Source organism: Oncorhynchus keta, chromosome 15 (assembly GCF_023373465.1).
Source record: "Oncorhynchus keta strain PuntledgeMale-10-30-2019 chromosome 15, Oket_V2, whole genome shotgun sequence".
Lineage (NCBI taxonomy): Eukaryota > Metazoa > Chordata > Actinopteri > Salmoniformes > Salmonidae > Oncorhynchus > Oncorhynchus keta.
The window spans coordinates 27675038-27819216 of NC_068435.1; the positions used below are offsets into that span (position 1 = coordinate 27675038).

General features: G+C 42.5%; 4 protein-coding genes and 2 long non-coding RNA genes across 10 annotated transcripts in view; 3 read left to right on the forward strand and 3 right to left on the reverse strand.

Annotated features, from left to right (window-relative positions):
- Positions 1–9111: 9111 nt before the first annotated feature.
- LOC118394713 (E3 ubiquitin-protein ligase HECW1-like) lies at positions 9112–57074 on the forward strand. 2 transcript variants are annotated; one of them, XM_035788189.1, is made up of 28 exons: positions 9112–9354; positions 12235–12568; positions 13178–13285; positions 14845–14939; positions 17143–17218; positions 17922–18091; positions 20350–20492; positions 20756–20856; positions 21573–22916; positions 23010–23111; positions 23248–23398; positions 26140–26264; positions 26449–26591; positions 26802–26987; positions 27213–27347; positions 27727–27832; positions 27989–28085; positions 32693–32776; positions 32869–32972; positions 33132–33246; positions 33425–33538; positions 33719–33871; positions 38327–38425; positions 40252–40381; positions 48492–48638; positions 48902–49016; positions 54019–54217; positions 54407–57074. In XM_035788189.1, exons 1-28 carry the CDS (start codon positions 9325–9327, stop codon positions 54516–54518), a joined length of 4818 nt encoding a protein of 1605 aa, XP_035644082.1. In that variant the 5' UTR covers positions 9112–9324; the 3' UTR covers positions 54519–57074. The 2 variants fall into 2 exon arrangements, with proteins under 2 accessions (XP_035644082.1, XP_035644083.1); XM_035788190.1 differs by lacking the exons at positions 38327–38425; positions 40252–40381; positions 48492–48638; ... (1 more) ...; positions 54019–54217; positions 54407–57074 and having other exon boundaries at positions 33425–33576; positions 33719–33824.
- On the reverse strand, positions 49499–53987 carry LOC118394715 (uncharacterized). Its single transcript, XR_004827806.2, has 3 exons — positions 53000–53987; positions 52392–52473; positions 49499–52273 (listed from the first exon to the last, which is right to left on the reverse strand). It is a non-coding gene; the product is annotated as an uncharacterized LOC118394715 (long non-coding RNA).
- Positions 57075–58095: 1021 nt separating the features above from the next.
- LOC118394716 (serine/threonine-protein kinase 17A-like) lies at positions 58096–71020 on the forward strand. 2 transcript variants are annotated; one of them, XM_035788191.2, is made up of 7 exons: positions 58097–58569; positions 66724–66936; positions 68938–69082; positions 69278–69404; positions 69521–69569; positions 69677–69850; positions 70042–71020. In XM_035788191.2, exons 1-7 carry the CDS (start codon positions 58409–58411, stop codon positions 70349–70351), a joined length of 1179 nt encoding a protein of 392 aa, XP_035644084.1. In that variant the 5' UTR covers positions 58097–58408; the 3' UTR covers positions 70352–71020. The 2 variants fall into 2 exon arrangements, with proteins under 2 accessions (XP_035644085.1, XP_035644084.1); XM_035788192.2 differs by lacking the exon at positions 66724–66936 and having other exon boundaries at positions 58096–58569.
- On the reverse strand, positions 70457–83057 carry LOC118394718 (uncharacterized). The gene is made up of 2 exons (XR_004827807.2): positions 82936–83057; positions 70457–71644 (listed from the first exon to the last, which is right to left on the reverse strand). It is a non-coding gene; the product is annotated as an uncharacterized LOC118394718 (long non-coding RNA).
- Positions 83058–100491, forward strand: LOC118394717 (biliverdin reductase A-like). Of its 2 annotated transcripts, none has more exons than XM_035788195.2 (7): positions 83058–83207; positions 84010–84134; positions 84453–84572; positions 87264–87361; positions 94774–94881; positions 95869–96037; positions 96230–100491. In XM_035788195.2, exons 2-7 carry the CDS (start codon positions 84016–84018, stop codon positions 96501–96503), a joined length of 888 nt encoding a protein of 295 aa, XP_035644088.1. In that variant the 5' UTR covers positions 83058–83207; positions 84010–84015; the 3' UTR covers positions 96504–100491. The 2 variants fall into 2 exon arrangements, with proteins under 2 accessions (XP_035644088.1, XP_035644086.1); XM_035788193.2 differs by having other exon boundaries at positions 83066–83203.
- Positions 100492–128815: 28324 nt separating this feature from the next.
- Positions 128816–144179, reverse strand: part of LOC118394719 (TGF-beta receptor type-1) — an 88762-nt gene continuing 73398 nt past the window's right edge. For both annotated transcript variants that reach the window (XM_052463800.1, XM_035788197.2), the window contains exon 9: positions 128816–133375. In XM_052463800.1, the coding sequence (XP_052319760.1) occupies positions 133250–133375 (126 nt within the window). In that variant the 3' untranslated portion in view covers positions 128816–133249. The remainder of the gene's footprint in view (positions 133376–144179) is intronic.

Here is a 144179-nt window from a genome sequence, read left to right on the forward strand (position 1 = left end):
CGTGGCTTATTTTTCAAATTGTCATCTTTCATTTCTAAATGTCTGCGTAAGAGTGAAGGTTTCCCGCGAGAGAGTAATGGTTAATGTGATTGGATGTTAATTATTTGACTAGGCTACCTGTATTTGACATTGTGTTGATATTTCGCTGAACACTAGATGGTTTACTTTAATTTTGGGCTGTGAAACGAGGCTACTCAGGAAAGAAAGAAAGAAAATCACCCAAATTTATAGCACCGTTGGAAAATATAAATGTACTGTTTGAAAATGTGAAGAAAAAAAATCTTTATGTATAAATATTTTTTAAATGTGAATCACATTTTTATTTGGCGTACCCCCCGACGGCATTGTGCGTACCCCTGGGGGTGCTAAGGGTCCTACACGGATCCCAAAAGGGTTCTACTTGGAACCATATGGGGTTATTCAAAGGGTTATCCTATGGGGCTAGCCAAAGTACCCCTTTAGGTTCTAAATAGCACGTTTTTATCTACGAGTGTAGTGCTTTTTTCACCCCTACTTTACATTTGCTCTTTTTGAGGTTTTCCTATATCATTTATTCCATCCTGGCCAAATTTCCTCATCTGCTGGCATGCACCTCTCCTGCGGTGCATTTGGACAGTATTCAGACCCATTGACCTTTTCCACATTTTGTTATGTTACAGCCTTATTCTAAAATGGATTATACACTGCTCAAAAAAATAAAGGCAACACTAAAATAACACATCCTAGATCTGAATGAATGAAATATTATTATTAAATACTTTTTTCTTTACATGGTTGAATGTGCTGACAACAAAATCACACAAAAATTATCAATGGAAATCAAATTTATCAACCCATGGAGGTCTGGATTTGGAGTCATACTCAGGCTGATCCAACTTTGATGTAATGTCCTTAAAACAAGTCAAAATTAGGCTCAGTAGTGTGTGTGGCCTCCACGTGCCTGTATGACCTCCCTACAACGCCTGGGCATGCTCCTGATGAGGTGGCGGTCTCCTGAGGGATCTTCTCCCAGACCTGGACTAAAGCATCCGCCAACTCCTGGACAGTCTATGGTGCAACGTGGCGTTGGTGGATGGAGCGAGACATGATGTCCCAGATGTGCTCAATTGGATTCAGGTCTGGGGAACGGGCGGGCCAGTACATAGCATCAATGCCTTCCTCTTGCAGGAACTGTTACTGTAATTTAATTATGCCAATGTGCTTTCATCAATTGAAAGCCCTTAATCTATTTTATGAGAATTTCTAAGATTTCTTGTTTGCATAAAATAGACGCAGACCAGTTTTTCAATAATAGGTAATAGAATTGATTCTCGGAGCGCGCTCCCACTTATATACAGATCATGACGTCATTTCATTGCTTTAACGGAATCCCCTCCTCTCGACCGGGACAAAGTAAGGTGAAAAGTTCATTCTAACTTACTAACACACTCCCAGATAACTTTTGACCCCTCAACATTATCGATCACCACTGAACTGACAGTTTTAATTAGAAGAAAACCTAGGAATGCACTCACTGCCTTATCTAAAAACCCCAGAGCTAAGTTTCAGTAGGTTCAACGTTAGGTTAACGACCTTATCTTTTTTCACAGTCCACAACCCATTCGTTTCTTCCTAGTTGGAATGGTGTTCATTAACTTTTATTACTCCTTGTCCGTGTCTCACAATCCCACCTTATGAACTCATATAGTTAATCAGATATAATAAAACAGAGTATATGTTTACTTAGTTACAGTTCCATTTAAAATTATTTGTTCAGTCATATTAATCATAATTTCCTAACAGGAACTGCTGACACACTCCAGCCACATGAGGTCTAGCATTGTCTTGCATTAGGAGGAACCCAGGGCTAACCGCACCAGCATATGGTCTCACAAGGGGTCTGAGGATCTCATCTCGGTACCTAATGGCAGTCAGGCTACCTCTGGCAAGCACATGGAGGGCTGTGCGGCCCCCCAAAGAAATGCCACCCCACACCATAACTGACCCACCGCCAAACCGGTCATGCTGGAGGATGTTGCAGGCAGCAGAACGTTCTCCACGGCGTCTCCAGACTCGGTCACGTCTGTCACATGTGCTCAGTGTGAACCTGCTTTCATCTGTGAAGAGCACAGGACGCCAGTGGCGAATTTGCCAATCTTAGTTTTCTCTGGCAAATGCCAAACGTCCTGCACGGTGTTTGGGCTGTAAGCACAACCCCCACCTGTGGAAATCGGGCCCTCATACCACCCTCATGGAGTCTGTTTCTGACCGTTTGAGCAGACACATGCACATTTGTGGCCTGCTGGAGGTAATTTTACAGGGCTCTGGCAGTGCTCCTCCTGCTCCTCCTTGCACAAAGGCGGAGGTAGCGGTCCTGCTGCTGGGTTGTTGCCCTCCTCCACGTCTCCTGATGTACTGGCCTGTCTCCTGGTAGTGCCTCCATGCTCTGGACACTATGCTCCATGCTCTGGACACTATGCTGACAGATAGTCAACTTGACAACTTGCTTGGCTAACATTACCTGTTAGCTTTGTACAAGGCCAGGGATTGTTTGAAAGAGAAACGCACATATTCTACTATGAGAAAGTACTCCCTTATTTCTGCTTATCATCACCTTTTATAAAATGACAACAATGCCCTGCTAGACGAAGCACTGTTTCCTGAAGCATTCTGCCCTGTTCTGAAATAACTCAGAGTGTACCGTTACGTTGTGCCTGGATGTTTGGTCAAGACGTGGCGTTATATGAACTTGTTCGTTTTGATTGACTCATTACTAAGCACTTCCCTGCACAAAACACATTGAGGGAGCTCCTCGTTAATTCTCAAAGTTTATATGAAAGAGAAACTCATCGGTGTATTTGCTTTTCATGACTATTGAGCTCAGTCAGAACTTGTTGCAAGCATGAGTCCATTAGGCGAGTGGGAATGACAAATCAGTGGCTGACAGTGCATCATCTGCTGTCGAAAGACAGCCCTGCAGCGTGTCGCGGAGTGATCTTCAAGATAACTCCAGAAAAAAAATCTGGTAAACCACCATCACTTTCGCGCAGCAGCCAAACTGAGCAGAGACCGCTGCAAAGCAGAGAGCACACTGAACAGAGACCGCATGAATATGAATATAAAGATTTGATTTTTTTAGATTATTTAACCATTATTTAACTCGGCAAGTCAGTTTTAAGAACAAATTCTTATTTACAATGACAGCCTACCAAAAGGCCTCCTATGGTGATGGGGGCTGGGATTAAAAATAAAAAATATATAAATATAGGACAAAACACACATCATGACAGAGACAACACAACACCACATAAAGAGAGACCTAAGACAACAACATAGCAAGGCAACAACACACGACAACACAGCATGGTAGCTACACAACATGACAACAACATGGTAGCAACACACATTGGTAGCCGCACAGAACATGGTACAAACATTATTGGGCAGACAACAGCACAAAGGTCAAGAAGGTAGAGACAACAATACATCACGCAAAGCAGCCACAAATGTCAGTAAGAGTGTCTATGACGGAGTCTCCGAATGAAGAGATTGAGATAAAACTGTTCACTGAGTGTTTGTTGAAGCTCGTTCCAGTCACTAGCTGCGACAAACTGAAAAGACAAGCGACCCAGGGATGTGTGCGCTTTGGGGACCTTTAACAGAATGTGACTTGGGAGAACGGGTGTTGTATGTGGAGGATGAGGGCTGCACTATATATCTCAGATAGGGGGGAGTGAGGCCTAAGAGGGTTTTATGAATAAGCATAAATTAGTGGGTCTTTCGACGGGTATACAGAGATGACCAGTTTACAGAGGAGTATAGAGTGCAGTGATGTGTCCTATAAGGAGCATTGCTGGCAAATCTTATGGCCGAATGATAAATAATATCTAGCCGCTCGAGAGCACCCTTACCTGCCAAACTATTAATAATGCCTCCGTAATCTAGCATGGGTAGGATGGTCATCTGAATCAGCGTTAGTTTGGCAGCTGGGGTGAAAGAGGAGCAATTACGATAGAGGAAACCAAGTCTAGATTTAACTTTAGCATGCAGCTTTGATAGGTGCTGATAGAAGGACAGTGTACCATTTATCCATACTCCCAAGTACTTGTATGAGGTGACTACCTCAGGCTAGAGGTCGTAATCACAGCAGTTGGGAGAGGGGCATTCTTCTTACCAAACCACATGACATTTGTTTTGGAGGTGTTCAGAACAAGGTTAAGAGTAGAGAAAGCTTGTTTGTTGTAAAGCAATTAACACCAAATCCGGGGAGGGGCAGCTGAGTATAAGACTGTATCATCTGCATATACATGGATGAGAGAGCTTCCTACTGCCTGAGCTATGTTGTTGATGTAAATTGAGAAGAATGTGGAGCCTATGATTGAGCCTTGGGGTACTCCGTTGGTGACAGGCAGTAGCTGAGACAGCAGATGTTCTGACTTTATAAACTGCACTCTTTGAGGGAGGTAGTTAGCAAACCAGGTCATAGACCCCTAGAGACACCAATACTCCTTAGCCAGCCCACAAAAATGGAATGGTCTACCATATCAAAAGCTTTGGCCAAGTCAATAAAAATAGCAGCACAACATTGCTTAGAATCTAGGGCAATGGTGACATCATTGAGGACCTTCAAGGTTGGAGTGACATATCCATAACCTGAGCAGAAACCAGATTGCACACCAGAGAGAACACTATAGACATCAAGAAAGTCAGTCAGTTGATTTTTTCCAACACTTTTGATAAACAGGGAAAATAGAAATAGGCCTATAACACTTTAAATAAAGGATGAACCGTAGCTGCCTTCCAAGCAATGGGAACCTCCCCAGAAAGGAGAGACATGTTAAAAAGGTCGGAGATAGGCTTGGCGATGATAGGTGCAGCAACCTTAAAGAAGAAAGGGTCTAAACCATCTGACCCAGATGTTTTTTTGGGGTCAAGTTTAAGGAGCTCCTTTAGCACCTCGGACTCAGTGACTGCCTGCAGGGAGAAACTTTGTTGCGGTCAGAGGAAAAAGAGGGAGAAGCATCGGGGATAGTCGCATTAGAAGGAGTGAGGGATGAGGAAATGTTGGACAGGCAAGGAGGCATGGCTGTGTCAAATAGGAATCCTGACTTAATGAAGTGGTGATTAAAGAGACCAACCATGTGCTTCTTGTCAGTAACAACCACATCATCAACTTTAAGGGAAATGGGCAGCTGTGAGGAGGACGGTTTATTCTCCAGGTCATTAACCGTTTTCCAGAACTTCTTGGGGTTACACCGACAGAGAGAGAACTGCTCCTTAATGTAACTAACTTTGGCCTTCCGGATAGCCTGAGTGCACTTATTTCTCATTTGCCTGAATGAGAGCCAGTCAGCCTGAGTATGCGTGGGCCGAGCCTTTCGCCAAATGCAATTCTTGAGGTGGAGTAACTCTGCAAGATCAAAGTCAAACCAGGGCCTTAACCTGTTTTTAATTCTCATTTTCTTTATGGGGGCGTGTTTGTTAACAATATCACTGAAGACGCTGGAGATGAGAACCAGGTACAGGGAGTACACATTTAATGAACGGACAAGTGACAGAACAGCGTCAGAGCAGGGAGAACAAAACGACATGACGACAATAATGCTGAAGCGGGGAACAACCTCGGGAACAGACCGATATAGGGGAGGTAATGAAAGCAGGTGATTGAGTAAACGCCAGGGAGGGAGAGCGGGAGCGGGAGCAGGCGTGACACAAAAAGCGGTGTAATTTCTAAACAGTTCACCCGATATGGATGAAAACACCCTCAACTTAAAGTTGACCATCTGCACTTTACTTTTCAGTATAGAGTATAAAGCCAAAAGAATAAAAAATGCTTCACTGTCCCAATAATTGCGGATGGCACTGTAAATGGAGTACACAGTGCAATGAAATGCTTGCAGCTTAGTCTCTCGACAATGCAACAACAACAGAAAAAGTAAGTAGCTAAGTGAATAAAAAGAGTAACAAAATAAAAGCTCAATTAAATAATTACACCAATTTAATAATAATGCAGTTTTTCACAAATACAGTGACTATACAAAACAATAGGAACACCTTTCCATGACATAGACTGACCAGGTGAATTCATGTAGAAGCTATGATTCCTTATTGATGTCACTTGTTAAATCCACCTCAATCAGTATAGATTAATGGGAAGAGACAGGTTAAAAAAAGGACCTTTAAGCCTTGAGACAATTAAGACATGGATGGTGTGTACCATTCAGAGGGTGAATAGGCAAGAAAAAATATTTAAGTGCCTTTTAACAGGGTATGGTAGTAGGTGCCAGGTGCACCGGTTTGAGTGTCAAGAACTTCAACGCTGCTGGGTTTTCACACTCAACAGTTTCCCATGTGTATCAAGAATGGTCCACCACACAAAGGACATTCAGACAAATAGACACAACTGTGGGAAGCACTGGAGTTAACATGGGCCAGCATTCCTTTGGAAATTTGACACCTTGTAGAGTCCATGCCCCGACAAATTGAGGCTTTCCTGTGGGGAAAAGTGGGTGCAACTCAATATTAGGGAGGTGTTCCCAGTGTTTTGTACACTCAGTGTAGTTACATAGCCTATATGGAAATAACAAATATGATCCAATAATGTTTACCTGTAGAATGTAATAGGTTATAAGGCCTTCTTGATTCATTTCATTTTGTTAGTTCTACCACCTCAACTTTTCTCATTTTAAACCGGGTTAAATATGTTGTCGAAAAGTTCCGCTTCCGTCCACAGGGGGGCAGAGTGTCACTGTCAGAAGATAAATGCTTCAGTCAGAAAAAATGTATCTCATCCCTTTGGTCTCAGCGAGCTAGCCAGCCAGTAGCTACCAAAGTGGCTAACCAGCCAAGCTAGCTAAAGAAACAAAAGCCATGAAATACACTAGCTGGAAATAAACACTTCCCCTAATATCATGACTCATATCAACATCCTTAGCTTGCCCATTCACTGAATAAATAACTCTGATTGACACCCAATAGTTTAAGGATGCTAGGCGCTAATCCAAGTTTATTAGCATTAGCAAACCCTCATGCTGAAGGAGATTAGCTAAATAGCTACCACCAACCCTGCACAAACCCGTGGGGCTAACTCTGCCACTGCTGCTCTTTGATTTTCAGCCTGATCTACTCTCTACCTTATTCAACACTGCCTGAACCTGCTCATTTTTTTTTGCCACTCTTTCGGAAGAAGTACCGATTATCCAGACTGTCCCAGACTCTGACTGAGTGACACGAGTTTTGCTAAGCGATGACATTGACATCTAACTGGTGCTGTACGGATGGGAAGAGGTCAAGGGACATGAGCGGTCCACTGTGTGGTGAAATCTCTACCAATCACAGCAGACACCGCTTCACTCCAGGGGCTTCTTGCATTGCCTACTGAAAAGCGCAGTATATTGCATTGTTTATTTTTGTCATTCAGATTGGTCAGTAAAACATTTTTTTTTGTTCTGCATAACGCAAGTCATGGAAACGTATATCAGACTGAAATGTACAAAATATAGATATTATTATTATGATTAATATTTATTTATTGACCATCAAATGTTTCGGGGCTAGAAAAATGATATCATTGCAATCAATCCAAGCTGTGCAGCTGCCATTTGATCAGTGATGGAATAAGTACCCAATTGCCATACTTGAGTCAAAGTAAAGATACCTTAATAAAAAATTACTCAAGTATTAGTAAAAGTCACACAGTGAAATACTACTTGAGTACAAGTTTAAATGCATTTTCTTTTAAATATACTTAAGTATCAAAAGTTAAAGTAGAAATAATTTTACATTCATTATATTAGGCAAAAAAATAACACAATTTTTTGCCATTTTAATTTACGGATAGCCAGGGGCACACTCCAACACTCAGACAATTTACAAACAAAACATTTGTGTTTATTGAGTCCGCAAGATCAGAGGCAGTAGGGATGACCAGGGATGTTCTCTTGATAGGTGCGGGAATTGGAACGTTTTCCTGTCCTGGTAAGCATTTGAAATGTTGTACTTTTGGGTGTCAGGGAAAATGTATGAAGTAAAAAGTACTTTAGGAAATGTCGTGGATTAAAAGTAAACATGTTAAAAATATAAATAGTAAAGTAAAGTACAGATACCCCAAAAAACGACTTACCTCCAAAAAGTAAATTACTTTAAAGTACTAATGAAGTGTTTTACACCTGAATTTGATGAATGGAAAGAGACATCTGTTGCAAAACACCAAAAAGTTTAATTACATGCAGAGATTGCCAAGCCTTGGTGGATAGGCCTACAAGGTAGGGAGGGATATATTTTCTGTTTGTCTGATTGATGTCTATTCATTGTCTATTTATTGTAAACACAAACCATTAAGTGCCCGAAGTCAGTATGCTTTGTTTATTGGTTGTGCGGTGCAATGGAACAGAAACCTGTTGGTGGAAAATGTATTCAATAATTTGATATAATTATAAATATGGCATTCAAATGTTGAAAATCAGATCCCCTAGCTGATCATTGTCTGCAGCCAGCTCAGATCTTAGTGCAATGAGAGCGAGCCCCCCCCCCCTAATAATTAAGCAGATCCATTAAAAACATTACACATAGCCTAGGCCTACTTAATAATTATTCGATGTTTTAAGTATCCTAGACTTCACAATCTCTTGTAGACCATGGTCTATAATTGATACTGAAGGATACATAAATTTGTGAAATAATATAAAATTTAGATATGCCTTTATGAGCATGTCCTCAGGTAGTGTAACTTTTCTCATTTAGACCATTTCTGCATCATTATTTTTTTAAATACCTATGTGTAGGACACTGACACTATGGAGCATCAACAAAGGTACGCCAGTGGTCTTTAGGTCTGAGCCTGAGCTCTAGAAAGAGATTTCGTCTTTAGGTCTGAGCCTGAGCTCTAGAAAGAGATTTCGTCTTGATGGTAAACATGTTTTACTTTTGTTTCATGATGAGGACTTAGATCAGACAAAGTATATAGAGCAATTTTTTTCCGAATTCCTAGTTGAACGCATTTAAGTCGGAAGTCGGAGATGTCCGAGTTCAGTTTTTCTGAAAGCCGCAAGAGAGAAATTGCGTGCTTTACGTAGAGTATAAACCTATCATTTGTGCGTGGTGCGTGCATGGGCGGGGGCAGCAAAACGGAGACTGAATTGATGCAAAATGGTCTGCAATTGGTCGAAGCTTTGTGGTACCCAGGAGAAAGACCGTATCGCACAGCAGCATCATTGTAAGAATGGTCCGAAAACCGTCTGACAAACCTGGAACATGGCCCAGCGGAGGATATAGAATATCATATTCTTAGAACATCAAAACATGACAAATGCCATAAGCATTTTGACGGTTAATCTATAATAGGCTATGATTCAAAGGCAGGTGACACTGACCCAGGTACGTTTGAATAAATGTAGGCATATTTGTCCAGCTGTCAATTAGATAGGCATGGCTAAATTGATACGTGCCAGTGTCCGAATCGATCTCTAGTTTAGATTGATGTATGTAATCACGAGATCTATGCACTAGAAAATAATATAGTTTACGCCTCATATGTGTTCTCAAACAAAGAAATTTCTAGCATTTTTTCGTGTGTTGTGATTGTTCCACTGATGCTGCATGCTATGTCATTGGATGCAGTAGAGTACGGCCTCTATATTGATGACCAGGCCAAAGAAATTCGCCCCTGTAGCCAGGTTGGCTATGTAATGTCTCGTAGTGTTTGATAATATTATTATTGGGAAGTGAGTATCGATTTCGCAATTAGGAGAGTGTTTTGATCGAGTACGTATATCCTAGTCAGAGTAGGTCAATCCCTTTGGGATGCTCCACCATAGTAGGGGAAGGGACCTCTGCCTATCTTGTCATCATAGCACGCAAATTGGCCTACTCCTTTTGGTTGTTAGAGAGAGGGAGCAGGAGGGATGAACAGAGTGTGTGTGTGTGTGTGTGTGTGTGAATGTAAAATGCAACAATACATAGGACGGAGCAGAGAGAGGTGAGAATAGGAGGAAGGCAATATTTGTAGTTTACTAATACTAACATAGTACTACTATACTATATTAATACTGCTACTGTTCCGGATGTCGTTAAAGGCAGCCCCCCGCACCTCTTTGATTCAGAGGGGTTGGGTTAATTGCGGAAGACACATTTCAGTTGAATGCATTCAGTTGTACAACTGACTAGGTATCCCCTTTTCCTTTACCCTTGTACTACTATACCATAGAAGGCCACCTAGAATAAACAAGCTGTTCCAGACAATTCAACACTGCACAGGGAGATAGACACTCTTTCCTCTCTGCTGCAGCCGTAATTTGTTTAGGCTGGTGGGAGCTAAATGAGCAGAAGGAAGGAGAATGTTGAGCCACCACTCAGTAGATAGTAAAAAAAATGCATTGAGTGAGTCATCAGCCAAGAGCCCCAGTGCAGAGGTGCATGAGGAGGACTGAACACTGCTCCTTTGACTGGAAGGATATCTATGATGTTGCTGCTAATCCAGTGCAGCGAAGAAGAAACTCAGTATCTGGATGCAACAGAATGCGATCTATTGTCCTAGCTGCTTTCCCATGGTTGAACACTGCATGCTGTGATCAGCCACGTGGTTTGTTTAGCGTCACGCTGTTGATTCGCTGTAGTGTAATTTGTGATGCCGTGATGATAACGCACCAGATCCTCTTCTTCAGATTAGTCTCAGTGAGTAAATCCAATGAGATTAAAATCATGAGCTTTATGTGGAGGTAGGTAGCCTACAGCATGGGATTAACTACAGTGTGGCATATTCATGCATCATGCTGGCAACCATCCAACCTTATAAGAAAAGAGGCATCTTTTCTCTACAAAACATTTCATATTTCACAATACCTTACTGTACCTTAATCACAAGGGATTTACAACTGTCCTTCATTTCACTAGTGTACTGATATTTTTGTAATGAATTGGCAGCTTTTAAAATATGATAAGGATTGTATTATTTAACACTTTTGGCCTACTCAATTATACTGTCTGCATCCCTGCATTTATTACTCAGTTGGGAGCTCCTGTGAGGGAAGAAATATGCAGACCTACTGTGTTATGTAAGTGCACTAAGATATCCTCAGTATCTGCACAGTCAATATAGTACTGGGATGCTGATTAGCAATGAGCCAAGTTATCTCATATGGCTCCTAAAAGGAGTTAAGTAATAGTCCCATTCAGAGAGAAACATAAACGACTGCACTGTCTACTGGCATTTTAATGTGAAGCATTTGAACTCACTTACAGTAGCAGTAACTTTTTCTCTAACTCCTCTTTTGATTTAGCTTAGTGACCATTTCAGTATTTTATCTACTCAATTATTATACTTAGCCTGCACACACAGCAGAGAATGTCAAGTGAAATTCTCACATTCTTCCCTGCTCTTCTCATTCTCTTCTTACCAATGTCTTATACAGTGTGTGTTGTATATGGTGGAATTCCATCCATACTGTACATAGGTTGTATGGAGGCAGGCAGATGACAAGTGACCTTGTTGCTGAAGAACAGTGGCAGAGTTGTTGAAGAGGATGCTTGGCATCTGGAAGCCCTTCCACATTGGAGGGCCAGAGAGTGGCTCTAATAAGACACGTCACTGAAGGGTCTGTGCAGGTGGATTGTTCTCAGAGGGGAGTAGGGGTCTTGTCTATTGTGTTGGTCTGCTGCCCAGGCAGACTGACTGACAGAGAGCGAGACATTTATCTTCTATCACTGAGCCAGCAGTATTTGTATGCGTGTGTGTGTTTAAGAGAGACAGCGAGAGAGAGATTTAATTGAACTGAGAGAGAGCGAGAGAGAGCGAGAGCGAGAGCGAGAGCGAGAGAGAGTGAGAGAGAGAGAGAGAGAGGCAGCACACTCGATCACTTTTGAATAGTCCATTTCACACCCTGAGCAGGACAGGGCCCGGGAGTCTTCCTTACTGTTAGCACTGTGCTGTATTGTTGTCTCTCCTCCCACTGAGAAGCTACTACAAGATAGTGGAGAAACCTCCCAAAGCTCATGGGATTTCCTGTTGGTAATCTTCCCACTGTAGCTCCACTTTCTCTGCAGGACTGTAGAAATCACTACCTCTAAAGTCTGCTCAGAGATAACCAACAGAATAACACATCTGCGGTGTTCTTAAAGATGGAGATAAAGGTTTTGATTGGACTTACATCGACTGTATCTCAAAAACAGGGATAGGAATGCTAAATGTGGAGCCTCCTTAACCTCTCTCCATCCTCCCCATTCAGATTCTCTTCTCTGCTTTTCTTCCCTCTCCCCCAGAACTTGTACCAGAACAGGTTTCTCGGACTCAGACTTGCAGCCATGGCCTCCCCGTGTCGTTCGTCCCAGAACCGTTGGCGCTGTAAGGACCACATCCGCCACAGCTACAACCCCGAACAATTCCGCAACGTTAATTTCCAGAATGGGGTGCCGGAGGATGTGGCGGCCATGTACCGCTCCACCAGCGACACGGATCTGGTGACATCACACAGCCGCTCCACGCTTACCGTCAGCACCTCGCACTACGCCATCGGACAGACCCAGGACATCCTCATCTGCTGGGACATCAAGGAGGAGGTGGACGCTGGGGACTGGATCGGCATGTACCTCATTGGTGAGCACTACCATAACTTTTAGGATATTTTTATTATTTAATTTTACCATTGATTTTCATAGAAGGGACCAAGTGAATAATTAGTAGATGATAGAGCCAGATAGAGATGGTGAGATGAAGAACAGTTTATTTCCAATATTGTGAAGCTGTTACACATCGGGTGGATCAAGGACAGGAACAAGAATGTGTTATTTCAAGTCTATTTGAAAGGTACTGTATGTAAGGTACATGGAGAGCTATGTGATGACTCAGTTCAGGTCTGCTTTCACATATGTTTCAAGGTAATCTTGAGGTGTTCTGGTTTTCTGATAAGGTGCGCAGACTCATATTCACAGGTACTCTAACTGACAATGCCTGTGTAATAATGTTGTGTAACATTGGGCTGGATTCAATCCGTATCGCCAAAGTTCAGCACTCTAGTGCGCTTGAAATGTAAAGGTGATTTCCGATTGAGCCGACATATGCAGCGTTTACTATGAATGCAGTCTCTGCGAATGCGGGAACATTGCCTTTAAACTTAAATTGCGCTGTAGTGCTGAACTTCCGCGATACGGTTTGAATCCAGCCTTAAGTCTCACACCTTTCCTCTCTGTCTTACCTCTCTCTCAGAAGAGGTGTCGTCTGAGAACTTTCTAGACTACAAGAGCCGCGGAGTGAATGGTTCCCACAAGGGCCAGATAGTGTGGAAGATTGAGGGCAACTCCTATTTTGTGGAGCGTAAGTGCATTTCTGGAAATACATTCAAAACCACCTACATTATAATATGCTACTTCTCCCACACACTGAGAGAGCTGTTTTATAACGCATGTAGCATCGAGCTCTCAGAACAGGACACTGCTTCGTCAGTGCATATTGTAGATCTTTACGTAACAATGAAACAATCTCATATCCAATGAACAGTTGTGCCCATACATTTGTGTCTGTAACTATCAGGATTTCCCAGTACAATCCTTCTTACCCTGCACTGATTAAAGCAAGTCTTTTAGGCAAGAGATTCACAGAAATAAAATAATTTACACAGCCAAAGGATCCCATTAGCTCCACTAGACTAGAGAATCCACACTGACTGTACAGTACAGTAGGCCCCGGTGTGGACAGCTCTGCTTACACACAAGGGAAAGGGAACTATGAATAACTAACTGCCATTGTGCCATCTTCCACTCATTTGATCCTGCTAATGTAATGTTTTGTCAGCTGTGAGTGATTTTGTTATTTAGCTATCACTGCTTATTTTTTATTTACCTACAGTAAGACTCATCCCTCAAAGAGCTCCTCCCACCTCATTAGAACGGACAGGACATATATCAATCAATCTTTTCCCCAATACAGTTCGCTGGTGCCTGTGTGCCTCTCTATAGGCCAGTCCGTGGTGTTTACTCCAAAGCATCTCTTTTTAGCTACCACAGTAGATTAGCAGGTTGGATAGAAGCCACTGAGATTGAGACTGAGACTCTGTGTAATGAAAGTGATAGTATTATCTGTCTGTCTGACTCTCAGGTCCTAATAGCCATGTAGCTGAGGACAGCCTGCTCTCTCTCTCCCCCAGTTTATTGGCATGCTGCTCAGAACAGCTTTCTAAAGGCGTCAGCATGCTTCAGTTTGGCTGGAGGCTAGCCAAAGTCGACTAGGCGAACCGAACAAGTGTGCTCGCATACTCCCTTAAAAGACCTTCCCTTGGAAAACGCGACAATAATAGTTTGTCCATTTTGAGACATCATAGCCAGTATAAACTTCCTCAAAATAGTCAGAATTAACCTATGATAACTCTGTCATTAATTTAGACATTTTTGCAGAGGAGATCTTAGTTGCGCATATTTATTTCTAACCAAGATGATTGAGGCAGTATTTCACAATGAAAAAAATGTGCACGAAAACAAGTTGTCTCTTTATTGAAGGATCCCTACTTCTGACCAATCACAGATGAAGGGGCATAGATTTCCGTTACCGATTTCGGCTTGCCTCCAGAAAAAAATTTGTGTGCCCGATCAGCCGAAGTCCAAAACAAACAAAAACGTCACAAAATGTCTTCATAATATATGCACAAACTCTTCCGAACTGTTTCGGCTGGGAAGCATGGGGACGACCTTTAGGCCATACTGGTGTGGCTCTGGCCTGTTTTTGAAAGCTGTCCAACTTTGAAATGTGATCAAGGTGCCAATAAACTGAGAAATCATGTATAAAACAAACAGTAGGTCATGCTAAAAAGATAGGACAACCTGTTCTTAAACTCTTTTCTGTTCCCTGTCCTCTTTCATCTGACTCTTCTTTCTTCTCAGCGGAGACCAAGATCTGTTTTAAATACTACCATGGTGTGAGCGGGGCCCTGCGAGCCACTACCCCCAGTTTGACTGTGAAGAACCCCTCAGTTCCGGTGAGTGTGTGGGACGACTACTTTGTCCAAACCTGGTAGTGCTACATGGGCTCTGTATTCATTAGTGCTCCTCTAGGGACACTGATGATAAGAGGTAGCGTGTTAATTATGGATCTACTGTATGTCTTTCAATCTGAAGGATTTATCTTTGCATTGTCTGGGTTTGAGCTTATTAGTAGAGCCCAAAAAACTCCTGACAGTTCCAGAAAGAGATCAGCAATCCCTCCGGTGTCTCATCTATTGTCCAGCTCCGTCCATTATAACTGCCTGGATTACTTGGGGTTATCAGACGCCATTTAAAGTGCTGATATGTTAGGTTTAGAAATCCATTTTTTGAGATTGGTTACCCTTCCTTTCTCATTGACTGGAGAAGAAAACAATGGCATTTATTACAAGCTTATTAGCAGGATAACATTTGTCTCTCAGAGGAAAAGATAACATCTGCAAATCTGTGTATGCACAACCAATACATTTTGATTTGATTTAAGACCCACAGGAGGGACAGACAGAGAGAGGGGGGGGGTGGGGGTGGAGAGAGAGCGACAGAGGGAGAGAATGATAGAAACAGAGACTGCAAGTGCTGACGACAGACAGACAGACAGACAGACAGACAGACAGACAGACAGACAGACAGACATAAACAAACCGATAAGCCACAGCCAGAGGTGAACAGAGAGTGGAAGGGAATTACAGAATTTCATTCTGTTGTCCTTGTGCTGGCCCTGTTGTGGAGTAAGTTGTAGTACAGGTCTTGTGGGCACTTAAGGTTACTACAAGTTTGCATGTGGGTGGAGTGGGATCTTTGGAGTAGCGGACACCTTTGGTTAACATGATATCCTCGCAGGTCCCATTCACAAGGGGGCGATGGCAAAGTTTTTATTTTTGTGTTTTCATTGCTAGTAGTAGCCAGCCAGTAGCTAGCTGGCTTTAGCCTGGCTAAAAAGAAAGCTAGCCATTTTAGCTTCCCACATCTCAATGTGAAACAATCAGATTTATAATTAAATAATATGCCCTGGCAAATATTCTTATACTTCCCTTTTAACCTAAAACATTATACCAGTTTGATATGCTGCTTGTGTATTCATTCCCATATCAGCTAAAAATAGAACATAATGTTTTGGTGTGGAGAAAAAGTCACATGGCTAGCTAGTTGGCTTCAGCAGGTTCTAGCATTTCACAATAGCCTTTAAATCACTAGTTATTACTTCTAAACAAAATACTTTTTTGGTGGATTCTTGAGATTTCTTGTTCTCTTCTCATTTGTGGTGGAAACAAAATAAGAATATCTTGTCTTGTCGTACCTTGCTAACAAGTTGGCTAGCCTTTTAGCTTCCCTCATCTCCATCTGAAATAATCTGATTTATAATTAAATAAAATGCCCTGGTAAATATTATTTTACTTGCCAGTGTAACCTACAACATTATCCTAATTTGACATGCTGCTTCAATGTATTCACTCCCAGAATAACATTAAACAAAATACATTTGGGGGGATTCTATAAGGCTACAATGTTGTCTGGTTTATTGCTTGAACAGACACTGAGATTATATTTGGTTATCAATGCAAAATAGGCTACTTGAATGAATAGTCTATATAGCCTAATGGACAGCAACATCACTGCCCCCACGGTAGTGGAGACAATGATACGCTGAGTCTCAATCTCCAGGTAGAAGAAAACTGCAGCGAATGTCGGAGTGTATGGTGTTTACAAGGAGCCGCCTCTTTTGTGACGAAAATGTAATTGCATCACTACGCTACACTCCGTCAGCTCCCTCTACGTATAAGTTCCAGATGTCTGCTGCAGACCCCCACAGCCTACACACCACCACACTGCTATGATCACTGGTCCACCTAGAGAGGCTCACACAATACTCCTACAGGAATGTGCACGCGCGTGTGTGTCTTGCGTCTGACCCTTATCCCTCATCCCCCATCTCTCAGTGGCCTCGATCATCTCTGTGGCTATTTTCCCTTTACTGAATTTTTCCCTGGGTAGTAAAGACCACTCGACCACTAGACAGGCTTACACCTGTGGAGGCAGAGCAAGGAGCAAGGAGGAGAGATGCTGTAAAGGCTGGCGCTGATGTCTCGCTCTCATTCTCTTTTTTCTTTGTCTTTATCACTCCCTCTAATCCTTTCACTCTTTCATTCATTCAATCAATCTCTCTTTCCTTCCCTCCTTCCCTATTTCTCCCTCCTGCAGGTATTTAAGCCCGTCACCAATGAAGAAGTCCCCCAGAGCACAGGCAGTAGAAGACTCATCAGCTTCTCCCTCTCAGGTGAACAGTCTATTGTGCCAAGTGTTTCTGACAGGCCTGAATTGAGTTAGATTCCTAACAGTGAGGGATGTAGCAGCAGCAGCATTAGAGGCGGTATGATCCAGTTCCATCTGATTCACAGTGAGGTAACACACACTGATGTGATGTTAGATGAAAGGTGGGTGAGACAGCTCGGGAAGTTGTGTATCTAAATATTACTCTCCCCCCACCACTGCATGGGAGATGACAGGAGGAGGCAAATGTGATTTTTAGGCAGCTCCTCCCCCTTCATCTTTAGCATTGATCAACACAGGCTTACAAATACTGAACAAGCAGGCGGACTGTAGCAGTCCCTGTCTAGTCCCAGATCACTGGAAGGTTATGCTACTGTATGACATGGCTGTCACAATTGTTAGAGAGCAGAGTTGGAGAGAAGTTAAATGCCACACTATTCAAAATAATAATTCTGTCTAGATGTATTATTCATGATTAGTTATTTTCTCTCTGCTCTCCTGTAGCATAATATATTACTACTATTATTGTAGAAGTACAATATACTGTTGTATTTGGCGAGATATTGAACTGAATTATTTTGCAGAGCTTCTCAAGCATATTCTTGCGTGCACTCTACTCCAATTTGTCAGAAGAATGTGATGTCCTTAACCCCGTATAGGTGACATTTCAAAGCCTTTCCTTCTCTCTATACTCTTATCATCTCTGGCAGATTTCCATGCCACAGGGCTGAAGAAGGGGATGTTCTTCAACCCTGACCCCTACCTTAAGATCGCCATCCACCCCGGCAGGAACAGCATCTTCCCGGCACTGCCACACCACGGCCAGGAGAAACGCTCAGGCATCGTCTGTAACACCATCAACCCTCACTGGCAGAGAGAGGTGAGTGGAGAGCTGTGTTAGTGATTCATATCGTGTAAACGTTCTGTGCAATACTGGTAATGATTATTTCCAGTATTTCAAGGCCCTATACATGTACACTTACCCAACATTACAATGGGTTATATTTACTCAAGAGAAAAAATGATGAACATGTGTTGCAAAAACTTGTATTTGGATGTAATGATTTGGTAGCACATATCATCTCCCACAACATCTACTAAAGATATTGATCTCTGTATAATACTGGCAGGGAGGCAAGCAGAGCTTATTGCCATTTGACTTGGTTAGGGAGGGATATTCCCCTCCTGCCTGTATCTCCTCCTCCTGAACACAGCAGTACTCCCGCCCTGCCTGTATCTCCTCCTCCTGAACACAGCAGTACTCCCGCCCTGCCTGTATCTCCTCCTCCTGAACACAGCAGTACTCCCACCCTGCCTGTATCTCCTCCTCCTGAACACAGCAGTACTCCCGCCCTGCCTGTATCTCCTCCTCCTGAACACAGCAGTACTCCCCTCCTGCCTGTATCTCCTACTCCTGAACACAGCAGTACTCCCCTCCTGCCTTTATCTCCTCCTCCTGAACACAGCAGTACTCCCACCCTGCCTGTATCTCCTCTTCCTGAACACAGCAGTACTTCCGCCCTGCCTGTATCTCCTCCTCCTGAACACAGCAGTACTCCCACCCTGCCTGTATCTCCTCCTCCTGAACACAGCAGTACTCCCCTCCTGCCTGTATCTCCTCCTCCTGAACACAGCAGTACTCCCACCCTGCCTGTATCTCCTCCTCCTGAACACAGCAGTACCCCCGCCCTGCCTGTATCGCCTCTTCCTGAACACAGCAGTACTCCCCTGCTGCCTGTATCTCCTACTCCTGAACACAGCAGTACCTCCACCCTGCCTGTATCTCCTCCTGAACACAGCAGTACTCCCGCCCTGCCTGTATCTCCCCCTGAACACAGCAGTACTCCCGCCCTGCCTGTATCTCCTCCTCCTGAACACAGCAGTACCCCCCTCCTGCCTGTATCTCCTCCTCCTGAACACAGCAGTACTCCCGCCCTGCCTGTATCTCCTCCTCCTGAACACAGCAGTACTCCCACCCTGCCTGTATCTCCTCCTCCTGAACACAGCAGTACTCCCCTCCTGCCTGTATCTCCTACTCCTGAACACAGCAGTACTCCCCTCCTGCCTGTATCTCCTCCTGAACACAGCAGTACTCCCCTCCTGCCTGTATCTCCTCCTGAACACAGCAGTACCTCCGCCCTGCCTGTATCTCCTCCTCCTGAACACAGCAGTGCTCCACCCCTGCCAAATGTATTATCATTTATAATGTATGAATTATACATTTACACCATGAGTTTTCTCATGTGGTAATCCTCTTTTATAATAATGCCTGTCAAAATTTGCTCTCTCTGCCTATAATAGGCTATTGCTGGTTTACTCATTTGGCTAATGGTTCAATTATGTGGTGTCACTGTGAAAGGGCAGAAGATGTGTCACAGGCCCAGCTCTGATTTAGCACAGTGGCAACACCCCTTTAGGTATATTGAGGGGAAGGATATAGCAGCACCACTATGTATTCATGGAAATGATCGGTATAGAGGAGGAGGTATGAGACCTGCGGAGATGATTCATGCATGCTTCATGCTGGATCTGACTGTATAGTCAAGAGCTTAGTGCTGGAGGTACAGTCTGATGATAGCTAAAAAGCTAGGTGCCTCCCTCCATCTTTGTGTCTCCCTCTTGTACCTTGAATTGATTGAGGGCTTCTGTGAGAGAGGCTATGTACAGGCAGAAGAAAAGTGCACCCTACTCCCTCCCGGTCCCCTATTTTGATATTCAGATCAGGTGCAGCATTCCTTCACTCCCTCTTGACTCCCTGGTTATACAGTAGGCCACAGCCATAGAGGTCAGTTTATGTAGAGATAAAGCTACACCTGGAGGAATGCCAATGCTTAACTCATCTGTCATAGAGATCGCATACCTCTACATTTGGCATCACTGTCATTGAAGATCATGCAAGGTTAGGTAATGCATGATTTCATATGTATTGTTCCCTCCATTCCAAAGTCTTACTTTGAGTGCAAAGAGTTCAGCACCATTGACGGCTCCCTCTTTGTTTCCTACAGCTGCAAGTATTTTCAGCACTATTAACAGCTACACACAGGGATATGCAGCTGTATAAGGCTACACGCACACACGTACACACGGCACCTTTACAGGCATTTTAAATAGATACTATGTCTTTCTCTCCCTCCTCAGCGCTTCAACTTTGTGTCTCTGCCCACGGACGTTCTGGAGATCGAGGTAAAAGACAAGTTTGCCAAGAGTCGTCCTATCATCAAACGTTTCCTGGGCAAGCAGTCCATGCCGGTGCAGAGGCTACTGGAGAAGCATGCTATTGGGTACGGCTCAGGAACACACAGCATGCTCATATATTTATCAGGATAATCAAATTATAATTAATAGATATTTGGGGAGCTCTTGAAAAAATGTTTAAAATCATAAAGTAACATGTCTCTCTCTTTTGAACTCCAACCCCCACTCCCTCTCCTTCCACCCTTTCCCCCCCATCTTCTCTCTCTACCTCCGGTCACCTCCCCACCTTTCTCTCAATTTGTTCCTCTCTACTGCACTTCTCTCTCTCTCTCTCTCTCTCTCTACACAGTGACCGTTTGGTTAGCTACACGCTGGGCCGAAGGGTGCCGACAGAACATGTCAGTGGACAGCTGCAGTTCAGATTTGAGATCACTTCCTCTATTCATCCAGGTTCCTCTTCCTCTCACACATCCTCTCACATACATCCAGACATGGGTTCAAATAGTACTCGTTTGCCATCAAATAGTTTTGCTGAGCTTGATCAAACTGTCTAGATGTAATGGAACTAATGGAATAGTTCCAAAATACAAACCCCACCCATCTGGGTCTCTTAAAAGGCTCAATCAAAAGCCCAAAGTATTTGAACAAAAACTCATGCTAATTGAACCCAGGTTTGTATAGGAAAGGGGGATACCTCGTCAGTTGTACAACTGAATGCCTTCAACAGAAATGTGTCTTCCATATTTAGCCCAACACCTTTGAATCAGAGAGTTGTACATCCTGTTTGTTGGCTTCCTCTCATGTAGGTTCACTTAGTGTTTTTCAATACAGAGGTGGGAAGATAATATATAATATGTACTATAAGTCTTTCTGTAAATATCAACTTTCAAATCTAGGTTTAGACTGGCAGATATTAAACATTGGTTTAGCTGTTGAGTTGACACTTTTTTTAAACAATAGGTTCTATTATTATAAATTGTCATATTGTCATACTCGATGTATACAGGATTTTCCATTCATTGACATACCAAAGCAGAAACAGAGTGGTGTATTAACTAATGAATAGTGTAAGTTCATGTTGATATGACCCACTTTGTGTCAGGCAGCCTGGCAGGCCATCACAGGCCTCTGACTGGGAGGTAATGAGCTCTGTTCTCCTCCTGCAGATGATGAAGACATGTCTCTCAGCACAGAGCCTGAGTGTGCCGCTGTGCAGGAGATCAGTAACCAGGGGGAGGGCCAGTCCTCCCAGGCCCAGGGCCAGGCCGAGGACACAATGAGCCTGGGTCCAGGGGCTCCCGAACTCCCCATGGATGAGGAGGAAGACGCTGGAGCTCCAGAACTTCCAATTGGAGGAGATACAGTTACAGACACGCCCATGGAGGGGCATCCAGCAGGGCCTTTGGGTTCAGAGGAACCCATGGATGGAGATGGAGACTCAGGGCCTAGCTGTTCCAGAAGCAAGGCCCTAAAAACAGAACCAAGTCAACCAGAGGTCAATGGGGCTCAGGAAGAGGTGGCTGTGGCTGTAGCTGTGGCTGCAGAGAAGCTGCCCTCGGTAGAGGATAACAGGGAGGAAGGGGGGCAGCAAACCCCCTCCAGTCCTCACCTTGCTGACCCAGAGCAGGGGGTGGACAGTACACCAGCAGAGGGTCAGGTCATCCCTGCTGTATTGGAAGACATGGAGAGTGGAGCACCTGGGGAGCCAGCAGAACAGGTGGTGGGTCAGGAGGAAGGGGACGAGGAATGCTGCTCCCTGCGCATCAGGACCACCCCTAGGCGTAAGAACCGTCCCTGCTCCCTGCCCGTGTCGGAGCTGGAGACAGTCATCGCCTCGGCCTGTGGGGAGCCTGAGACCCCTCGCTCCCACTACATCCGCATCCACCACCTCCTCCACAGTCTGCCCTCTGCCCAGCCAGGCACCCAGGAGGACAGGGATGGAGAGGGGGCTGAAGCTGAAACAGAGCCTGATCCAGACCCTGGCCCTGACCAGCTCAGCCCCAGGGTCCAGGATGGCTCAGAAGAGGATGAAACAGCAGAACCACTGACCCCCGGGCCCAGGAGGACCCTGCCTCGCAGCCTGTCCATCGAGCGTCTGTCCGACCTGGCCCTGCTACTGGACAGCGAGGGCCGCCACCCCCAGGGCCAGGTTAGGGGTGACCAGAGAGTGTCCGACGAAGACGACATGGAGCCCTGCTGCAGTGACTCCTGCTATGAGGGCCGAGGAGGCAGTCACAACCAGGCACCTATAGTGGCTGTAGCCAGGATGTCTGTGGAGAGCAGTGATTTCCCCTCCCAGGAGGATGAGGACATGGAGGGGAACGGAGCAGAGAGCAGTGATTTCCCCTCCCAGGAGGATGAGGACATGGAGGTGAACGGAGAGGAGAGCAGGGAGCCAGGAGATGGGATGCCCCAGTGGCAGGGGGCCCTATCCACACAGGTCCAGAGCCCCCAGAGCTTCATAGAAAACGGAGAGTCTCCCGTGGCCGGGCCCAGTGGGAAGATAGGACGTGAGTTGGGTTCCTCACTGAATACTAACTAGCAAAATAGAGATGTGAGTTTGGTAAGTTAGGATATACTGACCTGTTTTTGTCATCCCATAGGAGATTGTCCCCTACCGTCCAGTCATCCTCCAGTCAGCCAGCTTCCTGCTCTGCGTCATGATCCTCATCATTACCCCACTATAGATGAACCACTACCACCAAGTGAGCTTTGTATATAACTTTGTTTGAGACTCTGAGTCATATCATTCATATTCCTTGTTGATGAACAATACATACCAGAACAAAACTAATGGTAGTAACTAAGAAATAATTGTCTCCACTGTGTGTTTGTGTATAGACTGGGAAGCGCGTGTGGACAGCCACGGTCGTGTGTTCTACGTGGATCACATCAACAGGACCACCACGTGGCAGAGACCCACCTCAGCAGCCACGCCTGACGGCATGAGGAGGTCAGGGTCCGTTCAGCAGATGGAACAGCTCAATAGAAGGTGAGTGAATGGGGGAGACGGGAAGAAAGAGGAGAGAGGTAGATCCTACTTTCGTAAAAGAAAACAAGTGAAAACGTACACTATACAGGACCATCTGGTGGTTGTAAGAAGAACCTAAAGCTTATTTGTTTCTTGGATGATTTTCTTAGAATTGGTTCAGTTCATTCCGAGAATGGGGGAGTTTTGTATTAAACCCCCTAAAGTTGATGTCGGTGCCCCGCGGATATTAATTTGCATAATACAAAAATCCCCATCAATATCTGTCACTTTAAGATAGAGATTTTTTTGCATTCGATGCATCGCAATCTACCACATCTGCCTAATGTATGTAGCACTTCCTCATCTGCGGTGAAAGGTAGCAGAGCTAGAGTGGTGTTTGTCAGATCATGAGACAACCGTTTGGAACGGTTTGGCCTACAAACTAATACGCCTCTGTGGAAAGCTGAGTCTCTAACTAACATGATGGTGTTCTCCCTTTTGCTCTACGTCTTGGTACTTGTTTGAATACGGTACAGCTGATCTGCCCGAACAGTTTGGGCTACACACTAATATGACACCGTGGAAAGGCGACTCTCACAAACACGTCATGACGGTTAATTTGCTCTAGGACGCCCACAGACCTCACAAGACTCATCTGAAGGTCTTCCAGTACCAGTTGGAAAAAAATAATCGAAGTACAGTGTATATGGAGACTGTTAAGTGTACATTATCTCTCACATATAGGGCAGACACTTCAGAACCCCGCCCCCCATTGATACCTAATTTCTTGGATTCTTTTTCAAAAGCATTTGCTGCCATGTGTTAAACATTTGGTTAGGGCTGTGGCTGTCTTTTTTACGCTTGTACCATGTCTTTATGAACCACTACTAGAAGAACTTGCCATGAAATGCCTGAGATATTCTGAATGGAGGAAAAGTCACTAAGTCTTGACAGTAATAATCAGATGAGAAATGTGCACAACAGGCTGTGAAGAATTGCATAAGTGTTATTATACAACTGCAGTGCATGAAATCTCTTAATGAGATTGGAGACCTAGAGAACGAGGGAGGAGAAATTCATTGAAATGCTATTGAAGGCGAGGACAGGGCTTGCCCTCGCTGGGCTGGTGGAATTCCCTTTGTGTGTCTGGAATGAGAAGTGTGTCCAACTGGAGACATGAGCAGTGGGCTGTGTCAGGGCTGTGTCATAGATCCTTCTCTCTGTCAGGATAACCCCTGCACAGACCTCGCATGTATTGAAGACTATTACAGTAGTGGAATCCATTGATCAATGGTCGCAAATTCAACTTCTTTCTCTCTGGGGATTAACTCTAAGCAAGCCTACATTTCTTGTACAGTATTGAGTGATAATTCAATAAAAATATGTTTTTGAATGACTTTTTTTCTCACCAAGATAAATGATCTAACGTCATTAGCAGAACATTTTTTGCTTATTTAAAAAAAGGCTTAATACAAACAAGTGATGTATATTGCAACATTACGACAAAAATGGTAGAGGCAAGCAGAAGGGGGAAAAGTAAGGAACTTCTATGTCGGCCCTGTATTAAAGAACATAAATGGTTAAATAAAAGTGTGATAAATAAAAACATATGCTAATTTCATTTAAGGACCAAAAACCTGACAGCTGTGCCATATAAATTGCAAAATAGTTGGGAAGAGATTTGATGTACCCATTCCATAACACATGGTTTATGAATTGATACGCAAAACAACGCCGGATTCAAAACTTCACTTTTTATTTATTTAAATACTATACAAAATTCTTTAAACCAATAGAATGTTATATATATGGAGGATACAATCTTCCCAGCTATGCAGATTTTGCTGTGAGGAGGCCGTGTCATTACATAATTTATTTTGGTATTGTCCATATGTAGCTCGTTTTTGGTCACAGGTCCAGGAATGGCTGAAGAATTGCAACATTTGCCTAGAATTAACGTCAATCAATAATACAATGTTTTGCTAAAATAATGATATATATAATTTACAATCTGTAGAAGCTATGAGAATAGAAAGGTTCAGTACTTTTGTGAAACATCACAGCACAGTTGAAAAATATATGGAAAAAAATATAGAAATCCCAAATGAATGATGTTGAGAGATAGATGGGAGGGATTGAATGGAGCTGAAGGGTGGGACTAACAACAGATAAACAATGTAAAACATACGGGGTCTGTAAAATGTATATAGGTTCAGAAATGTTGCGAAATAGCACAGTTACAAATAGAAATCAAACTGGATGCACATCAGAAATAGACGAAAGACTAAAAACCAACTAAATATAACTATTGTAAAATAGATTGTGTCTGTAAAATGTGTATAAGATGTGTAAACTGAAGGTAGAAGCCTAAGTGTTTATTTGTTTACTCCAATTGGGGGAAGGGTGGTAGGGTTTGCAGGGAATAATAAAGGTATATTCTTAAAAAAGTATGTATATCTATATCTGTATATACAGTATGTGTATATGTATGTATTTGGATATATATATTTACCCCAAAAATTATATGGGGGATTAGAAATGATGCAGACAATTACATTGATGGAAGCAACAATCTTTCTGCAATTTTAAGCTGATCCTCTAAAAAAATAAATGTATCTTATTTCAATATATTTTTAAGATATTTTACCTTAATCATCTTATTAACAAGCCGTTTCTTGCACATTTAAAGGAATGGTCTAGATTGAGGCACTGTTGCTCTAACTTAAGGATGTTCAGTAAATGTGTGCTGATGTGTTTGTCAGGTACCAGAGCATCCAGAGGACCATGGCCACAGACAGGAGTGAGAATGAAGGAAGCAGAAGCAGGAGTGAGAGAACAAGCCTCAACAACAACAGCAGTGAGACAGACTCTCCTTCGGTGGCTAATGGTAAGTGGGACCACACCACAATGTCACAATTACAGAATGCAATAAACTGAAGTGTGATCTTCCATTGTAAAAAGTAATGTCATGGGTATACAAAGGGGTTTTCAAAGTTTTACACGCAATCTAGTACTCGACTGTCACCATTCAGTTAATGGTTTCTTTGTTCTCTCCTGGTGTCTGTGCGTAGAGCTGAGAAGAGACAGCTCCTCTTCCTCCTCCTCCTCGTCATCATCTCCAGTCAACAGTCAGAAGATCACAACTCTGTTACAGAGCCCAGCGGTGAAGTTCATCACACACCCAGAGTTTTTCACTGTCCTCCATGCCAACTATGTGAGTACCTATCTCCCTAGTGGACAATTATAACTATACACAGTGGACAATTAGAACAAACAATTCCCTTTTCAACACCAATACCAATGCTCAGTAACATATTCTAGTCTTCAGTAACAGATGCTGAATATTCCTCCATTGTGGTTCAGATTGGTTGCGTATGGTGTTTCTAGTATCCAGGGTCATGCTGTTATGTTTTTCTCTTCTCAGGGAGCCTACCGCATGTTCACTAGCAGCACGTGCCTGAAGCACATGATCCTGAAGATTCGTAGAGACGCTCGTAACCTTGAGAGGTACCAGCACAACAGAGACCTGGTCACCTTCCTCAACCGCTTCTCTGACGCCCAGTTTGAACTGCCCCGGGGCTGGGAGATCAAGACTGACCCTCAGGGCAAGGTGCAGAGACATCAACCCTTAGTTCATCCACAGCTAACTCCCCCACTTATTCACATACTAGTTTATTTTACCTTGGTTGACAAGATGGAAAATATGTTTTTAAAAAATGAATAAGTTTACCAATGATTCTATTGATTTGGCCTTTGTCTTCAGATCTCGCAGTGTTTAGATTTGTATTTCCAACTTTGGTACGTTTTTTCCTGTAACATCTTCTCTGTGGTCCAGAACTTCTTTGTGGACCACAACAGCCGAGCGACCACATTCATCGACCCGAGAATCCCTCTTCAGAACGGTTGTCTGCCCAACCACCTGACCCACAGGCAGCACCTACAGAGATTACGCAGCTACAGTGCTGGAGAGGTCAGAAGTCAACCAGTACTATAGAGAATACATGTCCTTGTTTTTAAGTGTTGTAACTGTGTGATTGATGACCATAATGTAATCGAATTATGGAAATATAGAATTTAATTTATGTATTTGCTTGTTTATAGCTGTACCTTTTGTCATATTTTTTTTTATTTTTTATTTTTTTTTTACCTTTATTTAACCAGGCAAGTCAGTTAAGAACATATTCTTATTTTCAATGACGGCCTGGGAACAGTGGGTTAACTGCCTGTTCAGGGGCAGAACGACAGATTTGTACCATGTCAGCTCAGGGGTTTGAACTCACAACCTTCCGGTTACTAGTCCAACGCTCTAACCACTAGGCTACGCTGCCGCCCCATATGTATTCTGTCAGGCCTCGGAGGTGTCCCGTAGTCGAGGTGCGGCCTTGTTGTTACGGCCTGGGAACAGTGTGGTGGCCGCGATGCGGAGCCAGCATCATCCCGATCCAGTGCCACAAGGTGCGTCCTGTACATACAATACAAAAAGCACACAAACCATGTGTTATAGTTTCTGCTGTGTGATACAGTTTCTGCAGTTAGTCTGTGTGAGTCCATTTCTGCTGTGTGCGTCAGTCTAACTGTCTTCTGAATTCAATGTCTTTGTTCCATTCACAGCTTATAATGACAAGATCGTGGCCTTCCTCCGTCAGCCTGGAATACTAGAAGTTCTTACGGAGCGCCAGCCAGCCCTGTCCAGGAACCATTCCCTGAGGTAGATATACACACTGGTGGATGAATTTGATATATTTTTTTTATATGAGGACTTTGTAGATTCAGGGAATGTGAATATCTCAATCACTGCTGTACTGGTACCATACTTCCATTACGGAAGTTCCCACTCTGAAAAATAAAGGCTAACACTTTACATTACAGTGCCCTTAATGTGTAACTACATGTAATTAGTGTAACAAGTATTGTAATTATGCATTATTACACTGTACTTAGCAGTAACCATAACCTTAGCCCTAACCCTAGCCTCAACTCTAACCATAGCTTCATGTCCACAACCTGGTTCAACCCTTACCTAACCCTAGCCTCAACCACAACCCTAACCCTAGCTTCATGTCCACATCCTGGTTCAACCCTTAACCCTAGCCTCAACCACAACCCTAACTTCATGTCCAAATCCGAGTTAAACCTTAACCCTCAACTTGAACCCCTCACATTGGGAACCTAAGTTGGAGTCAGTGTCAGAATCTATACAGATACTTATACGAAGGGATGTGGATTCCTTTTCACAATTCAAACCCAGACCTGTACATAAGTTTAACCTTACAAAGCAACAAACTCAAGCTCTAAAAACATTGAGCAGCAATCAGAATATTGTGAGTAAACCAGCAAATAACGGGTCTCAGATTGTTATAATGGATAAAATGCAATATCTTATTGAAGCTAATAGACAGTTAGATAATGTCAAAAACGATGTCCCATTGCTCCACTCAACAACTGGAAACACAAAGACTAATCAGGGAGATAGTGAGTGAGGATAAGTATATTACAGATAAACAGATGGTCTACCTTTTTGGGCCAGATTCTCCAAAACCTAGGCAGTTTTACTTACTACCTAAAATATATAATCTCATGAGACATGGACAGTTCTCCCACGAGTTCCCTGCGGTAGACCAATAGCAAGTGATTGTGGCTCAGAATCTTATTGTACAGTGGATTGCGAAAGTATTCACCCCCTTGACATTTTTCCTATTTTGTTGCCTTACAAACTGGAATTCAAATGGATTTTGAGGGGTTTGAATCATTTGATATATACAACATGCCTACCACTTTTAAGATGAAAAATATTTTTTTATTGTGAAACAAACAAGAAATAAGACAAAAAACAGAACTTGAGCATGCATAACTATTCACCCCCAAAGTCAATACTTTGTAGAGCCACCTTTTGCAGCAATTACAGCTGCAAGTCTCTTGAGGTATGTCTCTATAAGCTTGGAACATCTAGCCACTGAGATTTTTGCCCATTCTTCAAGGTAAAACTGCTGCTCGAGTGTTGCTTTAGCAGTATGCTTAGGGTCATTGTCCTGCTGGAAGGTAAACCTCCGTCCCAGTCTCAAATCTCTGGAAGACTGAAATAGGTTTCCCTCAAGAATTTCCCTGTATTTAGCGCCATCCATCATTCCTTCAATTCTGACCAGTTTCCCAGTCCCTGCCAATAAAAAACATCCCCACAGCATGATGCTGCCACCACCATGCTTCACTGTGGGGATGTTGTTCTCTGGGTGATGAGAGGTGTTGGGTTTGCGACCAGACTTAGCGTTTTCCTTAATGGCCAAAAAGCTCAATTTTAGTCTCATCTGACCAGAGTTCCTTCTTCCATATGTTTGGGGAGTCTCCCACATGCCTTTTGGCAAACACCAAATATGTTTGCTTATTATTTTCTGACCACTCTTCCTTAAAGCCCAGCCCTGTGGAGTGTACGGCTTAAAGTGGTCCTATGGACAGATACTCCAATCTCCGCTGTGGAGCTTTGCAGCTCCTTCGGGTTTATCTTTGGTCTCTTTTTTGCCTCTCTCTGATTAATGCCCTCCTTGCTTGGTCCCTGAGTTTTGGTGGGCGGCCCTCTCTTTGCAGGTTTGTTCTGGTGCCATATTCTTTCCATTTTTTAATAATGGTTAAAGCACCTGGACTAGTAACTGAAAGGTTGTGAGATCGAATCCCTGAGCCGACAAGGTTTCTGCCCCTTAACAAGGCAGTTAACCCCCTGTTCCTAGGCCGTCATTGGAAATAAGAATTTGATCTTAAATCACTTGCCTAGTTAAATAAATAAAAATAGCTGAATATACCAATTTTTATATCAATCCTCTATCTCAGCTATGTTAAGGATACTTGTGAATTTGTCAACAGGCTGAAGGGTTTAAAGATACCAATATATTTTTTAAAATTCTCCATTGATATTCATTCTCTGTACACAAACATTGATACCAAATTAGATCTACAGGCAGTTGCAAATGCCTTTCAGAGGTATCGTGACCCCAGTCGACCGGATGGGGTTATCTTGGATTTGTTGGAGTTGAGTCTCACCAGAAATGACTGAGTTCAATGGGAAGTACTACCTCCAGATACATGGTACAGACATGGGAAAGACATTCTCCCCAAGTTTTGAAAATGTGTACATGAGTTTTTGGGAAGAAACTGCTTTCCTTAAATGTAAGACCTTACCATTGCTGCACCTTAGGTATCTGGATGGTATTTTTGGACTGTGAGGAGGCGCCATCTCTAAATTCAGGGAATTCTTAAACCTTTTGAATTCACATCACTTAACAATCACCATTACACATAATTTGCAATACAAAACATTTGAATTTCTAGATACACAGGTATTTTTCATTCAAAAAGGGGGGAGAAACCAAACAATTGGCAACTGATGTTTTATTTAAGGAAACAGATAGACATGGCCTACTTTACACATGTAGTTTCCATGCAAAACACACATAAAGGGGGTTGATCAAATCACAATTTATACTTTTCCACAAAATGTGTAGTTTCCCTGGAGAAATAGAGGGGGCCACAAGAATACTCTTCTCAGCCTTAAGGCCCATGGGCTACTCTAGGCAGTTCCTAAAAGAGGTTAAGGCTGAGGTAAATCAGACCACCCAGACCCATGGAGCATATAAGGTAGAGAAGGATAACCGCCCTGTGGTTCCATTTGTGGAGACTTATTCTCAGGCTCTGGAGGGGTTCCATTCTGAACTTCAATCAATTTTTCAACAGGCCCGGAATGATTGTGAGGCCTTGAAATATTTCAGGGTAATCTCAGCCTATAGGAGGAATAAGAACTTGAAGGACATCTAGTCCACATTCAGAAGGGTTGTATGCCCACTTAAGGGATCATACAGTGGAGAACATTAGAATTTTTGGCCTGGTGACCAATATGGGGTGGTCAAAAATTCAAAGACAGAGAGCTGAGTGACAATGGCTTAGACCAGTAGGAACCATTGATTGTCAAGGCCAGGGCTGCCCAACCCTACAGTCCTGTGGGTTTTCATTTAACACACCTGATTCTACTAATTAGCTGCTCAACAAGACCTTAACTAGCTGAATCAGATATGCTAAATTAGGGCTGGACTGAACCTACTGGACAGTAGATCTTCAGGAAGAGGGTTGGGCTGCCCGGCTCTAGGCCTCAATGAGAAATAAAAAGCCACACAGTAATTTGTCGCCATCTTGTGGCTGCTTTAGACTTGAATTCTCCAACGGGATTTTTAATTGGTTTAGGATAAAGCTACAGATTTATTGTCTAGATTCCTGTAGAATTCCCTTCACCTTTGATTACTTTGTGTGGATTTGGTAGAAATTGTGTAATGGAAATAATTTGTCATCGGCTTACTTTAGTTTCAATTTGAGTGAATATTTATAGGAATTTATTTTTTTCTCTCCCTATTTTGGGGATTTGACTTATTCCCCATCCCACATATTCTCTCAATTTGAAAGCTCTTCGGATTCATTATTCTTATTTAATATATTTTGGTGTGTTACTGAATATACTGTTGAAGCCGGAAGTTTACATACACCTTAGCCAAATACATTTTAACTCAGTTTTTCACAATTCCTGACATTTAATCCTAGTTTTAGGTCAGTTAGGATCACCACTTTATTTTAAGAATGTGAAATGTCAGAATAATATTAGAGTGATTTATTTCAGCTTTATTTCTGTCATCACATTCCCAGTGGGTCAGAATTTTCCATACACCCAATTAGTATTTGGCAGCATTGCTTTTAAATTGTTTTGGGTAGCCTTCCACAAGCTTCCCACAATAATTCGGGTGAATTTTGGCCCATTCCTCGACAGAGCAGGTGTAACTGAGTCAGGTTTGTAGGCTTTGTGATGGCCACTCCAACACCTTGACTTTGTTGTCCTTATGCTTGGGGTCATTGTCCAGTTGGAAGACCCATTTGCGACCAAATTAGTGTATGTAAACTTCTGACCCACTGGAATTGTGATACAGTGAAATAATCTGTCTGGAAACAATTGTTGGAAAAATGACTTGTCATGCACAAAGTAGATGTCCTAACCAACTTGCCAAGACTATAGTTTGTTCACAAGAAATTTGTGGAGTGGTTGAAAAACGAGTTAATGACTCCAACCTAAGTGCATGTAAACTTCTGACTTCAACTGTACATGTAGGTCTTGTAGCTATCATCAGCCTAGTAATTACTGTAATTACAGGAATAATTACACAGTAGTAAAGGCACTAATGTAAAGTGTAACCAAATAAAGTTATTATATTCTGTCAGGTTTGATAGAACACACCCAGTCGAGTCCAGATTATAGTGTATGTTTATAATGTCTGTCATGTGTGCTTGCAGGGAAAAGATCCACTACATCAGAACAGAGGGCACCCAAAGACTGGAGAAACTAGCATGTGATGCAGACCTGGTGATACTGTTGAGGTTGGTGGCAACTGTTAATATTACCCCCTGAATGTTTCCATTGTAGTATTGTCATTATTTCCATGTTTGTCACTTGTTGAATGTCCCTACAGCTTGTTTGAAGAGGAGATCATGTCCTATGTTCAGCCCTCCTTCCATCCTGGCTTCAGCTTCTCTCCGCGTTGTTCACCAGGGTCTTCACCACAGAACTCTCCAGGTGGTTTGGCACTAATGGCAAACGGAGCCGTAGTGGGTTGAAAATGTATTCACAAGAATTGGTCAAAAACCATGCCACATATGGTTAATCTTGTGTTATATCCATGTCTCATGTCATTGGAGGACTGCATGTCACGGAGTTGAATGTGCTTGTCAACAGGAATGTCGAGAGCGAGAGCGCCTGCCCCGTACCGGAGAGACTTTGAGGCCAAACTACGCAACTTCTACAGGAAACTGGAGGCTAAAGGCTATGGCCAGGGCCCAGGAAAGATCAAGTAAGGAAAGCAGTCTAAAATGTCCATTAACATGATTACACACACCTTTTTCCAAATACACTTACAGAATAGAACCCTACTGTTTCTAAGAAACAGTAGTGTTGTGTATGCAAATTAGCACTATACTGTATATCCATGTCTGTGTTGCTGAGCATCCTATGATGTTGTTGTGTTCCAGGCTTATCGTCCGGAGAGACCACCTGTTGGAGGGTACCTTTAACCAGGTCATGGCCTACTCACGCAAGGAACTACAGAGGAATAAGCTCTACATCACCTTCATAGGAGAGGAGGGGTACACCAAAGCTTCTATTTACCTGAACACATGAAAAAGTAATGAACGTGCCATGAAGGAACCCCCTCTCGTCTTTTAAAGAACAAACTGCTCATTTTTGGGCGATAGAGGTTAACGAATGTTTGTTTTATTGGTCTGCGACTGACATAACTCAGGTCTCTTCTTTTCCCACACCATCAGGCTGGACTACAGTGGACCATCCAGAGAGTTCTTCTTCCTGCTGTCTCAGGAGCTGTTCAACCCCTACTATGGCCTGTTTGAGTACTCAGCCAACGACACATACACCGTCCAGATCAGCCCCATGTCCGCCTTCGTAGAGAACCATCTGGAATGGTGAGGAGGGCATCTGCTTGTCCTGTGTTTACGCTTCCTTCAGACAGACAGACAGACAGACAGACAGACAGACAGACAGACGGGAGAACAAGTATATGATAACCTGCAAAATCAGCAGTGTTTCCTACTTACAAAGCATGTAGGTCTGTAATTTTTATCATAGGTACACTTCAACTGTGAGAGACGGAATCTAAAACAAAAATCCAGAAAATCACATTGTATGATTTTTAAGTAATTCATTTGCATTTTACTGCATGGCATACTGTAAGTATTTGAAACATCAGAAAAGCAGAACCTAATATTTGGTACAGAAACCTTTGTTTGCAATTACAGAGATCATACGTGTCCTGTAGTTCTTGACCAGGTTTGCACACAATGCAGCAGGGATTTTGGCCCACTCCTCCATACAGACCTTCTCCAGATCCTTCAGGTTTCGGGGCTGTCACTGGGCAATACGGACTTTCAGCTCCCTCCAAAGATTTTCTATTGGGTTCAGGTCAGGAGACTGGCTAGGCCACTCCAGAACCTTGAGATGCTTCTTACGGAGCCACTCCTTAGTTGCCCTGGCTGTGTGTTTTGGGTCGTTGTCATGCTGGAAGACCCAGCCACGACCCATCTTCAATGCTCTTACTGAGGGAAGAAGGTTGTTGGCCAATATCTCGCGATACATGGCCCCATCCATCCTCCCTTCAATACGGTGCAGTCGTCCTGTCCCCTTTGCAGAAAAACATCCCCAAAGAATGATGTTGCCACATTCATGCTTCACGGTTGGGATGGTGTTCTTGGGGTTGTACTCATCCTTCTTCTTTCTCCAAACACGGCAAGTGGAGTTTAGACCAGAAAGCTCTGTTGTCTCATCAGACCACATGACCTTTTCCCATTCCTCCTCTGGATCATCCAGATGGTCATTGGCAAAATTCAGACGGGCCTGGACATGCGCTGGCTTGAGCAGGGGGACCTTGCGTGCGCTGCAGGATTTTAATCCATGACGGCGTAGTGTGTTACTAATGGTTTTCTTTGAGACTGTGGTCCCAGCTCTTCAGGTCATTGACCAGGCCCTGCCATGTACTTCTGGGCTGATCCCTCACCTTCCTCATGATCATTGATGCCCCACGAGGTGAGATCTTGCATGGAGACCCAGACTGAGGGTGATTGACAGTCATCTTCTGTCTTCCATTTTCTAATAATTGCGCCAACAGTTGTTGCCTTCTCACCAAGCTGCTTGCCTATTGTCCTGTAGCCCATCCCAGCCTTGTGCAGGTCTACAATTTTATCCCTGATGTTCTTACACAGCTGTCTGGTCTTGGCCATTGTGGAGATGTTAGAGTCTGTTTGATTGAGTGTGTGGACAGGTGTCTTTTATACAGGTAACGAGTTCAAACAGGTGCAGTTAATACAGGTGGAGAACAGGAGGGTTCCTTAAAGAAAAACGAACAGGTCTGTGAGAGCTGGAATTCTTACTGGTTGGTAGGTGATCAAAAACTTATGTCATTCAAGAAAATGCAAATTAATTACTTGAAAATCATACCATGTGATTTTCTGTATTTTTGTTTTAGATTCCGTCTCTCACAGTTGAAGTGTACCTATGATAAAAAATTACAGACCTCTAAATGCTTTGTAAGTGGGAAAACCTGCAAAATCAGCAGTGTATCATATACTTGTTCTCCCCACTGTACACATACATACATACATACATACATACATACATACATACATACATACATAGTACTTTTATAATAAGCAGTCACATAACAATACATTACTAAACATAAGCTCTTTAATCCCACCCCTCAGCTACTCTCAGCCCATTCCATCTATCACCATAGACCACCCTCATTTGGTTTCCATGTGCCATATATTTTACAATTGTGCTATGATGTTTTACATACATTTTGAACCTTTCTAAAATCGTATTGTATCCACAGATTGTGAGCTAAAAATGAAAACCTTTCCTACGAGTATTATTATTTGTCTTTCCAAATCACCCAACACTGCTATTTGTAAGGTTCATTTTAAGTGAATGTTGTGATTTTTTAACCATTCCTTAATATGTGACCAGAAACATGCTACAGAATAAATGATCTAGTGATTTGGTCTCTTCGCAGCAAACTCTACAGAGCTGAGATATATATATATATATATGGGGCATACAACTAACTATAGCATTGTGTTTTTTGTATAATAATTTACATTGAAAAACTTTCATGTTGAAATCAAGTGTTGTTTTTTGTACCAGTTCATAAACCATGTGCCATGGACTTGGTACATCGAAAATCTCTTCCCATTTATTATGCAACATGTATGGCACAGCTGTCAACTTTTTTCTCCTCAAATGAAACGGGTATATATTTTGTTATTTATGCCAATTCCTTTCTGATCATTTGTATCTTTAATATATGGCAGGCAAACAAGTTAAATATGCACGTTTGTCTGGCTTAGCATTCCAAAGAAAATTAAATATATTTTGCTCATATGATTTAAAAACGAGTCTGGTGTAGGCTGTGATAGGACCAAAGAGTTAATCAATGTGATTTTTAAATAGACAATTATTTACCTCTCCATGGTTACAGAAGCTTATCTATTTTTGCTAACTTTCTATTGAATGAGATTTTGGTCAGTTCTTTTATCTTTTTTGAGATGTGAATACCAAGTATGTCTACTTCACCATCTGCCCATTGTATTGGTAACCTACAAGGTAGTGTAAATACTTTAATGATCCAATACGTAATATGGTACACTTGTCATAATTAGGTCCAGGGAGACGAGAAAAGTGATTAACCTGTTGCGACAAGCAATCCCGTATCCGGGAGCGTAATTATAGCATCAAGCTTATTACCATAACGCAACGTTAACTATTCCTGAAAATCGCAAATGAAATGAATATATTGGCTCACAAGCTTAGCCTTTTGTTAACAACACTGTCATCTCAGATTTTCAAAAAATGCTTTTCAACCATAGCTACACAAGCATTTGTGTAAGAGTATTGATAGCTAGCATAGCATTAAGCCTAGCATTCAGCAGGCAACATTTTCACAAAAACAAGAAAAGCATTCAAATAAAATCATTTACCTTTGAAGAACTTCGGATGTTTTCAATGAGGAGACTCTGTTAGATAGCAAATGTTCAGTTTTTCCAAAAATATTATTTGTGTAGGAGAAATCGCTCCGTTTTGCTCATCACGTTTGGCTAAGAAAAAACCCCGAAAATTCAGTCATTACAACGCAAACTTTTTTCCAAATTAACTCCATAATATTGACAGAAACATGGCAAATGTTGTTTAGAATCAATCCTCGAGGTGTTTTTCACATATCTATTCGATGATAAACAACTCGTTGCAGTTTGGTTTCTCCTCTGTTCAAAATGGAAACATGCATAAGATCTTCCATGAGACTGTGCAGAGATCAAGATTGCGGACTTAAGAAAACAACTTGAGTCGTCGGCATACATTGACATTTGTTCTTATGTCCTGGATTTTTAACCCCTTGATGTTCTTCTTCGATCTAATTGTAATAGCTAATATTTCAATGGCCATAATAAATAGATATGGAAACAACGGCCAGCCTTGTTTTACTCCTCTTAAATGCTCAATACTTTCTGAGAAGCAACCATTATTTACTATTTTACATCTGGGGTGACTGTACATAACTTTAACCCATTATATAAGAGATTCACCGAAATTAAAGTAATCCAGGCATTTATATATACATTCTAATCATACTTTATCAAATGCCTTTTCAAAATCTGCTCTGAAGACCATGCCTGGTATCTTTGATGTTTCATAATGTTCAATTGTTTCAAGTAATTGTTGTATATTATCTCCAATATATCATCCATGTAGAAAACCTGTCTGGTCAGGATTAACAATATCTGGTAAAACATTTTTTTATTCTATGTGCTATGTATTTTGCAGGATTTTCACATCACAACATTGAAGTGTAAGAGGCGTCCAGTTTTTTTAAATGGTCTAGATCTTTATACTTACCACCTGGGTCCTGTTTTAGTAGTAATGAAATCCGTCATTGTTGAGTACCTGAAAGTCTACCATTTTTATAGGAGTAATTAAAACATGTTAATGGATATTTGAGTACATCAAAAAAAGGTCTGATATACCTCTGCTGGTATACCATCAAGCCCTGGTGTTTTTTCAGACTGACATTTTTTAATTGCCTCAAAGTACTTCTTCTGTAAGTTGTCCTTCACACAGGTCTTTCTGTAAATGTGTTAATTTTACATTACTATTAGGAAATACATCCTGACCGTTAACATCATTCAGTGTAAATGGGGAAGAATGAAAAGAAAACATATGCTTAAAAAATATTGCTTCTTTCAAAAATGTAATTTGGTGAATCATTGACTTTATTTGTAATGAGTCTCTGTAAATTATTTTTGGTAGCATTTCTATATTGAAGATTTTGAAGTTGTGTGTGAGACCTGTCTGTGTGTGTTTGTGTGCAGGTTCCGGTTTAGTGGGCGTATTTTAGGACTGGTGTTGATCCACCAATATCTCCTGGATGCCTTCTTCACGCGGCCCTTCTACAAGGCTCTCCTCAGACTGTGAGTGTCTCTGTCTCTCGACGTTGGCATTTACAATTCTTCTGTACAGAAAAATGTCTCTGCCACGTTAACCTCTCTGGTACAAGTAGGACGCTAGCGTCCCACCTCGACAACAGCCAGTGAAATTGCAGGGCGCCAAATTCAAATCAACAGAAATCCCATAATTAAAATTCCTCAAACATACAAGTATTTTACACTATTTTAAATATAAACTTGTTGTTAATCCCACCACAGTGTCCGATTTCAAAAAGGCTTTACGATGAAAGCACACCAAACGATTATGTTAGGTCAGTGCCTAGTCAGAAAAACACAGCCATTTTTCCAGCCAAAGAGAGGAGTCACAAATGCAGAAATGGAGGTAAAATGAATCACTAACCTTTGATGATCTTCATCAGATGACACTCATAGGACTTCAAGTTACATATTTATATACAAAAATCTCAGTTTACATTGGCGCGTTATGGTCAGAAATGCGTAGTCTCAAACAAACATCTGGTGAAAGTGCAGAGAGCCACATCAAATTACAGAAATACTCATAATAAACATTGCTAAACTATACAGGTGTTACTCATGGTAATATAGATAAACTTCTCCTTAATACAACCGCTGTGTCAGATTTCAAAAACGCTTTACGGCGAAAGCACACTTTGCGATTATGTTAGGTCTGCACCTAGCCACAGAAATCCATACAGCCATTTTCCAGCCAAGGAGTGTCACAAAAGTCAGAAATAGCATTAAAAGTAATCACTTACCTTTGATGACCTTCATCTGTTGACACTCCCAGGTCTCCATGTTAGACAATAAACGTTTGTTTTGTTCAATAATGTCCCTCTTTATGACCAAATACCTCCTTTTTGTTTGCGTGTTTTGTCCAGTAAGCCAGTAAAAGGTGCATGCACTAATTCCCGAATTTTTAAAAATATATATTTTTTAAGTACAATAAAAAGTTAATAGAAACATGCCAAACGATGTTTAAAATCAAATCTCCGGTTGTTTTTGTCATAAATAATCAATAATATTTCAACCGGACAAAAGCTTCGTCAATAGGAAAGGAGAAACAAGAAAGGCACATTCCCGATCAGGGCGCATGGCTGATGAATGGAAATTTCCACTGGCCTCTCATTGAAAGTGCTCCATCTCCCTAATTTTTCAGAGGAAAAGCCTGAAACAATGCCTAAAAACTGGCTACATGTAAAGGAAGACACAGAGCTCATGAACTGGGTCCTAAGTCTTTGTATGGTGGACAGGCTTTCAATGTAAAAACAGCCTTTCAAAATAATAGTACCTTCTGGTTGGATTTTCCTTGGGTTTTCGCCTGCCATATCAGTGCTGTTATACTCACAGACATTATTTTAACAGTTTTGGAAACTTTAGAGTCTTTTCTATCCAAATCTACTTATCATATGCATATCCTATCTTTTGGGCCTGAGTAGCAGACAGTTTAATTTGGGCACGCTTTTCATCCAAAATTCCAAATGCTGCCCCCTACCCTAGTGAAGTGAACAACAAAGAAAAATGATCCATATTGGATTAGTGTGCAGTCTGGCATAAATGTCCAAAGAAGTTTGAGGCTTAACACAGTCTAACCCAGATTGAGTGACTTACTAGCGTGAGCACTAATGACAAGTCTCCCCAGATAGGATGATAATGGGTTACAGACACAATCGGCATTTTTTTTTACAATTAAACACAAATAAAATGCACCTGGGGCTAGTGAGGGAGTTACTCCCCTTGATTGACTTTAAGGCAGTGGGTTGCTTTGTGCAGTAATACATAGCAAATCCCAAAGCAGTTCATGTGTGAGATAAATATGTTTACCTGTGCAGAGCCACTGACCTGAGTGATCTGGAATACCTAGACGAGGAGTTCCATCAGAGTCTACAGTGGATGAAAGACAATGACATCACAGACATGCTGGACCTTACCTTCACTGTGAATGAGGAAGTCTTCGGACAGGTATGTGTGTGTCCTCCACAGGAGGTTGGTGGCACCTTAATTGGGGAGGACGGGCTTGTCGTAATGGCTGAAGCGGAATGAGTGGAATGGTATTAAATACATCAAACATGGTTTCCATGTGTTTGATGCCATTCCATTCGCTCCGTTAAAGCTATGATTATGAGCCGTCCTCCCCTCAGCAACCTCCTGTGGTGTCCTCAATGATAAGAAATGCGTAGTGTCTAAACATAAACCCAAAGCAAGCTAAAGTATAATGTTATTTTACTACGAAATTATCCTCATGATCAGTGTATATCTTTCAGTATGTACACTAATAGAGATATAGATAAGTATGTGGACACTACTTCAAATTAGTTGATTCAGCTATTTCCGCCACACCTGTTGCTGACAGGTGTATAAAATCGAGCACCATGCAATCTCCATAAACAAACATTGGCAGTAGAATGGCCTTCCTGAAGAGCTCAGTGACTTTCAACATGGCATCTTCATATGATGACACCTTTTCAACAAGTCAGTTCGTCAGATTTCTGCCCTGCTAGAGCTGCCCCGGTCAACTGTAAGGGCTGTTATTGTGAAGTGGAAAGGTCTAGGAGCAACAACGGCTCACAGAACGGGACTGCAGAGTGCTGAAGCGCGTAGCTCTTAAAAATGGTCTGGCCACAGTTGCAACACTTACTACTGTGTTCCAAACTACCTCTGGAAGCAATGTCAGTAAAATAACTGTTCGTCGGGAGCTTCATGAAATGGGTTTCCATGGCCGAGGAGCCGCACACAAGCCTAAGATCACCATGCGCAATGACAAGCGTTGTCTGGAGTTGTGTAAAGCTCGCTGCCATTGGACTCTGGAGCAATGGAAATGTGTTCTCTGGAGTGATGAATCACTCTTCACCAGCTGGCAGGCTGACAGACTAATCTGGGTTTGGCGGATGCCAGGAGAACGATACCTGCCATAATGCATAGTGCCCACTGTAAAGTTTGGTGGATGAGGAATAATTGTCTGGGGCTGTTCGGGCTAGGGCCCTTAGTTCCAGTGAAAGAAAATCTTAATGCTACAGCATACAATGACATTGTAGACGATTCTGTGCTTCTAACTTTGTGGCAACAGTTTGGATAAGGCCCTTTTCTGTTTCAGCATGACAATGCCCCCATGAACAAAACGAAGTCCATACAGAAATGGCTTGTCGATTTTGGTGTGGAAAAACTTGACTGGCCTGCACAGAGCTCTGAACTTAACTCCATCGAACACCTTTGGGATGAATTGGAACACAGACTGCGAGCCAGACCTAATTGCTCAACATTAACCTTTATTTAACTAAGCAAGTCAATTAAGAAATAATTCTTATTTACAATGATGGCCTACCAAAAGGCCTCCTGTGGGGATGGAGGCTGAGATTACAAATAAAAAAATATAGGACAAAACACACATCACGACAAGAGAGACAACAACACTACATAAAGAGACACCTAAGAAGACAACACAGCATGGCAGCAGCACAACATGGCAGCAGCATAACATGGCAGCAGCACAAAACAGGGTAAAAACATTGTTGGGCACAGACAACAGCACAAAGGGGTAGAAGGTACAGGCAACAATACATCACGCAACACAGCCACAACTGTCGGTAAGAGTGTCCATGATTCAGTCTTTGAATGAAGAGATTGAGATAAAACTGTCCAGTTTGAGTGTTTGTTGCAGCTCATTCCAGTCACTAGCTACAGCGAACTGAAAAGACAAGCGACATGTGTGCTACGGGGACTTTTAACAGAATGTGACTGGCAGAACGGGTGTTGTATGTGGAGGATGAGGGCTGCAGTAGATATCTCAGATAGGGGGGAGTGAGGCCTAAGAGGGTTTTATAAATAAGCAACAACGAGTGGGTCTTGCGACAGATATACAGAGATGACCAGTTTACAGAAGAGTATAGAGTGCAGTGATGTCTCCTATAAAAGGCGCATTGGTGGCAAATCTTATGGCCGAATGGTAAAGAACATCTAGCTGCTCGAGAGCACCCTTACGTGTCGATCTATAAATTACTTCTCCATAATCTAGCATGGTCATCTGAATCAGGGTTAGTTTGGCAAACCATGTCTAGATTTAACTTTAGCCTGCAGCTTTGACATGTGCTGAGAGAACGACAGTGTACCGTCTAGCCATACTCCCAAGTAGTTGTATGAGGTGACTACCTCAAGCTCTAAACCCTCAGAAGTAGTAATCACACCTGTGGGGAGAGGGGCATTCTTCTTACCAAACCACATGACCTTTGTTTTGTAGCTGTTCAGAAGAAATTTAAGGGTAGAGAAAGCTTGCTGGACACAAAGAAAGCTTTGTTGTATAGCGTTTAACATAAAATCTGGGGAGGCGCCAGTTGAGTACAAGACTGTATCATCTGCATATTAATGGTGAGAGAGCTTCCTACTGCATGAGCTATGTTGTTGATGTAAATTGAGAACAGCATGGGGCCTAGGATCGAGCCATGGGGTACTCCCTTGGTGACAGGCAGTGGCTGGGAGAGCAGATGTTCTGACGTTATACACTGCACTCTTTGAGAGAGGTCGTTAGCAAACCAGGCCGAAGACCCATAAACATCACAAATGGTCCTTTTCTTCGATTAATTCCGTCAATATATATCCAAAATGTCAATTTATTTGGCACGTTTGATCCCGAAAAACACAGCTTCCAATTTGCGCAATGTCACTACAAAATATCTCAAAAGTTACCTGTAAACTTTGCCAAAACATTTCAAACTACTTTTGTAATACAACTTTAGGTATTTTTAAACGTTAATAATCGATCAAATTGAAGACAGGACTATCTGTGTTCAATACAGGAAGACAACAAACTCAAGCATGCTTTCTAGTCTTGCGCAACTATCAAACAGTACACATAACGTGACACTTCTTCAAGATGGCCGTACTTCATTACACAAAGGAATAACCTCAACCAATTTCTAAAGACTGGTGACATCCAGTGGAAGCGGTAGGAACTGCAAACAAGTCCCTTCGAATTCTGGTTTCCCAATGAACACTGTCTATTCAATGAGTTACCTCAAGAAGAAAAAAATCTGAAAGGTTTGTCCTCTGGGTTTTACCTGCTACACAAGTTCTGTTATACTCACAGACATGATTCAAAACAGTTTTAGAGTGTTGTCTATCCAAATCTACTTATAATATGCATATCTTTATATTCTGGTAATGAGTAGCAGGAAGTTGAATTTGGGCACGCTATTTATCCAAAAGTGAAAATGCTGCCCCCTATCCCAAAGAAGTTAAGGATCTCCTTTAGCACCTAGGACTCAGTGACTGCCTGCAGGGAGAACATTTGTTGCGGGCAGGTGGAAAAGTGGGAGGAGCATCGGAGATAGTCGCATTAGAAGGAGTGAGGGATGAGGAAATGTTGGACAGGCAAGGAGGCATGGCTGTGTCAAATAGGAATCCTGACTTAACGAAGTAGTGATTAAAGAGCTCAGCCATGTGCTTCTTGTCAGTAACAACCACATCATCAACTTTAAGGGACATGGGCAGCTGTGAGGAGGACGGTTTATTCTCCAGGTCATTAACCGTTTTCCAGAACTTCTTGGGGTTACACCGACAGAGAGAGAACTGCTCCTTAAAGTAAATAACTTTGGCCTTCCGGATAGTCTGAGAGCACTTATTTCTCATTTGCCTGAACGAGAGCCAGTCAAGCCTGAGTATGCGTGTGCCGAGCCTTTCGCCAAATGGAATTCTTGAGGTGGAGTAACTCTGCAAGATCACGGTCGAACCAGGGGCTGAACCTATTTCTAAACAGTTTTCACAAAGGTCATTACAGAAAACACCAGACTGGTACCTAATCAGGATTATTTGTGAGGAGAACATTGAGGAGAGTAGCCTTTTCTGGGTGTTTGGAGTCATAACTTGTGGGATTGGTAATAATCTGAGAAAGATTTAGGGAGTCCCATTGCTTTAGGACTTGGTCAGGTAGTTTAAGCATGTCCCAGTTTAGGTCACCTACTGTAGCAGGACAAATTCAGAAAGAATTTAGGGGCCAGGAGAGAGTTTAGGGCAGGTAGGGTACAGGCCGGTGCTGATGGAGGACGAAGAAAACCCTTCAACAGTCAACGAAGAGCTATTTGAAAGTTTAATGCTTAAAACCAGCAAATCAAATTGTTTGGGGACAGACTAAGTGGAGACAACCGAGCACTGAAGGTGATCCTTGGTAAAGATTGCCACTCCCCCACCCTAGGAAGATCTGTCTTCCCGAAAAAGGTTATAGCCAGAAAGGTTGACATCAGTATTCAAAACACTCTTCCTTAACCACCTCTCAAATAATGACCAACACATCTGGATTGGAGCTGTGAAACCACACTTTCAATTAGAGGTCGACCGATTATGATTTTTCAATGCCGATACCGATTATTGAAAGACCAACGAAGCCGAAACCGATTAAATCGGACGATTTTTATTTATTTATTTGTAATAATGACAATTACAACAATACTGAATGAACACTTATTTTAACTTAATATAATACATCAATAAAATCAATTTAGCCTCAAGTAAATAATGAAACATGTTCAATTTGGTTTAAATAATGCAAAAAAAAACCAAAGTGTTGGAGAAGAAAGTAAAAGTGCAATATGTGATATGTAAGAAAGCTAACTTTTCAGTTTGTTGCTCAGAACATGAGAACATATGAAAGCTGGTGGTTCCTTTTAACATGAGTCTTCAATATTCCCAGGTAAGAAGTTTTAGGTTGTAGTTATTATAGGAATATTTCCCTCTATACCATTTGTATTTCATTAACCTTTGACATTGGATGTTCTTATAGGCACTTTAGTATTGCCAGTGTAACAGTATAGCTTCCGTCCCTCTCCTCGCTCCTCCCTGGGCTCAAACCAGCAACACAACGACAACAGCCACCATCGAAGCAGCGTTACCCATGCAGAGCAAGGGGAACAACTACTAGAAAGCTCAGAGCGAGTGATTGTTTGAAACGCTATTAGCGCACGCTAACTAGCTAGCCATTTAATTTCGGTTACACCAGCCTCATCTCGGGAGTCGATAGGCTTGAAGTCATAAACAGCACGATGCTTGACGCACAATGAAGAGCTGCTGGCAAAACTCACGAAAGTGCTGTTTGAATGAATGTTTACGCGCCTGCTTCTGCCTACTACCACTCAGTCAGATACTTAGATACGTGTATGCTCAGTCTCAGCTCAAATACCGATTTCCGATTGTTATGAAAACTTGAAAATCGGCCCTAATTAAATCGGCCATTCCGATTAATCTGTCGACCTCTACTTTCAATTGACCCATTTTAGGTAATAAGCTTATAGTGTTAACGTGCAGAAAACCCAGGCTTTTACGAAAGCAGATATCAGTGAAACAGATATCAAAGCACAAGTCAGAATTGGGGCTAGCAACAGTAGATGGGCCAGGCTGTACATGCACTTTTCCAGATATCATGAACAGTAACACAATCAAGGCACAGCATAAGACAGGGAGAGCTCTGCAGTGTTGATTTATGACATTTGAATGAGCATTAGATGGCAACAGGATCATATTATACAGCAATTTAATCTGGTAACAAATAGCCGGAGAGAGGTGGTTAGAATAGGATGGGGGGGCCAAAAGTCTATGTAACCAATAGAGAGTCAGAGTCCCGAGTGTTGGAACAAACACTCTGTCCCATGGTAGGGTAAACAAGAAAGTTCATAGTCAACAAAGCATGCAGGAGTCATGAGGCACATAGCAAAATGCACAAGAAAAAAAAACAACTCGGGGCTAGTCATTGTAAGTTCAGAGTCACTCGCCCCAACAGTGCCTGTCTGCTGAGGCGAGCGAAAGCTCGGTAGAGAGGGGGGAAGTGTGGTGGGGGTACCTGTACCAGACAGGGGAAGACTAGCCAGGGCAGAAAGTGAACAGGCAAGCCAGGGCAGAAAGTGAACGGATCGCCAGGTGGAATCCAAGCAGCAGTGCAGCAGGCAGTGGGAGTAGGAGTCACACTCACTTGGGAGAAGCTTTATTTCTGGAGGCAGATTTATTGTAGAACATGCCAGTGGATGGTCCTGAAAAGCAGGAGGGTGCTTCAAGACCTCTGGATTTAGGAAGGATAGTCTGTGAGACTCCTGCCATGTGTTGGGCTCAAAGGATTCAACACATTTCACTTCACGCCTCAGTGCTAACTAAAGTTGTATCTGGTCTGTCCAAAATTAGGCTGTACGTTTGGAGTTTTGATCTGGAGTGAAGGTTATGCTGTGGAGGGTAGCATCCTGTATACAGTTGAAGTCTGAAGTTTACATACACCTTAGCCAAATACATTTAAACTCAGTTTCACAATTCCTGACATTTAATCCCAGTAAATATTCCCTGTTTTAGGTCAGTTCGGATCACCACTTTATTTTAAGAATGTGAAATGTCAGCATAATATTAGAGAGGGTGATTTATTTCAGCTTTTATTTCTTTCATCACATTCCCAGTGTGTCAGAAGTTTACATACACTCAATTAGTATTTGGTAGCATTTGCTTTAAATTGTTTAACTTGGGGCAAACGTTTTGGTTAGTCTTCTACAAGCTTCCCACAATAAGTTGGGTGAAGTTGTGTGAATAAGTTGGGCCCATTTCTCCTGACAAAGCTGGTGTAACTGAGTCAGGTTTGTAGGCCTCCTTGCTCACACAAGCTTTTTCAGTTCTGCCCACACATTTTCTATAGGATTGAGGTCAGGGCTTTGTGATGGCCATTCCAATACCTTGACGTTGTTCTCTTTAGGCCATTGTGCTACAACTTTGGAAGTATACTTGGGGTCATTGTCCATTTGGAAGACCCATTTGCGACCAAGCTTTAACTTCCTGACTGATGTCTTGAGATGTTGCTTCAATATATCCACATAATTTTCCTGCCTAATGATGCCATATATTTTGTGGAGTGCACCAGTCCCTCCTGCAGCAAAGCACCCCCACAACATGATGCTGCCACCCCCGTGCTTCACAGTTGGGATGGTGTTCTTAGGCTTGCAAGCCTCCCCCTTTTTCCTCCAAACAGAACGATGGTCATTATGGCCAAACAGTTCTATTTTTGTGTCATCAGACCAGAGGACATTTCTTTAAAAAGTACAATCTTTGTCCCCATGTGCAGTTGCAAACTGTAGTCTGGTTTTTTTATGGCTGTTTTGGAGCAGTGGCTTCTTCCTTGCAGAGCGGCCTTTCAGGTTATGTCAATATAGGACTCGTTTGACTGTGGACATAGATACTTTTGTACCAGTTTCCGCCAGAATCTTCACAAGGTCCTTTGCTGTTGTTCTGGGATTGATTTGCACTTTCCGCACCAAAGTACATTCATCTCTAGGAGACAGAACACGTCTCCTTCCTGAGCGGCATGACGGCTGCGTGGTCCCATGGCGTTTATCGTTGCGTACTATTGTTTGTACAGATGAACATGGTACCTTCAGGCATTTGGAAATTGCTCCCAAGTATGAACCAGAATTGTGGAGGTCTACAATCTTTTTCCTCTGAGGTCTTGGCTGATTTCTTTTTACGTCAAGCAAAGAGGCACTGAGTTTGAAGGTAGGCCTTGAAATACATACACAGGTACACCTCCAATTGACTCAAATGACGTCTAGCCTATCAGAAGCTTCTAAAGCCATGACATAATTTTCTGGAATTTTCCAAGCTGTTTAAATGCACAGTCAACTTAGTATGTAAACTTCTGACCCACTGGAATTGTGATAGAGTGAAATAATCTGTCTGTAAACAATTGTTGGAAAAATGACTTGTGTCATGCACAAAGTAGATGTCCTAACCGACTTGCCACAACTATAGTTTGTACACAAGAAATTTGTGGAGTGGTTGAAAAACTAGATTTAATTACTCCAACCGAAGTGTATGTAAACTTCCGACTTCAACTGTATTTCAACTGAAAAATCCAAGTTTATCAAAGTCTCGTGGAAAGCCTTCCCAGAAGAGTGGAGGCTGTTATAGCAGCAAAGGGGGGACCAACTCCATAGAAATGCCTATGATTTTGGAATGAGATGTTCGACAAGCAGGTGTCCACATACATTTGGTCATGTAGTGTACTTTCACATCGTATGGTATGTCTGTATTGTAACATGGATATTGCTCTATTTGCGGGTAGGTAACAGAGAGAGAGCTGAAGTCTGGAGGGGCCAACATTAATGTGACAGAGAAGAATAAGAAGGAGTACATTGACCGCATGGTGAAATGGAGGGTGGAGAGAGGAGTGGTCAAGCAGACAGAGGCACTGGTCAGGGGCTTCTATGAGGTACAGTAAACACTCTCAGGGCAACAGTCAATGGCCATGGCATAATTTTCCCCAATATGTCTAATTTGTTTTTTTCCAGCCTGCCTATGCTTTCAGAGGGCTTTCACTTTGCACTTCAAATATGATTTCTTCAAGTTTCTTAGAATGCAATAGAACATGACTATCAAATTAAGTCACCAAGTGAATGACAGGAGCAATGTGTCTAAATATGTACACTCCTACATCGTTTTTAATTGTTCTATGTTTCGGATATATTTCTCAAGGTGGTGGATTCCCGGCTGGTGTCAGTGTTTGATGCCAGAGAGTTGGAGCTGGTCATCGCTGGGACAGCTGAGATAGACCTCAATGACTGGAGGAACAATACAGAGTATAGAGGAGGTGAGCAGACTTCAACGGAGCACATTACTGAACATTACCTAATGGAGAATCTACAAACATGTGTTTTAGTCTAGGACTACGGTTAACCTGTACGAATATGTTAAAGGCAATGTATCCACTACCATGGCATCCATGTGCAGGGGCGGACTGAAACAATCATTCAGGCCGGGAATTTGACTCCATCCCAGGCCACCCTGTTCATGCAAACCACCGGACCGATAATTTTGTAGGCTAACCCCATTTGTTGATGTAACGGGTACCAAACTAGTTATACATTTGGCCACTATGTTCATCTGGAAAGAAGTTATCCACATTAGAAAATACAAACATTTTGGACTGACCAACATGTAGCCTATCTGAACACTGAGTTTTCAAGGTATGCTATGGCTATTGGAGCACCCTCAAAAACTCTAAGGATACACCAATCATACTGTAGCACATTCAAATGTACAAGGCTAGACACACAAAACAATGAGCCTACATTTTTTTAAAGAGGATGAGAGTTAGCTCAAGTGATTATCTTTATATTCAAGCATAACAAAACTTTACACACACACATTCACTGAACTTGAACATAAGCTACAACAATGTAAGTCATTATAATACAAAAGTCAAAAAAGCATTTCTCTACAAGAAAATGTAGATTACAATGTTCACTCACTGGTGTCCATAAAGCAAACAGCACAAAAATAAACATCTATACACCGAGTCAATGAAATTGAACATTGGCTACATAACTGCAAGTATTATACAAAAGTCCAAAAAAACATGCCTCTGTACAAAAGCTTTAACTCACAGCAAATTCTTTCACCCTTGTCAGCCTGTTAAGGAAGAGTCATAGCATAGCTACTTCAGAGTAACCAGGAAGTAATATCACTAGTAAACCAGTAGGCGGCGCAATAACTCACTGCTCTCTGCCATCTTGTCAATGAGGACATCTTTGTCAAGTCCCATAAGAATCTCCTTCTCTGTTGCCATCAAAAGGAACACTTCAAGGTTTTCTTGGGTGAGGGAGGTTCTTAGGCAGTTCTTCACAAATTTCAGGGTGGAGAAGGTCCTCTCACTAGCCACCTGAGTGATGGATAGAGTGAGGAGGAACTTGTAGCCCAAACCAGATTATGTGATACGCATCCGTGAGCAGATTGTAGAGACAGGAAAAGATAGCAGTGTATCGGGCAGTTTTTACATGTGGAACAAATTCTGCTCACCAACTCCACACTTTCATCAGGGTCCTCAAAGCCTTCCCCTGATTAATCACTGGCGGCGGCAGTCCTGGTGTTGTACTCCTCCAATGCTGACTGTTTCAGTCTTCCCCACTGTTGTGCAAGGGTGATCAGTTCAGCCTGCAATGCCGCAACAGTGGCATGTTCATCAAATTCCAATAAGAATTTGCTGAGCTCCTTGATGGCCGTCTTTCTCTGATCTCAGGAAAATGCTTCAGGATTCATGCAGGAGACATCTGCACACAGCACTGTATTTGCTGCATAACGGCAGTGGATACTTTCTTCAACAGTGTCCAGTACCACATTGTGGATCTTGATTTTGGAATCCATGTCTGCATTAGCAATGGGCTCGTCTTCTGCCAACTCACCTGGTTCTCTTTTTTTTCTTTTTTCTCTCTTCTCTGGGAGAGCAGTCTGGGCTTCGGCATCACAGTCCTTCCTGCTGCTCCTCCAGAATGCCATAGGCCCAATCAACAAAGTCGTCTGCTGCCTTCTTCACACCCTCAGTCTCGGGCACACTTTCTCAGGTTATCCTCCGTTCCCGTCACCAAGTGCTGTGCGGTTACGATATCCATGCCTGCTCAAAAATCAGGAGGAAAAACCTCAGCTGTAAGTAGGGGCTGTAGGGGCAGCAGGTAGCCTAGTGGTTAGAGCGTTGGTCCAGGAACTGAAAGGTTGACATAACGAATCCCTGACCTGACAAGGAAATAAATATGTTGTTCTCCCCCTGAACAAGGCAGTTAACACACTGTTCCTAGGCAGACATTGTAAATAAGAATTTGTTCTTAACAGACTTGCCTAGTAAAATAAAGGTTAAATAATATATATATTTTTTAAAGTATGGTTTCATACTTTAGGAGAGCATCCTTGTACCCTTGGGCCTTGCTTCGGATAGCCGGTTTTATGGTCACATCCTTTTCAATTCTTTCCATAGTGATGACCACATCCGTGTAAAGTGCACGGTCAGGCTTTGCAAAGCTTCCAAATACTTTCCTCAAGGCCTCGTCTTTGGCCCACCAGCGTGTTTCACCAATTACATCAAGCCATCTGTGTCTCCTGTTGTCACTGGTTTCCTTCCATGCGCTTGTAGGAATCTCGAACGAACACTGCAATGTCATTCAGTAGTGAGAAAAGGGATTCACTTGCCACAACAACCCCAGTGGTGTCAAATAGCACAAGGTTGAGGACATGTGAGTAACACCATATGAGTACTTGGTTAGGAGACTCTCCTGTGAGCAAAGCAGAGAAGCCCCTGTATTGTCCCTCCATATTAGCTGCTCCATCTGTTGCATTACCAACACACTGTTTGATATCTATGTCCATCTTCAAGGGTCTGTTTCAAAAGGTCCACAAAGTACTGTCCAGTCGATGACTCCCAGTCAATGACCGCAATGAGTCTCCCGTGGACATATCGCAGAACTACTGCACACTGGTCTTTGGATGTTAAATCCTGTGTTGTGTCCATTTGTATTGAGAACATCCCTGCCTGTCTCACTCCAACAGCAATTGTCTGCTGAATCAACATTCTGATGACTTCATTTACTTTATTGCCTGTTGTTTTGGACATCATAGTTACCAAGGACCCTCTTCCTTTACTTCCCATCTGATTCTTGCTCTTCTCGATGCAATCACTAACATGCGCTTGTAGGCAGACGTCATATTTTCTTAGCAAATATAAAGGCTCAAGAACTTGCCATGATTGACGGCCATGTTTTCCAAGTTATATGCAGCTTCGTGTCTGTGTCCTCTGTAGCTAAGCCCACATTTACCAATAATTTTAACTACATCAATCACACATTCCATGACCTGCCACCTCTTTCTGACCTGGTCTCGTTGAACTGACATTTGCTCATCACTCAGAAGGGTACGGATGTCTGCTTTGCCGGCTCTGAGGAAAAGGCTTCTGTACTTTCTTTATGGGTCTTACTTCTCTCATGTTCCTGTACTCTCTGATGGGCATGTTTCCAGGCCTGCATGCCTCCTTTGACAAATGCACTATCACTATTTTGCACTATTTTGCAAATGCAAGACATACTGAGCAGAACAAGGAGTGAGTTACTTCATTACAGTCCTACTGATAATGACATAAATAAAGCACATACTAATCTAAAATCATAGCCTACATGTTTAGGTTTATGCTCTTCAGTTGTACCTGAAAGTTCCTGCTCAGAGTCTGACTCTGAACTGACCACCATCTCCAGTTGCACCTCTAGTGCTGCTGCTTCCTTCTTCACCTTTGCAAAGAAAATACTCATATCAGACTCACTATCATTAGTGTATCAGTAGGCTACATTAATACAGCTCTGGGAAAAATGAAGAGTGGTCTCTTAATTTTTCCCAGAGCTGTATATTATTGTATTAAGTAGTCATGCTGGTACTAATGGCGCTAATGATCTTTGTCATTGCCTGTGTTGTGTCACACAGGCTACTGTGTTACGTTCATGGATGTATCATGGTTACATTACTGTAGCCTGTTTCACTGTTCAGTGTATGTGCAGTTTCCCTCGCTTAGTCATGACGGAATGCTGGCAAGTCCATAGTCTAGGTTTACTATGTTTTACTAGTTGAAACATATTGCCTTCAATGACATTATGATCGCTATGTTGCCCTCATTGCTATGATATAATTCCTCCACGAAGACGTAAATCGTGCAAACTGTTTAGCCTACCGGCCGTTGTGTCACTATTATTTGTTAGGCTCCTTAGTTAGCCATGCTGAGTGTAGTGTGTGTGTCAGTTTTAGCTAGTGTTTTTGACTGACCTGGTCTGGTCGCTTACTGGTAAACATGTCGCTTATTTTGCAGCATCTGTGGCAAGGGCCTTTCTCTTTTTTCTGCTCCACCTTTCCTTTTCTGACCGTCCATTTCGCTGTGCGACTTGTCTAAAATGCTATCCGTAGAGAAGCATGTAGATGGTTGCTATGTGCGTCGCGGAGAGACCTGGTGTAATTTCTGGCGCGGGGACACTGCAGCGAGAGAGTGAGAGTCACGCCTGATGCGTGGATTCTCAGTCAAATCATTCCTGCTTGCTATATTGTCGCTGGTCAAGTTGACTATTCACAGCAGGCCAAAACGACCCTCAGGCCACCGGGAAATGTCCCGGGGCTCCGGACGGCCAATCCGCCACTGCCCATGTGATGTAAAGGGCACATTCAATTGTTAGATGGGGAGGTATTTTTTCCCCCGCTCTGCTGACAAGTATTTCTCTCTGCTCCTACGGGAGTAATAAAGGCCTAATGCACAATTGTTTTTAGTTATTTGTATATTATATTTTTATTGTTGACCCTCAGCTCCCCTACTTCCCGTGGCTATAGCCAGTATGATCAACCAGTGGCTTCAAAGCCTTTCAATAGCCAATAATCATTGGTTGCAGCTATGTTGCTGGAATGAATGTGCCAAAACTTGCAATTGAAAAAAAAGGCTGCAAAAGCAATGGCCAGGGTAACATAACCAAAGATAGGGGAAATTGAAGGAAAGAGGGAGATGTTTTATTTAAATATTGTTTCCGCACCTAAGTATCATGATTAGATTGTATTGTGAGGTCCCTGGCAATTCCCAGCCATATTTGACATGTTCTTTTTCTTTCTAAGGGACGCCACAGTCCCTTGTTGAACCATCATCCCTGTTGCCTGGTTTCTATACTGTATGTGCTGTAGCCAACTCTTCTATGGCATGTCAACAATAAAGGAGTTGGCTACCGCACATCACATCTGATATGGGACCAAGCTACCAACCCCTGTACCCAGTCTTTGGCATGCCTTATTGTCCTTCTGCATCGCAGGCTACCATGACAGCCACATAGTGATCCGGTGGTTCTGGGGGGCCGTGGAGCGCTTCAACAATGAGCAGAGGCTGCGTCTGCTGCAGTTTGTGACTGGCACCTCCAGTGTTCCCTACGAGGGCTTCACTGCGCTACGGGGCAGTAACGGCCTGCGACGCTTCTGTATCGAGAAGTGGGGCAAGATTACTGCTCTTCCAAGGTAATATAAGCTCTCTACCCAAAGTAGAGTGGACCTAGACAATCATTTATACCATTGCCTCCTGCTATTACAGGTATAGATTCAGACTGCCCTATGCTGTTATCCTCCAAACCCCTGCATAGTATTTGGAAGAAAACTCTATTCTGTTGAATTGGTTGTCTGCTCTGATGCATGGTCTATATCTTCCAGGGCACACACATGCTTCAACCGGCTGGATCTCCCACCATACTCCTCCTACACCATGCTCTATGAGAAACTGCTGATCGCTGTGGAGGAAACCAGCACTTTTGGCCTTGAGTGAAGGAGAGAGAAGTTGTGCATCCCAAATTGCACCTTATTCCCTATATAGTGCGTCACCTTTGACCAGGGACCATAGAGCTCTGGTCAAAAGTACTGCATTATGAAGGGAATAGGGTGCCATTTGCGAAGCAATCAAGAACTTAAATAGGATCCTGTGCCTCAGGACTGTGAACTCTACACAACACTCCCTTTATACTGTACATTTCAATACAACAGCCAGAGGACTGTACATTTCTCTTTTTTAACAATCTTATGTACAGTATACAAGCAAAAGGAAAAGCCAAGCACCACCACATGCATTACTCACATGTTACAATCTACCTTTCTTTGCATAAAGGCACCAAGCTGTGTGCAATAGCTCTTATTTGCTCAGCCTATAACAGCACTCAGGGCCTTGACTCAACACATCACACACGCCAATGAATAGTCTAGTCCCTCTCTCACAGTGCACCTTGCACCAACAGCCTCAGCAAACATCGTCACATCACCAACCACAACCAACATTATCACTAGAAGAAATTCCTCAACTTGCATTATCAGAGGGAGAGAAATGCCTCAAATACTGTCACGTGAACCACTACAACAAACATTATCTCATGACGTTGTGTTCTAACTTTGGCAATTCCACTTTAAATACCGCTGCCACTGGGATTATCCCAGGATAGGACATCAGCAAAGTACTGGTTCATCAACATCTCTCAAGTTCTTAATTGCCCTACGTTTTTACCAAGATTTTGTGGACATTGTGATGTATCAGAAGAGATTCAATAGTGTTGCAAGATCCTACCACAATTGCAAAACGACTGTTCGAGGATTCTAATGATATTGAAGTTGTTATACTTTAAATTAAATCAAAACTATGTTTTATCGCGAAAAACACATGTGTAATTGACGTAAACCTTGAAGTTGATTGGAAAAACGAACACAAACCAGTTTTACTACAGGTAATTAGAGTGAAGCGAGGTGAAGAAACCCCCTTAAACAATGTCTGATCAGAATTTTTTCCCGATGTGCTCCATGTGAAAACAACACTTATTTTCCCCCTCTTGACCTTGAGAAGCATTTGATGTTTACATGAGGTGTGTCATCTCTTGTTTTAACACACTTGAGTCAGGATATTATGAATGTTTCATTGTCACAAGATTGTTGCGTTTCATTGTACATGGTAGACAGATTATTTTGGAGGGAAAGGTTTAAATATTTTTCCAGGTTTTTATATAATTTTTTCAAGCATGGAACACACAACTGGACATATTGCATTGTGTAAATGTATATTCAAACACTGAGGCAAACCAAGAGAGAACAATTAAAGTAAAATTGCAGTTATTTTGTTTAGATTGTACTGGATCTTATTCTTCCTGAATATTTGTTGCACTACTGAGGAGTTGACACAGTAAGTTCACCTTAAATATATGTATGCCACTATTTGAACAAAAATCTATTATATTTTTTAATGTAACACTACTTGCAATTATTATACACTATAGTTGTGGCTGAACAAAAAACAACAGTAGATTACAATGCTGTTGACTTGTTACCGCACTTGTGTTATAGCAGAGTTTGATTTTGTTTCAGTCTATGCCTGTATGTCAAATCTTGGCCACAGTCATACATGCTGTGAAAATGTAATGGACTTAAAACTAAAGTCATGTTGGTGTGTCTTTTGTCAGTTCTAGGTTACCATGCCACATCCATTTAGGACAGACATGGTTGTTTTATTAATTTACACTCATGTTGTCATTTAATGCACATAACCTATAGCGACTTTATCATTATAGGATAGGACAGCTGTTGTGGTCTGCAAATGCCATGCCTTAACATAAACACTGTATATGACAAAATGCAACTGTCAGGCATAAGTAGGCCTATAACTGAGTTGATTGCAGACCAATTGAATAATTGTGTATGTGCTATCTTCATGTTCATTGTTATTTGATATTAGAAGAGACACCAGAAACTGATATTGAACACTACAACTGTACTTACATGACCTATGTTATTGTTCAAATCTTTTCACTTTCCTTGGAAAATTGAGATTTTGAAATGTACAGTGAGTGCATTTATAGTTGCTATTATGAAATTGGAAGGCTGTAAGATCAAGTTTATACAGGAAATGTAATATTGTCAAAGCATTTTGAAATGATAAAATGTCATATGCAGTACAAGATTGGTGTTATTCATGTATTTCTTTAAACTTATTGTCCACACAGTTTTTGTTCAGTACGTACAGTATAAGTATCAGCATGTTTTAAGTTACTGTTGAAAATGTGTCTAATGCCATGCACATTTCCTGTGGCGAAGAACAAGCAATTTCATTTTCAAACAATCTGTTGCTTATTTTGAAAATCTTACATTATATTTTTCCTTAAAGAGATTGTTTGCTGCTAGTGAATGTTTTATGACCATTCTTTAGTTCTCAGAAACCCTCTCACAGTTCTACATGTTTCACTGTCAATCCCCACTATTTCCTGTCTGATGAGCTCACATGCAGTAATTCTCAGGCTGCACTTTCAATTCGAGCACAGTACTGTTAACGAATGTCAATAAACAATCACTTCATAAAGCACCTTTCTTCTACTAGTTTAAATCCCTGCACTTCATATCTAGTTGACACCTTTGCTAACAGGTCATGTGTCAATTTAAAACTTGCACAAGACAGTTAACAGAATTGCAAATGTATTCATTACTAGATTTAACTAACATTAGATAGTTAATCCAGAGATTCTTACCTTTGCTTCAATTCAGCAGTCTCATCCAGATCAAGGCATTTGTAGTTCTTTATGAACTACTCATTAGTAGCTAATTAGCATTTCATTTTTGTGGGGGTAAATGCAGGAAAATATATTGGTAAAAGTCACCTTGTCCTAGAGAGATTTACATGGTTATCAAAACGTCACGCCAGGGTAAGCTTACATGAAACGCAGCCCTTTAAGTGTTTCTAAAATCCCCTATGGGAAAAATGTAAGGTGGAAAATAATTGGAATCATTTCCTTGTTTGACCGGTAGGTTTGACGGGTATTATTACTCATACTGTGGTACTTTGTTGCTACATACATTGTTGGACATATAAATTAATATGCACCTATTAATTGTTGAAGAATATATATATATATATATATATATATATATATATATATATATATATATATATATATATATATATATATTTTTTTTTTTACCAAAACAGTATTACGCTTTTAAAAGGATTGCCCCTTTAACTCTTCAACATTACCGAAGTCTGGTGAAATCATAGAGATAGATAGAGGACTCTAGTGCCCAGAGAATTGATTTACCACGGGAAGCAGCATTGAGCACTTTCACAATTTTCAAGTAGAACTTCCTATAGTTTGAGGAAGGATCACATGATTCCATCCGGGTCATCAGGAGGGATCAGCTAATTAATTATACTTGTGAGTAAACATTCCAACTGCAGGTGGCAGTAAATTGCCATCAGTGGCTTTATACCTGTTTAAACACCACCCTGCAGGTAGCAGTATGGACCCTTTCAGTTTGTTTGCCAACTCATATAAGTGGAAGAAGAAGAAAATTGACTACTTTAAAATGGAGAGCGCTGCCCATGCTCTCACAGAAGTCTTAATGGGACAGATACAATGATGCGGTGTCTATCTAAGTTGATGGGTGCGATATATCAGTCACTGAGCTAAATTGACTTTTGCGAGGAGCGTTATCAGAGCAGCCAGTCAAACAACTGTCTATGCATGACAACTGCGGATAACGTTCAAGAATCTCATTAGACACAGTGGTTGACGAGAATAAAACATTCTAGTGCCCTTGCTTGGAAGCTTCTCCGATACGCAAAAGGAAGGTACTTTTGTGGTATTCTCAACAACGCGTGTTTTCCTGAAAGAATATTCAACAAGTGAACCAAGAATGATTCCACCCAGTCCAGGGCTCACCGACACAAGATTCCGCGGTCAGACCGAGACGAACCGGGGAGCCACTGCGCTTCTTCTGGACAACATCAAAACCCCAATCAGGACCGAGTCATTTAAGGAGCTATACAACGTTATACCTGGCAAAGAGCTAGGCAGGTGAGTTGAACATTGTAGCTAGTAGGTTAACCGGTTGGACCTTAAAAACATACAGTAGTCCAACAAAAAATAGCAATTATCTACCTGGCTGTATAAATGCTCATGTTCCAACGTGGGATACTTTGTAGATCATAGTGCTTGGTTGTCATTTTCAATCAATGTGGCACCATCCATTGGATGTATGAATATGTTTTTATTTATCAAGGATGTGCATTTTGTTTTTTAATATATATTTGACATTGCACCAGATGGCAAACCAAATTCTCATCTGTAATCCCTGGTTTCAAATGAAAACCGTCAGGGTGGCAAATATATTTGCATTAAAGATACCCAATGACCAGTCCCTTTCCCCAGCTGTGAGTGCAAGACTGGCAAGTGAGTCTAGCCTTTCACATACAAAACATTAAGAGAACTGAAGCAAGCGATATTATGTAGTGGCACAGGAGATTTTGTCTATGTGAAAGAATGGACAAAAGCCTTTCAACTAACCTATTCCAAAACCATGGGCACTCATAGATGGGTGTACTGTTATGTATTTATCATTTGTTCATTGTTTTATCTGGATATCTGAGACAAGGTATAGTAGCACAATATTTGCCCATGTGTAGGGTTGCACATTTTGGGGAATATTCAGAGGTGGAGACTTTCTGTGGGAATTAATGGAAATGTATGGGAATTAATATTAATACCATTTCAAATATAGATGTTTTTTGCATTGGATATATTTACCATATCATATGGAGACAGAAACATAAACATTTTACCTTATCATAAGTATACATAATTGCAAATGATAATCCTTACAATAGAAAAAAAACTAGTTACGAATTGAACTTTTAATTAAATTAATTGACTCTTCACATGGGATGATTTCACTGAACAACAAAAGAAAGGGAATATTGAATGATCCATCGCATCTCCCAAAAATGTTTTCAACATGCATCTGTAAAATGATAGTCTAGAATCTAACGATACCTCCTCAATGTCCACCTCTTAAACATCAGACTCTGAGGCCTCATCTTCGCTGTCACTTTCCAACTTAGGATGGCTTGTTGTCAGGCTCAAAGCCTCAAATTTGCCTGGATGGCCACCAATTTTTCAACCTTTCTATTGGTCAGCCTGTTGCATGCTTTGGTGTGTGTGTTCCCAAACAAGGACCAGTTGTGCTCTGAGGTGGCTGACGTTGTTGGGATTTGGAGGATGATTGAGGCAACATTGGAAAGAGCCTCAGATCCACAAAGTCCCTTCCACCAGGTGGCTGATGAGATGTTGGCACGACTGCCATATTGTATCTCCATCTCAAAGCCCTTGCTTGGAAGTGTACTTTGCCAGACTGCCAAGAACCTTGCCCTCATCCATGCCAAGGTGGCGAGACACGGTAGTGCCTTGTTGATCTCTGCACCAGACAGGATGTTCTTGCCAGCATAGTTTGTGTCCCACATGTACGCTGCGGTGTGTATGGGCTTCAGGCATAAGTCTTCACGTATTTTGATTTCAGAACTGCAGTTTCCTCTGCATGGAGCAACAGTGAAGTGGGCAGAGCAGTATGGATTTCTTCTCTTACATTTGCAAGAAGAGTCTGAACATCAGACAGGATGGCATTGTCACCCTCAATCTGTGCAATGGCTACTGCTATAGGTTTCAGGAGTTTCAGGCTGCCTACCACTCTCCCAAAATGCATCACCCAGGAGGATCATCTTAATGGGGCTTTCCATATCGGCAGACTGTGATATGGCCATTTCTTGGAGAGACTCCTTCCCTTCCAGGAGACTGTCAAACATGATGACAACACCACCCCAATGGGTGTTGCTGGGCAGCTTCAATGTGGTGCTCTTATTCTTCTCACTTTGCTTGGTGAGGTAGATTGCTGCTATAACTTGATGACCCTTCACATACCTAACCATTTCCTTGGCTCTCTTGAGGAGTGTATCTATTGTTTTCAGTGGCATGATGTCCTTGAGGAGCAGGTTCAATGCATGAGCAGCACAGACAATGAGTGTGTTGTGAGGGTAGGACTTCTCCACTTTAGACCAAGCAGCCATCATGTTTGCAGCATTGTCTGTCACCAATGCAAAAACCTAATGTGGTGCAGGGTCATTGATGACTGCCTTTAGCACATTTGCAATGTAGAGACCAGTGTCTATTGTCCCTTGTGTCTGTGCTCTTGTAGAATACTGGTTTAGGGGTGAAGATGTAGTTCATTATTCCTTGCCCACGAACATTCGACCACCCATCAGAGATTATTGCAATACAGTCTGCTTTCTCAATGATTTGCTTGAGCTTCACTTGAACTCTGCATACAGCAAATGAGTAGATAAAGTATGTCTGGTTGGAGGGGTATATGCTGGGCGATGAACATTCAGTAATCTCTTCCAATACACATTGCCACTGTGGGCATCAGAGGTGAACCAGTTGCATACACAGCTCGAGCAAGACATTCATCAGCATTTCTGACTACATTCCTCCATTGAGTCAAACTTCTGATTCCAGGAGGATCATGAGCTGTTGCTATTGATAAGGTGTCTTTTCATCATAATTGTCACCTCGAATAGAAGTAGAGGGACTTATGTCAGAGGTTGTGTGTGCTGAGGGAACATTATGCACTTGGCCAGATGACTCTGCATCTTTGTTGCATTCTTCACATATGATTTTGCACATGTTCACAGCTTTTCCTTCTACATTAGTTGCAGTGAAATGTCTCCATAGATCAGATGGTGCCCGTGGCATTTTCCTGTAACAATTAGATGAAAATAAATGTAAAAAATACAATTCCATGTACAGATAAAATAGTTAAGCAGTTTGATTAAACAACTACTTTGTAAGATAGTGTTTAAATGAAACATGTATGGAAATGGGTGAATTAACACTCCTCAGTTAGCAGGCTCAAGCAAGCTAAACCCCACATGGTAGCAAAAACTAACTAGAAGAAATTGTTAACAAGTTAAATGATTTAAACACACTGTGCTGTAAGCTATATGTACTATCTACTAGTTAACAAAAAATCCTCCATGTCATATTCACCCCACCCAGTATTGTAATTAAAACTTACCAGAAAGCATGTAGTTCTTGGCTCAGACAGTGTAGTAGTGTGGGCTCCATAGCATCTCATTAGTGTGCAAGATCTTGAGAATCAGCTGTGATGGAAGAATGCACTGTGCATGCAGTGTTGCAATTCCATTGAATTGGGGATAGTGCCACAAACCTAGACTTGCCTTGCATATCCCACAAAAAAAGGTTCACTGTTATAAGCTAATGTTTTTGCTGAATTTAAGCAACATTCCCAGACTTAACATCCCATGGAAAACTTCCAGAAAATGTCTGACCCTTTGCAACCCAACCCATGGGTAACTTGTTCAGTTGTAAACTAGTTGGCCAAGTCCAATACTACTGTAAATTAATTTCCTTATGTGCACTTTGCAGAAAATTGGTCTGCCATTTCGTGGTTGCTAAAATTCTAATAGTATGCCTAATTTCAGTTTGTGACAAAAAAAGTAAGTGTAGTGTGGAGAATTATTATATAATCTAAACTGCTGTGACATATCTTTTCCATAACCAAAAATATAGTATTTTCAGCTACACACAAGCCAAAGTATGTGGACACCCCTTAAAATTTGTGGATTTGGCTATTTCAGCCACGCCCGTAGCTGACAAGTGTATACAATTGAGCACACACAGCCATGCAATCTCCATAGACAGACATTGGCAGTAGAATGGCCTTACTGAGTGACTTTAACGTGGCACCATCATAGGATGTCACCTTTTCAACAAATGTCTGCCCTGCTAAAGCTGCCCCGGTCAACTGTTAGTGATGTTGTGAAGTGGAAACGTCTAGGAGTAACAACCGGCTCAGCCGCGAAGTGGTAGGCCACACAAGCTCACAGAACAGGACCACCGAGTGCTGAAGCGCGTAAAAAATAGTCTGTAGTGAGTGTTGCAACCGAGGACAGAGTTCCAAACTACCTCTGGAAGCAATGTCAGCACAAGAACTGTTTGCCGGGAGCTTCATGAAATGGGTTTACATGGCCAAGCAGCCACACACAAGCCAAAGATCACCATGCTCAATACTAAGCATTGGCTGGAGTGGTGTAAAGCTCGCTGCCATTGGACTATGGAGCAGTGGAAAAGTGCTCTCTGGAGTGAGGAATAACTTTTCACCATCTCGAATTCTGGTAGACAAATCTGGGTTTGGCAGATGCTAGGAGAACGCGACCTGTCCAAATGCATAGTGCCAACTGTAAAGTTTGGTGGAGGGGGAATAATGGTCTGGGGCAGTTTTTCATGGTTTGGTCTAGGCCCCTTAGTTCCAGTGAAGGGAAATCTTAACGCTACAGCATACAATGACATTCTAGACGATTCTGTGCTTCCAACTTTGTGGCAACAGTTCACATACTTTTGGTCATGTAGTGTATTTGAAGGTGTACAAAAGTAAGACACAAACAATACTTAAAAATGTGAAGCATAGAAATAGCACACATATAGAGCTACCACCAATTTGACTAATCTCTCATTGAAAACTAGTCTCTCACATTTCCCTGCTAAACTGTCTGAGATGTAGGTAATGTAGTTGGAGCCAGACCTCCTGAGGCTGCATGGTTATACCTTTTTTTCACCTGGAGATGTTGGTCAAACACACTGGAGAATTTTATAATTAGAGCTCTTCTGTGATCATTTAGATCAAAGTTGGCTATTAGGTCATAGCTAGCAGCAATTTAATTTTCATAAATTATAAATCAAACAGACATGACTAGGGCCGGGAGTTTGGGGTCACTCTTTGAGCCACTGCTTTTACTAGCGAATTTGGGGGATAGCCCCGACCGCGCCTCGAACCTGTATTCAGCGACAGTCAAGCAAACAGTTTTGAGGGAGTGTGCAGTTGGCATGCTGACTGCAGGAATGTCCATGAGCTGTTGCCAGATAATTTTATGTTAATTTCTCTACAATAAGCCGCCTCCAACATTGTTTTTAGAGAATTTGGCAGTACGTCCAACCGCATACCACATGTAACCATGCCAGGCCAGGATTTCCACATCTGACTTCTTTACCTGCTGGATCATCTGAAACCAGCCACTAGGAAAGCTGATGAAAATGTGGATTTGCACAACCGAAGAATCTCTGAAGAAACTGTCAGAAACCGTCTCAGGGAAGGTCATCTGCGTGCTCATCGCCCTCACCAGTCTCGTAACTGACTAAAGTGGGCCAACTTCACTGGCACGCTGGAGAACTGTGCTCTTCACGGATGAATCCCAGTTTCAACTGTACCGGGCAGATGGCAGACAGTGTGTATGGCATCGTGTGGGTGGTTTTCTGAACAAAGTGCCCCATGGTGGCAGTGTGGTATGGGCAGGCCTAAGCAACAGACAATGAACACAATTGCATTTTATCGATGGCAATTTGAATGCAGAGATACTGTGACGAGGCCCATTTGTGGGTCCACAGTCCTCAATCAACAGCCTGGTCAACACTGTGAAGGAGATGTCACACTACATGAGGCAAATAGTGATCACACCAAATACTAACTGGTTTTCTGATCCATGACCATACTTTTTTTTTAAGGCATCCGTGACCAACATGCCTATTTGTATTCTATTTGAAATCCAAAAATAAACATAACATGCCAACAATTTCAAAGATTTTACTGAGTTACAGTTCATTAGGCCCTAGTGTACAATGTTATTGATCCTCAGTTTTCTCCTATCACAGCCATTAAAATCTGTAACTAAAATCTGCAACTAAAGTCACCATTGGTCTCATGGTGAAATATCTGAGTAGTTTCCTCCTTCTCTGGCAACTGAGTTAAGGATGCCTCTCTCTTTGGGTGTATTGATACACCATCCAAAGTGTAATTTTAATAACTTCACCCAATGTCAGCTTTTTTTTTTTTCTTTTTTTCCCTACCCATCTACAAATATGCGAGGCATTGGAAAACCTCCCTGTGTTTGAAATATACTGCTTGACTGAGGGACCTTACAATTATCTGTATGTGTGTGGTACTGAGATGAGGTGGTCATTCATAAATTATGTTAAACACTATTGCATACCAAGTGAGGTCATGAAACGTATTATGTGACTTGTTAAGCATATTTTTACTTAAATAATTTAGGATTGCCATAACAAAGGGGTTGAATACTTGTTGACTCAAGACATTCAGCTTTTTTATTAAATTGTAAAAATGTCAACTTAATTACAATTTCACATTATGGGGTATTTTTTTTGTGTGTAGGCTATTAGTGAAGCATAAGCTACAGCTAGCTAACAATGAAGTGCATAAAATGTGGTGAGTAGTTGACTCAGACAATAGTTGATCAGATTAATTTCTTCAAAAATGGAAATGAGAGCTCTGTGTGCCAAGTCAAGGTAAGCTTTTATTAATTTATTGCCACTGGGTTTCCTAATGCGTTAGTTCTAGTAGCTATGTTGACTGATGTAGGCTGTGTGTAGCTGTTACCAGTTATGATATGAAAGTTTTGCTTTAGACCGCTGATGTGTTGCACTGTAGTCCACAAGTGAGGTGAAGAGGAGACCGATCAAAGGCTGCTATGAAAGTGAACTGTGTTTGAATGTGATCATGTGTGTATTCATTCTGCAGATTCTGTTAAAGCATTTCTGATACGGAATGAAACAAACATACCTGAATTTGACCAATAGAAACTCTTGTTTGCAACTGTTGGACTAATGATTACACCCCAGATCATCTAGATGCATGCAAGACTGTGCAAGACAATATTGAATGTGTCAATGTCTGTCAACTTGATTACTCAAATGTTCTCTCTACCTGTGCACCTACGTTGTAAACATTCATTCATAGGCTAGGTTGTACCAACCTCATGATGTGTATTGGAAAAATGTGTGTATCGCGTAGTAGCCTAAACCTATCAATGTTACATTGAGCTGGGTGAATGTAATATGAATGACAGGCATCCAATATGCTGTCATAGCAATAAGGCCATGCTCGTATTAAACGGCACGGAGCGCTGGGTTTGTGTGTCCTAACAGGAAAATCAAGTTTTTTGACTGCACTGGAACTTTTGAGATTCACAAAGCTATGCCTCCCCTCACTTAGGCAATCCCCCTCGCCAAACACGCACGCACAACCAGATTTAATGGAGACACCTGTTCCCTGCTAAAGACATGAATGGGTTTATCAGCAGCAGCAAGGGTTAACAACGTCAGCTTGGGTTAAAGGCTAAAGACACTCCGCTTTGAATAACTGGATTAAGGGATTGAGGCATGCATGGCACTACTGTGAACCTGCTACCATATTATTATGTATTGAGGTTATAGTATCGGGCATGGTTGATGGCGACTTCCTTGTCTGTTACAGTCCTTGACATGTTATATGTAACGAGGCAAGTCGGTTAAGAACAAAATCTTATTTACAATGACTGCCTACCTCAGCTAAACCCGGACAGCGCTGGTCCATTTGTGCGCTGCGATATTGGACTTCCAATCATGGCCGGTTGTGATACAGCCTTGAATCGAACCAGGGTCTGTTGTGATGCTTCTAGCACTTAGAACAGTGCCCTAGACCGCTGCATCACTCGGGAGCCCTAATGTGTAGGTCTATGTATGAAGTTTTCTGAATCTCACTGCGTGTGAGGGTAGAGGTAGTCAATGGAACATCCAGCCCAGAGCCAAAACATGACTGCTAGCCAGCCAATAATACTGTATGAGGTCATTGATTAACACAGCATGGCTCTCTGTCTGGACACTGGGTCATTTTAAGTGGGTCATTTTAAAATCAATGGTTGGGTGAGCTTGAAGGTCGTCTTTGTTTACTAATGATTTTAATGAATATGAAAATGCAGGGAGAAGGCATATTCAGTGACCATGACAACAATTGATGGCCGTTTCACCCATTTCCCAATCATTTATTTTCAGTCTACGTCTACCTAATTCAGGTGTAAGGATTCTAGTAAAGGGAGGACAAAGCAGTGTGATGTAAATTACTATCTTGATTATCCACCAAGATGCGTAATCTCCATCAACAATCACTATCGTATCACTGTAGTTGGCTTTCTCAAACTGATTCATTACTATTTAGTCACACTGTAGTCCTGTTTCTTTTTTTTATCCTTATATCGTAGGGTGAAGTTTGCTCATCATTAAGGTCGGTACTTCAATATATTTAACGTTAAGTTCCCCATCTGTCTCCAGGGGAAAGTTTGCCATAGTGAAAATGTGCATTGAGAAGAGCACAGGGATAGAGTATGCAGCCAAGTTCCTGAAGAAGCGAAGGAAGGGTCAGGACTGCAGAGTGGAGGTGCTCCATGAGATCGCTGTGCTGGAGCTCACCAACACTAGCCACAGAATTATCAACCTGCACCAAGTCTACGAGACCCTGACAGAGATGGTCCTGGTGCTTGAGTAGTAAGTATTACTACAAAAAGCTGTTTGTGTGTACACCTACATGAACACCTATTCACTGTTAACGTTGTCTGTGTGTGCGCACCTGCCAGCATGACATCTTCAAGCTCACTAGCGACGTCAAGCTCTAGTTCCGATCTCCAGCTTTGCTCTGCTAAGAAGAGCAGCTTGCAGAAAGTCATCACTCGCGTTCTTAACGATGAATACCACAATCCCCACTGCAGGGAATCGGCGAGTCAGTTGGAAAAACTGTGCAGTGAGTTGGAAAGACCCCCGGCCTCCCTCTGCCTGAGTAGGAGGGTAATCCAGCTAACACTAAACCCCGCTGTAGCGTCTGTCATGCTTCGCTGACTAGAGTAGAGCAGGCTAGAGGGATGTCAGAACCCTGCTGCTTCTTACTACCATTGGGACCAGCTGCTCATCTACTAACTTTGCACTAGAGTGACTAGTTTTTTCTATAAGACTTATGACAACATTGTGTTGAAGGCATTCCAGACATTGAATAGTTTGAAGGGTTATTGTTTTTTAACTTTGATTTATTTTCATTCTCCATATTAACAGGGAACTTTGCCTTAAACTTCCCTATCGAATTGAAAGTGCACGTTCAATGGTGCCATATCTGTTCACTGGCCCATGGTGGCACTCCAATGACTAATTCATGACCAGTCCAATCAATGAATGCACAAATCTAAGAGGAGATATTTGAAATACTATGAGAATTGAATGCCATCAGAGACATGGAATTGTGGTTAAATAGGATCAATATCAGGATGAGTGTACTGTGAGTTGTTTTGGGGCTGCTGTATGTGTTTTCTGTGCTTCAGATGATTTTGAACTGAGTAGGTCAGTGGCAGTACTCACTCTGAGATATTTATAGTTCTGACCAGATTACATTTTGTTTGTTGTATTCATGTTTTAATCTTCTCCTTTTGAAGGTGCCCAGTGAGTGAAAGCTTGGCTCTCTGCCCTATTTAGTGGTCTGTCCGCATGAGAAAAACAAAACAGAAATGCTCTGAGAAAGGGTAATTGTGAGTTGAGATCTCATACTATTTGGCTTGGTCAGAGACTTCTACATTACAATAAATAATGGGGCATTCTCCACTTTGGTAGGAAATGGAGCGGAACTGCGGTTTTGTTTGGTATTGATAATTATCTATGATCTGAATGGGGCTAGAGGTGTCATTTGCAAATGACACTTGGTTGTTTTTGTAGATATTCTGGGGGCATAGAAGTCAGAGAAATCAGGAAGTGGGCAGGTTGGGATAGGGGGACAGCGGAGCTCTGTTCAGGCACCAAGGGGCTGCAGAGGGAGGGAGCGACCCAGAGCGGAGTGGGATCTCTTTAGTTCTGTCAGATGACACATGAGGAGCTGGAGGGTGGCTGCTGTGCAATAGGGAGTCATCACCTTGGCTGCCTGGACCAGAGGAAAAACACATGCCTCTCTGTGAACACGCAACAACCGCAATACACAGTCACGCTTGTGTGCATGCACTGACCTCTATACACCCACATGCTCGTGTGCATACACACACCTACCTCACTGCTCATACTCCACCCTCAATTTTAATTCCGTTGAGGCTCTTTTTCTGTCCTTGAAACTAGTAAACAAATGAGAAATTGAACCGCTTTGAACTGGGATACCAGAGTGAGAATCAGGTCACTGGCTGAGCTGTTTGTCTCACTGGAGTTGGAGACCAAATACTGGTCATCCTCTCACATTGTCTATAAACAGGGGCAAGGAGGACAGCTAAGGACACTGTTTTGTCTAAATTTGAAATTTGTTCCTCATTAATTTCAGAAACACTGTTTTGAGTGTTTTATTTTACTTAGACCATATTGTTGAATGAACTCTATTATTCAGTTTGAATTATGGATCGCCGAATAGGTGTTGATTATGTAGAGACTGTTAGTATCCTGTTCGTCTTTTCCACTACAGTGTCCTCGGGGACATTTTCCATCATTCCAATAAACCACTCTCACTCGGCTGTGTGTCTGTGTCCATAGTGCGGCGGGAGGGGAGATCTTTAACCAGTGTGTTGCCGAGAGAGACGAGGCCTTCACCCAGGAGGAGGTCAAATGGTTAATGAGACAGATCCTGGAGGGTGTGGCCTTCCTACACAGGAACAACATTGTCCACCTGGACCTCAAGGTGCATAGTATGAGGCTGTATTTGTGACATCTGACTGATTTTTGTTCTCCATTTTAGCATTATGTTTAAACATTTTCAAAAGAAAGGTCAGATTAAACGGTTCTCCATAACATCTTGACAGAATGAACAAAGGAAACGCTGAACGACTCAATGATCCTCATCCACTGTCCCATTGACTGGTCTTGTCCCTCTCAGCCTCAGAATATCCTGCTGACCAGTGCCTGTCCTCTGGGGGATATAAAGATAGTGGACTTTGGCCTTTCCAGAAGGCTGTGTCAGAACCAGGAGCTCAGGGAGATCATGGGCACACCAGAGTATGTCGGTGAGTGAACCCCTTTTGATTGTATTTTTATTGAACTTACTTACATTGACTCAAAAACAACTTGGATGATCACGTCTTACTTTAGCAAAACTATTCACTGTTTCTCTTGTTTGCAGCCCCAGAGATTCTAAATTATGAACCAATCAGCACAGCAACTGACATGTGGTAAGATGGGTAAAATCTCAACCTATATGTTTGACTTAGTGATGACAGAGGTTCCATTTCTTTCAATGGCAACAGATAATTTGGTATGCTATGTCTTGCGAACCAAGGAGTATAGGGGTGTTGGCCTACATGATGTTGACGGGGACTTCACCATTTCTTGGAGAAGACAAGCAGGAGACTTTCCTCAACATCTCCCAGATCAACATTGACTACACAGAGAATGAACTCCAGGACCTCTCAGCCATCCACTTCATCCAGTCACTCCTCATCAAAGAGCCCAAGTGAGATTATCCCAAACCAATATTGTTATTATTCACAAATTATTCATTTTAGCGATTTTGGTAGTTCCTAGGTAGATGTTCCACCTCAATTGAAGACCTTGATAAAAGCATAACAGTGAATTTCATACTCTTGAAAATGTAACAGAAAACAACGTAGGATACTGAGCCATCCCTCTCTATCCTGTCTAAAGGTCTCGTGCCACTGCTGAAGAGTGCCTGAGGCATCATTGGCTCCAGGAGCAAGTCCAGAAGAAGACAGAAGAGAATATCACCAGTGAGATCTGCCAACGGGAACACGCCAAGCCTGCCCCCCCTTCCTCATTATCCTCAGAGGAGGAAGGTCCTGTGGTAGAGGAGCTGATGGTAGTAGCAGCCTACACCATAGGTCCATGCCGGCCAACGGTGCCCAACCCAGAGACTCTGTTTCCGGATGCGAAGGCTGTCTCTAAGCGGTTCACGTTCGAGGAGCCACGCTGCTCCCTACAGAAGACCATCTTCTGATAGAAGGGTAGGCCTATAAGCACTCCAACTGTAGATGGGATCTTTACTGATTGATTGTAAATTGTTTACCACACACACCAGTCTCCACTCACAAGCCAAACTATGTCTGTCTGCATCACATTTTTATTAATTTTAAAACTATTTTAATGAACTACTGACGTTTTGTCTGCCATTCTTCCACATTCGGTCAATCGTTCATGTTCTGCTTGTTTACCATTCTTTTCCTAATATTCATGCAGTACGTTCAGCTTTCATGAGTACAATTGTTCATCATAACTTCAACTAATCTATCACTTATTTCCATGTCTTAAATATTTTGTTTTCACTGTGAATAAATAGTAATGTCCTAATTAATCAATCATACAACAGTGCAATAGAACACTATGGGAGACATTTTCTGGTCGCACAGATTGTGTATAGTACAACTGGAACCAATGACTAAATTAGTTTTTCCAAGTGCCGGCTATAAAGATATGATGGCTTTGTACTAAGCAATTACATTGTTAATTTGCTCTTTACAGTACCTTCATTCTCCTAAGGCATGTACATATTGCTCAGGACAGCACTGTTTATACTGTTTGTAATGCATAAATGGCACTTATTTCCTTGTACAATGTATGTAAATGTCTTAAGGATGTACAAAGCATCAATAAACATTGGTCAAAGCAATTATATTTCTGTGGTGATTTTAAACCAGGAAGCATCTTGTGTATGCTGTTGTCAAAACAAGGTCCAATGGTGTCCTGAAAGAATGCATGTCAAAGTGCTATGGGTACAAGTCTGCGACTGACATGGGGAGGCGGACGAGTGCAGCAGTTATACCTTCATCACACTAGTTCTGGTGAGTAGATCAGGAAGACCAGTTTGGCTGTGTCAAGTCCTGTCTTATCTGACAGTGGTGTGGTCTAAGCTTACCCTCTAGAGCACTGCCTGTTAAATTCTGCCTAGCGCTGCCAGGGAGAAGACAAAGGTACTGTATGCATTAGGTCAAATTACCTTCATGTACTTAGACTGTAAGTCCACACTGACCTTCAATGTATCAATCAATTTCCTGTCTTTCTATAGAATAATATTGCCACTAGAATATTGATAGCAAACAGTTATGCTGCTAGTTGGCTCCCATGTAGGAGGAATGACCCCCAGAGAGCAGTAAAGTTCCACATAGTTGTGCAGGTCAGAAAGGTGGATGTTGTGGACCTTCGGGGGGTGGTGCTCCCAGAATGTCCATGGCTGTCTGGTTGGCTTCCAGCTGCTCCAGGGCTAGACGGTGGTAGTCCAACCTGGAGAAGATCTCTAGAAAATAAAACAAGTGCAGGCAGAAATACAATGTGAGTATTGGGTCATTCTTTTTGAAGTCTAAGGTGAGGACATCTTGTCTTGATTTAACACATTTATATTATGATCCATGTTATGTTGCCTCTTTCTAAGGTCATGATATGACGATAAACATGACAACACCTAAGTGACAATTAATTTTCAAGAAGGTAATGCATCATCCAGCACCAGTCAACAAGGTGGTGTAGATGGCCATCGGCTGGAGTTTGCTTGGTGAGACCCTAATGATTGTTGCTCAGAGTAGCACACTCTCTGTACCAGCGACAAGAAGACCCTGGGGAGTAGACTGTTCAATGACAGATATACAATGTTAAAGATGTTATCTATTTGAAATCTCAAATTGACAAATTTGCTTGGATTAGTTGCTTTCCATAAAAATGTATTTTTGCCGAAAGGTCAGAGCCCAATTCTTTGAACTGAATCATCCCACATTTCATCAGGATCTGTGCATCAAAAGGAGACCACATTCAGATCATTTGAATCAAGTCATGAAATAATATTTATTTAGCTTCTGTTAACGTTTGTCATCTTCATCATATACTTTGTTAAAGTGATAGTTCACACAAATTACATGTTGGATTCCTGTAAGATGTTTATGGACAGCAATCCATGCTTTTGGTTTTGTTTACCTATACATGGTTTTAAAACACTAACTTTTTTGTTTGGCACAAATCCAATGCAAGTCAATGGTGCCTATTACCATTCCATGTCCTTTTCGGCTTTCCTAGAGTTCAATCAATGAGGTGAAATTGGAGATGTTGGTTAGAGCTGCCTTGCCTCACAAAATTTGAGTTTGCTATTCACAAGAAGCATTGCCTGAGATGAACCATGCCTCGAACAAAAGAGACCTCAGGAGACCTAAGATTAAGAATTGTTGACTGAAAACGGTTACAAAAGTTTCTCTAAAAGCCTTGTTGTTCATCAGTCCATGGTAGACAAATTGTCTATAAATGAAAAGTTCAGCACTCTTGCTACTCTCCCTAGGAGTGGCCGTCCTGCAAAGATGAATGCAAGAGCACAGCACAGAATGCTCAGAGGTTAAGAAGAATCCTAGAGTGTCAGCTAAAGACTTACAAAAATCTCTGGAACATGCTAACATCTCTGTTGACGAGCCTACAATACGTAAAACACTAAACAAGAATGGTGTTCATGGGAGGATACCAAGGAAGAAGCCACTGCTGTCCAAAAAAAACATTGCTGCACGTCTGAAGTTTGCAAAAGTGCACCTGGATGTTCCACAGCGATACTGGCTAAATATTCTGTGGACAGATGAAACTACAGTTGAGTTGTTTGGAAGGAACACACATCATGTGTGGAGAAAAAAAAGGCATAGCACACCAACACCATCAAAACTTCATCCCTACTGTAAAGTATGGTGGAGGGAGCAACATGGTTTGGGGCTGCTTTGCTGCCTTAGGGCCTGGACAGCTTGCTACTGTATCATCGACAGAAAAATGAATTCCCATGGTTATCAAAACATTTTGTCTGCCAATTGAAGCTCAACAGAAGTTGGGTGATGCAACAGGACAACAACCCAAAACAGAAGTAAATCAACAACAGAATGGCTTCAGCAGAAGAAAATACGCCTTCTGGAATGGCCCAGATAGTCCTGATCTCAACTCGATTGAGATGCTGTGGCATGACCTTAATAGAGCAATTCACACCAGACATCCCAAGAATATAGCTGAAATGAAACAGTTTTGTAAAGAGGAATGGTCCAAAATTCCTCCTGACTGTCAGAAAACATTTGGTTGAGGTTATTGCTGCCAAAGGAGGGTCAACCAGTTATTAAATCCAAGGGTTCACATACTGTTTCCACCCTGCACTGTGAATGTTAACACAGTTTGTTCAATAAATAAATGAAAATGTATAATTTGTGTTATTAGTTTAAGCCAACTGTTTGTCTATTGTGACCTAGATGAATATCAGATCAAATTTATGCCGAAATGCAGGTATTTCCAAAGGGTTCACATACTTTTCCTTGTGTGTAGAATTGTTGGAAATTGGGGGGGCTGTGGGTACCAAGACTCACAAGCAACTGCGGCCCCTCATGAGTTTAGATTTTTTGGCCCCGCCCCCATCAAAGTTGCCCATCCCTGCTGTAGATAGAAACGGTCTCTGAGCCTGTTGGACCTCATGCTCTGATCTGCCCGAAAGTTAGGGAGAGAACAGCCCGTGGCTGGGGTGTGTGGGGTCCTTGATGCATGCCTTCCAGGCTCTGTCGCAGCCGGCCGTGACCGGGAGACACATGGGTCGGCGCACAATTGGCCCAGCGTCGACCGGGTTAGGGGAGGGTTTGGCCGGTAGGCCAAATAGTTCTTCAATACAAATACAGGTGTATCGAAGAGCCTTCACTGCTGCTCGACCATCCTATTTTTCCAACTTAATTGAGGAAAATACGAACAATCCTAAATGTATTTTTGATATGGTCGCAAAGCTAACTAAAAAGCAGTATTCCCCAAGAGAGGATGGCTTTCACTTCAGCAGTGATAAACTCATGAACTACTTTGACGAAAAGATCATGATCATTAGAAAGCAAATTACGGACTCCTCTTTAAATCTGCGTATTTCTCCAAAGCTCAGTTGTACCGAGTCTGCACAACACTGCCAGGGCCTAGGATCAAGGGAGACACTCAAGTTTTTTAATACTATATCTCTTGACACATTGATGAAAATAGTCATATTCCTCTAAACCTTCAAGCTGCATACTGGACCCTATTCCAACTAAACTACTGAAAGAGCTGCTTCCTATGATTGGACCTCCTATGTTGAACATAAAAAACTGCCCCATTTGCGCCGAATGTGTACCAAACTCACAAAGTTGCAGTAATAAAGCCTCTCTTGAAAAAGCCAAACCTTGACCCAGAAAATAATTTTAAAACTATCGGCCTATATCGAATCTCCCATTCCTCTCAAAAAAAATGAAAAAGCTGTTGCGCAGCAACTCACTGCCTTGCTGAAGACAAACAATGTATACGAAATGCTTCAGTCTGATTTTAGACCCCATCATAGCACTGAGACTGCACTTGTGAAGGTGGTAAATTACCTTTTAATAGCGTCAGACCAAGGCTCTGCATCTGTCCTCGTGCTCCTATACCTTAGTGCTGCTTTTGATACCATCGATCACCACATTCTTTTGGAGAGATTGGAAACCCAAATTGGTCTACACGGACAAGATCTGGCTTGGTTTAGATCTTATCTGTCGGAAAGATATCAGTTTGTCTGATAAATGTTGGTGATCCTCAAGGCTTCGTTTTAGGATGGCTATTGTTTTCCCTATAATTTTTACCTCTCGGTGATGTCAATCGGAAACATAATGTTCACTTTCACTGCTATGCGGACAACACAGTTGTACATTTCGATAAAACATGGTGAAGTCCCAAAATAGCCCTCCTTGGAAGCCTGTGTTTCAGACAGAAGGAAGTAGATGTTCTACTTTTAAACTCGGACAAAACAGAGATGCTAGTTCTTGGTCCCAAGAAACAAAGAGATCTTAATCTGACAATTAATCTTGGTTGTACAGTAGTCTCAAATAAAACTGTGAAGGACCTTGGCGTTACTCTGGACCCCGATCTCTCTTTTGACGAACATATCAAGACTGTTTTAAGGACAGCTTTTTTCCATCTATTTTTCCATACATTGCAAAAATCTGAAACTTTCTGTCCAAAAAAATGGCGCAGAAACATGTATCCATGCTTTTGTCACTTCTAGATTAGACTACTGTAATGCTCTACTTTCCGGCTACCCGGATAAAGCACTAAATAAACTTCAGTTAGTGCTAAACACGGCTGCTAGAATCTTGACTAGAACCCCAAAAATATTATATTACTCCAGTGCTAGCCTCTCTACACTGGCTTCCTGTTAAGGCTAGGGCTGATTTCAAGGTTTTACTGCTAACCTACAAAGCATTACATGGCTTTGCTCCTACCTATCTTACCGATTTGGTCTTGCCGTACATTTCTACACGTACACTATGGTCACAAGACACAGGCCTCAGTATTGTCCCTAGAATTTCTAAGCAAACAGCTGGAGGCAGGGCTTTCTCCTATAGAGCTCCATTTTTATGGAACCTTCTGCCTATCCATGTGAGACGCAGATTCGGTCTCGACCTTTAAGTCTTTATTGAAGACTCATCTCTTCAGTCGGTCCTATGATTGAGTGTAGTCTGGCCCAGGAGTGTGAAGGCGAATGGAAAGGCACTGGAACGACGAACCGCCCTTACTTTCTCTGCCTGTCTGGTTTCCCTCTCTCCACTGGGATTCTCTGCCTCAAATCCTATTACAGGGGCTCAGTCACTGGCTTACTGGTGCTCTTCCAGTGTGTGCGTTGAGTCACTGACGTGATCAGGTTGGCGCCCCTCCCTCGGGTTTGTGCCGTGGGGGAGATCTTCATAGGCTATATTCGGGCTTGTCTCAGGATAGTAGGTTGGTGGTTGAAGATATCCCTCGTGGTGTGGGGGCTGTGCTTTGGCAAAGTGGGTGGGTTTATATCCTGCCTGTTTGGCCCTATCCGAGGGAATCATCGGACAGGGCCACAGTGTCTCCTGACCCCTCCTGTCTCAGCCTCCAGTATTTATGCTGCAATAGTTTGTGACGGGGGGCTAGGGTCAGTCTGTTCAATCTGGAGTATTTCTCCTGTGGGCTGTCCTGTGTGAATTTAAGTATGCTCTCTCTAACTCTCTCTCTTTCAGAGGACCTGAGCACTAGGACCATGCCTCAGGACTACCTGGCCTGATGAGTCCTTGCTGTCCCCAGTCCACCTGGTCGTGCTGCTGCTCCAGTTTCAACTGTTCTCACTGCGGCTATGGAACCCTGACCTGTTCACCGGATGTGCTACTTTGCCCCAGATCTGCTGTTTTCAACTCTCTGGAGACAGCAGGTGCAGAAGAGATACTCTGAATGATCGGCTATGAAAAGCCAGCTGACATTTACTTCTGAGGTGCAGACCTGTTCACTCCTGTTGCACCCTCTATAATCACTGTGATTATTATTATCGGACCCTGCTGGTCATCTATGAATATTTGAACATCTTGGCCATGTTCTGTTATAATCTCCACCCTGCACAGCCAGAAGAGGACTGGCAACCACTCATAGCCTGGTTCCTCTCTAGGTTTCTTCCTAGGTTCTTGCCTTTCTCAGGAGTTTTCCCTAGCCACCGTGCTTCTATACCTGCATTGCTTGCTGTTTGGGGTTTTAGCCTGGGTTTCTGTACAGCACTTTGTGACATCAGCTGATGTAAGAAGGTCTTTATAAATTGATTGATTGACTGGTGTTTTCTTAATCATTTTTTTATCAGTCTTAACATCAACAGTGAAGAGAGACTGGCCAATAAAAATAAAAGACTAAGATGAAAAAAGAACACAGACACTGGACAGAGGAACTCTGCCTAGAAGGCCAGCATCCCGGAGTCGCCTCGTTGATGTTGAGACTGGTGTTTTGCAGGTGCTATTTAATGAAGCTGCCAGTTGAGGACTTGTGAGCCGTCTGTTTCTCAAACTAGACACTCTAAAGTACTTGTCCTCTTGCTCAGTTGTGCACCCGGGCCTCCCACTCCTCTTTCTTATCTGGTTAGAGCCAGTTTGCGCTCTTCTGTGAAGGGAGTAGTACACAGCGCTGTACGATATCTTCAGTTTCTTGGCAATTTCTCGCATGGAATAGCCCTCATTTCTCAGAACAAGAATAGACGGATGAGTTTCAGAAGAAAGTTCTTTGTTTCTGGCCATTATGAGCCTGTAATCAAAAATGCTGATGCTCCAGATACTCAACTAGTCTAAAGAAGGCCAGTTTTATTGCTTCTTTAATCAGAAATACAGTTTTCAGCTGTGCTAACATAAGGGTTTTCTAATGATCAATTAGCCTTTTAAAATGATAAACGTTGATTAGCTAACACAACATGCCATTGGAACACAGGAATGATGGTTGATGATAATGTGCCTCTGTACACCTATGTAGATTATCCATTAAAAATCAGTCATTCCCAGCTTCAGTAGTCATTTAATACATTATCAATGTCTACACTGTATTTTTGATAAATTTCATGTTATTTTAATGGACAAAGAATGTGCTTTTCTTTCAAAAACAGGGACATTTCTAAGTACCCCAAACTTTTGAACGGTAGTGTACATTTGCTACCACCCTAGTATTTTTGTCAGCCATCTTTGCTGAAGAAAGTCTCCAGCCTTGGGTCGCATAGCATCAAATTCATCATGGGAACCACTCGATATGATTGGTCATCGCCCAGCAGTCGCCACTGGTGATTTGCATAAAGTTGGGAAATTTCTTACTTTTTCACCGCCTCCCATGCCACGTTCGCGCCGCACAACGGTCCCCACCCTCTAAGCTTCTCATCACTTTCCTTCCATTGAAAATTAATAGGAAGCGGTGTTTCACTGTGCGGCACCGTGTGCTAGTGTACACGGGGCATTCGGCTCACGTGAGTCCTTTGTGTCTCACTGCCAGTGACACTGGACCTAGCTAGCTAGATAATGTTAGCTATGTTAACCGGGTGCTTTCTTGCCTAGTCATAGCTAGACTACCGATGTTTTACAAACAAAAACACTAGCTAGCTCAATTCATTAACTATTATCACATAGCTAAGTCAATACGGTTAGGTTCTAGCCTAACTGTTAGAGCACAGGTGGCTAGCTAAGATAGATAGCTAACATTAACGTTAGCTGACGTTAATAATGGGCAAAATGAAGCTAGCTGCAATGTCAAAGTAATTAGCAACTGCGATGAACTACAATAGCTACACATTTTTGATATTTTCTCCAGCTGGCCTCGACTGTTAACCACCTGATTGATTTTCACAACGACCGCTGGAAAGACAGGCACCGAGTTCGGCTCGAGCAGCAGCCACCACTGCTGGATTGTGTATTTCTTGTTCCTTTAGAGCAGTGGTTCCTAAACTTTTTATAGTCCCGTACCCCTTCAAACATTCAACCTCCAGCTGCGTACCTGCTCAGTGCACTTTCAATCATTGTAAGCCTGCCACACACACACTATACGATACATTTATTAATCATAAGAATGAGTGTCAGTTTTTGTCACAACCCGGCTCGTGGGAAGTGACAAAGAGCTCTTATAGGACCAGGGCACAAATAATAAGATAATACTAACCGATAATTTTGCTCTTTGTTTAGCCATCTTACATATAAAACCCTATTTGTTCATCAAAAATGGTGAATAACTCACCACAGGTTAATGAGAAGGGTGTGCTTGAAAGGATGCACATAAGTCTGCAATGTTGGGTTTTATTGGAGAGAGTCGGTCTTAAATAATTTTCCACACACAGTCTGTGCCGGTATTTGGGCTTCATGCTAGTGAGGGCCGAGAATCCACTCTCACATAGGTACGTGGTTGCAAAGGGCATCAGTGTCTTAACGAGTGATGTACCGATATGACATTTTTGGCAAATACCGATATCCGATATTTTCCTTGACAAAAAACCTGATACCGATAACCAATATTTAAAATTTTTGCATCCTTTTAAGCATTCTAGTTAAATAGTTAACACACATGGACACAGTGGTCTAAGGCACTGCATCTCAGTACAAGAGGCATCACTACCATCCCTGGTTCGAATCCAGGCTGTGTCACATCCGGACATGATTGGAATCCCATAGGACGCCGTCCGGGTTTGGCCGACATTGTAAATAAGAATTTGTTCTTAACTGACTTGCCTAGTTAAATAAAGGTTGCAAACACACACACACACACACACTGACCAACAAGTTATTTTGTTGTTATTTACATATGTCCCCATTACCAGTAAAATATAATGAAAACATATTTATTTCACTTACTTGCTTGCTGTGCTGTTTTGTTGTTCATTTCATTCTCAATCAGGAATTCTATGGAACGCCGTTTGGGTCCTTGTATGTCAAAAAGATATGTCAAATAACACTATTTGCCGTGTCAAATAAGCTTGTTGACCAATCAGGACCTGAATATGACTGCACGTCGCATAATATTTCAAAGCCTTAATACATTTTTTACGTAGTTATTAAACATTGATTACACTATCACTCGTATTTCATATGTCCCAACGATTCGTCGATACGTATGCTATGATGCTGGTAAAGTTGTCTCACGCACACAGTGCTGGTCATAAAAAAAGCTAGCTAGTTCATGGATGCAAATAATGTTCTTCCCCAAAAACATAGCACAATGACATAATCTGTTTCAGTAGCTATCGTTAGCTAGCTAACTATGCCATTGGAACACAGGAATGGTGGTTGAGCAAAAACTTATATGGTGTATTTTGTCAGGATGTTTCAGCGTTTACCGATAGGCCTACTATAGAAAAATAGGCTATAGCCCATGACACAGATGTGCTGTCTGTCGTGGATCATGTATTCCAAGTCGTCCTAATATTCACATGGCTGTTACGCAAGCCTCTATGAAGAGGGAACGCAACACCCTGCTACAACCAAACTCTCCGTGAAGTGAAAAAGGTATGGACTGTAGGTGCAAGTAAGAATGACAACAGGCAGAATGTGGTACCGTTTACAAGGACCTTATTCCTTCACACGGTAATATGGGGAAAAGGGGCTGGACGGAACCAAAGCAAAGAAAGTAAATCTCAAAGCCCCCCCTCTCCTACAAATTAAACAATTTCACAAACTAAGAAACAAAGGACATCAAATAAGCTCTATCTGAGCAACAAACTCACAAAACATACCAACTCTCAGCAATGAACTCTCAGCAATGAACTCTCAGCAATGAACTCTCTGCAATGAACTCTCTGCAATGAACTCTCTGCAATGAACTCTCTGCAATGAACTCTCTGCAATGAACTCTCTGCAATGAACTCTCTGCAATGAACTCTCTGCAATGAACTCTCTGCAATGAACTCTCTGCAATGAACTCTCTGCAATGAACTCTCTGCAATGAACTCTCTGCAATGAACTCTCTGCAATGAACTCTCTGCAATGAACTCTCTGCAATGAACTCTCTGCAATGAACTCTCTGCAATGAACTCTCTGCAATGAACTCCCTGCAATGAACTCCCTGCAAAATCTCTGCAAAATCTCTGCAATGACCTCCCAGCAAATCTCCCTAGTAAAATCTCTGCAATGACCTCCCAGCAAATCTCTCTCTCCTGAACAGAACACTGGCTTTTATATAGCTTCAGATTGAATGGGTAATTGGAGACAGCTGCGTCTTGACGAGGGGGCGGGGTCAGCTCTCCAATTAGTCATGGAGTCGACCAATCAGCTGCTTGAGGGATTTTAGGAAGCCATTTCCTGAAATAAACACATGCAAATACACAAACTACAACACATAAACTGGGGAACGTAACAATGGCCACCAGTATATGCCTAAAAATTCTTAATGCCATGATATTAAGCCAGGATTGCCCGAAGAACTGAAATTAATAGAATTAGTGTGAGTGGAGTTCCCAAAATAATATGTAATAAAATCTAATGAATTTATAGCATAGATTCTCTACGGTCCTTCTCCATCTAATGGGCTGAATTTTAGCTTGCAAATGTCCCAGCAAATTTTAGGTGAAATTATTACATTAATTCGTTTTTTTCTTTATTCTTCCATCATCTGACGAATAAATACCTCATATATATGGCCTACTTCTGAAAAAGTTAAATTGGGTCAGGTATGCTGAAGTGTACTCGGCTCGAGTACCATTAGCCAGAACCCGAGTATCTTAATATGATTCAGCTGGACTCAGGAAGAGCTCGGCCTGTATGAAGTCCCCCGAGTCGGAGTCGATGCCGAGTCCCTTGATTCAGAATATGCCCGAATCCACCGTGTTGACTGTATCAGACCCAGAGAACACCAGCAAAGACATACTACTTCAAACACAATATAACACTGAAACCCCATTGAAGAACTCACATGTACAGATTTACAATGTATTTATAAAAATGATCTCCATATTCATTTCAGGGTCAAAACCTTGGGATTCTTGTGGCAACATCGCAATCTGGTGTATTTAAAGTGCAATTACAATCGTCGAGGATAAGCGCAACCATGGACAGCACCGTAGCAGACAGTTTAGGATATTCGTTCAAGCAAAGCTTTCTTGTAGTCCGGTGTAAGCATTTTGTTCGAAGACTATTACAACGAACTTAAATGAATTAAAAATTCAGTACTTATAAAATAGAGTTCAGACCTTCATCTAGGTCAGGACAAAAGGAGTCTTAACCATAGACCGTATATAAACCATAGACATTTAGGGTGTTTTCACACAGTCCTATTTCAAGTGAACTCTGGGGTAGAAAAAAAAAAGGAAAAGTTCTCAGTTCTCTTTGTATTCACACCGCCCTTACCTTTGAACAAGGACTGAAACTCTTTTGCCTAAGCACTTCACCTATTTTGTGGTCCGAGTCCTCCTTGCATTTACATTGCTATGTTTAGAAAGGAACCAAGATCTTTTTACAAAATTCAATCAATGTACTGTGGGTTTTTACAAAGTGCAGGACAAGCCATTCCATCAGACTGTGTTATCGGACAGCTAGATATACCTTATACCTACTTACATTTTGGAAGCTAATATATTGCATTTATTTAAAAAGTGAGACATAATTGTAATCAGAAGATACTATTAACATGTAAATATTATCGGTAACAGAATAACTGCAGATTAAATAATGCTGTAATTGACAATTGTACACCCAATTTTGGCTACTGCCCCTTTAAGAGCTAGTATATATTTTGTACCCTATGTTATGATTCTTACCAAACATGTTGTCGTCTTCTCACACTATTCAAACCCCACAATCGAATTAACAGTTAATGAAGCTCTCTTAGCCTATAGATCACATATTGCAAACAAATAATCTGGACTAAAATCTGAATTTTGTGGCACTAATGTGAGGGGCTATGGCAGGGGTTAATGTTGTTGCAGCAGTGTAGTGCGGGAATAATGACAAAAGAACCTGGGTAGTTTTGTGTTCACAGTGTCCTAAAAAAGGGAACCGGACCGCGGAATTCATGCCAACCGAACTCAGACAACCTCTCGTGATGTTCTCAATTTAGGCTCGTTTCGGGGTCTGAGTTCCTTTAGTGTTCACACTGCAAAAAAAATAAACCAACCGCACCGAGTTCACAAAAATTGTCTGTAAGGGACCATGTGATAACACCCTTAGTTAGACTGAGAACATTCGTGTGCCATGGGAGTCGCCATATATTGTTGCATAAACCATCACAAATTTAGCTTGAACAGAAACACATACATATAAACATTCGTGAACAATATATGTAAAGAAACGAAAATATCATCATTACCTAGTGTCATAGCAGGTCTGTATTTGTTTTTTTAACAACAACAAAAATCTAACCACATAACTTCCGACGAGATGTCCATCACGTGAGTAGACTTGATTCACCAATCACCGCGTTCTATGGACGTCACACGCAAGCAGTCAAAAAAACAAACACGTGAGCCGGTTATGAAAGTTATATCACCCCGGCAAGAGCGTCGATTACTTTGTTTAACATAAGCATATTATTCACTTCAACGAGACAAGAGTCTTCAAAGGCAATTCAGAAAAGGGTAGGTAAGGAAATCAAGCTTGAATGTAAACCAGTTTCAATTCAGTACGGAACTAGCTACTCATTCAACGAGGACAGCATTGTTACCTGCAATGCAATATTGTTGATGTCATGTTAGATCATATACTTATCATTATTATGTCAATTATGAATTTCCTGGTCATTGGTCTAGTTTCAAGTTACTTTGTGTAAGGCATTGGAGACCTGAGGGTTCATTTGATGTGTATTTGTAATGATCAGCACCCACAGTGCATCCCAGCCATAATAGCTAGTGCACTTCTGACACTGCACCATTTTCTGACTGATAGGAAGTGAAGAGCTTATCAACTGTGCACTCTGCGTAAAGACCCAAGACACGTTCTGGACAGAGATTCTCAGGAACACAGCAATGTTTTTCTGTATAGTTTTGCTAGTTAAAAAATATAGCAACTGCCATCAATGGAGAATTTAACGATTCAAAATATTTATATGAATTAACTAAATAAATCTGTATTAAAACTGTTGGATCTGTCTGAATTTACAGAAGTGAAACATGGTGTTTTCTTTCTAACCATTTCCTTCCCAACAACCATGTTTCACTTCTGTAAATTCAGACAGATCCAACAGTTTTAATACAGATTTATTTAGTTAATTCATATAAATATTTTGAATCGTTAAATTCTCCATTGATGGCAGTTGCCATATTTTTTAACTAGCAAAACTATACAGAAAAACATTGCTGTGTTCCTGAGAATCTCTGTCCAGAACTGGTCTTGGGTCTTTATGCAGAGTGCATAGTTGATAAGCTCTGACTCTGTCTCTTTGCAGTCAGACATGTTTGGTTCAGTGGTGGTTGGCATTGGGACGGCAGGCTTTGTGAGGATCAGGGACATGCTAGCCCCTCTGCCCTCCAGCGCAGCTGAGAAGCTCAGTGTCAAAGGTTTCATATCCAGGTGAGGTACCAAGACTCATCTCATTGTTTTTTGGACACACTGTGCACAGCAGTGTGTCTAGGTCCATGTGCTGGTTTTGGCAGGAACAATGGGTGTTAAAAAACAATGGTAAAATTCACACACTGAAAAAAAAACTTGATTTTAGTGCTTATTTATTATATGTGCAGTGCAATTAACTTTGCATTGCACATACGAAATAGATATATAGTCACTGTCGTCACAGTCAGCAGCTGGGTCGTGCATACTGTAGCAAACCCTGTGACTATTTCAAAGCATTTTTCCCGTAGTGAATATGACTCTGGTGCTGTCTTCCCATAGGAGGATTCTGGAGGAGCAGCAGGGAGTGAAACAAATCACTGTTGAAGATGCCCTGAGCCGGGACGACATAAAGGTGGCTTTCGTGTGCACCGAAAACGCTGCCCACGAGGAAAACATCAGGTAAAACGCTTTCTCTCTCTCTCAATGACCCCATATGTCTATTATAGTCCTCTGTGGTAATTGTCTAGCTATCCCTTTATCCGTTTTGTTTCTCTCTGAAATGCTCTTACACAAGAGCTATATTTTCACCATGTTACAAATCACCACTAGGAGTCAGCACCCGAACACGTATATTGTCTGTATCAATCCTCAGTTACACTGTTTCCTTTCTTAGTCCTCTGAGGCTCCATCTCGGTGTAAAAACTGTACGTTAATTAACCATTCATTGAACCTGGCCCATTTACTAAACCCTCAGACAAACTGTTGGAGCTAGGAACACAAGCATTTCGCTACACCTGTAATAACATCAGCTAAATATGTGTATGTGACCAATAAAATTTGATTAGATTTAACAGCTCTAGTATATAAGCTATATATTATACAACATTGAGACATATTGTGACACAGTAAATTCAATGTTGTATTACATGTAAAATCCACATAAAATCAATAGTGTAATGTTTGGATTCAAGCTGGACCTTTAGTCTAATAATTTTACCATTTTCAAACTGTTCCCTTTTCATTTTTGTCACCCACTTCCCTTGAAAAACAGTTCGCCCTACAGCCAATTCTGTCGAATCAAAAGAATTTGCAAAAAAACAATCAGATTTCGACAGAAATATGGCTGAGACGCAAAGAAAATTCAAGGAGAGGGGGTACAAAAATGGTCAGATTAACACTGCCATTGAGAAAATTCAAAATAAAACAAGACATGACCTTTTCAAGTTCAGTCTCACAAAAAGAAGAATTATTGTGTTCTAACTACCTGCTATTCAAAGTGCTCTGAATTAAGGGAATCGTTCACAAACATTGCCACATTCTAAGATCCGATGACAGTATCGGTAATGTGTTTTCGGACCCTCCCTTGGTCATATTCTCGCGGGGCAGAAATCTCAGAGATCAACTGGTAAACTCTGATTTACCACCCCAAGATATCCCTGCACAACGTCTATTTGCGCCCCTACTGGATGGAAACTACCAGTGTAATGGCTGTGCTCAATGCAATGGCACTTATAAATATAGATCCTTCAAACACCCCCAAACAGGGAAACAGATCCCAATCAAAGGTGTTATCACATGCTCCACTAAGGCAGTTATTTATCTTCTAACTTGTCCTTGTAAAAAATGATGTGGGTAAAACAAAGTGAGAATTAAAAGTATGAATCTCGGAGCATCGTAGCACCATGCAAAAACTCGACTTACCCAATTGAAGCCAACTTTTTTGGGAGCAAACCATTCGATTTTGTCCCTACGTTATATTGGCATCAAACATGTCACCCTCCCTAGGAGAGGGGGTGACCTCGACAAATTATTGTTAAAACGAGAGGCTGTCTGGATCTTTAATTTAAAGACTCTTGCTCCCTTCGGTCTCAACGTAGACTTTGATCTGAAGCCATTATTGTGATTTTGCTATGGTAAATGTTCGTAGGCTTATTGTATCTGTGATCTTATGCTATTAATTTATGTTTTTTGAATGCTATTTTAATATATGAGAATTAACCAATGATATCAGGCCACGCCTGGCCATGATTAGACACCTGTGTGTGTCCTTTGACACTATATAAACTAGTCACCCCGCAGTGTTTTTCATTATACCCCAATGAAAACAGCTTGTCTGTCGAAACGTTGGTTATTAAATTGTTGCTTCTGAGCTCCTAGAGTGTGCGACTCTCCTTTAATTTTTCAAAAACCCTTTTAATTGCTACCATGCTTATGCTGCAAATGCATTTCATATTTCTTCTGTAAGAAACATTTCAGTGTAGCTGTTTTGATGTACACCACTCAAACCCTGGAGAGGACCACCAAGGCTACAGCTCTCTAATGGCTCTCTTTATGACTGCGAACTGTAGCGTAAACGCACTGAAATTATGGTTTTTACTCTCCCTCTCACTGCTAAATGTACAGAGTGTACAGAGAGGCAGAGATGGGCTATTAAAGAATGGAGAGTTATTTTAGGCTGGTTAATGAGGGTGTTTAGAACATGGCCATCATGTTTCACTGGTAGACAGTTCCAGGCTAATTGTCTAAATGGAACAGCAGGTACTGCCCTTCATACTGTAAAGGGAAAAAAGCCATGAAATGTTATTGAGAACAGCTTTTTCATAGAGGATACTTCATTGTCTTATTTTTTGTCAATTTAATTTGAAGGAAAATTTTGAGAAAGTTACAAGAAGTTTGAAGAGCGGTCAATGTGAAGTTTTCCCAACTCTGAACACGATGGGTTGTTGAAACATTGGGCTCTTATTTTTTTTTATATAATATTTTTATTTCAACTTTATTTACTAGGCACATCAGTTAAGAACAAATTCTTATTTACAATGACGGCTTAACCCTAACGATGCTGGGCCGATTGTGCGCCGCCCTATGGGACTCCCAATCACGGGCTGGTTGTGATACAGCCTGGAATCGAACCAGGTCTGTAGTAACGCATCTAGCACTGAGATGCAGCACCTTAGACCGCTGCGCCACTCGGGAGCCCTTGCTGGTCAGTTTGGTTTACAAAGTTACATTTGAGTTGTGCAACTCCCTAGTACAGGACAGTCCTTGAAATGGAATTTATGTTCTGTTCAAGCGCTGTCTCTTGGACACCCTTCTTGGATACTGTAAAAAACATTTCTCCTATACTATGTTGCATGTCTTAACGGACCATAGGATGTTTCTGGAAGCTGGGAAGCACGTCTGTGTGGAATATCCAATGGCCATGACACACAAGACTGCTGTGGACCTCTGGGACCTGGCTCAGGAAAAAGGTGAGTTGGACAGAATCATTAGAAGATATTTTATAGAGAAGACATGGTGAAGTCTTGATGACATGGTCATGATGATGTAGTAGACGTGTATCTGTGTCAGGGTTTCCGTTTGGAAAATGTGACGCCGGACATTTGATCGGCAGCATTTTAATTGACAGGACATTTGAGGAATTTAATGGCCCCATATGCATTGGGTGTGTAACAAGATTAGGGCGTCTACACACGGTGCTCAGAATGACAGAAATCACATTTAGATGATGGTAAATCATTTTTACACTGTACATACAACTCACTGGACAATGAAAGAAAGTTTATTTGAAAGCCAATTGAACATAATGGTTTCAATGGCATTGAAATTAGATTTTGGCTAGGTTACTTTGAAGCAAGGTAAAACATGCCTCATAACATGAAGTAAAACATTCAGGTTTCACACAATTAAGTTTTCAAAATGCATACTACCACCAGCTCACATTGTAAAGTGTGACGTGCTGAAGCCTGCCTACCGTTGCACATGAATGACGAATGGGAGGCGCGCTTCAATTACCAGTTGAGAAATAAAAATAGTAGCTCTTTTTAATCACGACCATCAAAACTGTTTTTAACATACAATTTCAATGTATTATTGTTGCACAATGATTGGGCTTATAAAAGCACATTTCACTCCAGCAGAAGCAGGAGCTGTAGCAGCAGCTCTTGTGCTGTCTGACAGATTTTTCTGCTTAAGCTAGGCTCTGTATTTGTATGCTGTCTGCGATAACCATTTACCAATAAGCATGACTGGTTAAATGTATTTACATCGACTGGTATTTTTTATCAATTGAATAGTATAAAAAAGTAGTATCACATTTTCATTTCATTTCATTATAGCACAACGGTTTGATTTGTTTGATCGTAGCTAGCTACATAGCTAGCTACATAGCCGTCTGTGTATCAAAGATAATTGTGTAGTCTAGAGCGATTTTCTAGGTTAGCTAGCCAGCTATTGTCGTTCTTTTAACGCAACGTAACGTAATCAACACTGCTAGCTAGCCAGCTAGCCCCCGAATAGCAGCACTGTAGAAACTATTACACTCAACGGAACGACTTGATTAGTGTAGTGTCAACAACGCAGCCACTGCCAGCTAGCCTACAAAGTCAACAACGCAGCCACTGCCAGCTAGCCTACTTCAGCAGTACTGTATCATTTTAATCATTTTAGTCAATAAGATTCTTGCTACGTAAGCTTAACTTTCTGAACATTCGAGACGTGTAGTCCACTTGTCATTCCAATCTCCTTGCATTAGCGTAGCCTCTTCTGTAGCCTGTCAACTATGTGTCTGTCTATACCTGTTCTCTCCTCTCTTCACAGACCATACAAACGCTCCACACCGCGTGGCCACGGCCACCCTAATTTGGTGGTACCAGCGCGCACGACCCACGTGGAGTTCCAGGTCTCCGGTAGCCTCTGGAACTGCCGATCTGCGGCCAACAAGGCAGAGTTCATCTCAGCCTATGCCTCCCTCCAGTCCCTCGACTTCTTGGCACTGACGGAAACATGGATCACCACAGATAACACTGCTACTCCTACTGCTCTCTCTTCGTCCGCCCACGTGTTCTCGCACACCCCGAGAGCTTCTGGTCAGCGGGGTGGTGGCACCGGGATCCTCATCTCTCCCAAGTGGTCATTCTCTCTTTCTCCCCTTACCCATCTGTCTATCGCCTCCTTTGAATTTCATGCTGTCACAGTTACCAGCCCTTTCAAGCTTAACATCCTTATCATTTATCGCCCTCCAGGTCCCCTCGGAGAGTTCATCAATGAGCTTGATGCCTTGATAAGCTCCTTTCCTGAGGACGGCTCACCTCTCACAGTTCTGGGCGACTTTAACCTCCCCACGTCTACCTTTGACTCATTCCTCTCTGCCTCCTTCTTTCCACTCCTCTCCTCTTTTGACCTCACCCTCTCACCTTCCCCCTACTCACAAGGCAGGCAATACGCTCGACCTCATCTTTACTAGATGCTGTTATTCCACTAACCTCATTGCAACTCCCCTCCAAGTCTCCGACCACTACCTTGTATCCTTTTCCCTCTCGCTCTCATCCAACACTTCCCACACTGCCCCTACTCGGATGGTATCGCGCCATCCCAACCTTCGCTCTCTCTCCCCCGCTACTCTCTCCTCTTCCATCCTATCATCTCTTCCCTCTGCTCAAACCTTCTCCAACCTATCTCCTGATTCTGCCTCCTCAACCCTCCTCTCCTCCCTTTCTGCATCCTTTGACTCTCTATGTCCCTTATCCTCCAGGCCGGCTCGGTCCTCCCCTCCCGCTCCGTGGCTCGACGACTCATTGCGAGCTCACAGAACAGGGCTCCGGGCAGCCGAGCGGAAATGGAGGAAAACTCGCCTCCCTGCGGACCTGGCATCCTTTCACTCCCTCCTCTCTACATTTTCCTCCTCTGTCTCTGCTGCTAAAGCCACTTTCTACCACTCTAAATTCCAAGCATCTGCCTCTAACCCTAGGAAGCTCTTTGCCACCTTCTCCTCCCTCCTGAATCCTCCCCCCTCCTCCCTCTCTGCAGATGACTTCGTCAACCATTTTGAAAAGAAGGTCGACGACATCCGATCCTCGTTTGCTAAGTCAAACGACACCGCTGGTTCTGCTCACACTACCCTACCCTGTGCTCTGACCTCTTTCTCCGCTCTCTCTCCAGATGAAATCTCGCGTCTTGTGACGGCCGGCCGCCCAACAACCTGCCCGCTTGACCCTATCCCCTCCTCTCTTCTCCAGACCATTTCCGGAGACCTTCTCCCTTACCTCACCTCGCTCATCAACTCATCCCTGACCGCTGGCTACGTCCCTTCCGTCTTCAAGAGAGCGAGAGTTGCACCCCTTCTGAAAAAACCTACACTCGATCCCTCCGATGTCAACAACTACAGACCAGTATCCCTTCTTTCTTTTCTCTCCAAAACTCTTGAACGTGCCGTCCTTGGCCAGCTCTCCCGCTATCTCTCTCAGAATGACCTTCTTGATCCAAATCAGTCAGGTTTCAAGACTAGTCATTCAACTGAGACTGCTCTTCTCTGTATCACGGAGGCGCTCCGCACTGCTAAAGCTAACTCTCTCTCCTCTGCTCTCATCCTTCTCGACCTATCGGCTTCCTTCGATACTGTGAACCATCAGATCCTCCTCTCCACCCTCTCCGAGTTGGGCATCTCCGGCGCGGCCCACGCTTGGATTGCGTCCTACCTGACAGGTCGCTCCTACCAGGTGGCGTGGTGAGAATCTGTCTCCTCACCACGCGCTCTCACCACTGGTGTCCCCCAGGGCTCTGTTCTAGGCCCTCTCCTATTCTCGCTATACACCAAGTCACTTGGCTCTGTCATAACCTCACATGGTCTCTCCTATCATTGCTATGCAGACGACACATAATTCATCTTCTCCTTTCCCCCTTCTGATGACCAGGTGGCGAATCGCATCTCTGCATGTCTGGCAGACATATCAGTGTGGATGACGGATCACCACCTCAAGCTGAACCTCGGCAAGACGGAGCTGCTCTTCCTCCCGGGGAAGGACTGCCCGTTCCATGATCTCGCCATCACGGTTGACAACTCCATTGTGTCCTCCTCCCAGAGCGCTAAGAACCTTGGCGTGATCCTGGACAACACCCTGTTGTTCTCAACTAACATCAAGGCGGTGGCCCGTTCCTGTAGGTTCATGCTCTACAACAGGGGTCCCCAAACTTTTTCCTGTGAGGGCCACATAACTTTTCCCTTCTCTGATGGGGGGCCGGTGTCAGTTTGTAACAGAAAAAGTGTGACGATCGTAGGGGAGCTTAAAAAATGTATTGTTTTCCAGAAAGCCACACATAACCAAATAACCCTTTCCAGGTTCTTTACAGAAAAAAAGTCAGGAAACAAATAATAACACTATTAATGAAATAAATAATAACTAAATAACCCTCTCTGAGTTCTTCACAGAAAAAACAGGAAATAAATAATAACTAAATAACTCTCTCTGGGTTCTTCATAGAAAAAAAGCCATGGAACATTAACTTTCTGTCGTGCCATGCACAATCTTAACAGATAAAAGTTCAGCTCAGTTGTCAGAGCAGAATCTCTCTGACACATATGAGCAGTCTCTTAAAGTTCTTGTGTTCCTTCCTTATAATCCTTTTGTAGGTTCCAGTAGGCTTGTAGACACCGCTGTTTGCAGCTCTCTCTCATCAACTTCCCTGTGAAAACCACAAAAGAAGCAGGTTGAGAAACTGAACTAAGTGATACAGCACCTACACAGCACAATACATTTCACTACCAGTATGGTTGTAAAGATGGATTTTATCCCAGTAGATTTTATTATGATTATATTTGTTTATGCTCAGAATGACTCATTCAAGTCAGAAAAGTGAGCTTACGTATGTTCATCAATGTGAACTGTGGGCCTGCATCTGGCTGGTGAGAAGTTGAATATCAGGTTCCATTCTAGTTACAGCCAGTCTCAAGCACTGATGCAAATGTTCATCTGTCAATCTTGATCTCATCGGGGTTTTCAGCAGTTTCATGCGAGAAAAGGTTTTCTCGCAGATATACGTGCTGCCAAAAACTGTGGACATTTTCATTGCGTGTTTTTTGATGTTTGGATATGTGTCGTTTGGGAGGGCGGCATAGAAGTCAATGAGACTGTTGGGCTTGAATGCGTCTTTCAGAACATCACAGTTCTGTAACTCAGCCAACTCAAACTGATATGAAGGCTGGGCTTCATCAATGTCGGCAACAACGGGGTTCTGAAAAAGACGGATTTCTTTTGCATGAACATGTAGTTCACTGAATCGCACACCGAACTCCGCCTTCAGCATTTCCAGTGCTTCCACGCACTTTTCAGCTGGGAACGGGACCGCTGGGTTCTCTGTCGACAGGTTTTGGGTAGCAGGAAGATGGACGAAGTTGCGCTTTTTCACTTGTTCCAAAAGCAGCGCTAATTTCACCTCAAATGCTTTTATGTGTGAATACATGTCGCAAATGAGTTTCCCCTCGCCTTGTAGCTGCAAGTTAAGGCTGTTAAGTATTTCTGTCACGTCTGTTAAAAATGCGAGGTGCCATTTACATTCTGGGTCGATCAGCTCTGGGACCGTTTTGTCTTTTAAATGAAGAAATGTGTTAATTTCGGGTAGCAGCTCGTAAAAACGCCTCAACTCTGCCCCGGCTCAGCCATCGGACCTCTGTGTAGTACAGCACATCTCCGTGCGTAGACTCCAGTTCAGACAGGAATTCTTGGAACTGCCTGTGTTTAAGTCCCTTTGCTCTGATGAAGTTTATGCACGACACCACAACCTTCATTACAGAATCCCACGTCAACACTTTGCAGCACAGTGCTTGCTGGTGAATTAGGCAGTGGACTCGTAGCGGGGCGGTGAGACCCCTTTTTCCAACTCCCGGTTCATGCGTCCTATTAGACCGCGAGTTTCGCCCACCATGCTAGGAGCCCCGTCAGTCGTGATGCTAGCTAGCTTTGACCAGTCCAGGTCCAACTTCTCCATGGTTTGGCACACTTTGTCAAAAATATCCTAATAATAATAATAATAATATATGCCATTTAGCAGACGCTTTTATCCAAAGCGACTTACAGTCATGTGTGCATACATTCGACGTATGGGTGGTCCCGGGAATCGAACCCACTACCCTGGCGTTACAAGCGCCATGCTCTACCAACTGAGCTACAGAAGGACCATCCTCTCCCGTTGTAGTCCCTTTGAGACTTTGGAGGGCTGCCAGCTCCTCGCATATCTCAAAGTTTGCGCTAACTCCACGAATAAAAATGAGCAGTTGCGCTGTGTCTTGCACGTCCGTGCTCTCATCCAGTGCTAATGAAAAAAAGTCAAATTCTTTCGTCTTCTGCTGCAGCTGGGCATATACATTACTCCCGATTTCTTCAACGCGTCTGGTGATTGTACTCGCCGACAGACTTACGGCATTAAATGCATCTTTCTTCCCGGGACACACCTCCTCCGCGACAGCATCCATACATTTCTTAACAAACTCTCCGTCAGTGAAAGGCTTACCGCTTCTTGCTATCAGTTTAGCAACCCGAAAGCTGGCCCGAACGGATGCCTGGTTCAGCTGAGCTTGGCGTACAAATGTATTCTGCTGAGATAGTAGTCCACTTTTTAGCTTTGAGAGTTTGTCTGCTCGTATTTGGCCTTGCAAGCTATCGTACTTGTCTTTGTGACGGGATTCATAGTGTCGGCGAAGATTGTATTCTTTGAATACCGCCACCGTCTCTTGACAGATGAGACAAACAGCCTTTTCTTTGCATTGAACAAAAAAATAATCGTTTGTCCACTGCAGGTTAAATACCCTGCATTCTGAATCAATTTTTCTCTTACCTAACCTTTTCGCCATTATTCCGTTCTCTCTATGACAGGGCCGGGCCTAGGATTTTTTTTCTGGAGGCCAAATAGGAAAAAAATTTGATAGCGTCTCTGGTATTGTTCAGAGGGCCGGGCCAAATGTGCTGACGGGCCGTATCCGGCCCGCGGGCCGTAGTTTCTACAACATCCGCAGAGTACGACCCTGCCTCACACAGGAAGCGGCGCAGGTCCTAATCCAGGCACTTGTCATCTCCCGTCTGGATTACTGCAACTCGCTGTTGGCTGGGCTCCCTGCCTGTGCCATTAAACCCCTACAACTCATCCAGAACGGCGCAGCCCGTCTGGTGTTCAACCTTCCCAAGTTCTCTCACGTCACCCCGCTCCTCCGCTCTCTCCACTGGCTTCCAGTTGAAGCTCGCATCCGCTACAAGACCATGGTGCTTGCCTACGGAGCTGTGAGGGGAACGGCACCTCAGTACCTCCCGGCTCTGATCAGGCCCTACACCCAAACAAGGGCACTGCGTTCATCCACCTCTGGCCTGCTCGCCTCCCTACCACTGAGGAAGTACAGTTCCCGCTCAGCCCAGTCAAAACTGTTCGCTGCTCTGGCCCCCCAATGGTGGAACAAACTCCCTCACGACGCCAGGACAGCGGAGTCAATCACCACCTTCCGGAGACACCTGAAACCCCACCTCTTTAAGGAATACCTAGGATAGGATAAAGTAATCCTTCTCACCCCCCCCCCCCCTTAAAAGATTTAGATGCACTATTGTAAAGTGGCTGTTCCACTGGATGTCATAAGGTGAATGCACCAATTTGTAAGTCGCTCTGGATAAGAGCGTCTGCTAAATGACTTAAATGTAAATGTAAAAAGCATTATTTCACAATTCAATTTTTTTTTCTTTTCTCCCTGACAATTGGCCGGAACCAGTTTTATTTTTGGGCTTTTCATATTTTTTGGGGTGGCCAAAAGCCAGGCTATTACAGGCTAATGGAAACCCTGATCTGTGTATCTTAATAACTACTGATCACCTACGTATTTAAAGTTCTATGTCTTCTATGTTCCTAGGAGTGGTCCTGCATGAGGAGCACATAGAACTCCTGACAGCTGACTTCAAGCAGCTGAAGAAGGACGTAGCAGGGAAAAGGCTGGAGGAGGGATTCCTTCACTTCACAGGTGAGACGGAGACTGGAATTGAGAATATAGCACAAATCCCAGGTGAAAACACAACCGTGATACACGAAGGCCCCAGCACTACTGATACAGACATCACCTCAAATACAATATTTGCTACAGAAACTTAACTGCATAGCATGTATCAAATTGATGTGCATCATCCAGGTAACAGGCTTTGGGATGAATATTTAATTCCAGAGCTTTTGATGTAATGAAGGCTCCCATCAAAGCGACTTGTGAAATGTTGTGTTTTCATTCTCCACAGTACACGTGTTGGGTTTGATGTGAAAGAGAGCCTGCCTGTGGAGTGAGGCAGGCAGGCTGGTCTCTGGTGTGAAATACAGAAGGGTGTTGTTGATGAAATCCAGAGGTGTGTCAAATGGTACTGTATTTCCTACATAGTGCGCTAGTTTTGTCATTAGTAGTGCGCTACATAGGGAATAGGGTGCCATTTGGGATGTTGACTAGCTCTGTCCTATTTCATCAGAGCCTCGCAGCTGGGGAAGAGGCAAGTGAATGCATATGAATGGACTTCTCCTAAAGCACCCATGATTGAATAATAAATCATAGTTATCGACTCCACACGCTTCACATAACCTCAGATGACAGACAGTATTTTATAGCAGCTGCCTGTTGACCAAGAATGGAAGTCGGAGCTTAGTGGAGAGACTGGAGGAGTAAGAGGGAGTAGTTTCTCTTAAATTTGAGTCAGGGCAGTTTTCGTAGTTCAACTGTAGGAGGCAGCAAGTGCAAAATTAAATGTAACATCTGTTGGGATATTCACTTCAATGGTTCATTAATTTTATGCATAATGGTGACATATACTGCAACAGCACCACACCAGTTTATGTACTGTCGGAATGTGATGAAATACAAAATCAATACAAAGGGCATAATGTGAGCAGAGGATGATTTACATGAGCCATTGGATTACATGTCCCATTACAACCACTTCTGACTGTAGTTTTCCTGTGTGTCTCACAATAGGAGGTCCTCTGAAGCCGGGCTTTGGTTTTCCAGCTTTCAGTGGCATCGCCCGGCTCACCTGGCTGGTCGATCTGTTTGGAGAGCTGTCTGTCACCGCTGCCAGCATGGAGGAAGACCAGCAGAACAAGTACATGAAGATGACTGCTCAACTCATAACCAAAGAGCAGAAGTATGTACTCTCTACTCCATTGGATTAATCAAATAAACAAATCAGATAAGTCCTTTCACAACATCTCAAACTTAGCTATTCTGCCAGTACAAAACTTAATTGCCTTTATTACATCTAGAAATACTGGTAGTCCACGCTGAAACGTTGGGTTAACTATACCCCTCTATCTATTCTATTATGGATTTATTACAGGCCTCTCACGTGGATTGAGGAGTGGGCTCCCGGCCTGTCTAGGGCCAAAGACATCAACTTCCGCTTTGACTCATGCACCATCACCCAGCTGCCCCCAGCCACCAGGGAGCCGGTGGGTATCTTTATGCAGGACTTGGTGCTCTTCAGTCAGAAGCTGCTGGGCCAGGTGCCCCGTGACCAGCTCCATGCAGAGCGCCGCAGGGTCCTCCACTGTCTAGAGCTGGCTGACCGCATCCAGCAGCTGAGCCTGCAGGGCTCAGCCCAGGAGACCTAGAAACTAGCAGCCTACCGAGGGGCCCCAGCAGCCTACCGAGGGGCCCCAGCAGCCTACCAAGGGTTGTGAAATTACAGTAACTTTCCCAAAATTCCCAGGTTTTCCAGAATTTTGCAACGCTTAACCTACTGGTGGATGTCCAAGCGTACAAGATCCATCCATAAACCTTCTACAGTAAAGCTACTGTAACATGCTGTACTGTAGACATACGCTCAGCGCATCTTTGAAATGTTAAGGTATTTTATGTGTTTCAGAAACAAATTGGTTTCAGAGGCTGCATTTACACAGCAGCCCAATTCTGATATGTTTTCCACTAATTGGTCTTTTGATCTAGCCTGACGACTCAAACTAAATTCGTCCACTGCTCTATATACTTCAGTCTGAGACTGCCGTCATTGAAGTCGTTTGTAGTGACGTCAAAATGAGGGGTTTTGTACAATACAAAGTAATAAGCGATTGGATCATCTCTAGCCAATGACACATTTTCAAAATGCCACTTTACCCACATGTGTTCTGGCTGGGGAGGTACTCCGATCCTGACTCATTGCAGAAAAGAAGCTAACATCCGTGTGTGTGGCGTACTGTAGAATTTGACCTAAGCAAGGAGTTTGGGTAGCCAGGAAATGTTTGACCGATCACATCAGATCTTTTCACATCAGATCTTTTTCAGAATTATACTTCTTTGGGGTATTTTTCACCCCTTATTTCTCCCCAATTGGTAGTAGTTAGTCTTGTCTCATCGCTGCAACTCTCATATGGACTTGGGAGAGACAAGGGTGCAAGTAGAAATACTGGTGTGCAAAAGAGCAGAAAAACAAATATGGGGATGAGGTTAGGTAGTTGGTTGGATGGGCTATTTACAGATGGGCTGTGTACATCTGCAGCGATCGGTAAGCTGCTCTGACAGCTGACGCTTAAAGTTGGTGAGGGAGATAATGGGCTGCCTGTGTAAACTCAGCCTAAGGCATGTCGGCTTATTATTTTAGGGTTAGGCTGTTACTACAGACCACATCTTAACATTGGTGGAAGGTCAGTTGATATATAGTTTGATGTTTGCATTGTTACTTATTGAAGTTAATCTACATTACAGTTGAATGTACTGTAACATTCCTGTGGTTGATCACAGCTCATGGTGCTTTATCATTGGCTGTTGTGCTTTACTTATCTCATATGACATTTTAATATTGACATGTTGTGCAGGCAGAAGTGTAAGGCAAAACAGTGACATACTGATCAATGGATTTATTTGTATTTTTTTATTTAACCTTTAATTAACTAGGCATGTCAGTTAAGAACAAATTCTTATTTACAATGACGGTCTACATGTTTAAATCATTAACACCGTACAATGGGTGTTTGTATGATACCTCAGGTAAATAGTATCTCGGATAGCTTTGGCAAGTGAAAGTGTGTTATTTACACTGCAACTGCAACATTGTCAGTGGACTGCAATTGACACATCTGTTTAGTTGTTTTAAAGTAGCAATCCAGCCTCCTTTTTTACCTAATTTAACACCTGATTTACTTAACAAAAGGCATATCTCAATAGGTGGTCCAGGCAAGTCCTGACATTGCACAAGTGGGGGGTGGGCCTTTCCTCTTTTGTTCTCTTTCTCCTATTGTTCCCCAAGAAAGGGAGAGGCAGATGAAATCACGGCTTCCCACCGGACTGACTCTTTGATTGCCCTACTCCTTGACGTTTGCAGTTGTCTAAAAAACACTATTTTACTCTTTCTAATCTTTAGTTTGTGTACTTTATTGTATTTATACATGGGATATTGCTTTTCAACAGTACAAGTTCAAAAATCAATCGGAGGACATATTACAGGGGCATTGCAGTTAACTTGATTTAGATGTGTTTGTAATGTCTGGAATTTCAGCCTGTTCAGGTGGGATGGAACTTTTGGACCGCATCATGACTTCACACCGCTTCCCTGGTTTTAGCACTAAATCATTCACTAGCTTGTTCCCTTAGTTGTAGTTTGCGCAATACGCTTCCTTTCCTTTTTCTTTGTTTCAAACCAGTATTGCAAGGATCTCAAAATTAGCTGTTCACCATAATAAGTATTCTACTTAATTCTAGGATGCTGACAGACTGAATTTGTTCATTGGCCTGCTCTGTTCCCTCCCATTGTTATCCATTCATGCCAGTCCCATATAATGATGTACAGTGGGCTCCAAAATTACTGGCACCCCTGACTGGCAATGCACAAACAATACTTAAAAAAATATAAACAATATAATTATATAGATAAACTCAAAATACCAACATGTGAGAAATACTGTACATTATTGTTTCAATGGAACCAACCAAAATCATTCAATTATTTAATACAAAATACATTTAACCAAAATCAAGGTTTCATAATTATTGGCACTCCTCATTTAGTACTTAGTGCAACCACCTCTGGCAAGGATAACAGCATGGAGTCTTTTCCTGTAATGTTTGACAAGGTTAAGGAACACATTTGGAGTGATTTTGGACCATTCCTCTATGCAGATCCTTCACATTCTTGGGTTTGCGCTTATCAACTGTCCTCTTCCACTCAGCCCACAAGTTTTCCATTGGATTGAGGTCCGGCCACTGAGATGGCCATGGCAGAACATTGATTTGGTCGTCACAGAACCATTTCTGTGTGGATCTTGAGGTATGTTTCAGGTCATTGTCTTGTTGGAAAGTCCACCATGGCCAAGTCCTAGCCTTCTGGCAGAGGCAACCATATTGTCAGCCAAAATTGCCTGATACTTGGTAGAATTCATTATGCCATCAATCTTAACCAGTGCCCCTGGACCTCTGGAATTAAAACAGCCCCAAAACATCACTGACCCACCTACATATTTCACCATGGGTATGAGGTGCCTCTCCTTGTAGGCATCTCTGTTTTGACGCCAAACATGCCAATGCTGTATCTGACCAAAGCGTTCAATTTTGGTCTCATCTGACCAGAGCACTTTCTTCCAGTCATAATTTAATTGACGTTTGGCAAACCCCAAGCACTTGCGTCTGTGTCTTGGGATCAGAATGGTCTTTCTTCTGGCAACCCTTCCAAAGAGCCTGTGGATGTGGAGGTGGCGTCTGATGGTGCTCTTTGAAACCTGGTGACCCAAAGACTCCACCAAGGCCTGCAATTCTTTCACAGTGATTCTTGGGGATTTTGTTGCTTCTCTCACCATCCTGGGGGGCAAAATGCATTTGCGTCCTCTACCCGTGAGGTTTTCAACTGTTCCATATCTTTTGAATGTTCTAATAATTGCCCTGACAGTGCTCAGTGGTATATTCTCAGTGGTATATCAATTGTGGATCGTCTTGTAGCCATTACCAGATTTATGAAGGTCTACGACCACCTGTCTCTTTTGAACTACCAGTTCTTTTGTTTTCTTCATGGTGTTGGATGACAGTGGGATATTGCATGTGTGTTACCTAATTTGTATACCCTAGTGAAACAGGAAGTGATGTATTGGCTCAATATAGTTCCTTAGGGCTTAGATAAACTTAAATAAGTGGAATTTAATTTGTGGTTTAATTTTGGTAGATGTTATTTACAATAATCTTTAAGGGTGCCATTAATTGTGAAACCTTGATTTGGAGGACATTGATCAATTATTTTGGTTGGTTCCATTGAAACATTAATAAAGTACAGTATTTCTCACATGTTGGTCTTTTGAGTTTCTCTATAATTATATTGTTTATATTTGTTTAAGCATTGTTTGTGCATTGCCAGTCAGGGATGCCAGTCATTTTGGAGCCCACTGTATATGTCTACAATATTACACAAGTATTCACTACCCAGTGAGTGCAGTTTGGCCACTTTAACTGGGTGTCACTAGTGTTATTAGCCATTTATATGTAGAGAAAATTACATTTAACAGTTTGAGGGAGAATTGTACTATTATATTGAATTATAATGCCTGAATGTTTTAATAATGTGTGTATTGTAACTGTGTATAATTTGCAATAAAATTGATAATTTGCAGTTTCCCATATTAATAGGTGTGCTTATTAATATAATGTGTGCTTGATTGATCATCTTCCTGTTTGTTTCTGCCGTTACATTCTCGATGAAAGAAGCAGGCAACCATCAATAATAAGCATTGCAGCATCCTGCATGAGAAATATGTATGTGTATATGTATGTATGTATATGTGTGTGTGTGTGTATATATATATATATGTATATGTGTGTGTGTATATGTGTGTGTGTGTGTGTGTGTGTGTGTGTGTGTATACATACATATAATGATTTCTAAACATGTCTGATTAATTTTGGACTATCACGGTATTTAGGTGGAGGCTACTGTCCGTGAGCGAAGTTGACATTTCATGAATGATGCCAGTTCTGTTTGGAATCATACTTCTGTTTTGGTTAGTGGATGAGGTGAGTCTGATATTTTTAGTCAGAAATTCAATTCAATGTTAAAGTGAATAATTGTTGTCCTCTTTTTGTTTCCGTTAAAAGGTTTAGGCCTGGGTATGACGGTCTTCAGAACTGTCTCGTTGTTCTCTGAAATATTATAGCCTTGGGGTTTATTGAAAGTCAACAAAACAATGCGCCCTGCTGCTGCAGAAGTTGTGGGCTATTGAGAACTATTTAGGCCTATCAACGCTAGGCAATTATGTAAGGTCACATAAATCCGTGGTATATTGAATTATATTCTGTATATAATGTATTAAAATCTATATTCTTGAAATGAAACAATATTTAGAAAAACTCACCATTCATTGAAGTCTTACTGGACTCATATTTACATCAGCCTGGATCATATCATATGTACCACAATTAGTTTGGCCTTGTCTTGCCTCTAGACCATTTGGTTCCATCCAATAACATCCAATAAATAGATCACACAATACCATTTTACAAAGCTGACTGCACATACAAACAGACATGCACTCACACACACCTACAGTTCACTCATTTGCACGCACACATACACACAGGCATCTCTTCCTCTTCTAATCGTTGTTAATTGTGACAGAACTGAAGCAGTGACAAACAGCTCTTTGTGGTATTGTTCGTGAGCCCAGCTCCTCTGCTGATGACCAAAAGCAGACTCCAGTCCTGCTCAGGGGCTGCTTTGTCCCCTTGCCATGAGTGTAAATGGAAGGGACATGCTGCAATTGACCGTGGACACAAACATCCACCTGGCAGATCTAGGCTGGAGTGTTTCTCACAATTACTCCCATCCAATAAAGGCCAAGGCTAGCCGGCTCACCTCACAGCTCACACATACCTTACATGGTGATGGATGGACATCAAACAAAAATGGATGTCTCATCATCATAGAAGCCAGAGCCATAGAAAATAACACTGGGGAATAGTGTGATTATGTCTAGTGAGAGCAGATAATAGTGAGAGCCCACAGACTATTTTTCTCTAGTATCTCATTTTAGAGGCTTGTTATACATTAGGTGCTGGGCCGAGTCTGACAGAGGTGGCATTGAACTGTATGTGTGCATAGTGGGTTCTGGTCTGGTCTGGACTTTGCAGTCACCGGTTCACAATCATCTTGAGTTGGCCTCTGAACATAGAGAATTGCATGAAATAGAAGTTTGGTTCATCAAATATAAACTTGGCTTACAGTAAGTGATTTTTGTATCACTTGTGTTAATGAAAAGCCAACCAAGTCCTGTTTGGTGGTCACATCTGGCACATCACAGAGAAATAAAACTACAAGGTATTCACATGGTTGACAAGTTTCCTACTTAAATGCCGAACACTTAATTTTCCCTCTGACTTGCCCTCTGATCTCATACCAGCAAATATAAATCAATGACTAGTTTTCTTCTTGTCATTGACAGTGCACAGCTTCCAATAACTACTGCTGGTATTTTGAAGGAGGCTACTCCATCCATTTAATGTAAGTAGACTGTACACACACATGGGTAACAAAATTACCTGGACACAGACAACATTTAATTGTAGCATACATTATATTTATTGTTAAGACATTCATATTTTACAACACATCTTCATTTAACCAGGTAAGTTGACTGAGAACACATTCTCATTTACAGCAACGACCTGGGGAATAGTTACAGGGGAGAGGAGATGAATGAGCCAATTGTAAGCTGGGGATGATTAGGTGACTATGATGGTATGAAGGCCAGACTGGGAATTTAGCCAGGAGACCAGGGTTAACACCCCTATGCTTACTATAAGTGTCATGGGATCTTCAGTGACCACAGAGAATCAGGACACCCATTTAACATCCCATCTGAAAGATAGCACCCTACACAGGGGAATGTCCCCAATCACTGCCTTGAGAATTGGGATATTTTTTTTTAGACCAGAGGAAAGTGTGTCTCCTACTGGCCCTCCAACAGCACCTCCAGCAGTATCTGGTCTCCCATCCAGAGACTGACCAGGACCAACGCTGCTTAGCTTCAGAAGCAAGCCAGCAGTGGGATGCAGGGTGGTATGCTGCTGATTGAACTGTTTGTGAACTTAAAGAGTGCAGTCTATTGATTCCCCCTGGCTTGTTTAAAGACCGGGTTGTGTTTGATTAAAGAAAGTGGTCCCTGGATGTGGATGAATATAGCGAGATCACCAGATTGGAAAAGTTCTAATGTGTTAATACAGGCCTATGACTGATTGATTTTGGCTGTCATTCATATAGGATGCCGTCGAAGCGGCGAGGGGAAAGAAAGAAAGAATAAGCTGTAACTTTTCCCAATCCAATCATCAAATCCCACACAGCATCCACTGGGTTGAGAAATCACCTCATTGAAGATCTTTGATTTCAATCTAAATCATTGAACTAATGGGCTAAGCATTAGTCTTCAGACCAAGTCTTTGAAATTATAAAGACATGTTGGCCACTAAGCTGGCCACTATGCTTTTAGAAATGCATTACAGTGGTGATACATCAGTAGGAGTTGAAGTTATGGTGGTAGAGAAAGGAGATCTTTACTGCATTGACTGGGAGATTTGGATTGCATTGCCTCTGTAAAAAAAAGTGCACACACAGATCTACTGAAATAGAGTATAGTGCAGGCAGACTGTGTGGAATTATAGTGCACTATTAAGAGACTGCTGGCTCAGCTCTATGCCCATGCGACACGAGTGTAAATGGAATGTCATTACATTTTTATGCACTTTTCTCTCTTTGCGTATTCTGAACTTGAACTTAATCATGAGAATAGCATGCTCTTGAGCTGCTATTAGTTCTGGTGGAGATCTAAGAAATTAAGGTGTGGTGGAGGTGTGTTTATAATTACGCTGTAATCTGACCTTGATTTAATTCCCTCATAATTCCACCACTTTTACCCGAGAGTAAACCATGAATAAAGTCGAAAGAACCTACTGGTTCCAAATGGAAAAAACATCTCCTTAATTTATTTTGATAGAAATAACAGTATTCTCCATGCACTGTAATTCACAACTTGATAAGAACTATTGAAAGGAGCTATATAAATGAGTAATTAGTTTGGATAAGGGAATTGTAAATATAAATGATACTTGTTTTAGATCTGTTTTAGAAAAAAAGACAGGCAGTGGTGATCCAGAACCTATTTAGAGCCCTACATTTGTAGAATTTCATTTTTTTTTTTTTTTCGGGGGGTTGCGATTTTTACGAATTATCTTTGAAAGACAGGGTCCTGAAAAAGGGACATTTCTTTTTTTGCTTGGTCTGATCATGTCAACATCATACTTTAGCAGTCATCATCATGAATCAAGTCAACAATCTACTGGCAAATCCTTTTTAATCCTAATCATATGAAGAGAAATAATTAAGAGAAATTATAGATAAAATCGGTGCTCATCGGACATTGGACATAAATATTACACAACAAGTTGGAAATTGCAAATTCAACACTGAGGGTCTCTTTTCCTAGTTTAAAATTATAACATTCAGCATTGGCCATGCTGTCAATGAATCATCACTTGTGCCTTGCTCAAAACAACTGTTAACTCGGAACTCCAAAATCGGACTTTAGTGAGTTCAAGACAACTGAGAACTCGGGAAATTAGCTACGACTGGGAAAATACTTTTTGAACTCTCAATTGTAAATTTGGAATTCAGACTTCTTTTTAGAGCTACAACCTGAAGATCACTGACATCATCATGATTCAACTTTTTTTTCCCGAGTTCCCAGTTGTCTTGAAAGCACCATAAATCCAGAGAATGCCAGACTGTGATGACAAAGTTTGATGACAAAATTTGCCCACGAAGGACCGCCGCGACACCTTCCTGTTCAAGTGAGCACAGCACAACAAGGTGAGGGTCCATAAATGATGTAATATGCCAGGGAGATATGCACACTGTAGCAAAGAAAGTAATACTAAGTGTATGTTGTGTAGTAAGCTGTAATTAGCCAATGTGCCTCACCCTAATAATTTGGTATATTTTCACCTCTTAATTTCTCCTACTGTTATGACTTGGTGGTGCACATGTAGCCTATAACCTGTTTTTGAGAAATGTAATCATCGAATATTGTAAGAGCTTTCATCCATTCCGTTGTCCTGTTTTTAAGGCAGAACACAGGATCCGCGTCACAAAAAACATATTCTTGGTCGTACTGATGGTGAGTTGACGCTGATCTTATATTCAGTAGTTCTTCTCGACTGTATGTAATGACACCTAAGATGACCTGGGGTACTAATGTACTAATGTAAGAAATAACACGTAAAAAAAAAAAAAACTGCATAGTTTCCTAGGAACGCGAAGCGAGGCGGCCATCTCTGTTGGCGCCGGAACTCAAAACCAGGGGTGGTAAAACCTTGGATCATTGTTACTCTAACTTCCGCGACGCATATAAGGCCCTACCCCGCCCCCCTTTCGGAAAAGCTGACCACGACTCCATTTTGTTGATCCCTGCCTACAGACAGAAACTAAAACAAGAGGCTCCCACGCTGAGGTCTGTCCAACGCTGGTCCGACCAAGCTGACTCCACACTCCAAGACTGCTTCCATCACGTGGACTGGGATATGTTTCGTATTGCAGGCCCAGACGGCATCCCCAGCCGCGCCCTCAAAGCATGCGCAGACCAGCTGGCCTGTGTGTTTACAGACATATTCAATCAATCCCTATACCAGTCTGTTGTTCCCACATGCTTCAAGAGGGCCACCATTGTTCCTGTTCCCAAGAAAGCTACGGTAACTGAGCTAAACGACTACCGCCCCGTAGCACTCACTTCCGTCATCATGAAGTGCTTTGAGAGACTAGTCAAGGACCATATCACCTCCACCCTACCTGACACCCTAGACCCACTCCAATTTGCTTACCGCCCAAATAGGTCCACAGACGATGCAATCTCAACCACACTGCACACTGCCCTAACCCATCTGGACAAGAGGAATACCTATGTGAGAATGCTGTTCATCGACTACAGCTCGGCATTCAACACCATAGTACCCTCCAAGCTCGTCATCAAGCTCGAGATCCTGGGTCTCGACCCCGCCCTGTGCAACTGGGTACTGGACTTCCTGACGTGGGGGCCCCCAGGTGGTGAGGGTAGGCAACAACATCTCCTCCCCGCTGATACTCAACACGGGGGCCCCACAAGGGTGCGTTCTGAGCTCTCTCCTGTACTCCCTGTTCACCCACGACTGCGTGGCCACGCACGCCTCCAACTCAATCATCAAGTTTGCGGACGACACAACAGTGGTAGGCTTGATTACCAACAACGACGAGACGGCCTACAGGGAGGAGGTGAGGCCCCTCGGAGTGTGGTGTCAGGAAAATAACCTCACACTCAACGTCAACAAAACTAAGGAGATGATTGTGGACTTCAGGAAACAGCAGAGGGAACACCCCCCTATCCACATCAATGGAACAGTAGTAGAGAGGGTAGCAAGTTTTAAGTTACTCGGCATACACATCACAGACAAACTGAATTGGTCCACTCACACAGACAGCATCGTGAAGAAGGCGCAGCAGCGCATCTTCAACCTCAGGAGGCTGAAGAAATTTGGCTTGTCACCAAAAGCACGCACAAACTTCTACAGATGCACAATCGAGAGCATCCTGGCGGGCTGTATCACCGCCTGGTACGGCAACTGCTCCGCCCTCAACCGTAAGGCTCTCCAGAGGGTAGTGAGGTCTGCACAACGCATCACCGGGGGCAAACTACCTGCCCTCCAGGACACCTACACCACCCAATGTTACAGGAAGGCCATAAAGATCATCAAGGACATCAACCACCCGAGCCACTGCCTGTTCACCCCGTTATCATCCAGAAGGCGAGGTCAGTACAGGTGCATCAAAGCTGGGACCGAGAGACTGAAAAACAACTTCTATCTCAAGGCCATCAGACTGTTAAACAGCCACCACTAACATTGAGTGGCTGCTGCCAACACACTGACATTGACACTGACTCAACTCCAGCCACTTTAATAATGGGAATTGATGGGAAATGATGTAAATATATCACTAGCCACTTTAAACAATGCTACCTTATATAATGTTACTTACCCTACATTATTCATCTCATATGCATACATATATACTGTACTCTATATCATCGACTGCATCCTTATGTAATACATAACTATGCCACTTTGTTTACATAGTCATCTCATATGTATATACTGTGCTCGATACCATCTACTGTATCTTGCCTATGCTGCCCTGTACCATCACTCATTCATATATCCTTATGTACATATTCTTTATCCCCTTACACTGTGTATAAGACAGTAGTTTTGGAATTGTTAGTTAGATTACTTGTTGGTTATTACTGCATTGTCGGAACTAGAAGCACAAGCATTTCGCTACACTCGCATTAACATCTGCTAACCATGTGTATGTGACAAATAACATTTGATTTGATTTGATTGTATTACAGTATATGCCCCTTTTATTTATCCTATGGTTCTGACTTGGTGTACAGGGAGAACACTGTAAGAACAGCCCATGTTCTGAATTATGTTGCTGTGCATTTCAAAAGTGTTGAACAAATAGTTAAATAGACTACGTCCGTCCTAGCTCGCTCATTAATGTCTTCATCGAAATTACGAATGGCCTCTTATCTTCTTGTCGTCCCGTTATGCAATAGTTTGTACATCTCATTTGTCAGTAGAAACCACATTTGTTTAAGCAAGTCAGCCATGTCAGCTATGTTTTTTTAAAAGGCAGTAAATGAGGCTGAATGAACTGTAGTCCTGCCAGATAAGGCTCCGCTAATAGCCAGGTGTAGCAGTGGTAAGATGTTGGGACTCTGCTGTTGGGACAGCTTTATGTAGGCCCTAACAGTTTGTGGGTACCATTTGTCACCATTATAGTGCAATTAATGTATAGTTTAGTGTTCTGTTGTGTAGTGGCTTTGCTGGCATGTATCCCACATTTGAATTTTTTTTTTTGCCCCACGTGCTCCAGCAGGTATATCTCACTGGTCACCCCCAAAGCCAATTCTTCATTTGGCCGCCTCACCTTCCAGTTCTCTGCTGCCAATGACTGGAACGAACTGCAAAAATCACTAAAGCTGGAGACTCTTACCTCCCTCACTAGCTTTAAACACCAGCTGTCAGAGCAGCTCACAGATCTCTGCACCTGCACATAGCTCATCTGTAAATTAGCCCATTCAATCTACCTCATCCCCATACTGTATTTATTTATCTTGCTCCTTTGCACCCCAGTATCTCTACTTGCACATACAGTGGAGCAAAAAAGTATTTAGTCAGCCACCAATTGTGCAAGTTCTCCCACTTAAAAAGATGTAATTTTTCATCATAGGTACACTTCAACTATGACAGACAAAATGAGAAAAAAAATCCAGAAAATCACATTATAGGATTTTTTATGAATTTATTTGCAAATTATGGTGGAAAATAAGTATTTTTGGTCAATAACAAAAGTGTATCTCAATACTTTCTTATACCCTTTGTTGGCAATGACAGAGGTCAAACGTTTTCTGTAAGTCTTCACAAGGTTTTAACACACTGTTGCTGGTATTTTGGCCCATTCCTCCATGCAGATCTCCTCTCGAGCAGTGATGTTTTAGGGCTGTTGCTGGGCAACACGGACTTTCAACTCCCTTCAAAGATTTTCTATGGGGTTGAGATCTGGAGACTGGCTAGGCCTCTCCAGGACCTTGAAATGCTTCTTACGAAGCCACTCCGTTGCCTGGGTGGTGTGTTTGGGATCATTGTCATGTTAAAAGACCCAGCCACGTTTCATGTTCAATGCCCTTGCTGATGGAAGGAGGTTTTCACTCAAAATCTCACGATACATGGCCCCATTCATTCTTTCCTTTACACGGATCAGTCGTCCCGGTCCCTTTGCAGAAAAACAGCCCCAAAGCATGATGTTTCCACCCCCATGCTTCACAGTAGGTATGGTATTCTTTGGATGCAATTCAGCATTCTTTTTCCTCCAAACACGACGAGTTGAGTTTTTACCAAAAAGTAATATTTTGGTTTCATCTGACCATATGACCTTCTCCCAATCTTCTTCTGGATCATCCAGATGCTCTCTAGCAAACTTCAGACGGGCCTGGACATGTACTGGCTTTAAGCAGGGGGACACGTCTGGCACTGCAGAATTTGAGTCCCTGGCGGCGTAGTGTGTTACTGATGGTAGGCTTTGTTACTTTGGTCCCAGCTCTCTGCAGGTCATTCACTAGGTCCCCCCGTGTGGTTCTGGGATTTTTGCTCTGGGGCTCATCTTGCGTGGAGCCCCAGGTCAGTGGTCTTGTATGTCTTCCATTTCCTAATAATTGCTCCCACAGTTGATTTCTTCAAACCAAGCTGCTTACCTATTGCAGATTCAGTCTTCCCAGCCTGGTGCAGGTCTACAATTTTGTTTCTGGTGTCCTTTGACAGCTCTTTGGTCTTGGCCATAGTGGAGTTTGGAGTGTGACCGTTTGAAGTTGTGGGCAGGTGTCTTTTGTACTGATAACAAGTTCAAACAGGTGACATTAATACAGGTAACGAGTGGAGGACAAAGGAGCCTCTTAAAGAAGAAGTTACAGGTCTGTGAGAGCCAGAAATCTTGCTTGTTTGTAGGCGACCAAATACAAATTTTCCACCATAATTTGCAAATAAATTAATAAAAAATCCTACAATGTGATTTTCTGGATTTTTTTTCTCATTTTGTCTGTCATAGTTGAAGTGTACCTATGGTGAAAATGACAGGCCTCTCTCATCTTTTTAAGTGGGAGAATTTGCACAGTTGGTGGCTGACTAAATACTTTTTTGCCCCACTGTACATCTTCTGCACATTCTACCCTTCCAGTGTTTAATTGCTATATTGTAATTACTTAGCCACCATGGCCTATTTATTGCCTTACCTCCCTTATCCTACCTCATTTGCATATGCTGTATATAGATGTTTGTACTGTATTATTGATTGTATGTTTGTTTATTCCATGTGTAACTCTGTGTTGTTGTATGCGTCGAACTGCTTTGCTTTATCTTGGCCAGTTCGCAGTTGCAAATGAGAACTTGTTCTCAACTAGCCTACCTGGTAAAATAAAATTACATAAATAAAAACATGCTAAAATCGCCACTGCATGTAGGCTAATTCAATTGTTATGGAGCAGAGTGCAGACCAAGCTGTACAGTTTGAACCCAAAGCATGGCGCAATACTTAGCTGTGTCATCACACAGTTCCATGGTTAGCATAGACAATAGAGGTGAGTATAGCCTACTATTGTACACTATTGTCCCTATTTTAATTCTATATGCACTAATCTTCCAACATTACCAAGGGTTAAAGAACTGAATGTGGCAATTTTCAGAATGACTCAAACCACTGTATTGTTTATTCATCAATATATTGCTAAAGTCTCTCCAACCCAGCATTTTTTTATGATTCATACATACTTTCCTAACCCTCAAATTTGCATAAATAATCTACAAGACCTGAATATTTTTAAATCTACCAGTTGGTGTCGATACGGAGACGAATATGTATTTATTTAGATGGCTTTCTTTCATCGAACCCTATTTTCTGAACCTATTCTCTTAATGCATTCTAGTCTGTCAACAAAATGAATGTACACCGTATTTAAAGGGATGGCTTAACATAAATGTACTGAAAACCCTGTTGAATGAAAACGGCGTGAAAAAATCTGTTGCCAGCAAGTGGGAGAGTTTTCAGCAGTTAAATTAAATTTATTCAGCGCGTAAGGGAACCACGCCTGCAAAGCCTGTTACACACCTTAATAAGGTAAGTCTGAATACCATTTACTGAAAAGTGCGTAAGAAAGGCATACTTTCCTCAATCGAAATCGGGCCCCTAGCGATGTGCTGCTAATGACTTGTGTAATGGATGGCCTTCAAAGGATACTTCCGAATTTTTATTTTTCTCCCCAATTTCGTGGTATCCAATTATTAGTAGTTACTATCTTGTCTCATCGCTACAACTCCCGTACGGGCTCGGGAGAGACGAAGGTCGAAAGTCATGCGTCCTCCGAAACACAACCCAACCAAGCCACACTGCTTCTTAACACAGCGCGCATCCAACCAGGAAGACAGCCGCACCAATATGTCTGAGGAAACACCGTGCACCTGGCGACCTTGGTTAGCGTGCACTGCGCCCGGCCCGCCAGAGGAGTTGCTGGTGCGCGATGAGACAAGGATATCCCTACCGGCCTAACCCGGACCACGCTAGGCCAATTGTGCATCGCCCCACGGACATCCCAGTTGCGGCCGGCTGCGACAGAGCCTGGGCGCGAACCGAGAGTCTCTGGTTATACTTCGGGATTTTGACAATGATGTCCTTTATCTACTTCCCCAGAGTCAGAAGAACTAGTGGATACAATTTTTATGTCTCTGTGTCCACTGCCGTGGAATATTTCTAATTCAAAGGAGCGAGACTTTGTAATTTCTTGTCATCTTTATTTAATATCGATTCATTATTGCAATGAAGCGGGTGGCTTCCACACTCTGAAATGTGATGGGAGAACTCAACGAGCAGAACCGAGCCACACTATTTCATAGTTAAGACACATACGCCTGAATACGTGACAAACAACAGATGTCTGGAAAAGTTTGTATGAATCACAAAGGTTAGGATTTGTATGTGAGAAAGAGTATCCCCCAGCCAGATAGCATTTACTGTGAGGACTGTTCAAATTGTATAGAAAAGAGGGTTTGGCCCCTAAGACAAGGTTCCTCCTATCAGCCGCCCACACCAGAGACATCTCCTCCCTGGTACCTCACAGTATACAAACACCAACTCATTCTATGGAATGCAGGCTGTCGGTTTTATCACCAAGGCATCATAAATCAATTGCTAGCGCCAAGGCCCAGTTGCCAAGGCCCAAGCCCAACCCCAGTCCCACAGACACAGGTGAGAGTACTCATCAAACCTTTTTTGATGCATAAACAGTATTATAACATAATCTTGTCATTTTTCTACCATACCAGTATGAAGGAGTCAATCACCACCTTCCGGAGACACCTGAAACCCCACCTCTTTAAGGAATACCTAGGATAGGATAAGTAATCCTTCTCACCCCCTTTAAGATTTAGATGCACTATTGTAAAGTGACTGTTCTACTGGATGTCATAAGGTGAATGCACCAATTTGTAAGTCGCTCTGGATAAGAGCGTCTGCTAAATGACTTAAATGTAAATGTAAATGTAAGGAAGTTAAGAGTATCTGCTAGCAGATACCTATAAACTTCGTCATTGCACTAGTGCAGTGGTGATTTTAGCATCTTAGAGGGGGGAATGTGGGATGCATGCCAGCAAAGCCATTACACAAGACGAAACAATACATTAATTGCACTATTACGGTGACGAACGGTGCCCACAAACTGTTAGGGCCTACATAAAGCTGTCCCAACAGCAGCACTTTTGAAATGTACAGTGACAGAATTCAGAACATGGGCCGTTCTTACAGTATACTCCTTGTACAACAAGCTAGAACCGTAGGATAAATAAAAGGGCCAAATAAACAGACAAGGAAAGCTCAATGATTACATTTCTCTAAAACAGGTTATAGGCTACATGTGCACCACCAAGTTAAAACAGTGGGCAAAATTAAGAGGTGAAAATAGAATTATTAGGGTGAGGCACATGGAACGCCATTTGGGTCTTTTATGTGTCAAAAAAGATACACATCATATAACACTATTTGATGCGTTAAAGAAGCTATTAATTTGACACGTGTGACCACGAACAATATCTTTACAATACTGAATTGGTGAAAATAGACCAAATGATTAGGGTGAGGCACATGGGCTCCTAACAGCTTACTACACAACATACACTTATTATTACTTTCTTAGATACAGTATACAGTTGAAGTCGGAAGTTTACATACACCTTAGCCAAATACATTTAAACTCAGTTTTTCACAATTCCTGACATTTAATCCAAGTAAAAATACCCTGTCTTAGGTCAGTTAGGATGACCACTTTATTTTAAGAATGTGAAATGTCAGAATAATAGTAGAGAGAATGATTTATTTCAGCTTTTATTTCTTTCATCACATTCCCAGTGGGTCAGAAGTTTACATACACTCAATTAGTATTTGGTAGCATTGCCTATAAATTGTGTAACGTCAAACGTTTCGGATAGCCTTCCACAAGCTTCCCACAATAAGTTGGGTGAATTTTGGCCCATTCCTCCTGACAGAGCTGGTGTAATTGAGTCAGGTTTGTAGGCCTCCTTGCTCGCACACGCTTTTTCAGTTCTGCCCACAAATTTTCTATAGGATTGAGGTCAGGGCATTGTGATGGACACTCCAATACCTTGACGTTGTTGTCCTTAAGCTATTTTGGCACAACTTTGGAAGTGTGCTTGGGGGAATTGTCCATTTGGAAGACCCATTTGCGACCAAGCTTTAACTGCCTGACTGATGTCTTGAGATGTTGCTTCAATATATCCACATAATTTTCCTACCTCATGACGCCATCTATTTTGTGACGTGCACCAGTCCCTCCTGCAGCAAAGCACCCCCACAACATGATGCTGCCACCCCCGTGCTTCACGGTTGGGATGGTGTTCTTCGGCTTGCAAGCATCCCGCTTTTTCCTCCAAACATAACGATGGTCATTGTGGCCAAACAGTTCTATTTTTGTTTCATCAGACCAGAGGACGTTTCTCCAAAAATACGATCTTAGTCCCCATGTGCAGTTGCAAACCGTAGTCTGGATTTTTTTATGGCGGTTTTGGAGCATTGGCTTCTTCCTTGATTTGCATTTTTCGCACCAAAGTACGCTCATCTCTAGGAGACAGAACGCGTCTCCTTCCTGAGCATTATGACGGCTGCGTGGTCCCATGGTGTTTAAACTTGCGTACTATTGCTTGTACAGATAAACATGGTACCTTCAGCTGTTTGGAATTTGCTCCCAAGGATGAACCAGACTTGTGAAGATCTACCTTTTTTTTCCTGAGGTCTTGGCTGATTTATTTTGATTTTCCCATGATGTCAAGCAAAGAGGCACTGAGTTTGAAGTTAGGCTTTCAAATACATCCGCAGGTTCACCTCCAATTGACTCAAATGATTTCAATTAGCCTACCAGAGTTTCTGAAGCCATGATATCATTTTCGGGAATTTTCCAAGCTGTTTAAAGGCACAGTCAGCTTAAGTGTATGTACATTTCTGACACACTGGAATTGTGATACAGTGAATTATAAATTAATCTGAATCTGGGGAAGTAAATAAAAGGTATCATTGCCAAAATCCTGAAGTATCACTTTAATGCTGAAAGCTGGTAAATTAGCTCTCACCCTTCTAGTACGGCTGGTGTTGAAATACAGTACAAAATACTGACAGTAGGAGAGGGAGCATTTTAAATGTTGAGGAGGATTTGTCATGGAAGTGGTTTGCTGTCTATTTAGCCAGAGGATTTAACGTTCTGTGCAGCTCAGTGGATGATGAACATTTCTCTGAAATCTGTAATGATTCCATAAATAATCTCTCCTCCATGTTTAAAACTGAAGCTGCTTTACGCCCTTGAAAAACATCAGACAATGCTGCTCTCTGTGCAGGGCAGATCGGAAGACTGGAACTGCCAAATCACATCTCTGCCTGACACAATCAGCCCCACCCCATCAAAAAAACATCACACATTATCAAACATATTATGCTATAATAATATTTTTACTAAGTATGATTAATTTTTAACTTTCAAAAAAAATATACAAAATAAATAAATAAATGGCTACCTAAAAGTCCCAATATTTGACGTAGAAAACTTTTTGTATCTGGGCGAGGGTGTGTGTGTGTGTGTGTGTGTGTGTGTGTGTCGCACACAGAGTAGTCAAGTCACAGAGAACAATTCATCATCAGATTTCCTCTATACAGATGCTGACAATTGATCTGCAGGGGGTTCAGATAGCGATCCAATTTCAGCTCAGGGACTCAAGACAAACTGAAATGAAAGGACGTGGAACTAAACTCGGTGTACCCTCAATAGTTTACTCAATATTCATCTTAGACTGCAGAGCAGTTTTCATCTGCTTGACGTGTCTATTTTACTGGGCCACTAGGTATTTTTCTCTGACTTTTCCCGCAGTATTGTAAATTGTACTGTGCTTATGAGAACTGCCATTTGTTAATGTGTTTTGATAGGGATGTTGGAAGACTATACTGTTTGCACAAAAGCCTTCTCTTAGTCAGTATTCTAGATGCTGGTGATTGGAATAACCTTTTCCTCTGTGTATGTGTGTGTGTGTGTATTGTAGATGCCGATCGTATGAGGACTGTTGTGGGACACGGTGCTGTGTCCGAGCCCTCTCCATCCAGAGACTATGGTACTTCTGGTGAGTTCCCCCAATAATAACCTGCCAGTCTTACTTCTCTCCTCCCTCCTCTCTTTTTCTCAATCTTCTTTATGTCTCGCTCTGTATTTTTCACTCTCTCTCGCATCAACTTGCTCCCTGCATGTACCTGTGTGCATTTATGCATAAGACATTAGTTTGTTCATAGAGTTTGCAGTCCTTTGGGAACTCCTTTGTTTCTACTTAGAACATGCCCCTCATGCGAGGGCTTCTTGCAGTAGCTTAAAATAGCTACACTGGCTCACAGTGAAATGCTTAATTGTTATGACATGATCCTAATATGCAATTCAGTCAGAAACTGCTCTCTCTCGTGTGTGTGTGTGTGTGTGTGTGTGTGTGTGTATGTGTGTGTGTGTACCACAGGAGGCTGCTGATGGGAGGACTTCTCATAATGGCTGGAATGAAGTAAATGGAATGGTTTCAAACACATGGAAACCATGTGTTTGATGTGTTCAAGAACATTCCATTCACTCTGTTCCAGCCATTACTATGAGCCCATCCTCCCCAATTAAGGTGCCACTAGCCTCCTGTGGTGTGTGTGGGTTTCTTTACTTTACTGACTTAATTGTCCCCATGGGGATATTTTGTTGCAGTGTCATGTACACGTTTAAAGTGGCGTTTAAATAACAAAACAAATTGACAATACAACTTTCATAACAGTTACATACCAATAAAAAGAGAGTAGCCTGCTGGCCTTACTGGGTCGGTAGGAACATTAGCCCGAGCTATTTAGGAGGGATATCACACCTGGCACAAATGATTGTCTAGTTCTGTTTTTCCTGCTGAGGGGTGCCCAATACCTGTGCCCAGAGGGGAGTAGTTCAAAGTCCGGGTACAGGGGGTGGCTTGGGTCTAAAATTATTTGTCATACTTCAGCATAAAAGTTCCTCTTGACCAATGCTCCCTCAAATTTTGGGGGGAACTGAGCACATGTTAGGTCTTGTAAGCGGAAACTTGAACATTGTGAGATTTTTGTGCAACTCCTGGCACATGTTTACAGTGAACACTAAGGCTGTACCCTTACAGTTTTAGATGGTTGCCAATAGGAAGTTGTGACTATTTGAGCATAAAGTAGACCTACCAACAAAACCAATGGAGCAAATCTCATAAAATCTTCACATGGAAATAGCTTTTGATTTCTATGATATAGCCTACAGTAACCTATATGTGGTGTTCAGTACAGGCCTACATTGCACTGGGTGATTGAAAGACAGTTCGTGGGCTACCTCGGCCAATATAATTATACTCCATTGCGCTCTGGCTCTGCCTACAACAAAATCACAGACCCAATCTTGCAAAGTTAGATTTGTTTTATTTTGTTTTGTTTTGTTTAATTGAAAAGGGGCTTGTGTTCCGGAGTTCTAAATTGAGCAGCTGCTGAAAAATGAGCTCCTGTATATATTGAGTTTTAAATGTTTTTTGTGTGAGTGAAGTACATCGAAAAAATCAAGAGAAAACTGCAAGACTCAATAGAAGACAAAACAAGGAACAAACCAAAAAAGACAGGCTTTTGAAAAGAGACACTGCTAGCTAGCCAACGTCTACTGAATAGAACCTCTGCACTCAACAACCCGGTCGCATTCCGCTTCGCTCCACAGGTAGTATCACATTTTCATTTCATTTCATTACAGCACAACGGTTTGATTTGTTTGATCGTAGCTAGCTACATAGCTATGTCTGTCTGTGTATCAAAGATAATTGTGTAGTCTAGAGCGATTTTCTAGGTTAGCTAGCCAGCTATTGTCGTTCTTGTAACGCAACGTAACGTAATCAACACTGCTAGCTAGCCAGCTAGCCCCCGAATAGCAGCACTGTAGAAACTATTACACTCAACGGAACGACTTGATTAGTGTAGTGTCAACAATGTAGCCACTGCCAGCTAGCCTACAAAGTCAACAACGCAGCCACTGCCAGCTAGCCTACTTCAGCAGTACTGTATCATTTTAATCATTTTAGTCAATAAGATTCTTGCTACGTAAGCTTAACTTTCTGAACATTCGAGACGTGTAGTCCACTTGTCATTCCAATCTCCTTGCATTAGCGTAGCCTCTTCTGTAGCCTGTCAACTATGTGTCTGGCTATCCCTGTTCTCTCCTCTCTGCACAGACCATACAAACGCTCCACACCGCGTGGCCGCGGCCACCCTAATTTGGTGGTACCAGCGCGCACGACCCACGTGGAGTTCCAGGTCTCCGGTAGCCTCTGGAACTGCCGATCTGCGGCCAACAAGGCAGAGTTCATCTCAGCCTATGCCTCCCTCCAGTCCCTCGACTTCTTGGCACTGACGGAAACATGGATCACCACAGATAACACTGCTACTCCTACTGCTCTCTCTTCGTCCGCCCACGTCTTCTCGCACACCCCAAGAGCTTCTGGTCAGCGGGGTGGTGGCACCGGGATCCTCATCTCTCCCAAGTGGTCATTCTCTCTTTCTCCCCTTACCCATCTGTCTATTGCCTCCTTTGAATTTCATGCTGTCACAGTTACCAGCCCTTTCAAGCTTAACATCCTTATCATTTATCGCCCTCCAGGTCCCCTCGGAGAGTTCATCAATGAGCTTGATGCTTTGATAAGCTCCTTTCCTGAGGACGGCTCACCTCTCACAGTTCTGGGCGACTTTAACCTCCCCACGTCTACCTTTGACTCATTCCTCTCTGCCTCCTTCTTTCCACTCCTCTCCTCTTTTGACCTCACCCTCTCACCTTCCCCCCCTACTCACAAGGCAGGCAATACGCTCGACCTCATCTTTACTAGATGCTGTTCTTCCACTAACCTCATTGCAACTCCCCTACAAGTCTCTGACCACTACCTTGTATCCTTTTCCCTCTCGCTCTCATCCAACACTTCCCACACTGCCCCTACTCGGATGGTATCGCGCCGTCCCAACCTTCGCTCTCTCTCCCCCGCTACTCTCTCCTCTTCCATCCTATCATCTATTCCCTCTGCTCAAACCTTCTCCAACCTATCTCCTGATTCTGCCTCCTCAACCCTCCTCTCCTCCCTTTCTGCATCCTTTGACTCTCTATGTCCCCTATCCTCCAGGCCGGCTCGGTCCTCCCCTCCCGCTCCGTGGCTCGACGACTCATTGCGAGCTCACAGAACAGGGCTCCGGGCAGCCGAGCGGAAATGGAGGAAAACTCGCCTCCCTGCGGACCTGGCATCCTTTCACTCCCTCCTCTCTACATTTTCCTCCTCTGTCTCTGCTGCTAAAGCCACTTTCTACCACTCTAAATTCCAAGCATCTGCCTCTAACCCTAGGAAGCTCTTTGCCACCTTCTCCTCCCTCCTGAATCCCCCCCTCCTCCCTCTCTGCATATGACTTTGTCAACCATTTTGAAAAGAAGGTCGACGACATCCGATCCTCGTTTGCTAAGTCAAACGACACCGCTGGTTCTGCTCACACTGCCCTACCCTGTGCTCTGACCTCTTTCTCCCCTCTCTCTCCAGATGAAATCTCGCGTCTTGTGACGGCCGGCCGCCCAACAACCTGCCCGCTTGACCCTATCCCCTCCTCTCTTCTCCAGACCATTTCCGGAGACCTTCTCCCTTACCTCACCTCGCTCATCAACTCATCCCTGACCGCTGGCTACGTCCCTTCCGTCTTCAAGATAGCGAGAGTTGCACCCCTTCTGAAAAAACCTACACTCGATCCCTCCGATGTCAACAACTACAGACCAGTATCCCTTCTTTCTTTTCTCTCCAAAACTCTTGAACGTGCCATCCTTGGCCAGCTCTCCCGCTATCTCTCTCAGAATGACCTTCTTGATCCAAATCAGTCAGGTTTCAAGACTAGTCATTCAACTGAGACTGCTCTTCTCTGTATCACGGAGGCGCTCCGCACTGCTAAAGCTAACTCTCTCTCCTCTGCTCTCATCCTTCTAGACCTATCGGCTGCCTTCGATACTGTGAACCATCAGATCCTCCTCTCCACCCTCTCCGAGTTGGGCATCTCCGGCGCGGCCCACGCTTGGATTGCGTCCTACCTGACAGGTCGCTCCTACCAGGTGGCGTGGCGAGAATCTGTCTCCTCACCACGCGCTCTCACCACTGGTGTCCCCCAGGGCTCTGTTCTAGGCCCTCTCCTATTCTCGCTATACACCAAGTGACTTGGATCTGTCATAACCTCACATGGTCTCTCCTATCATTGCTATGCAGACGACACACAATTAATCTTCTCCTTTCCCCCTTCTGATGACCAGGTGGCGAATCGCATCTCTGCATGTCTGGCAGACATATCAGTGTGGATGATGGATCACCACTTCAAGCTGAACCTCGGCAAGACGGAGCTGCTCTTCCTCCCGGGGAAGGACTGCCCGTTCCATGATCTCGCCATCACGGTTGACAACTCCATTGTGTCCTCCTCCTAGAGCGCTAAGAACCTTGGTGCGATCCTGGACAACACCCTGTCGTTCTCAACTAACATCAAGGCGGTGGCCCGTTCCTGTAGGTTCATGCTCTACAACATCCGCAGAGTACGACCCTGCCTCACACAGGAAGCGGCGCAGGTCCTAATCCAGGCACTTGTCATCTCCCGTCTGGATTACTGCAACTCGCTGTTGGCTGGGCTCCCTGCCTGTGCCATTAAACCCCTACAACTCATCCAGAACGCCACAGCCCGTCTGGTGTTCAACCTTCCCAAGTTCTCTCACGTCACCCCGCTCCTCCGCTCTCTCCACTGGCTTCCAGTTGAAGCTCGCATCCGCTACAAGACCATGGTGCTTGCCTACGGAGCTGTGAGGGGAACGGCACCTCAGTACCTCCAGGCTCTGATCAGGCCCTACACCCAAACAAGGGCACTGCGTTCATCCACCTCTGGCCTGCTCGCCTCCCTACCACTGAGGAAGTACAGTTCCCGCTCAGCCCAGTCAAAACTGTTCGCTGCTCTGGCCCCCAATGGTGGAACAAACTCACGACGCCAGGACAGCGGAGTCAATCACCACCTTCCGGAGACACCTGAAACCCCACCTCTTTAAGGAATACCTAGGATAGGATAAAGTAATCCTTCTCACCCCCCCCCCCTTAAAAGATTTAGATGCACTATTGTAAAGTGGCTGTTCCACTGGATGTCATAAGGTGAATGCACCAATTTGTAAGTCGCTCTGGATAAGAGCGTCTGCTAAATTACTTAAATGTAAATGTATATAATGTTGAACAGAGAAAAATAAAAAAACATTGATCTATATAGTGCAAACTAATGGGACGAACTTATTATATATTATTATATATTATATTATATTACGAACTCAGTGAAATTCAGTCTCGTCTTTGCGCGTCGTGGTATTTCTTCAGCGCAGCAGTCCTTCAGGAGGGAACATTGGTCTTGACTTTAGTTTGTTCTTCAGTTCAGTACACCAGTTTGAAAGAAAGGTCCCTATACTATATTTAAACAATAAGGCGTGGGGGTGGTATATAGCCAATATACCACGGCTAAGGGCTGTTCTTAGGCACGACTCAACGGGGAGTCCCTAGATACAGCTCTTAGCCATGGTATATTGTCCATATACCATAAACCCCCGAAGTGCCTTATTGCTACTATGAACTGGTTACCAACATAATTAGAGCAGTAAAAATATATATATTTTTTGTCATACCTGTGGTATAACTTCTGTTATAAACTTGGTGATTCGTGCCTTGAATGCTGATTGGCTGACAGCCTTATACCAGGGGTATGACAAAATATTTATTTTAACTGCTCTAATTATGTTGGTAACAAGTTGATTATAACAATTGTGGTATATGGCCAATAGGGCTGTAGCCAGGCACTCCTTATGCACAACACAACACGAACAGCCCTTAGCCGTGGTATATTGGCCATATACCACACCCCCTCATGCCTTATTCCTTAAATATACCACGGCTGTCAGACAATCAGCATTCAGGGCTCGAACCGCCCAGTTTATAATTTAGAATGAATCCTTCACCTAGCCCCCATCTTAAATCAGATTCAATAAGACAATGGCCCCATTTATACCTGGTGCTAACATGTATCATTTGTTCTGATCTTGTCCACAATCTGATTGTGCCCAATTTTTTTGGACAGGTGTAGACAAAAAACAAACAAAAAAAGATGCATTGTGATCTGATCTCCCTGACCACCTCCGGAGGTAGTTAGGCACGTATTTGGTCTGGATATATCACAAGTGTAGACAGCTCTTTACAGTGAGACCATTTAAAAAAATAATTGACAGGTGGCACCATTGTCTTATGCAGTGCCCCCCCTGTTTTGCATGTTATTTTGGTATTAATACATGTCAAATATCAATTTGCAAACAATGTAAAAAACAACAACATTGATTGAATAATTTATTTTTTTGCTTTCTTGCGTAAGGAAGCTCCAAATTGCAGGTGATTCAGCTTAGCTCAGTGCTTTCTGTGGTGGTGGGGCACCCATATGTGGTGGTGGGGCATCACACATCCCCATATGCTCCATTCACCACTTAAACTTACTCAACAGTGATCCCATCATTGATCTGAGCGCAACTGTTAATCTGGGTCACGGTACCACTGTAAACGACGTCACGCTGCTTGCTTAGTGAGTATCACTTCCTTCCGATTCGGCCCATGCCTGACAAGAACTCAGGACCTTTGCCTTGCTAGCACGTGACCGCCCTCTTGAAGCATCTTCTCACCAGTTGGTGCCACACGAAAAACTATCTATTCACTGGCGCAAGTGGGGACACTTCAGGCTGAGGAATAAGTTTCACACATCCCCATGTGCTACATTAGCACCAGGTTTAAACAAGGCTTATGAAAGGTATTTTTGCAGACAGAAAAGACAAAGCAAGGTCCCTCAGCCTTTTCAAACATTCAGAGACGATCCAATTAATATCAATATTGGGCTATTAAGGTATTCCTATACTAGTGTAGTAGAAATTTCTGACTGTCAAGGATGAACTCTTTCAGTCCAGTAAATTGAGCCCATGAATTCTATCAACAACTACCACTGATATCACAGAAGACTCAAGTCTAATTTCCTCAGTCAGAACATCTTCAAGCTCCTTATTCCTTTCATGCCATCTTTCTTTTATCTCTTAGTCTATCAATGTAAGGCCATGAATTGATGGTTAAGTAGCGTGTATTATGTACGTTTTTGCGCTCTTTGTTTGCAGGCTGCTGCTGATGATGGGTGTGTTGTTCTGCTGTGGGGCGGGGTTCTTCATCCGCAGATGCATGTACCCCTCCCCCTTCATGAAGACACCTTTAATGTGGCATTCACCAGACACCCAATGACAGCTCCAGGTGAGTCCCATATGTACATCCTCCTCTTCTATTCCCTCTTCCACTCTTTCTCCTCCCACTCACTCCTCTCACTTTTTTCTTACTCAATACCCCACTACCACAGCCTCTCTCCAGATCTTCTCTATTTTATCCCCACCCCCCATCAAGTTATTTCCTTTTCTCCTTTCATCTCCCACTATTCCAGACTCAGCGCAGTCATTTATACATAGCAGAGTACAAATGAACCTTTCTCAATTTACTACAATAATCTGGTCAGAAAGGACCAGTCTCGGATCTCAGTACAGTGATTGACTCTCTTTTTCTGATTCTGGATCCAAAATGGCACACTGGTTCCTATATAGTCCACCACAAATAGGGTTTGGGCCAAAAGTAGTGCACTATGAAGGGAATAGGGTGCAATGTGGGACTAACACTGGGTCGGCTTCTGGGATCCATTCTGGCTGATGTCACTCTGAACACATTCTTGCTATTTTGACTGACACACACACACACACACACACACACACACACACACACACACACGCCCCTCCACTCATTGATCTGGAAATATGGGTATTCATATTTCATGTTTTGGCTCTGGAGGGAAGAAGAGTAAAATATAATAGTGCTGTTATTCCATGTGTTTTCTGTGCTGAGGTTTAAAATGTGATACATTCTAGTTCAGTGCTACACCAAAATCTGTCACTGAGTGGACCAAATGGAACAGAGCTGAGAAATGCTGCTTATTCATATTCATGCCTTTAACACGTGCTCAGATTCGGACCTCTCTCACACCAAATGTCACTCAGTTCAGCTTTCACTGTAGCAGTCAGACAGTGTAGCAGACAAGTCTGGACAACAGTGGTATTTTTGTGAAATGCCCTGTATTGTGGGCCACATTATTTACATCAACCTTACGAAACAAAATACTGTGCGTAGATGGTGAACTACGTGAGTTTTCATTAATTTATCTACTTTCTTTGTCCTCCAGGACTGCAGCAGGCCAGCATGCAGAACTATGGGGACCCAGGAGGGATGATCCTCACCCCTACCTTCCCCTACAGCCCCCATCCCTACCCCTCCCACTTGGCAGCACCCTACCCACACCCAACCCATCCTGCTTACTGCAACCTCCCTCCTCCACCCTATGAACAGGTGCTGCAGGCCTCGGAGAAGAGGTAACCTGGAGGAAAGACATTGGAATTAATGAAATTATTTCAAACCCTTCAGAGTTCCCAACGCCGCCACAACTGGCAGCAAAGCGAGAGAGAGTTCTCTGCACATCAATAAGGAAGGGTCACTATCCTACATTTTGACTCATGAGTAAAAAGCGAGTCTGATATTGTAGACTACTAGACTATGGAAAAGCATCTCTACATTAAAAACATCTCATTAAGGGACGCTGGCCCTGGACCAAAAAGCATGCATTTAAATAGCTTTTTAGTCCGGGACTAGGCTTAATCTGTGTCTGAGAAACCAGCCCTGAAAGCAGCTTCAGTCTGTATCACAATGAATCGGTGTCAAAGTGTTTGTTTTGACGTCACCTCTCGAAGAGACCCAACAGGATAAAAACAGACATGGATTCAGAAAGAGAGGTGCTCTGTCAACAACACTGTGTCAGCTGGAAGAGCAGCATCTATCTGAGCACAACTCACTCAGATCACCCACTCAGGATACTGTATTATCGCCCACTGTCTGGTATGTGTTTAATATTACTGCGGTTGGAGCATTTAGTATCTCTAGTTGAGGAACAAGTTTACTGTAGATCAGAAGCCTGTAATGCTGTGGACATACTATAGTCATGGCAAATCAGTTTAGCTTTGTCTCTTAATTCATTTTGGTGCATGACTTTCCTCTATATTTTATGCAATTTGCTAATGAATTCAGGTATAGTGTGGTCATTGTTTCAAAAATAAAACACAAAAAAAATCACAGTATCCTGAATTAACAGAGGGTAAATATATCACCAGCTTGCCTAATAAAGTGATTAGTCTGGAAGTAAATTGTGTTCCTTCCAAATATTACAAGTTAAGGTCGCTACAATGCTCTTTGCCCAGAATCCCAATGTAATATGTCTTACCACAACCTTCCAGTGCTCCCTTTTCCCATTCAACAGGAATACTGATACATCATGGAAGACTTTAAACCACTAGGTGTCAGTATGATGTTCAACATGCAGCCAGCTGTGTTGCAGTATGTGCTCTGGAGGCAAGCTGCTGGGCTGTACAACACAAACCATTGATTTTCTATATCACATTAGTTCTCATTCATTTCCAATGGATTGGATCCGTTTTGATCTTCACCCATTTTCTGAGTGTGCCACATTAAATCCTGCAAATGGGTGTTTTGTACATATCCTTCACACAACAGGTACAGTGCATTCGGAAGGTATTCAGACCCCTTGACTTTTTCCCCATTTTGATACGTTACAGCCTTATTCTAAAATGGCTGAAATAACTGTTTTCCCCTCATCAATCTACACAACACAATACCCCATAATGAAAACAGGTTTTTACAAATGTTAGCAAATTTATATATTATTTAAATATGTATTCAGACCCTTTGCTATGAGACTCGAAATTGAGCTCAGGTGCATCCTGTTTCCATTGAGCAATGAGATGTTTCTACAACTTGGAATCAACCTGTGGTAAATTCAATTGATTGGACATGATTATCTATATGTCTATATAAGCTCTCACAGTTGACAGTGCAAGTCAGGAATTGTCTGTAGAGCTCTGAAACAAGATTGTGGCAAGGTTCAGATCTGGAGAAGGGTACCAAAACATTTATGCAGCATTGAAGGTCCCCAAGAACACAGAGGCATCCATCATTCTTAAATGGATGAAGTTTGGAACCACCAAGACTCTTTCTATAGCTGACTTCCCGGCCAAACGGAGCAATCGGGGGAGAAGGGCCTTGGTCAGGGAGGTGACCAAGAACCTGATGGTCACTCTGACAGAGCTCCAGAGGCCCTCTGTGGAGATTTGATAACCTTCCAGAAGGACAACCATCTCTGCAGTATTCCATCAATCAGGCCATTATTGTAGAGCCCGGACTTGAACCCAATTTAACATCTCCAGAGAGACCTGAAAATAGCTGTGCAGAGGGGCTCCCCATTCAATCTGACAGAGCTTGAGAGGATCTGCAGAGTAGAATGAGAGAAACTCCCCATATACAGTTGTGCAAAACTTGTAGCATCATACCCAAGAAGACTCGAGGCTGTAATCGCTGCCAAAGGTGCATCAACAAAGTACTGAATAAAGTGTCTGACTAAATGTAAATGCGATATCAGGTTTTTAATAAATTTGCAGAACAATTCTAAAAACCTGGTATTGCTTTGTCATTATGGGGTAAAGGTATTGTGTGTAGATTGAGGAAGGAAATTTAATCAATTTTAGAATAAGGCTGTAATGTAATATGTGGAAAAAGTCCAGGGATTTGAATACCTTCCGAATGCACTGTAAATACAGAACAACATTAAATAGCTAAGCCACACTCATTACAGAGAACAGTTCTCTGAATGCAGAACTAGTGAGCCGTACAGACATTACAACTGCAGGCAGGCTGACTTTCTAGAGATAGATTTCCTAGTAAACAGCTCTACATTTGCAGCAGCAGCAGTCAGTGACTCAGAGGATTACTCCCAAACCCCTGCAGCTATTTGCATAATGCCACCAATAGCTTAATGATGCGATTACATGCCATTTACCCAGCACCCTGAATGTAATCTTCCGATTCCAAATATTTGTTCACAGTAGGAAACATCTGTATCAAAGGAATAAGACACTGTTGCATCTACAACATAATCAAGCTCAGTAGTCCATAGAGCTTGCGTGCTTGCTTGCGTGCGTGCTAGTGTATGCATTCGTGTGTACCTGCTCTACATGCTTTTACTCTAGAACTGTTTCCCCACTCCTGTCCTCGAGTCCCACTCAGCTGCACACATTTTTGTTGTAGGAGACTGACTGAGTCAAACTTGAATCTAGATCCACTGGTTCAATCTAGTTCTGTTTTCTGAGTAAGCTATCATTGTTCTTTATAAAGTACTGCTGCTGTATAATTAAGAAAAGGCCAGAGGGAGTGTGGTATATGGCCAATATACCACGGTTAAGGGCTGTTCTTTAACACGACGCAACGCAGAGTGCATGGATACAGACCTTAGCCATGGTATATTGGTCATGTATCAAACCCCAGATGTGCCTTATTGCTATTATAAAATGCGATATCAACATAAATAAAGCAGTAAAAAAAAAAGTTGTCATACCCGTGGTATATGGTTTGATATACCATGGCTGTCAGCCAATCAGCATTCAGGGCTCTAACCACCCAGTTTATAATACCGTTTAGAGTATAAAAATAGTATTTACTCATGCCTTTGGACATATATGGCAGTGCACTGTGAAAGCTGTGTTCATTCATGCATCATCTAGTACGTATAATATTACCCAGGTTACTGAATTGGTTAGTGAAAAAAACAGAACTCAATGAGAAAGAGCAAGATAATTGAATAATGGCACAAAATCACAACTGAAAATAGCTTGGATGGAACTTTACAAATCCTGCTGTATTGGGGAAAGGGATAACAGTATGCTAGCTTTCCAGTATGATTGGAATTGCCTAGTCTCACAAACCTCTATACAATGGGACAGTTGTTGGTTGAAAAGTGTGAATGAAAACCACCCTGCACTCTGCCAATTCAGGAACTGAATCAAACCTTGTGGAAAAAAGAGATTGGATCTCGACCCTGGGATTTTTCTCATTAGATTGGACCCAAGAGTACTAAGAGTCTGTGATGCACAGTGGGTACATGCATGGCTGCACAGATGATGTGGGATACAACATGGCAGAGGGAATACCAAACACATCCTTGGCTTGCATCTTACGCAACCACTCAATGCCTAGACTGTGCAGTTAAAAATGTGGGTGGCATGTACATCAAGCATTAATCACTACCATCAAAGCCTTTACGAAACGCGCTGGATAAGTCGAGGAGAAATAGAGATGGCGTCATGGAGAGAATAATGAGCGGCAAGGACAGAGCTCCCTGAATGAACAGTGAAGCAAGTGGATTGGAAATGTAAGGCTTGTCTTTGACCACAGTGGTTTGGAGTTGAACACATGACGTGACAGATAATTTACTGGCAGTCAATCAATTTGTCATCAAGGGGAACAGAGACCAAAGTATTTTTAAAAATAACCAAATTAGGTATATGTTGTTATAAAACCAGTGGAAGTAGGCCAGTGCATGGAGAACTAGAACTAACCTGAGGGGAAATCTGACTTTTTCCCAACTGTCAGAACATAACTCTCCCCAGAATGGGAATAAAGCACAAAATAGGATCCCAGAAGTGAATTACCTCTGGGAATTATTGTATCACCAGAGTTTGTATCAGCACCACTTTTTTAAGGCGATAAATGTTTCTCCCTGCTCTCACTAGTCCCACTGACCACCATTATCACGCTCTCCAGAAGTATGGCTGTGAGAAAAATGACCACGACTGAAGTGAGGATGGGAGAGAGAGAGGAAGGGATAGATTTGACTAGTTAAGTGCAGAATTATTTCAAATCAGAACTTTCGATTGATTCTTTCCACCTTTTGAAAATGATCTCCCTTTTCAAATAGCATGCAGACATAGTTACATCGAACAGCTCAAATTAAATTTCTCAACATGGAAACCAATCATGCTGATATCTTCACCCTTCAAGAGTCCAATCAATGATGATACAGTATCAAACCAGAACACACCCCCTTGGAGTCCTGTTGGCTTTGAGAAATGAAGGAACACTGCATTGACATCTGGATGACGATGAATTGTCAAGAGATGGGTTGATGTTTGGCCAGGCCAATAGCTTCTCAGTCTGACTACAGTGAGTCAGAACAAAGGGATCTCCAGACAGACAGGGTCTACAGGGAATGTCTAGACTCTAAAGAGACCCTGATAGACAGAGCCTCCCCATTTACCCCTGAGCACTTATAATGTATTTACATTCCAGACATCATAAAAAAAGATTGAACACCTGAGGGGGTCAACTGATATAGCGTGGTAGAAACACTGAAACAAAACACTCCTTATGGAATACTAAATGTAGTCAAAGTCAAATGGCTGCATTTACTGTACTAGTACTAGAATTGTTGAATGTGCATTAGCAAGAATCCCTGTGGCCATCATGTAGGCTACTTTTAGGCAACACCACCATCTGTTGGTGGGGGGAGCATGTAAAGGGGACAGAATAATTTGATAACAAAGCTAAACTATTTTGATTTATAGTAAGCATTTAAATTCTGGTTTGTCTGGATACTTCAATATCTTGCAGTACAATCTGAATGACTTGAACCTGAATGACTAGTGATTTTTTAAATGTATACACTCACAGAAGATGGGTTCTTTGAAAGAGAAGGAAAAAAAACAAAATGTCACAAGGTAAGAAAATGCGTATATATTTATTCACAAAACGTCCTACTTCACTATACATGAACTTGAATAGTCAGTCATCGGAATTCCTATGTCGAGCGCTCATTCTTTTAAACACTTTACAACATACTTTATCTTAGGGAGCAGAGAAAAAGCACCTCTGAAAACATGTGTGGTGTAACATGACCCTCCAAACAAATGGTATATATGAAACTGTACAGGGGCTTTCTCTACAACTTGAAAGGGTTCTAAAAGAGATGAAAAGCATTCTTCAAATATCAACAATTCTCAAATAAGAGATTGTTCAAACCGAGGCAATAGGAAAACTTCCTAAACATATGGGCACAACCAACACCGTATACGGAGTACCACTGACAAAGAAATGTGCATTAATATTATTTCAATTAGACATTTCATGGAAATAGAATGTCAAAAGTGGAAGATAAAAGTATTATGTACATTGAGGTAAATTATAATAATAAAACATTAAAAACATTGGTGTGCCGAGAGGAGGTATCGTTTCCTTTTTTTTTTTTTTTATTGTGTTTCAATCAAACTTTGTTTCATTTCCTTTTCAGCAGAACATGTGCTGGACTTTGAACATGGTTCCATATAATATAACAGAAGTCAAACATAGGCACTGGGAAAAATAAGAAGGCTTTCTTCTGCTGGAGCCAGTACTTAATAGCACATACTGCAGCTACTTTACAGCTACTGTGCAATATGTGATATAGATGACCAGGGAATCTTCATATTATCCCTCAAATACTGTACGTTTCAGAATGGTTTGCTTACCAGAAGCGTATTTTTATTTTATTTTATTCTGTTTCACAATCTGTACTACACAGCAGAGCTTAATATCAATTTTGTGGTTGCATTAGAAGCCCACTACTAAATATGTATTCTTCGCTGCCTGCCTCACTGGTCTTTTTCTCCTTCTGCTAATCAGAGCATCTCATTCAGTACATACCGCCACAGGGCTCTTCTCCTTTAGCAAATGAGTGCTTGAGTTCAGGTCAGCGAGAGGTGACGACCGTAATCATGTATGTGTAATGCTGTAATGCTACATACTGGATTACTGGCAATTGAGGGATTCAATTCCACTCACTGAAAATAATGGGGAGTGCTTCAGAAAGTATTCATACCCCTTGGCTTATTCCACATTTTCATGTTACAGTCCGAATTCAAAATAAGCACTTTGTTTTTTCTCACCTCCCTGACCAATGTAATCCATTTTGAAAGCAGGCTGTAACACAAAATATGGAATAAGTCAAAGGGTATGAATACTTTCTGAAGGTATTCTACACACAGATACAAAACACAGTACAATTCACAGCACATTTATAGATGACAGAACAATTGGGAAAGGAAATATCAAAATGTAGAACAGATTTGAAACTGGGAGGGGGGCAAATGCAAGGTTCCTGGTGAAAGCTAGACTAGCAGATAGTGATCATAGTTAGTGGAGTCCTTGCTGGTAGGGAGTCAGAGGCTGTTTATGTTGCCAAGATAAATACCTGGATGTTTCTATGAGAGTCGGAAAAGTAAAAGGCTGCTGATGAGACAGAGGAATGACGTAGAAAATAAAATTGTTGGATGAGTCATGACAACAGTTGCATTTCTCGTTCCACTGTAAAATAATACTTTTTTGGTTTAACATACACTGTATATCGTAGCAGCAATATCCTTCACCTCAAGTCTGACGAATGTAAAAAAACCCACCATGTTGTTTTTCCATCCACAACACTGTTCTGTAATGACCTGTTGACCAATTATGCATTCCATGCATGGCACAATAGTTCAAGGGCGTTTTGATTTGGTTTAAGCAGGTTGATGTAAACTTGCTAAAAGACAAAAACAAATAACACAGTAGCAGATATGAATACAGCATGTACCTCTGGTTTTGCAAAAACAAAAGAAAGAGAACCCTACAGTTCAAATCTAAATGCCATGGCACTTGACAAGCGTTCATCTGACCTCTGCTCACAGTACTTCATAGTTGATTCTATTAGTGTAGATTATATTTTTTAAATGTAATTATGCAGCAATGCTCAGAAGTGCACTTATTGCTACTAAAGAGATATGAAACAATGACTACCTCAGATGACCTACAGCATTTCCTTGACTCGCTTAATTATCCTTTTTGTGTTCTGTCCTACTGGAAAATAATAAAGGGATGTCACATGATCACATCTGTATGTTTAGCAGCATAATGAATATCCAACTAGTAAAGTAAAATGTTCTGTCTTTCATTCATGCAACAAATGAAAGATAGACTACAGGACCTGTATAGGTCTCATGGGGCCTTCTCACTGTAAAGGTAGAGCTGTACACAAATCGAAGATATCCAAATGTACATTCTTGTTTGAAATGTTATGCCCCTAGATGTGAAAACTCATTCACATAAAAGCGATACAAATATACAGAAAATAGTGTATATAATGCAGCTCCGGCAATGCTTTCCCTTAAGACCGTCCAGGTTTGATTCCTACTGAGAAGATTGAAAGGTAAACTGGTATCACGGTGTTGCTTAATTGTATTCATTAGTGCACATCGTAGCACTACTCAGTGGAATACAAAAACAAGAAGGTCTTATTGGATAAGTCCAGGTAATCCGTTAGGTGCCTAATGAATTGGACCCGGACGACTTCCACTGCATTTCTTCCTATGGCAGTGGGAGGACCCATTCCGTCAGAGAACCTCCTTGATTCAGAGCACTTCATGGTTATGGTTGAAAGAATGAAGAGTGCTTTGTATAAAATAGAGGTATACTATACTGAACAAAAAGATAAATGCAACACGTAAAAGTGTTGGTCGCATGTTTCATGAACTGAAATAAAAGAGCCCCTGCCCAGTCATGTGAAATCCATAGATTAGGGCATAATTGATTTATTTTAATTTACTGATTTCCTTGTATGAACTGTAACTCAGTAAAATCTTTGAAATTGTTGCATGTTGCGTTATCATTTTGTTCAGTATATCTATCAGCTTAGGTGTACTCTATGTACACATAGAATGTACACCTGTATACACACACACAAAATACATAGGAATAGAGTACAGCATACACACCCACTCCAGAGGAGGCTGGTGGGAGGAGCTATAGGAGGATGGGCTCATTGCAATGGCTGGAATGGAATTAATGGAAAGGAGCCAAACATGGTTTCCATATGTTTGATAGTTCAATTAATTCCGTTCGAGCCATTACATTGAGTCTCTTATTAGCTCCCCCCACCAGCCTCCTCTGACTGACTCATATTTACACTTTAAGAAATAAATATACAGGTGACAGCCAAAATAAAGGAAACACCAACATAAAAGTGTCTTAATAGGGTGTTGGGCCACAATGAGTCCCAGAACAGCTTCAATGTGCCTTGGCATAGATTTTACAAGTGTCTGGAACTCTATTGGAGTGATGCGACAATATTCTTCCATGAGAAATTCCATCATTTAGTGGTTTGTTGATGGAGGTGGAAAACTCTGTCTCAGGCGCCACTCCAGAATCTCCCATAACTGTTCAATTAGGTTGAGATCTGGTCACACACTCACAAACCCCTATGCTCCTTCGAGACCTCTTTCAAAGGCAGATCTCTTCTACTAGCCATGGCAGTCAAAATAATGGGCAACTGGGCATTTTTATACATGACCCCAAGCATGATGGGATGTTAATTGGTTCATTTACTCAGGAACCACACCTGTGTTAAAGTACCTCCTTTCAATATACTTTGTATTTACTAAAGTGTTTCCTTTATTTTGTCAGTTACCAGTACATAGCAATGAATAAAATATTGCATATTTCACTGCATATTTGACAAGTCTTGATAAAGGTCATATTCAGTTTTTCTTGACAAAAGTATACACAATTATGGAACTGGCATCTGTAAAATATATGTTTAAAAGGTACAAGATGTTGAGTGAAAAAAATAAATGCATGAGTAACACTCAATCCTGTTTGAATGAAATGCTTAAATAGACACAGACCGCGGTACTTTGAGAAATAACCAGACAGAGGTATTTGAAAATGTATATTTTCTTTCAATGTAACTAATTTCTTTGATTCTGAATATTTTCTATGGAATTCCTACAGGAGGTCCCAATAAAAGTCAAGTAGTGTCTGTTGGGGGTAAGAAAGAAGGGCTTGTTGCAACCAGTCAGGCAAACCAACAGGAGGGTCAGGGGGTTGTGTCTCTGCATCCAGAGTCCAGACAGAGTATTATCCAGGTTATCCACTGGAATCAACCCATGTTTTAATGCCATCTTAGAAAGAAACAATCTCTCCAATCAGCCTTAAAGGAATGAGTCATAGAAGGGTAAACACACCCACCTGATTGTACCATCACCTCCCTCCCTCCTCCTTCAGAGAAAGAGGAGGCGTAGGGGAACAGCACACAGATGGGGACTGAGATTCCAGACATTCAGGTGGCATTGTCTCTAGTTTACATCTTGATACCTTCCTGCTGGCTGAGCTGGGACAGGGACTTCTTGATGCGCAACGCGGTGAGGCGGGCCGCCCCGTTGGAGTACCAGCACTCCCTCATGATCTTAGCCATCACCCGTAAAACCTGGGGAGGGGACAGAGGCAGGGGAGACGGCGTCAACATCACAGGACAGCAATTACACATCCATATTTTGTTTTGCATGTTGTTGAGCACTGAGATATACATATGGATTGGTCTAGCTGCCCCCACCAATCATAGAGTAAACACCATGACTGTGGCAATTGCAATGTTACAATGTCATTCTTCAAGTGGAAAAAGTAATGTAATCACTGCTGTTGTGAAAGAACTGGAGAGCAAGAGAGAAACAGCAATAGAGACGCTACTCATAGACATGGTGTTAAATCTGCAACCGCAGTCTGAATTAAGACTTAAACCCCTGGTCTGAGGACCAGCAAAGACAATGGAGACACAGAGGAGCGCCAGCGTTCTGACCTTGAAAAGGCTGGTCAGACTTGCAACATCCAGGCCACAGGTCTGAATACCAATCCATTGCATCCCAATTCCTCAATCTCACGAGGGCCGCCGAAGGGCTTTGTCAGTGAGTCTCGTGTTGAATGCAGGGCTGTATTGAGCAGTATGCTCTCTGGCAGATCGGACAGTGAAGACAGACAGGATGTTCTGCTGGTCGCCTCTTAGAGGCTTTTATTTTCAATATTAGGTGCATTATGCATTTGACCTAACTGATTTGAACGAAACACATGTCATATTCTCAGACAATGAATAGGTCCACTGAACCAAACAATACTTAAATTGGAAAGAAGGCCCTTCTATTTTTTTTTTTTTTTTTTTGGGGGGGGTGGTTGGGACGATTAAAGGCATTAATTAAGATGTTGTACAAGGTGCAGGACATATTGGCTAATAGAATTTGTACAGAAAATAACAAACAGTACCTTGACATAAAGACATAGATAAATCAAATATATTCTCAGTAGCAAATAAACTATTCAGGAAACAACTCTTTGCCTATAACATTTGTATCTTAAAGCATAATTGAGAAATAATTAATCAAAGTCATTTTAGACTCCATAGTATTTAATCTGTAGGTGCTACAAAGTGAAAATTGGTGTAATGAAGATGTATCGCCTGCTCTGTAATATGAGTAGTATTGATTTCAAGAACAATTTTCTAACATTCATTTATGAATATTGAAAAATAACAATGAATATTGAAAATATACTGTTGAACATAGTATACTTTACAGACATATTCAAGTTCCAATGTGGGACCTCAAAAGTTATGGCCCATTTTATTCTGAGAAGTTGGCATAGTAAGCGATGAGACCAATAACAGCCTTCTTGTATCCAATGTGACCCCCCCCCCCCCAAAAAAATTGCTGAGCTCAAACTTGAACGTTGTGAAAATTCTGTGCAACTTCCAGTGCGCGTTTACTGTGAACACTGAGGCTGTACCCGCTTTAAGTTTTAACAGTGATAATGTAGGTTACTGTGGCTATTTAATCATAATGTAGGCCTACTAGAGTGGCCTAAAAACAATGGAGAAAATGCATCATAACATTTTAACATGGAAATAGCTGTTCTATCATTCAGCCTACAGTAGCAGCCAATGTGTGGTGTTCAAAGTAGGCCTACATTCCATGAGACTTTTGGACAAAAAACATGCAAGGCTTGACATTAACCCGTTTAGCCACTTGCCCTTCAGACCAGAAGGTGACTGAAAATGTTGTGGTGTTTGATGCAAGAAACCACTAATAATAATGCATTATGCATAAAATGCATTATTATTCCCATACCATTATTACAGAGAATAAGACACATTATGCTACCGTCTGTCTATTGGCTACTTAGCTTATTCGAGCCTGTCTCAAAATAAAACATTGGAACTTTAAGACAAAAAAAAGCATTTTATCTGACCCGCTTTTCAAAGATGGCTATACATCTATACGTTTTGTGCTCTTGTAGGAAGCAATCACTCCCCTAATGATAACTACAAATTATGTATAACTGGGCTAATTTACATTTACATTTGACTAATAACTCACTAACTAGCAAAGGATATGAACAAAATGTGCATACGTGGCCACATGCAGCTTTTGTTTTAATCTCAAAACAAGTATATCAATTTACGACCGCTCATGTTGAAAACACTGTCCAGTTCAAAGTAAATGACACAGATACATATACAGTTGAAGTCAGAAGTTACACACCTTCGCCAAATACATTTAAACTCAGTGTTTCACAATTTCTGACATTTAATCCTAGTAAGAATTCCCTGTTTTAGGTCAGTTAGGATTAACACTTTTTTAAAGAATGTGAAATGTCAGAATAATAGTTGAGAGAATGATGTATTTCAGCTTTTCCTTCTTTCATCACATTCCCAGTGGGTCAGAAGTTTACATACACTCAATTAGTATTTGGTAGCATTGCCTTTAAATTGTTTAACTTGGGAAAAATGTTTTGGGTAGCCTTCCACAAGCTTCCCACAATAAGTTGGGTGAATTTTGGTCCATTCCTCCTGACAGAGCTGGTGTAACTGAGTCAGGTTTGTAAGGCCTCCTTCCTCACACATGCTTTTTCAGTTCTGCCCACAAATTTTCTATAGGATTGAGGGCAGGGCTTTGTGATGGCCACTCCAATACCTTGACTTTTAAGCCATTTTGCCACAACTTTGGAAGTATGCTTGGGGCCATTGTCCCTTTTTTTAATGGCGGGTTGGAGCAGTGCTTGCTGATCGGCCCTTCAGGTTATGTCGATATAGGACTCATTTTACTCTGGATATAGATACTTTTGTACCCATTTCCTCCAGAATCTTTACAAGATCCTTTGCTGTTGTACTGGGATTGATTTGCACTTTTCGCACCAAAGTACGTTCATCTCTAAGAGACAGAACGCATCTCCTTCCTGAGCGGTATGACGGCTGCGTGGTCCCATGGTATTTATACTTGCGTACTATTGTTTGTACAGATGAACGTGGTACCTTCAGGCATTTGAAATTTGCTCCCAAGGATGAACCAGACTTGTGGAGGTCTACCATTTCTTTCTGAGCTCTTGGCTGATTTATTTTGATTTTCCCATGATGTCAAGCAAAGAGGCACTGAATTTGAACGTAGGCCTTGAAATACATCCACAGGTACACCTTCAATTGACTGAAATGATGTCAATTAGCCTATCAGAAGCTTCTAACGCAATGACATCCTTTTCTGGAATTTTACAAGCTGTTTAAAAAGGTACAGTCAACTTAGTGTATGTAAACTTCTGACCCACTGGAATTGTAATACAGTGAATTAGAAGTGAAATAATCTGCCTGTAAACAATTTTTGGAAACATTACTTGTGTCATGCACAAAGTAGATGTCCTAACCGACTTGCCAAAACTATACTTTGTTCACAATAAATTTGTGGAGTGGTTGAAAAACATGACTTATAACATACCTTATGTAACATTAACCAATTAAACTCAAGCCGCACCACATTATTTCTGCCTCATGCACAAATTCATGTTATTATTCCTATGAACAGAGAAAGTGAAATATTCCTTGATATTAAAAAAGACCCAAGCTGCTAATAACAACAACTACACAAGCCTATAGATACACGTTCCTACGCATTCATTACTGCTGCAGTGCTTGTTGTAGTGCTGAGTGGAAATAGGAAGAACGCACATTTTAGAATTATAAAAGTGTTGAATACAAAGTGTTGACAGTGCTGAGTAAGAACTTACACCGGAACTCACTCATAACAGCATATCTTTGCTGTATTTGTTGACAGTGTTTCTCTAGTCATGGTTTTAAATGTTTTGAAATCTCAACGTATCAACTTAGTTGTAGCTAACGGTCATTTCGGGCCATCCGTTTGGCCAGCGGTAGGCCTATAGTGCACTTTATTTTATCTTTGGGCCTGCCGGAAAGGCCAAGTTCGTTCCTTCAGACACATGAAATGGTTCAAAATGGCAATAGTTCGCCTACCTGGTGCGCAGGGCAGCTGAATCGGGTGCACCCACTGCCAACAGCGCGAGACTAGGGCTGTTACGGTGACCGTATTACCGCCACACCGGCTGTCATGAGTCATGACAGGCAGTCAAATTCCATGTGAATTCCACGTAGTCACGGTAATTAGGCTTCTCCAAGCTCTGATGCTGCGGATAGTCATTAGTAGCCTGCCAAACTTGCTACCAGGACTCAGCGTTCTATTGTCCCTCTAATCACTCTGACATCACTGCAAATATAATCAAAAATCGAATCAAACACTTCATGAGAGCCCATGAGCTCATGTTGCGCAACATACAGTGCCATGCGAAAGTATTCGGCCCCCTTGAACTTTGCGACCTTTTGCCACATTTCAGGCTTCAAACATAAAGATATGAAACTGTATTTTTTGTGAAGAATCAACAACAAGTGGGACACAATCATGAAGTGGAAAGACATTTATTGGATATTTCAAACTTTTTTAACAAATCAAAAACTGAAAAATTGGGCGTGCAAAATTATTCAGCCCCCTTAAGTTAATACTTTGTAGCGACACCTTTTGCTGCGATTACAGCTGTAAGTCGCTTGGGGTATGTCTCTATCGATTTTGCACATCGAGAGACTGAATTTTTTTCCCATTCCTCCTTGCAAAACAGCTCGAGCTCAGTGAGGTTGGATGGAGAGCATTTGTGATGTAGCTGGCCATACATGATCTTCCGTGGCAAGCACTGCGGAGACATTCTAATGACATGCCAAAAGCCAGCGCAGTTGGTGTTGGGTGACCATGGCCTCCATACTCTTGCAGTTAGATCTTAGCAAGTATTTCAGTATGGGGCACATGGTGGCACAAGGTGAATCCCAGGATGCGCTGCAGGCATCTTATGTGTAATCGCTCGAGCTGCTTGTTGTGGCGACTGTAATTGACCCAGGCTTCACAGCTGTAAAGAAGTATGGTGATGCAGACGGCGACTTGTGTGGAGGTGGAGATCCCTGTTTTGGAAGACCCTGCATCTGAGTTTCCTGATGCTTGATCTTATTTTGAATTGAGGTCGATGATGCAATCCTCTGAGAGTATGCTGCCCAGTTATATGAAGGACGGAACAATTGCCAGTGATGTGTGTTCAATGGTGAAGACAGGCATGGTGGGTGGAGGGCTTGATCTCCATTGGCAGACCACCTGTCGTGGTGGTGATAGACAGTCCCATCCTGCTAGACCCTCACAGCCGCTACAAGGACGGACTGAAGGGCTTTCAGAGTGTGGGCCACAAGAGCACAGTCATCAGCATACTGCAGCTCAAGAACCTGCTCCATCAAAATGTTGGTGTTTGCATGGAGCCTCCTGAAGTTCACCATAACACCGTTGCTGTCTTCAAGCTCTTTGTGGAAAAGCTGGGTGACATATAGGAGGAAGATGTTAAATAGTACCTGTGCCAGCACACACCCCTGCCTCACACCGATGCTTACTCCAAAGGGCACTGACTCTTTTGCCCGGCTATGGCCACCCGAGCCATCAAATCATCATGGAACTGGCAAAGGACGTTGACAAATTTGTCTGGACAGCCACATTTGAGTAGAATGTCCCATAGTAGTTCCCTACTCACAGTGTTGAAGGCCTTGGAGAGGTCGACGAAGGCCATGAAATGGTCCGGATGTTCAAGGCACTTCTCCTGGAGTTGCCGTACTGTGAATATCATGTTGACTGTACTCCTGTCCTTTTTGAAACCGCATTTTGACTCTGTCAGCAGTTCCTCTGTGATGTTGTTCACCAGCCTGTGTAGCATCATCTTGGACAGGACCTTGCCGGCAACAGCCAGAAGGGCTGTCTGTTGTCGCAGATGGACTTTTCATCACCAATTGTTCTTATAGATGGTGACAATGTTTTTATCCTGCCGCTGTTGGGGGACGACATCCCAAACCTCAGTGATGTGCTGGTGGAGTGTTCTGGTGCAGAAATAACCTCCCTTCTTAAGTAGCTCTGCCAGGATGCTGTCAGCACCAGGAGTCTTGTTTTTCTTGAGGGAACAGATAGCTGATAACACCTCTTGGAAAGTTGGAAAATGGTTGAGGTCTTGAATGGGCAGTTCTTTCAGGATGGAGTGGTCTGATTGAGTAGTGCTTAAAAGTGGTCAGCCCACCTCATCAGGATCTGGTTTTGGTCCTTCAAGAGAGTCAGACCATCAGCTGTTTTCATGGTGCTGATTGAGCAACTTCTAGTGCCATAGATAGCTTTAGTTGAGTTGTAGAAATTGTGCATGTCGTTTTTGTCTGCATAAAGGTGGATTTCCTGTGCCTTATTCTTCCACCATTCATTTTTTTCAGAGTGTGCAAGATTGTTTGCGCAATGCATGCCATTGCTTGCAAAGGGTAGCAGATGTGGGACTGTTGAGAATAGCCCTGTATGCTTTATGCATATTATCCAGTAAGGCTGTGATGGTGTCAGAGACTGGGTAGAAGGCTGTTCTTAATTGCCAGTCCCACACCATGCTTATGTTGTCCACCCGGAGGGTAACCTTTCCAGAAGAAGGTGTAACCTTCTCCCTCTTATTTCTGGGAACCTTCATCCGGGAACTTGGTCTCACTCAGGGCAGCTATGTCAATGTTGTAGCACCACAGTTATGCAGCAATCAAAGCTGTTCTCCGATGGGGTCTATTGATATTATCGTCAGTGTCCAAAAGAGTTCCGATGTTCTTTCTCGCTAGTTTTAGGGGAATTATTTTCTTTAGCATTTTTCGACCGCTGAGTGGAACTCCCGATAGGTGCGGTAGTCTATCCAGGATGGCGTGAGTGGAACTCCCGATAGGTGCGCTAGTCTATCCAGGATGGCGTGAGTGGAACTCCCGATAGGTGCGCTAGTCTATCCAGGATGGCGTGAGTGGAACTCCCGATAGGTGCGCTAGTCTATCCAGGATGGAGTGAGTGGAACTCCCGATAGGTGCGCTAGTCTATCCAGGATGGAGTGAGTGGAACTCCCGATAGGTGCGCTAGTCTATCCAGGATGGAGTGAGTGGAACTCCCGATAGGTGCGCTAGTCTATCCAGGATGGAGTGAGTGGAACTCCCGATAGGTGCGCTAGTCTATCCAGGATGGAGTGAGTGGAACTCCCGATAGGTGCGCTAGTCTATCCAGGATGGAGTGAGTGGAACTCCCGATAGGTGCGCTAGTCTATCCAGGATGGAGTGAGTGGGCAATTATTAGGCCACCTTTTCTAGGCCCCAGCTGGGGTGAGCAGTGTGGCTCCTAAACAGGGCTGCTCAGTCACAGAGGGGTCTGCCGAGAGCAGCTGCCACTCAAGTCACAGCTGCTGGCGACCATAATAGCCCTGTGCGGCTGGCACTGATTAAGGGCTCCCGGTGCATTCACTCCTGCCCCCGTCACCAGAGACCTCAACGTTGCCAGACTTTAGTCCGGCTTCCGGTTGATGGCTTCACCGAGGCCAGAAGTGGATACCTGCGCAAAGGAAGTTATTTAAAGTGCCGCTGAGGGTGCACAATCCCCAACAGCACTACTTCACTGTAGGAAGGTGAAATTCCAGTGGCAAGGGGGAAACCCAGGATGACCAGTATCTTCCACAGCTGCCCGAGCCCCAGTCTGTCAGCGTCCGCCTATCACGCACCGCCAGCACGCTGCTTTTCTCTCAGGATGTTCTCCCCTAGCCTTTGTCGTACCAGATGCGGGACAGTGGTTGATAGCTGCAAGGACGTGTCCGCAAAGAGGTGGGCCTGTACAGATGCATCTCTGGGGCCCACTGCTGCTCCGAGATCCCCTGCCAGTTAGCCTGGAGTTTCAAGACAACCAGTAAACGTGTGCCGCCACGAGGAGGCCCGACATGGAGAGGCTTTGTACCAACAAGGGGAGACTTGTGCATGAAGCTGCTCCCCAATTCACTACAAGGGCTAGCTGGCGACAGCGAGCTGTAAGCAAGAGTATGCAAGCACATAGTAAGCGGGCATGCAACTAACCTCTACCTTGGCACTACTGCACTAGATGCATCACATGCACGCTGCGGTTGCCTGCCAGTACACACACACGCAAAAAAACAGAATTAACATAGATTGTGCCATTATACAATACATAGCCTACTGCATATATGCATGGCAGAAAAACATAAATCAAAACTGATTTAAGATGTCTTTGATACATAATTCATTGGTCTTGCCTGAGTGTGTACTGTTCTTATGCATCCTGGATGGACTGGTTACCTTATGCTACGCTTCAAAATGTATATCCATGAGTCTGGGAGTGAACGTATAGCCCTAGGCGATGCTGTTGGTTCATTGATTGTGCAGGGCTTATTACTGTTAGCCTACAATTAGTGAATTTGTATTTGATTTTGAATAGCCTGGTTATAGGGAATTTTTATATTTTCAGAATTAATTGGGTGACACATTACCTTTAGCTATACAGAATCTCTCACTACCATGCGTTTCCATCTCCTCTCTCTCCTTTATTCCATTCTCAAGCGTTGCCGAGAGGCTGTCAACAGTTTAGTGAAATATGTTTAGTTGCGAAACATTACTAATCGATGTACCCAAACAGATTTCACTTGGTTTCCCAAATTAAGCTGCAAGAACAAAATTGGAGAGCCCATGGCATACAGAGTTTGGGTGGAATATCACCTGTTGGGCAGCCAAAGCATACTCATTAAACAGTGGTTGATGAGGAGTGAAAAAAAGTGTTCTTGTATTTATTTATCAGCGGCTCATATTAAGCACATGCTCCACTATAAAACTTAAGTAGCCTACAAAATAGACCAACGTCCCATATTCGAGTGCATACAGATGACATGTATTTGTTCCCCTGTGATAATGGCCAATTCTAAACCATGACAAATTTAGCATATTAGTAAAGACAAGATTCAATTGAGAATAGTCTGATGGGTGAAAATACAATCACTTGATGAGAAAACAGCTGTGCAGCCTGAGGAAAGAAAAAGCGCAAGGTATTTGCTGCTTCATCAAATCATCAATAGCCTAGTCACACCTTGCAGCCCATATACTGTATGTCTTGATTTCTAAGACATTCTATGGTTTGTATCATTCACAACTAAAGATTCAAAATAAATCCAAATCTAGCATACAGGACCTGTCTCAAGTGTGATTGCTTTTACACAATATAGCCACGTCATACAGTGCATTCGGAAAGTATTCAGATCCCCTTTACTTTTTCCACATTTTGTTACATTGCAGCCTCATTCAAAAATGGATTAAATTACATTTTTTACTCAATCTACACACAATACCCCATAATGACAAAGCAATGACATTATTTACATACGTATTCAGAACCTGCGCTATGATAATCGAAATTGAGCTCAGGTACAACCTGGTTTCCATTGATCATCCTTGAGATGTTTATACAACTTGATTGGAGTCCCGCTGTGGTAAATTCAATTGATTTGACATGATTTGGAAAGGCACACACCTGTCTATGTAAGGTCCCACAGTTGACAGTGCATCTCAGATCAAAAACCAAGGCATGAGGTCGAAGGAATTGTCCATAGAGCTCCGAAACAGGATTGCGTCACGGCACAGATCTGGGGAAGGGTACTAAAAAATGTCTGCAGCATTGAACAACCCCAAGAACACAGTGGCCTCCATCATTCTTAAATGGAAGAAGTTTGAAACCACCAAGACTCTTCCTAGAGCTGGCCGCCCTTCCAAACTGAGCAATCAGGGGGAAAGGGCCTTTGTCAGGGGGTGACAAAGAACCCAATGGTCACTCTGACAGAGCTCCCGAGTACCACTGTGGAGATGGGAGAATCTTCCAGAAGGACAACCATCTCTGCAGCACTCCACAAATCAGGCCTTTATGGTAGTGTCCATACGGAAGCCACTCCTCAGTAAAAGGCACAGGACAGCCCGTTTGGAGTTTGCCAAAAGGCATCAAAGGACTCAGACCATGAGACAAGATTCTCTGGTCTGATGAAACCAAGATTGCCTGGTTTCCTCCAGTGTCGCGTCTGGAGGAAACCAGGGACCGCTCATCACCTATCCAATACCATCCCTATGGTGAAGCATGGTCGTGGCAGCATCATTCTGTGGGGATGTTTTTCAATGGTAGGGACTGGAGGGCTAGTCAAGGTTGAGGGGAATTATGAACGGAGCAAAGTACCAAGAGATCCTTGATGAAAACCTGCTCCAGAGAGTTGAGGACCTCAGACTGGAGCGAAGATTCACCTTTCAACACAGATGTGGCTTCGGGACAAGTCTCAATGTCCTTGAGCGGCCCAGCCAGAACCTGGGCTTGAACCAGATTGAACATCTCTGGAGAAACCTGAAAATCATCCAACTGGACAGAGCTTGAGAGGATCTGCAGAGAAGAATGGGAGAAACTCGTGTGCCAAGCTATTAGTGTCATACCCAAGAAGACTCAAGGCTATAATCGCTGCCAAAGGTGCATCAAAAAAGTACTGAGTAAAGGGTTGGAATACTTACAGTACCAGTCAAAAGTTTGGACAGACCTACTCATTCATGATTTTTATTTAATTGTAATGTTTTACTATTTTCTACATTGTAGAATAATTTTGAAGACATCACAACTATGAAGTAACACATATAGAATCATGTAGTCATCAAAAAAGTGTTAGACAAATAAAATATATTTTAGATTCTTCAAAGTAACCACCCTTTGCCTAAATGACAGCTTTGAACACTCTTGGCATCCTTTCAACCAGCTTCATGAGGTAGTCATCTGGAAAGCTTTTCCAACAGTCTTGAAGGAGTTCCCACATTTGCTGAGCACTTGTTGGCATCTTAATCTTCTCTCTGAGGTCCATCTCATCCCAAAACATCTCAATTGGGTTGATGTCAGGTGATTGTGGAGGCCAGGTCATCTGTTACAGCACTCCATCACTCAAATAACCCTTACAGAGCCTGGAGGTGTTTTTGGGTCATTGCCCTGTTGAAAAACAAATGATAATCCCACTAAGCACAAACCAGATGGGAT

Excerpts from the sequence above, each read along its gene's own strand:
- LOC118394713 (XM_035788189.1), top strand. The coding sequence starts at position 9,325 with ATGATTCAAAGGCAGGTGACACTGACCCAG. Across the intron at positions 23,399-26,139 it reads ATGGAACAGCTCAATAGAAG|GTACCAGAGCATCCAGAGGA; the intron begins GTGAGTGAATGG and ends TGTGTTTGTCAG. Across the intron at positions 27,348-27,726 it reads GCAGCTACAGTGCTGGAGAG|GCCTCGGAGGTGTCCCGTAG; the intron begins GTCAGAAGTCAA and ends GTATTCTGTCAG.
- LOC118394716 (XM_035788191.2), top strand. The coding sequence starts at position 58,409 with ATGATTCCACCCAGTCCAGGGCTCACCGACACAAGATTCCGCGGTCAG. Across the intron at positions 66,937-68,937 it reads ATGGTCCTGGTGCTTGAGTA|TGCGGCGGGAGGGGAGATCT; the intron begins GTAAGTATTACT and ends CTGTGTCCATAG. Across the intron at positions 69,851-70,041 it reads CTCCTCATCAAAGAGCCCAA|GTCTCGTGCCACTGCTGAAG; the intron begins GTGAGATTATCC and ends TCCTGTCTAAAG.
- LOC118394717 (XM_035788195.2), top strand. The coding sequence starts at position 84,016 with ATGTTTGGTTCAGTGGTGGTTGGCATTGGGACGGCAGGCTTTGTGAGG. Across the intron at positions 87,362-94,773 it reads GGACCTGGCTCAGGAAAAAG|GAGTGGTCCTGCATGAGGAG; the intron begins GTGAGTTGGACA and ends CTATGTTCCTAG. Across the intron at positions 94,882-95,868 it reads GGGATTCCTTCACTTCACAG|GAGGTCCTCTGAAGCCGGGC; the intron begins GTGAGACGGAGA and ends GTCTCACAATAG.